This window comes from Lampris incognitus, chromosome 5 (genome assembly GCF_029633865.1).
Source record: "Lampris incognitus isolate fLamInc1 chromosome 5, fLamInc1.hap2, whole genome shotgun sequence".
NCBI classification, from domain to species: domain Eukaryota; kingdom Metazoa; phylum Chordata; class Actinopteri; order Lampriformes; family Lampridae; genus Lampris; species Lampris incognitus.
This window is the reverse complement of record NC_079215.1, coordinates 5031790-5168256: the sequence shown is the minus strand read 5'-3', so window position 1 is coordinate 5168256 and position 136467 is coordinate 5031790. Positions and strand designations below refer to the sequence as shown.

Below are 136467 nucleotides of genomic sequence, written 5' to 3'. Positions count from 1 at the left end.
TTCCGGCGAGGGTAGTGAGTCAGAAGACGGAGACAGGAAAGGTAACACGTATGAGCAGAGGTGCAGAAGAGATACCAAAACATGTGTTGCGTTTGTCTCCCGCGGGAGCAAATACATGCTGGAAAACAACCCCTTGCGTAGTCACTTTTCATGCCCTAACCACATCCGGTACGCCAGCTTAACGTAAAATCCCTTTGGCCATCTTGGAGTCATTCCAGAAGAGAGAAAAAAACAAGTTCCAAGCGGTGGACCATCGTTTGTTTTTGATGATGGACACCTTTCTTGGGTCATTCGGTGTGACGGGGTTAAGGACAACTGATAATAGCGGCGATCCACGGAGTCGTAGGCTCAGACCAAGTTCTAGTTGCAGTAGCGGATTTAGGTATGGGCGACATGAGAGCAGCCAGCCACCCAGGGCGACATCTTGCCAAGGGGGGGGGGCGGCGCCGCACGGAAATATTCGGAATGGTCTTATTTGCACGATCGGTTTCGCACCACTGCCAGCGCTTCCATAAAGGCGAACTGGGCAATTGGCAAAGGCGGTGAAATGTGCGCCAACTTTTCATGTGCAAAATAACGGGAGTTAATCAACAGCAGTAGCCAATGTAACCGGGTATTTTCTTAGCCGGTGCGGGATTCGATACGGAGTGTACTGCACCACAAGGGGACATCACTAACCGCTCGGCTAAAGGGTCAGACACGTTAGCTAGCTAGGGGCTAACGGGTCTTATTAGTAGTTTACACTAGTATTGCTAGGCTACGTATTCTATAAACACAATGAATTGCTGAGGTATGTGTCAATCACGCCGCACCTGCAGCCAACTCCCGCCCCCAGCGCTTAACGAGCCAATGGTGGCCTGGCCTACTGACACCATATTCGGTTGTCTTCGAGGGGAAAGAAAGGATGTGCCCAGCGTGTAGACTTCTGAAAGGTGAGCTTTATTTTGCCTAGTTGCTGTTTTAAGTTGCTGATGATGTGTGCTTGTGCACATTTTATGTTCGTGTTTGGCACATGAGAAAGAGATTTGCACTGGTATTGTGTAGTTTGAGGAGCTGAAATTTGATTATTTGGAAAATAGCTTTACGTGCTATCATGACTCGGATGTAAATAATTTGGAAAAGGGTTATTGGAGTTATTATACAGACCTGTTTGCTGCGTTATATGTATATGGATTGCGTCATGCGTGTTGTTGACACTAAGCACGCTAGCTTTGCACTGAACTATTTGCGTTATGTGTATGGCATACTGGCGTTTGTGTGTTGTTGGTTGTTGCTTTATGTGTATTGCATATTAGCCTTTGTGTGTTGTTGCTCGTATGGTACATTGCTAGTGGCAACTGGTCTGCAAACAGTGTTATTATTGATTCTCAAATTATGATCTGCTGTAATCTAAATTTAGCACAAAAAGTAAGGAAATGTGTGTTTGGTAGATTATTTCTTTGTTGTAACAATGCTTCTTGGCAATACATCTTATATCAGGCACCTGATTGTCAGTACCTGGGGTACCAGAAGCTCAAAACAAGAGTCAATAGCAGCAGCAAAATAAGCTGTTTGGCATTGGCAGAGAAGATTTGGCAAGTTTTTCATGGGTGCAACCCACATACTCAGCTCTGCTGCTCATCCCACAAATGCATGTTCCTTACAAATTTGGCCCCATTTAAAAGGTAGATAAACAGGCTTTCCAACAGTATAAGATTTATTGCCAAGAAGCATTGTTACAACAAAGAATTAATCTACCAAATACACATTTCCTTACTTTTTGTGCTAAGTATATTATCTATGAATATAGCATCATGATTATTGTTCCCTGCCTTATTCGTGTCCGCAGTAGGCCTACGGTGGTGTGACTGTGGGGCTAGCCCGTGGCTTGCCCCTCTCACACAATGCAATGTGTATTGTACGTGGGAAAGTATGAATACGCATGCTCAGATTGTTAGTGTATTCAATGTAGATTACACGGATTTGATGGCAAGAGGGGCTGACAGCCTGTAGCTCCACTACAGTGTCATTTCATATTTTAGAGTTGTCTGTCAGACAGCCATCCAGTCAACACGAGCTCGGAATTTAACGGTACATTCAGCAAGAAGATGGGAGACTTTCTTAGCTAGCGCCAGCTAAGAAAATGAACGGAGTGGATTTCATACTCGAGCACAGGTTTGAAACTAATGTAATTTGGAGGAGAAATTGAAACTAAAGAGCCTTGGTGCCCACCATCCAGGGGATATTGTCATCCCCCAAACTGCTGGCAAAATTAACTGCAGGTTTAATGTGGAGTGGTTTTTGAAGAAAGTGGCTAACGGTTGGCATACAAAAGAAGGCACTGTTCTGTTTTCCATGTCTGCTATTCGGTGGAGATGGTACTTGGTCGAGGACTGGTTACAATGATTTGAAACCTCTTTTTGAGAGGATTGCGAACCAGGAGAGCAGCGGGAGTCATCTGGACAATGCTGTGAAATTGGACTTACTTGAAAGGGTAAATGTAGCTTTCCAAATTGACAGTATATACAGGCACTTCGTTGAGCAGCACAACAAACAGGAGAAATTTGCCCAGAGGAAGAACCGTCGTGTTGTCTTTCTCTTCAAGTGAGCCCTCAGCTTTGATGAGTGAACGCATATTTTATCATCCTGCCTTTGGGATGCTTGTGCGTGCATTGGCCATATTGTTGTGCTGGGTCGATTGTTATAGATGGTGACTAGTGTTAGTGTGCCCATGCTTATCTATTAAGCTTGTTGTCATAAGGTCCCAGATAGCAAAATTGCTGTGGCCCGGACCCGTCCAACACCCGGCACTTCATCCGGCCCGCATACCGCGTGGAATGATGGCACTTGGGCGGTCCGCTCCTGTTTGCCAGATCTGGGCCAGAACCAAGCCATAGCAGTGCCGCATGTTCCACATATTTGCCAAAGGCGACTCATATTTGTTTTGTGATATTTGGGCCATATTCACCATTTACCACACTGGCCAATTCAGGGTCACATCCAGATCACATGTTGCCCAGAGCACCGCATCTTTGCCAAAAAAGGCCCACATTTGATTTGGCATATTTGGGCCATATTTGCTGTTATACTTGTGGGCCACTTCAGGCTCATATCCATTTTGTCAGGGCCAGAAGAAAGCTATCAGTGCTGCATCATTGCCTGAAGTGGCCCACATCTGGATGCTATCTGGGGTTGTTATCATAGAATGGATAAAAAATTGTTCTGTGTGGTTTGTTGTGGCTTTCAGTGGTGTTGAGCTCCTCGCTTATGGCCCTATAGGCTCCTTTGTTCTGCGCTTGGTTGGGTCGGCTTGTGACAGTTGTAATGTAACTTGTGTAGTTGCTCTCCTTCTCTCTCTCTTCCTCTGTGTTTGGATACAAGGCCTGCTAGAAGCAAACCACTCTGTCGTTAAGATTGTTTTGTGGAGTCATGCATTGACCCATGAAGTGTTAAAAAAGAATACAGTGGTTAGTGCGGTTGCCTCACAGCAAGAAGGTCCTGAGTTCGAGCCCTGGGGTAGTCCTACCTTGGGGGTCGTCCTCTGTGTGGAGTTTGCATGTTCTCCCCGTGTCTGCATGGGTTTCCTCCAACTGCGCCGGTTTTTTCCCACAGTCCAAAGACATGTAGGTCAGGTGAATCGGCATTACTCAATTGTCCCTAGGTATGAATGTGTGGATGTGTGGTATGAATGTATGTTTTGGTGATTTTGAGGGCCTTATGATTTTCGCAATTGTTAATTTTCATACCACAAATCCCAGAATACCATTAAAACCAAACTGAACATGCAGAAAGCGTTCACATGCAGGTCACAATTTTCAGCGGTCAAAGATTTAGGTGAAACACAGGCATTTGCTGTGCTTTATAGCAGTAGGAGCAAATTAAGAAGATAGTCCAGTGGTAGCCTGCATATTTTGGACGAAGAAGACTGATCAACAGTGTTGTCCGACACAGTAATATTGAGCAGCATATCAAGCCATATCGAACATTGAATTATCGTCTCATCTCATCTTCAGCTGCTTCTCCGGGGTCAGGTCCCAGTGGCAGCAAGCTAAGTAGGGCACTCAAGACGTCCCTCACCCCAGCAACACCCTCCAGCTCCTCCTGGGGGATCCCAAGGTGTTCCCAGGCCAGACTGGACATGTAGTCTCTCAAGCGAGTTTGGGGTCTAACCCGGGGTCTCCTCCCAGTTGGACATTCAATTCAGTTGGACATCCAAAATTAAATTAAATTTGTTTAATGGTGGATAATGTTAAGCTTTGTATTTTAGCACCGATCCTTAGTTCTCCGCATTTGACATGCAAGTTCCTTCTTCTTCTTCTCTTCTATTTGTGGCAGACTCGATACATTTCCTGTGCGGGGACCATTACATTTCAATACTTGGCGGGAATGGCGGATCCAGCACCAACGAAAAATAGCATACAGAGGAGCAATTACAAATCGCTAATAATTGTATGGCTGTAGATCCGAAAATGCCAACTGGAAAAGGTTGTCAAATATGACATTTTTGACGTAGAGAAATTGCAGATTGTATCTTAAACTTGTTGCCTCAAGTGAAGGAGTTCAAGTATCTCGGGGTCTTGTTCATGAGTGAGGGTAGGATGCAGCGGGAGATTGACAGGCGGATTGGTGCAGCATCAGCAGTAACGTGGACATTGTACTGGACCTGTGCGGTGAAGAGGAGCTGAGCTGGAAGGCAAAGCTCTCAATTTACCGGTCAATCTTCGTTCCAACCCTCACCTATAGTCATGAGCTTTGGGTAGTGACCGAAAGGGTGAGATCGCGGATACAAGCGGCTGAAATGAGTTTCCTCCATAGGGTGTCTGGGCTCAGCCTTAGAGATAGGGTGAGGAGCTCGGACATCTGGAGGGAGCTCGGAGTAGAGCCACTGCTCCTTCGCATTGAAAGGAGCCAGTTGAGGTGGTTCTGGCATCTGATTAGGATGCCTCCCGGGCGCCTTCCTTTGGAGGTTTACCAGGCACAGCCAGCTGGGAGGAGACCCCTGGGTAGACCCAAAACTTGCTGGAGGGACTTCATGTCCAATCTGGCCTGGGAACGCCTTGGGATCCCCCAGGAGGAGCTGGAGGGCGTTGCTGGGGGGAGGGGACATCTGGAGTGCCCTACTTAGCTTGCTGCCACCGAGACCCGACCCCGGAGAAGTGGCTGAAGATGAATGAACAGGTTATAAGACTGTCAGGTGAATGGTGATTGAGGTGTTTGACAGTAAATTTTCCAGTAATGTGATTTTTAAAAAATGTTTGATGGATGTTCATTGCCAGCCAGTCATGTGTTGCAGTGACTCGAGGGTTTCCATTCTTTTATATTTGATTCTTTATCTAATCATAGCCCTCCTATTATCGAGTATGTCACTGTCTATTGCACCATATCACAAGCACTCCCCTCTTTCGCTCTTCCCCGTGTCATCCTTTCTCTCTCTCCTCCCTTTTTGCCACGCTCCCTTCTCTCTTGCTCTCTCATCTGCTCTCTTCACCCTTCCTCCTCCTCCGCCCATTTCTCTCTCCCCTCTTTAGACTCTCCCCCCTCTCTCTCGCTCACTCTAACATCTTCCTTGCACTTTAAATCCGTTTTCTACTCCTCCATCCCACTGTCATCGCCTGTCCTCTTCTCTCTCCTTCCTGGTAAGACCCCCACCACCACCACCACCACCTCCGCCCACATCGCTGAGTTCTTCTTTTCATCTTCCTGTCATGCTGTCCTCTTGGTTTGCACTCATCTCTGCCTGCTTTTTTTGGTGCATTTGCTTAATTTCAGTCCCATAAGCGTGCGCTGCCCTCGTTCATCTCGCCTCCCCCTCCTTTCCTCCTCCCACTCCCTTTTCTCCAGTGACTCCTCTCTCCCTTCTTAACCCCCCTTCTCTTCTATTTCTTGTTCCGCCTTGTTCTCTTGCCCTCCCTTAATCTCATTTCTATCTCTTCTTCTTTCTACTCCTCCTCTCTCCTGGTCTTTCTCCGACTTTTACATTCATCCACCTTCCTGTTCCAAATTGTGAATCAAATTGGAGCCAGCTGTCGAGTTTTGAGTAAATATCAGTCAAGGGGGGAGGGGTGGACATGGGTGGGACAGACTAATCTGTGCACTGTAATTAGACTGCTCTCTTCTCTCTCGCTCTCTCTCCCTTTCTGTCTCTATGTAAATGTCTCTCTCCCTTTCTGTCTCTATGTAAATGTCTCTCTCTCTCTCTCTGTAAATGTAAATTTCTGTGTCTTACTGTTTGTTTTGGAGAGACTATCCAGCGTGTTCTATCTTTTTAGTGTTTACACACACACACACACACACAAAACAGTTTCCTTAATACTGTTATTCAACCACACACATTCCCATTTCAGAGCTGCCACCACACAGTCAGACAAAGACGCACACATTCACCCTCGGACACATACCTCACTGTTGTATCGGTGGGCTGTTTCTGAAATCGTGACTTGCTCTGTTACTAACCGAGCTACAAACCACAGAGTACTTTACATTGACCCTACAGTGTGTGTGTGTGTGTGTGTGTTCTGCAATGTGTTCTGCAGTGTGTGTGTGTATATACACACAGGGTGTTGTGATGCGTCTAGTGCAGCAGTGTGTAGTTGGAGGGAAGGTGCATGTGTTCTTCCAACCCGCTTGTGTCCTTCCTGCCCTTAGCTTGCTGCCGCTGGCTAGCCTCTGTGGCGAATAGGGCAGCATCCTAGCGTGTAAGCCTTCCCTTGCCAGTACATAGCCTCTCCTTCACCAAGACTCCTGCCAGGCCTCCCCGTGGCCACACGTGGTAACTGGGGTCTTGCGGCCCCAGGCTAACTTGGCAGGGGATCTCGGAGCAGCAGTGGGCCCCAGGGATATGGTGTGCAGGCCCACCCTGGTGGACACGCCCTGGCACCTATCAGCCACTGCCCCGCTGCCTTGTGGGTGAGTCTGGGAAGACATAAGGCTAAGGGAGCTTACCCCAACAGAAAAGCAAGCTGTGGCGGTAGCTTCGAGGCGGTTTCCGGAAAACTGGATTTCCGGCAGCCCCCTGCAGTTGTGTGGAGGTGCCGGTCGTCTAGGGATCCCCCTTGCCATCGGAACCATCTCCTCTACAATCAGGTCATGTGGCGTTGGGAGAAGCGCACCCCCCATGCCACTTTAAAAACCATCTCTGCGCAGGTATCTTCTGCTATCTGAGTCCTCAAAGGACCCACAAATAGAAGAAGATGGTCATCATCGGGCACGATGGACAACCAGCAAGCAAAGCAATATTGCATGTGTAATGACCATGGATGACTAGACTCACTAGCCCTTTGCTAACAGGTTGGACCCTTTAGTCGACTGGTTGACGTTGTCGCCCGTGGTGCGGGAGATCCAGGGTCGCGTCTTGGGCTGCGATGGTTTCCGGCGGCCTCCCGAATTCGCTACGTTGGTGTCAGAAGTGGGATGGTGAGGCTATCAGAAGTGCGGGCGCCCAGAGGCGTGAGGGGGGCTGGTCTGCTGAAGCGCGGGGATGCACTTCCTGAAGGGGGGGGGTAGTGTAATGTACACGGATAAATAGACTCGCTAGTCCTTGGCTAATGGGTCGGCCCCTTTAGTTGACTGGTTAGTGCATTTGTCCGTGGTGCAGGTGACCCGGGTTCGCATCCTGGGCTGCCCTCCGAATTCGCTACATTGGTGTCAGAAGTGGGATGGTGAGACCGTGAGGCCATCGGAAGCGCGGGCGCCCAAAAGTGTGAGGGAGCTGGTATGCTGAAGTGTGGGGATGTGCTTCCTGAAGGAGAAGGTAGTGTAGCGACCACGGATGACTAGACTCGCTAGCCCTTGGCTAACGGGTCGGACCCTTTAGTCGACTGGTTGACGTTGTCGCCCGTGGTGCGGGAGATCCAGGGTCGCGTCTTGGGCTGCGATGGTTTCCGGCGGCCTCCCGAATTCGCTACGTTGGTGTCAGAAGCGGGATGGTGAGGCCATCGGAAGTTCAGGCGCCCAGAGGCGTGAGGGGGGCTGGTCTGCTGAAGCGCAGGGACGCACTTCCTGAAGGAGGGGGGGTAGTGTAATGTACACGGATAAATAGACTCGCTAGTCCTTGGCTAATGGGTCGGCCCCTTTAGTCGACTGGTTAGTGCGGTCGTCCGTGGTGCAGGTGACCCGGGTTCGCATCTTGGGCTGCCCTCCGAATTCCCTACATTGGTGTCAGAAGTGGGATGGTGAGACCGTGAGGCCATCGGAAGCGCGGGCGCCCAAAAGTGTGAGGGAGCTGGTATGCTGAAGTGTGGGGATGCGCTTCCTGAAGGAGAGGGTAGTGTAGCGACCACGGATGACTAGACTCGCTAGCCCTTGGCTAACGGGTCGGACCCTTTAGTCGACCGGTTAGCGTTGTTGCCTGTGGTGCGGGAGATCTGGCTCCGCGTCCTGGCTGCGGCGGTCCCCGGCTGCCCCCCCGAATTCGTAACGTATACACGCCACTGCACGCTTATTCGTACATGTTGCTTTTTGCCCCAACGCCCACATACCTATTCTGGGATTCTCAAGATCACAGCTCCTCTATTGTTCCAGTTCAGTCTCTCTTCGGCTTCTCTCTCACGCCCTGTCTTTTCCTCACAGTTTCTTTCTCTGTCACTGTCTTCCATCCCATCCCTGTCTTCTGCCGCCTCTTTTCCTACTGTTTCAGTTTTCCCATCCGCTTTCCGCCAGCATGCTAGCTCACCAACAATGATGATTTGATGAGGGGAGGAGAGGGACTCTTCCTGTCTGTCTCCTGTTCTCTCTAACTCCCATCCGTCTGTCTACATTTCCCTAAGGACTTTTAAACCCGTCCCTTCTCCCCTCCCCACTCTCCTCCCCCGCGCACACTTCCTCCATCGCTTCCTCTCTCCCAGTCTAACCGCTATTCCCAGATGAATCACAACAATGAAAGCCCACACAGCTCTCAGCTGTTTAACCCATTATTCCAAAAGGAAAGAGAGAGAGAGCGGAGAGAGAGTGAGAGAGAGAAGAGCGAGAGAGAGAAGAGAGAGGGGAGAGAGAGAGAGGAGAGAGCACGAGCGAGAAGAGAGAGCGAGTGAAAGAGGAGAGAGAGAAGAGCATGAGAGAGAGAAGACAGCGAGAGAGAGGAGAGAGTGAGCGAGAGAGAAGAGAGCACGAGCGAGAAGAGAGAGCGAGTGAAAGAGGAGAGAGAGAAGAGCATGAGAGAGAGAAGAGAGAGAGAGAGGAGAGCAAGAGAGGGAAGAGGGCGAGAGAAGAGCGAAAGAGAGAGGAGAGAGCGACAGAGAAGAGAGTGAGGGAGATGAGAGAGATGAGAGAGAGGAGGAGGAGGAGAGAGAGAGAGGAAGTCAGTTGATGAATGAGAGAACAGGACTAGTATTTTTCGTTGTGTCGGGATTCGGTCATAATTTTTACACTTTCTCTGCTTGATTGTAATCCTCCAGTGATAATCTACATTCTCAGAACAGTGGCTCAAAACCCCACAACCTTAACTCGTTTGCCCATAACACTATATAAGATAAGCCTTTGTTTTTATTCCCCTTTTTCTCCCCAATTATCACAGTGGTGCAGTGGTTAGCACGGTCGCCTCACAGCAAGAAGGTCCTGGGTTCGAGTCCCGGGGTAGTCCAACCTCGGGGGTGGTCCTGGGTCGTCCTCTGTGTGGAGTTTGCATGTTCTCCCCGTGTCTGTGTGGGTTTCCTCCGGGCGCTCCGGTTTCCTCCCACAGTCCAAAGACCTGTAGGTCAGGTGGATCGGCCGTCCTACATCGTCCCTAGGTGTGTGTGTGTGTGTGTGTGTGTGTGTGTGTGTGTGTGTGTATGTCGTCCCTGTGTGCTGGCCTGGCGGCCTGTCCAGGGTGTCTCCCCACCTGCCGCCCAATGACTGCTGGGATAGGCTCCAGCATCCCTGCGACCCTGAAAGCAGGATAAGCGGTTCTGATAATGGATGTATGGATGGATCCAGCCAATTACCCCACTCTTCCGAGCCGTCCCGGTCTCTGCTCCACCCCCTCTGCTGGTCTGGGGAAGGCTGCAGACCACCACATTCCTCGTGGAGCCGCCAGCCGCTTCTTTTCACCTGACGGTGAGGAGTTTCGCCAGGGGGACGTAGCGCGTGGGAGGATCACGCCATTCCCCCCAGTCCCCACCCCCCCGAACAGGCACCCCTACCGACCAGAGGAGGCGCTAGTGCAGCGACCAGGACACATTCCCGCATCCAGCTTCCCACCCACAGACACTGCCAATTGTGTCCGTAGGGATGCCCGACCAAGCCGGAAGTAACATGGGGATTCAAACAGGCGATCAAGATAAGCCTTTAAATTACAGGCCAGTCATGTGTGCCTTTGCAACAGTCCTCCGCTGGAGCTACTAGGGGTCAGGTTACTGCACATGCTCAGAAAGTACCTGCCAGTAATAGACAGCAGCCATTACTGGACCTCACAATGGTGGCCAGTTTAACCCACTTATCTGAGCCGTGTATTTGAAAACGAAAGTACAAGTTAAAAGTTGATACCCAAAATGTCCAATATCCTCAATGGTCGACTGCATTATAGAGCTACTTCCTGGTTCGGCCTGCAGGGATGACCAGCCGGTGCTCGCCGTAGGTAGTAGAAACCATCGATAAGCGAACGAGCCAGTGTAATAGAGACGTCACAGAGAAGGACAGGTCTTGCTCACAGTCTGACAGCTGCACTACGGTCGGTGGTTTTTGTGGTTGTTGAAGTAGACAGGTTTAAGGGTTGTATTTAGTTGCCCCATAAGACGGCATTGTAAAGCTGTGTCCAGCGGTGGGCCCGTGTCCAAAACCTCCAAAGTGAAGCTGGTGAATAGAGTATCATAACACATGTGCATAATGGCAAAAACTACAAGACTGAAGTTGTAAAAAACTTAAAATACCCTTTAAACATCTTCACTGCACTAAACACAAACCATATTCCACAATGGCCTTGCTTACAACTGCCCTCCCATTGCCCCCCCCCTTTTTTTCTCCCCACTCTTCTGAGCCATCCCGGTCTCTGCTCCACCCCCTTCTGCCGATCCGGGGAGGGCTGCAGACTACCACATGTCTCCTCCGATACATGTGGAGTCGCCAGCCGCTTCTTCCACCTGACAGTGAGGAGTTTCACCAGGGGGACGTAGTGTAATGGGAGGATCACTCTATTCCACCCAACCCCCCCCCCCCGAACAGGCACCTCGACCGCCCAGAGGAGGCGCTAGTGCAGCGACCAGAACACACACCCACATCCAGCTTCCCACCCGCAGACACTGCCAATTGTGTCTGTAGGGACGCCCGACCAAGCGCAGGGATTTGAACCAGCGATCCTCGTGTTGGTAGGCAACAGAATAGACCGCTACGCTACCCGGACGCCCTGCCCTCCCATTGTTCTGACTGGATCTTTTATATTTGTGGACTTATTGAATGGACCAGTATGAATGTGAGTAATACGACTGTGAGATGAGGAGCTGAAACTGTGTTAGGGACCAAGTTTCTCCAGAGGAACTAGGTCACTAAACCACAAGACCACCGTCATGGACTATGAGGATGGCAGCCCTTACGTATCGATTACTAACGGGAGGGTTGCCCCTGTGCTGCCAAAGCCGGTGTGGGTTGTACTACAACAAATAATCCCAAGTAGTTCATCACCAGTGATGGCCGGTGGTGATATTGGGTGGGCGGGGCAACAAATGCATTATACCCATCAATAGTTAACGCTGCAGAAACGGCAGCGTCCCATCCGAGATGCCAAGTTGCAGCAACAACACTATATACCTTGTTATAGCAAGTGCTCTGCAACAACACTGCAGAGAAGTACCCACAAGAATGGCCTGCTGCCAAAAAACTCCTCATCTGGCTTTCTCTTTCTCACACACACACACACACACGTTTCCTAATTTTGTCGGATAAATGTTTCAAATCTACTATACCTTGTTGGGTCCAAACTGTGTCTCCTCCAAAAAGCTAGCATGGGAAACAGAAAAGTGAATTCTGGGCTACACTCACCCTTAGCCTGTCCTTCTGTTTACTAGAGGTGTAAGAAAATATGGATACACTCGAGTATCGCGATATTATCTTTTGTGATACGGTATCAATTCTCAAAACCACTATGCCGATTTTTAATTGTTTACATGTAAAGGTTCATGACAAACATGTTGTGTTGTGTGTAACCCCACGACCGCTAGACAACAGTGTTGTAATCTGTCTTCAGCCATTTGACTCTTCCACTCCAACACAACAACGCAAACTGAGACAGGAAGTAGCATAAGCACAAAGAACACAGGCCTATGAAACCTCAGTATATCACCTTTCTTACAGTATCACAATGTATCACCTTTCTTACAGTACCACAATATATCACCTTTCTTACAGTACCACAATATATCACCTTTCTTACAGTATCACAATATATCACCTTTCTTACAGTATCACAATATATCACCTTTCTTACAATACCACAATATATCACCTTTCTTACAGTATCACAATATATCACCTTTCTTACAGTATCACAATATATCACCTTTCTTACAGTATCACAATGTATCACCTTTCTTACAGTATCACAATGTATCACCTTTCTCACAGTATCACAATATATCACCTTTCCTACATTATCACAATATATCACCTTTCTTACAGTATCACAATATATCACCTTTCTTACAGTATCACAATATATCACCTTTCTTACGGTATCACAATATATCACCTTTCTTACGGTATCACAATATATCAACTTTCTTACGGCATCACAATGTATCACCTTTCTTACAGTATCACAATGTATCACCTTTCTTACAGTATCACAATGTATCACCTTTCTTACAGCATCACAATGTATCACCTTTCTTACAGTACCACAATGTATCACCTTTCTTACAGTACCACAATGTATCGCCTTTCTTACAGCAGCACAATGTATCACCTTTCTTACATTACCACAATGTATCACCTTTCTTACAGTATCACAATATATCACCTTTCTTACAGTATCACAATATATCACCTTTCTTACAGTATCACAATATATCACCATATATTGAATCGTAACCCCTGTATCGTGATATGTATCGTATCGCCAGATTCTCGCCAATACACAGCCCTACTGGCTACACCAAGTAACACAAACGTACGATTTTGTCGTTTGTCCCTTTGTATTATTTGAACACCGTTTGAACAATGTGTCCCTAGTCGCTTCACTTCTAATTTTTCCTTCTAATTTTTCTTTGATGTCCAAAGACATGAAAGAAAATGGATGACAAAGTAAATAATCCAGCTCGTTCATGCCAACGGCCCATTCTCACACAGGTAGCACCTCGCTGTACGTACCTCGACTCTGTACGTCTGCCATCATTGGTCAAAAGTTAGCGACCCGAGGGCTGAATGAATGTAGCCCAAATGATCAGCGAAATTAAATGTAAATTTGAATTTACAAAAAATAAAAAAAGCTAACACTTGGGGGCAGCACGGTGGCGCAGTGGTTAGCGCGGTCGCCTCGTAGCAAGAAAATCCTGGGTTTGAGCCCCGGGGTAGTCCAACCTTGGGGGGTCATCCCGGGTCGTCCTCTGTGTGGATTTTGCCTGTTCTCCCCGTGTCTGTGTGGGTTTCCTCCGGGGGCTCCAGTTTCCCCCCCACAGTCCAAAGACATGTAGGTCAGGTGAATCAGCCGTACTAAATTGTCCCTAGGTGTGAATGTGTGTGTGTGTCGGCCCTGTTTGATGGCCTGGCGGCCTGTCCAGGGTGTCTCCCGGCCTGCCGCCCAATGACTGCTGGGATAGGCTCCAGCATGCCCGCGACCCTGAGAGCAGGACAAATTGTTTGGATAATGGATGGATGGATGACTTGACTATATTGTAGAAGATAGGGGGGGGGCTTAGCCCCGTTAGCCCATTTATACTAGCCGTCCCTGTTCATCACAGCTAAATGTGGGTGTGCTTTGTACATGTTTGTGAGGGTCAAGGCGTGACCTGTTGGCAGATGTCGCGAGGTCAGGAATTGTTCCTGTGTTGGGTCACTGAATGCTTAAAATGGCGTCTTTGGCACTCGATGAAGTCTTTGTTTAATCTGGTTTCAGCCAATCTTTGACAGAAGTCAAGTCAAGATGCCAGAAGTCCCTCTCTTTATTTATCTCTTCACCTCTCTCTCTTCTAACTCTTTTCTTTTATTCTACGGCTCACAGAGTCCCTCTGTCTGTCCGTATACACCATTGTAAGCATCATTTGATCAAATAAATGTGACAGCGTCAACAATGCAGCCAAAATGGCTAATTGGATTTTGTATCAGGCAGGGTCACCCTTCCGTCTGACTATTTTTCCCACCATCCATCTCTGACTTCCTGATTCACTAGCCCCACATCATCCAACCTTCTCTCTCTCTCTCATTTTCTTCATTCATCAGCCCCTCAAAGTACTCCTTCCACCTTCTCAACACACTCCTTACTTGTCAGCACATTTCCATCTTTATCTCTAGGCGGCACGGTGGTGCAGTGGTTAGCCCTGCCGCCTCACAGCAAGAAGGTCCTGGGTTCGAACCCCGGGGTTGTCCAACCTTGGAGGTCATCCCAGGTCGTCCTCTGTGTGGAGTTTGCATGTTCTCCCCGTGTCTGCGGTGGGTTTTCCCCGGGTGCTCCGGTTTCCCCCACCGTCAGAAAGGCGTGGATGTTGGGGTTAATACTCCTGTCTGTGCCCCTGACCGAGGCACGGCAAGAGGAACTGGAGTTGGTCCCTGGGTGCTGCACGGCAGCTGCCCACTGCTCCTAGCTGCACAGCTAGGATGGGTTAGATGCAGAACGTAATTTCCCCCCGGGGATTAATAAAGTATCTCAACCCCCCCCCCCCCAAAAAAGACTTCTAAACAGTGCTGGCCGCGTGGCTTCTCATTGGTTACTACCAGCCACAGTGAGTGCTCATTCCTGCAAGTTGAACCAGGGAGTAGTTCAGCAGTGCGATCAACCATTGATAATATTGGACAGTTTGGGTAAAAACTTTTAATGTCCAGTTTCATCTCAGATAATTGTGTTAGACTGGACTTACTGAAACACATCTGATGCTTATGTTCAGTTGCTCCTGTAAGACGTCATAAAAGTGAGTCCAGCAGTGTTCCCATGTCCAAAATCTTCACCATGAACCCAGTGAGTAAAATGATATCACAACCAGGCGTCCGGGTAGCGTAGCGGTCTGTTCCGTTGCCTAGCAACACGGGGATCGCCGGATCGAATCCCCATGTTGCTTCTGGCTTGGCCGTGTCTGCAGATGGGAAGCCGGATGTGGGTATGTTTCCTGGTCGCTGCACTAGCGCCGCCTCTGGTCAGTCGGGGCGTCTTTTCAGGGGGGGGGGATGAAGAACTGGGGGGAATAGCGTGATCCTCCCACGCACTACGCCCCCCCCCCGGTGAAACTCCTCACTGTCAGGTGAAAAGAAGCGGCTGGTGACTCCACATGCATGGGAGGAGACATGTGGTAGTCTGCAGCCCTCCCCGGATCAGCGGAGGGGGTGGAGCAGAGACCGGGACGGCTCAGACGAGTAGGGTAATTGGTTGGATACAATTGGGGAGAAAGGGGGGGGGGTGAATCAAAAAAAGTTTATATCACGAACAATATTTAAAATGGCAAAAACTAGAAAAATAAGACCCAGGTTATAAAAAGAAAATGAAATCCCCCTTTAATCAATATCCCACGCCAACACCTTCTCATCTGCACCGACGGAGGCTGTTGATCGGTGACCTGAAAAATGTTCCTTGCTCCTCTGTTGAGTATGAAACAACTTATTATGCAGGATAATAATCCCTGAGACTGTAAAACTGCGATCTACCACACGGGGGGCGTATAGTTTATAGTGATACATAATGTTTCCATCCATCCATTATCCAAACCGCTTATCCTGCTCTCAGGGTCGCGGCGATGCTGGAGCCTATCCCAGCAGTCATTGGGCGGCAGGCGGGATGACACCCTGGACAGGCCGCCAGGCCATCACACAGGGCCCACACACACACACACACATTCACACCTAGGGGCAATTTAGTATGGCCGATTCACCTGACCTGCATTCACCTTCCACTTCCGGGGTAGGAAGACGGCGGCATGAGTTCACATTTGCGGCGGCCTCACCCGGTACCGTCCATGCAGTGTCTTTGTCCACGTCTGCATCTAAGTTTTATCTTCGATTGATGGCTGGGAGAGCGGGGCAGGCTAAGCTAATTGCTAGCCCGAGCAGACCGGCAGTTCCGATAATACTGAGGGCGGTCTGGCGGCGGCCTCACCTGGTGCTGACTGACTGTGGTGTTTTTGATGTCGTCGTGAGGAGTGCGGGGAGGTGTGTCGAGGGTGTCTGGCTGGGAGAGCTGGTGCTGGATCGGCTGGGAGGGCTTGGTCTGCTTTGTCTGGTAGGCCCAGGGACTACGGCTCCTGCCTGGAGCTGCGCCCGAGGAGGAAACGCTGAGGGTCTGACAGGACGCGGACGCGGGGAGGGCTAAGCTAACTGCTAGCCCATGCAGACCGGTGGTTCCGACGTTCATCCTGGCTGGCGTTTCTTCCCTTGGACAGTGATTTTTGTTGTTTAGTTTTGATATATGTGTTAGTTTGGGTATGTGTGTTCTTGTAGTTTTTGGATGTGTTTTTGTCTTTGTGTTGTACTGCTGCGGGCTGGGGGAAACGGCTTTTCCTTTCATTTCATGTACACAAATGCACGAAGTGAAATGACAAAGTGTTCCTGATTCATGTCTTTAGACTGTGGGAGGAAACCGGAGCACCTGGAGGGAACCCACGCGGACATGGGAAGAACATGCAAACTCCACACAGAGGACGACCCCCAAGGGTGGACTACCCCGTGGCTCAAACCCTGAACCTTCTTGCTGTGAGGCGACCGCGCTAACCACTGCGCCACGGTGCCGCCCCTACATAATGTAAGAAAAACATATTTTATAGAGGGCAAACAGACATGGGTACCTTGTTGTTGAGAGACGTATGGGGAAAACATCTTATTTGTCGGGGTAAATGGGCACCGGAAGCTGTTTAGAGACCTTAGGGGGGGGGTGCACATTTTCTGAAGTGACTGGGAAGTTCCTCATGACACACAGACCCTGTTTACACTTGGTTTTAAAATGTGTTTTGGGCGATCGTATCACAAGTGGACAGCGAGACACATCGCTGTTTACACCCGTCTCTATCATGCGTCTCCAAATGCGTCCTGCCGACCACTTGTGATCAGATTTGTTACTCCGAAGCAGATTTCTTGTTACGTCCTTGTCGGAGACGCATCAGGACACATTAGCGTTTACACTACAAAAGTTATGTGGTCCAATGTGTCCCAGACCCCCTTGGCAAGTGGTTTGAGTAACCGGTTCACAAAACGTTTTGTTGATTGTTTACACTTGTATTTAGCGATCGCAAAAAACACATTTTAAAACCAAGTGTAAACAGGGTCATACTGACAGCTCATTGGCCCACTTTATCTGTCTGCCTGTCTATGTTCTCTATGTTCTTACAGTCTCTAAGGTTTCTCTCTGTTGTAAATGTCAACTTCTGCTCCCATGACGAATTACACGTCTTTTTTGTTAAGACTCCCTTTTTAAACAGCTTGTATATAGCAAAGTATGAAGGTCATTTAAAAAGCTACGGGCAAACGCATACACAAGTGCCATGATGAATCTTGTCTGAGGACCCCGGAGGGTAGATTCAGCGCTACCATTACGGTTCATGGAGCAGAACTGTCATTATGGTTTACAGCCTAATAAAATACCAATTAGACTCAAAATGGAATCTTCCAATATTGAAACAGCCCGCTGGGGTTTGGGCTCATTTCCAGAGTGGTGAAGAGAGAGCTAGAGGAGGGGGGAGGAAAAGATATGGCTGACTGGGGGGGGGGGCATGCAGATACAGAGAGGGTTTAATGATTAATTCAGAAGTCAAAGGTGTGAGGAGAGAAAGAAAAACGGGAAGAAGATACAGAGCTAAGTACAGAGATAGATAAATGGATAGATAGATAGATAGATAGATACTTAAATTCACATAAAGAGAGTTCAAGCAACCAGGGTGGCTTTGTGGTTTGCTTTGTGCTTTGTTGGCACCGCTTCCGGTGTGGGAAGATGATGGCGCAAATTCACATTTGCAGCGGCCTCACCCAGTACCATCGATGCAGTGTCTTTGTCCATGTCTGCGTCTAAGTTTTTGTCTTCTTTGTTGGCTGGGAGAGCTGGTGCTGGATCGGCTGCGAGAGCTTGGTCTGCCGTGGCCTGTGGGCCCAGGGACCGCGGCCTTGGAGGTAACACCGAGGGCGGTCTGAGAGGACGTGGACGCGAGGCAGGCTAAGCTACCTGCTAGCCCACGCAGACCGGCAGTTCTGATAACACCGAGGGCGGTCTGGCGGCGGCCTCACCTGGCGTTGACTGTGGTGTTTTTGATGTCGTCGTGAGGAGTGCGGGGGGGTGTGTTGAGGGTGTCTGGCTGGGGGAGCTGGATCGGCTGGGAGGGCTCGGTCTGCTTTGTCCGGTTGCCACGGGGACCACGGCCCCTGCCTGGAGCTGCGCCCGAGGAGGAAACACGGAGGGCGGTCTGACAGGACACGTAATCAGGGCAGGCTGGGCTGCTGGCCCATGCAGACCGGCGGTTCCGACGGTCCTCCCGGGTGGCGTTTGTTCTCTTGGACAGTGATTTTTTTTTCTTCTTCTTTTTGTTTGGATATATGTGTTAGTTGGAATATGTGTGTTCTGGTAGTTCCTGAGTGTAATTTGTCTGTGTGTTGCACTGCTGTGGTCTGGGGGAAACGGCGTTTCGTTTCACTTCATGTGTCCAAGTACATGTGGTGAGCTGACGAAGCGTTCCTGATTCCTGGTTAACGGAGTCATCCTCCATCTAGACAGCCTGGATTTGATTATCCTATGCAGCCATATCCGTCAGTGACTTTAATCACGTTAATTAACCACTGCGCTGGCTGGCCCTGACCTGCGGACCCTGTGACCCGACCATCAGCTGAAAAGCATGAATCCTTCTCTTCCCCCTGTGTTTGAATCTACTGTAGCAGAGCTTCTCTGCCAGGGCGAATGCTCTCTGGGCCACTTCGCTTAATGAGAAATGACGACTCGTGTACATGCTTATACAGCGAGGTGACGAGCTCTGCATGGAAAGATCCTGCCTTAAATATTGTTGTTAATAGTTCCCGTCCCCGTTACTGCAGGGGTTCATAGACCCTGAGGAGATTACACCAGGAGGTGTGAGATATGAGGTATGAAATGAAAGTCAGAATTGAAACGGCGACTTGAATGAATGATGAGTCAGAGTGCACCTCACAGCATCGTCAGGTGCAGGAATCGGGAAGACTTCGTCAGTTCACCTCATGTACTTGCGCTCATGAACTGAAACGAAATGCCGTTTCCCCCCCAGCCCACAGCACTGCAACACATTCAAGGACTACAAGAACACACATATTCAAGCTAACACATATAGCCAAACCAAAAAACAAACAAAAAAACACTGTACAAGGGGACAAACGCCAGCCAGGAGGACTGTTGGAACCGCCGGTCTGCGTGGGCTAGCAGTTAGCCTAGCCTGTCCCGATTACGTGTCCCGTCAGACCGCCCTCCATGTTTCCTCCCCGGCACAGCTCCAGGCAGGGGCCGTGGTCCCTCTGGCAACCGGATGAAGCAGACCAAGCCCTCCCAGCTGATCCAGCACCAGCTCTCCCAGCAAGACACCCTCGACACACCTGCCCGCACTCCACACGATGACACCAAAAACACCAGTCAACGCCAGGTGAAGTCGCCGCCAGACCGAACTGCCGGTCTGCATGGGCGAGCAGTTTGCTTAACCTGCCCCGCTTCCGCGTCCTGTCGGACCGCCCTCGGTGCAGCTCTGGGCAAGGGCGCGGTCCCTGGGCCCACAGCGCAGCACACCAAGCTCTCGAAGTCGATCCAGCGCCAGCTCTCCCAGCCAAAATAAGGAAGACAAAAATTTAGACGTGGACAAAGGGCACTGCGCCGACAGTAGTGGGTGAGGCCACTGCAAACGTGAATTCGCACCGCCATCTTCCCACATCGCTTCCAGTGTGGAAAGATGGCGGCGTAAATACATTTAGGATTTCACCATCGGGGGTGGGTTGGGGGGGTTAGTGTGGCACAGTGGCTTTCAACCTGTGAGTGACCCACAGGTGGGACGCCACGTAGGGTTGCAGGCTGTTGTACTAAACTGATTTTGTTTGGAAGAGAAGGGAAATAAAACACGTGCAGCACACTGGAGTAAAGTTTAACGTGGACATGCCTGGTCTGTTTCATCAGCAGGCCGTGACTGAAGACAGAAATACTTCCCTGATGAATACAGAGGATTCTGGTTTCTCCCAACTTCCAGGAGGTAATGAGAACTTCTCGCTTCCTTTTATCCGCACACCAAGTTCGTTGGTTCACGGGCCAAAAAGCACCTCCACATCTGGGTCACGGCCCGAGTTGGCGGTAACACACTGCTTTGATAATATGACTTTAGCATGCTACTTTTTTATGTGTGTAATAAATGTTAGCAGTGTGTTTCTCAACCAAGTGTTCTGCATGGTTCGAAATCACCCTCGTAGATCGAAACCAACTGCGCGGTCCACTGGGAATCGGTGTTGCAGCGATGGGGAATACCTGCTCTCGAAGGGGTAGCTTACTGCACAGTATTAAAGCCATTCACCGTGGGACTTGATAGATTACAGGGGGGAACTGCTTCGGCTGACTGGGGAGTCGTGCAAGGAGCCCACGGCATTGAAGGACAATTTGTCCCCGATGAAAGCCAGGGCGGGCCCTGCCGCACCAGCCGTGACCGAATCGAGCCACAACTTTACAACCAACAGACAATACATGAAAGCACACACACACACACTAAGTAAATCTTGTAGCTCTACTGCAGACTAGCTGCACTTTCAGCACTCAGTCAGCATGCACACACACACACACCGGTCTGGGAAAGAGTTGAGTGGTCTGAGCAGAGGTAATGAATTTAAGGGATAGTTCAGTTTCTCACTGTGTGTGCTACTTAAACAGAGTCAGAAGAAACCTGGTGGCTATCTTTTTGTCATGTCTGTGCATGCAGTTGAAAGGTCTGTGTTGGGGCGTCAAGGTTGTGTCGCGGTCTATTCCGTTGTCTGTCTTCGCAGGGATCGCCAGTTCCCCTTCCCGTGTTCCCTCCGGCTTGGTCGGGCATCCCTACAGACACAACTGGTCGTGCCTGCGGGTGGGAAGCCGGATGTGTCCTGGTCGCTGCACTAGCGCCTCCTCTGGTCGGTTGGGACGCCTGTTCAGGGGGGAGGGGGAACTGGGGGTAATAGGCGTGGTCCTCCCACTCACTACGTCCCCCTGGTGAAACTCCTCACTGTCAGGTGAGAAGAAGCGGCTGGTGACTCCACATGTATCGGAGGAGGTATGTGGTAGTCTGCAGCCCTCCCCGGATCGGCAGAGGGGGTGGAAGCGCCTGGGATGGCTCGGAAGAGTGGGGTAAATGGCTGGATACAATTAGGGGGAAAGGGGGGGGGATTTAAAAAAAAGCATGTTGAATGGCGCTCTTATCCTAACTGCTGGATGTTTACTGGCATCATTAGCCGCTTCCATTAATACTTTTTACTTGTTAGCCTAGCATTCACAAGTTTTCTGAACCGACGTTTTCACAAGTACACTTAAAATCCTAAAAAAATTAAGTTTTATAGTTTTGAATTATTTTTCCGTACTAGGCATATCCACCTTCTTCCACTGTAGCGGAAGACGGATATGTGTATTATGGAAAAATAACCAAATTTAGCACAGAGGCCACGTACCGTTTCTGTTTCAACAGCTACAAAAGAGAAAAGGTTTTACCGAGCAGTGCTGTGTCTGTGTACAACATCCTGACCACGCAGTTTTCACGTTAATGCTAAAAAAACTTATTCCGACAGTTAGCGTGTTTATTTTTGAAAGATAAACGTCTCAACCGTATCTTTCAGCATTCACGGAAAATAGTTTTCACTTAACGATGTGCATCCCCCCTCAGACGGTTTCTTGTGTGTGTACCAACAAAATTCTGCCACCTATTAGGCAAAGTTTGACAACACCTGGGGCAAAAAAGAGACTCATTCATTCATTTTCAGCTGCTTCTCCGGGGTCGGGTCGCGGTGGCAGCAAGCTAAGTAGGGCACTCCTGACGTCCCTCTCCCCAGCAACACCCTCCGGCTCCTCGTGGGGATCCCAAGGTGTTCCCAGGCCAGATTGGACATGTAGTCCCACCAGCGAGTTCTGGGTCTACCCCGGGGTCTCCTCCCAGTTGGCTGTGCTCAGAAAACCTCCAAAGGAAGGCGCCCGGGAGGCACCCTAATCAGATGCCCGAACCACCTCAACTGGCTCTTTTCGACGCGAAGGAGCAGTGGCTCTACTCCGAGCTCCCTCCGGATGTCCGAGCTCCTCACCCTATCTCTAAGGCTGAGCCCAGACACCCTACGGAGGAAACTCATTTCAGCCGCTTGTATCCACGATCTCACCCTTTCGGTCACTACCCAAAGCTCATGACCATAGGGGAGGGTTGGAACGAAGACTGACTGGTAAATTTAGGGTTTTGCCTTCCGGCTCAGCTCCCTCTTCACCACAACAGTCCGGTAAAACGTCCGCATTACTGCTGATGCTGCACCAATCCGCCTGTCAATCTCCCGCTCCATCCTACCCTCACTCGTGAACAAGACCCGGGGATACTTGAACTCCTTCACTTGAGGCAACAACTCATCACCAACCCGGAGAGAGCAATCCGCCATTTTCCGGTTGAGAGCCATGGCCTCGGAGGTGCTGACTCCTAATGGGACCCTGGACTGCAAAATGTGACAGTCGGCCATGTCACTCTGAGAAGGTCCTCCTAAACTCAGAGGTCGTCTGCACAGCATTAATTAAGATAAAGCCAGTCCAGGGCGATCAAGATTACTGCTAAGAAGCTAATCTCAAATCATTATTCGTACAAAATGCGAGCTCACATTGTAGCATGTCAGTGATTTTTGCTGACCCCCCTCCCTCATTGTGTGCCTGTGGGTCAAATAGACACACGCATACACAATAGCAACTTTTTCTTCAATTTATTTTTGGATATATTATGCATATAAAATGTGCATATATTGATCAAATCAAGACCAATTTTGAAGTGTTATCAGCAACAACCTTATAATCTCAGGTTAATGGCTGCAATCACCACTGGTATGAGGTAGCATTTTCCCATTAGGTGTTGAATCTTCTTAATAAAAGTCCTCCACCTTTTCCCAAAGGTTATCAAGAAAAGGGAAATAGGGCCCTTAGTAGGAAAAAGACTTAAGTTTTTAATCAGCATGCTTTTGAAAATTTGAGTTTCACGGGACCTTCGCTGATGAAGATTTTGATTCAGACAATAAAGATGAGCTTAAAAAAAATCTCTGGGCCCTCAGCGGTCACTGATGATCTTCTTGATCCAGCTGGTGAACTTGGTGATGCGGGTGTACACGCCGTAGTAGTCCGGGCGACCGCATCCCTTCCCCCAGCTTACAACCCCAGCCAGAAACCAGCGACCCGAGGCCTCCTCACAAACCAATGGGCCCCCAGAATCCCCCTGAGAGAGAGAGAGAGAGAACAAAAAGAGCAAAGGGCATTATAAACCATTCACAACCCTAAAATTAAGAAACAAGGACACATATGCCCCCTTTCCACTACACGGTACCGGCTCGACTCGCTTCTGTGTCGTTTTCCATTACTGTAACGGTACCCCCTCAGTGTAGCTGGTCGTCATAGCGACGCTTGGTTAAACTGCTCTGACGTCATCATCAACGCGACCATTGTAAACAATGGGAAGGGATACTGTACCTAATCCTCGGTATATGTGGCTGTTTGCCACAACAAGAAGAAAACGTTTGTTCCAGAAGAGGCTACAGGCAGCAAAACGACGGACTGCAGAGAAATACAGGAGAGTCTGGGAAATGTACTTTTAAGATAACTCCTCTTCAGTATTTAAAAATGCTGGGTGGTATCCCGCACGCGCATTCTTCTTTGGCAGTCCACCCAAATGATGATGACTGTGATGCAGTTTAAGCTCGGCACGCGCCAACAGGCCCGCATCAGAGCAAAAATATCGTCCACATTTGTCACAGATGAATGTGGTTTGAGTTGGTCTGTTGTTCCTTGCATGGTGGGCCTTGTCATAGGCTTCTTGTCTCTTCTGTTCAACAGCTGTTCTCGATTGCCTTACTGTGGAACGCCACCTCTGTCTGTCCAGGGCCACTGTCTCCCAGCTGGAGTCATCTATGCCGCAGATTTTCTTGAGGCGCTCGAGCACATCTTTGAAGCGTAGCTTCTGGGCCCCCTGCTTCCTTTTCCCCTGGAGCAGCTCCCCGTAGAAAACCTCTTTTGGTAGGTGGTTGTCTGGTGTTCTCCTCATGGGGCCGGCCCGTCTGAGCTGGGAGGCTGTTATTAGGGCGCATTGATGACGCAATGACGTGTTTCTCTGACCAATCAGAGGTCTGCATTGATTTTGGTACCCGCCCCAGTTTTTTTGGACCCCCAACAAAGGTGGTACCAGAAAAGTGGTAACAGTTACCAAAATGCCGGTATTTTCCAGTAATGGAAAACAAAAAAAAAAGACGAGTCGAGTTGAACCGGTACCATGTAGTGGAAAAGGGGCAATAGTGTCCTAGATAGAAGTCTTCGGTAGCACAATAGTGTGTGTGTTCTGTTATTAAAAGTTTGTAGATTTTCCAAACCCTCATTAATAAAAGCTTGCATATGACTGTTACTCTTTCTACATGTTTGTTGTGTGCTTCTCTGTGCAGTTTCTTTCCCCTCGTCAAACCTGGCAAGCGTCTTTCTCTCCACTGCGGTAGCCGGCGCAAACCATTCTGGGAGTAACCAGGGGGCCGTAAGAGCGGACGCAGGCCTCCTCGCTGACCAGGCGCACGTCAACCTTCTGAAGCAAATTACTGGCTCTTCCTAAACAGGTCAGAGGGCGAAAGATTACTGACAGCAACAGGGAGTTTACGTCACACTTTCTTTTCTGCTCTACGGTCAGTGTATGAATGGGAAACTATTTTTAACTGCTAACTAATGGTAATAATGTTATTTTTGGGGCGTCTGGGTGGCGTAGTGGTCTACTCCATTGCCTACCAATACGGGGATTTCCGGTTCAAATCCCCGTGTTACCTCCGGCTTGGTCGGGCGTCCCCACAGACACAATTGGCCGTGGCTGCGGGTGAGAAGCCGGATGTGGGTATGTGTCCTGGTCGCTGCACTAGCGCCTCCTCTGGTTGGTCGGGGTGCCCTTTCAGGGGGGAGGGTGAACTGAGGGGAATAGCGTGATCCTCCCACGCCCTGCATCCCCCTGGTGAAACTCCTCACTGTCCGGTGAATAGAAGCGGCTGGTGACTCCACATGTATGGGAGGAGGCATGTGGTAGTCTGCAGCCCTCCCCGGATCAGCAGAGGGGGTGGAGCAGCAACCAGGATGACTCAGGAGAGTGGGGTAGTTTGCCGAGTACAATTGGGAGAAAAAGGCGGGAAAATCCTAAATAAATAAATGGGCATCCGGGTGGCATAGCGATCTGTTCCGTTGCCTACCAACACGGAGATCACCTGCTCGAATCCCCGTGTTACCTCCGGCTTGGTTGGGCGTCCCTACAGACATAACTGGCCGTGTCTGCGGGTGGGAAGCCAGGTGTGGGTAGCTCGATGGTGTTTTAAGCCCCCAACGTACTCTTCCAGGCAGCGCTGCATGGAAGGCACTGGCCCTAACCCTAACCAGTGATGTGATTGGATGAAACTGTTGGGGGCGGGGAGTGCCTTCCATGCAGTGCTGCCTGGAAGAGTACGTTGGGGGCTTAAAACACCCTCGAGTGTGTGGGTATGGGTCCTGGTCGCTGCACTAGTTTCTCTGGTCAGTCAGGGCACCTGTTCAGGGGGGGGGGGGATAGCACGATCCTCTCACGCGCTACATCCCCCTGGTGAAACTCCTCACTGTCAGGTGAAAAGAAGTGGCTGGTGACTCCACATGTATGGGAGGAGGCATGTGGTAGTCTGCAGCCCTCCCCGGATCGGCAGAGGGGGTGGAGCAGAGACCGGGACGGCTCAGAAGAGTGGGGTGATTCACTGAGTACAATTGGGAGAAAAGGGCGGAAAAATCCCCCCCCCCCCCCCAAATAAATGTCATTTATGTAGCACTTCATACATGAAGTGAAGCTCAGTTTTTGACACAGTGCTCATTTCAGAGCATCAAATATTATTTCAGGGCACACAGAATTACAAATATTTTAGCAAATATACTTAAGAATATGAAACAAATTATGTGAATCATATCAAAATGAACATTCCTTCACATATTCGCTCTAAAACTGTCACTTGTACTGAAAAACTGTCAAAATTGAAAACTATTTGTTGTTAACCAAATGTGATCCGGCCCGGTAGCGCTGAGGTCAGAAAACTCTTATGAATAATTATTGGCAATACTTAGTGCTGATTTTTCCTTTTGCCAAAAAAGGATTGTTTCTAAATGCTTTCATGGACTTCAGTGGAGTGGGGGCCGTGGACTGCGACCCAACAGAATTTAGAACGCTTTCCTAATAGAATTTTTAAAATGGGACTGCAGGGCACGGGTAGTCTAGTTAGATGCCTGTTCCCCTATGATCGACGTATTCTTGAATTGTGAAGATGTTGCTGTCTGTAAAGCTTAACAGCGGAAACGTCTGCCCTGAAACTACATTTTAAACACCTGCTTTCCCCACACCTTAAATATGACAACTGCACATGCCACAACAGGGATTAGGGAGCAGGTGGAGGAGAGCCTGGAGAGGTGGAGGTATGCACTGGAGAGACGAGGGATGAAAGTCAGTAGGAGCAAGACAGAATACATATGCATGAATGAGACCGTGGAAGGGTGAGGATGCAAGGAGTGGAGGTGACGAAGGTGGATGAGTTTAAATATTTGGGGTCAACTGTCCAAAGTAACGAGGAGAGCAGAAGAGAGTGCAGGTAGGGTGGAGTGGGTGGAGAAGAGTGTCAGGAGTGATGTGTGACAGAAGGGTACCAGCAAGAGTTAAAGGGAAGGTTTACAAGATGGTTGTGAGACCAGCTATGTTATATGGTTTGGAGACAGTGGCACTGATGAAAAGACAGGAGGTGGAGGTGGAAGTGGCAGAGTTGAAGATGATAAGAGTTTCATTGGGAGTGATGAAGAAGGACAGGATTAGGAACGAGTATATTAGAGGGACAGCTCAGGTTGGACGGTTTGGAGACAAAGCAAGAGAGACAAGATGGAGATGGTTTGGACATGTGTGGAGGAGAGATGTTGGGTATATTGGGAGAAGGATGCTGAATATGGAGCTGCCAGGGAAGAGGAGAAGAGGAAGGCCAAAGAGGAGGTTTATGGACGTGGTGAGGGAGGACATGCAGGTGGCTGGTGTGACAGAGGAAGATGCAGAGGTCAGGAAGAGATGGAAACGGATGATCCGCTGTGGTGCCCCCTAACGGGAGCAGCCGATAGTAGGAGTAGGAGTAGTTGCAGTGGCATGTGCTACTGCTACTATTACTACAACAGGTCATCCACTTTCATGAACTTTTAAGGTGGATATAAACAGGAGTCTCCATTTCCTCTTGGATGTTTGCAGTCTCACATCTCTACACCAAAAAAACAACAACAAAAAAAACAAACTACATAAGCAGTAAGTTAAAGATGTACATTTGGATGAAATTGCTTTTGTCCTATTGCCTTATCATGCTGCTGCACTTTGGTCATTATGGTCAGATGCTGTGTTACTCAGTAGTTTTAAAATCCCTAAAAATTCTAATCAAATATACATCAATTACCCAAAACTTCATGCCACCACTGCCTACATTTGCCCCCCCTCCACAATCTCCTGTGCAATGTGACACCGATCGTGTTGAAGTGTCCTTGAGCAAGACACTGAACCCCCTAACGGCTCCTGATGAGCAGGTTGGCACCTTGCATGACAGCCTTCTCCATCAGTGTATGAATGTGTGTGAATGGGTGACTGTGAGACGTACACTGTAAAGCACTTGGAGTGGTTGGTAGACTAGAAAAGCATGGCGGCGGGGGGGGGGGGGGCGTTCGGGTAGTGTAGCGGTCTATTCCGTTGCCTATCCACACGGGGAAGGTGGTTCGAATCCCCATGTTACCTCCGGCTTGGTCGGTCGTCCCTACTGACACTATTGGCCGTGTCTGCAGGTGGGGAGCCGGATGTGGGTATGTGTCCTGGTCGCTGCACTACCGCCTCCTCTGGTCGGTCTGGGCGCCTGTTCGGGGGAGAGGAGGAACTGGGGGGGACTAGCGTGAGAAGTGGCTGGTGACTCCACATGTATCGGAGGAGGCATGTGGTAGTCTGCAGCCCTCCCCGGCTCAGCAGAGGGGGTGGAGCAGCGACCGGGATGGCTCGGAAGAGTGGGGGTATTTGGCCGGATACAACTGGGGAGAAAAAGGGGGGGGAAATCCCCCCCCAAAAAATACTAAAAAGCACTGTATAAATGCAGTCTGTTAAATCAAAGTGCACCTTATGCTGAGCTAATAAATTGATTAGCTTTAACCCATGTGAACAAATATTTCATGATTTCTTTTTTTTAGCATGCAACGCTTCAACGTCTTTTTACACACGTCGTCGTCGTCTCGTTATCTTCAGTTTGCATCTATTTGCCTTTCCCTGACATGCATCGTAAATGGCCAGTTTCCCATGTGGGACCACTAAAAGTTCTTTTACTCTGGTCTGATCTGATGGAGCTTCTCCCCTTCATGTGAGTGAGTTGAGTTAATAGTAGCTTTAAATCACAGCTCAAAATCATTCCAACTGCCCCTTACCCCCTTCACGGAGCGCCCCCCAGCCCGTCACCCAGCACAGCAGGCCCGGCTCCAGCTGGTGGGTAGGTGGGGGAAGGCAGGCGGGCCGGACATGGGGGGCCAGCACTGCTGACGCGGGCCTGTCTAGCCTCAGGAGGGCCAGGTCGTAGTCGTGAGAGTCCTCGTCATAGTAGTGATGCAGGTGGATTCGCTGTACGCGCGCCACCTCCTCGGTGGAGCTGCTGCGGTAGAGCCGGAGTATGCCCAGGTGCACTGCCCACACCGACGGGGAGTAGAGACTGGGGAGGTAAAAGGTTTGGGGGAGGAGAGATAAGAATGAGATATGATAAAAGAAAGATACTGAGAGGGAGTGTAACATTGTTATTTCAAAATATTATTTAATCGAGGCGTCCGGGGTGGCGTGGCGGTCTATTCCGTTGCCTACCGCAGTGTTGTAGTCGAGTCACTAAACCTCGAGTCCGAGTCGAGTCTAGAGTCCCCAGTGTTCGAGTCCAAGTCCAAGTCCGAGTCACCAAAGAAAAGTCGAGTCGAGTCCGAGTCGAGTCCCCATTACCTGAGTCCGAGTCAAGTCCCTATTACCCTAGTCCGAGTCCGAGTCATCAAGGTTGAGTCTGAGTCGAGTTCAAAGATGGCTCCAGTGATCCACTCGGGCACAGTCAAAGATCTGACATACAAATAAAAAAGGTCTACATTAAACAAAAATGACACAGCTGTCACCATTTCAAAGGGAGTTTATTTACTTTGTGACACGATAGCCAAACAAATGCACACCCACACACTCGCACACATGCACGCGCAAGCATGCGCGCACACACACATTTTTAGAACAGTCTGAATTTCTTTGACATTCTGAACACTGGATGTTCTTCAAAACACATTTGATAGCTGTGAATAGCATGCTATTAGCAAATGGTGGAAACAGTATACAGAAGTAAGTTCCACAGCATACAATACATTCATAAAAACTAGTCAAAAGACATTGTCTCTCAGGAATAGTTAGGAACAAAAGGCTGGTGGCACTAGTTTTAAGCATACACGTTGCATTTCAAAAACATAAGATCTGACAGCATGGAACTACTCAACCTTGCACGGTGAGGCCTCATCAAAATGCCTCCATGACTAAATACCCTTTCAATGGGTGCACTGGAGGTAGGGATAGAGAATACCTGTGTGGCAATCTGATAGAGGGTAGGGAATTTGGATTTGTTTTGCTGCCAAAACCTGAGGCACGGGACTGAGTCAGAGTCCTGCTCAGCGATCAAGTTGAGGTATGCAGTCAACTGAGCCTGGCCAGACGGCTTCTTCTCGGTGGAGGAGGGAGTCCTCCTATAGTGGGAGAACATTCTCAACTGCTTCTCAGGAGGAGACTCTGAAAGTTCACCTTCCCCTGGTCCTGTTGCTTCCGCTGCATCTGCTGTTGATACCGCTTGCTTGTCACCCTCTGCCTTTATATACTCTGAAATGAGAGGGGGCATGGGGGACTCATTACAAATATGTTATTGACTAGGCCTACATGACAAATGACACGCCTATGTGCTTTATTGTAACACCTTCAATGATATAAACATCACAACAATCAAATAGTTAATCACTTAACTAACGTTAATCAAAACATTTCTCACCTTTGATCTCAGTCTTCAGCACATCTTTGACGTCACTGTCCAGCTGCACATCATGTTCTAGCCGCTGGAAGCCAAATGCTGGGTCCAACACAGATGCTATGAAGTAGGCATTGGTGAAAGGAAATTTGGTGGGGCCTCTTCCTTCAGCCGGCTCACATCCTGGTATCTTGACTGCACTGAAAACCTCTGCAAACCTTGTTTTCAAGGAGCTCTCCAGAGCTCTCACCAGAGGCCCACAGTATCTGGCTTTTCCTCTTATTTCCTGCAGGTGACAGCGCAGAGTGAGGACACAGGGCACAATCACACTGACGGTGACAGTAGTCTCACCCTGACTTAGGTTGGTTGCCTCTAAGAACGGATCAAGAACTTCGATCAGTTCTTTAAGCTGAGCATACTCTCGCGGGGATAAGATAAGGCTTTTGTGCCCCACTGATTCCAACACACTGGACAGCTTTTGCATGTCTAAATGCACATAAGCCTTCACCTGCTTCAGAGTGGAATTCCATCGTGTGGCATTCGCTGTTGGAATTGTTGCATCACCAGAACACGCTTCAAAGCAGTCTTTAAACGAGGTGCCACTGTGGAGGAGGTTGGCAGCACGGGATAGCTTTGCTAGGGTGCTTGACAGCCCACTGGTGTCTTTCAGACCATCTTTTATGACCAACTGCAGTGAATGTGTGAAGCATGATAGTCTCTGCATCTTACAGTTCTCAGCCAAAGTGTCATTGACTGTCTGTTGATCTTCTGGCATCAGGTCTTGCCATATTTCATCATCGTCCTCAAATGTGCTGGGATCATGAGCTTCAGCATCACAAGGATCCTCTAGGGGAAAGCTGGCCTGGAAAGCTTTTCTCATGTTGGATGCATTGTCAGTTATGACAAAGTTGATCTTGTCCTTAATCAGGTATTCTTCAGCACAGCATTCAAACATCATTGCAATCTTCTCTCCTGAGTGTTTCCCATGCACTCTTTTGCAGGAAAGAAGATATGACTGAAGGCTGAGTTCCTGTTTTTTTTATCCATTGCCACTGTGTGTGCTGTCACTCCAAGGAATGACTGCATCTTTCGATCACTCCAAATGTCTGTGGTAACAGCAACACTCGATGCTTCTGCCAGCTGGTTCTTTATCTGTTCTTTCTTGACTTCCACCATTCCTGGAATGGTCACAGAGGAAATTGTGGATCTTGCTATGGGCCGGTACTGAGGGTCCAGGACATGCAGGAAGTGCTTGAAGTCCTCGTTGTCAACGATGGAGAGTGGCAAGCAGCACTTAATGATTAGATCTTTTACAAGGGCATCACTTATTGCCTTCTGACGTGGATGTTTGAGGTCGTACATCCTTTGCTGTCCATCATTTAAAAATGATGTGATAGTCTTCTGACCTGGAGCAGCTGGCATCACATCTGAAGCAGTGGAGGCACGGTATTCTTGGAACCTAGGGGAAGATAGGATACACACTTTAGCTTGCTGATGCCAAACTGTTTCAAGTAATCTTTCTCACAGCAAAAAATGTGTAACGTTATAGCTATAACAATATGCAATAACAATACAAATGTTACACATTATACACATAGTGGTTTGAACCATAACCAGTTAAGTTACATATTTAGTTATCTATATAACTAACATTACCATATTAGTAGATTAACTAATGTAAACTAGCTGGATAAATGAAAAGTATGAGAAAAGATACATAATTTATGAGACTAACAGGACAGGGATTAATTAGCAAAACCCAGTCATTTAATTATTGATTTAAGTATGTTACATGCTACCTAGCTGAGCTTTAACGCTCTATCCTCCGTGAGTATGTATGTTTATTCTGTATGGGTCAGGGAGGGTGTGATTTTGTTAGAAGATAGAGCCAGTTCATAGTACTGTTCAAAAGCTACGTCGCGCGTGTCTATTTTTAGAATTTGGCACACCCAATGCTGCATATATGCAAAGAAAAATATCCCCATATTTACAGTAGCCTATGCGGTGTCACCAATCACCATACGGTTCGGTAGTTTTCGGTACATCGGGGGGGGGGGGGATGCCACATCCGTCAAATCTTGTACCGTCTCCAGCTCTCAAGAAAACCAGTGGCGGCATCCACATTAGCTTTCTTCAATTAGTCCATTTAGCGAGTAATAGCCTACAATTATTTTTATTTGCATTGTAAAGTTGTGCACATTTTATCAACATTATTTGTGGATGCATATAGGCTAGACTTCTTCCTTCTCCGCACTTGGAGAATATTCATGGCGGAGATCTGCAATGTGCGGATTTGTTGTTACTAGTTAAGATTAATGCTAACACGGTAGTTCAGAGTGGTGTGTTTTTTCCGTTAAGTGTATGCTACTTGGTAATTAGCCAAATGATAAATAAGAAAAATCAGTTTTAATCTCCCTATAACACGAAGACGCTGCGTGTTACTTACCAACTCATCATTAGTGAGATGGATGGCACGCTCGTACCGAAAGCGAACCGTACTGTGACTTTTCTGTGCAATGCTGCATTAGCATTCTAACAGTAACGTTACTTAACTTACCTATACAATCTCACTTGGTTCTAGTGATATGATATACCCGCCACACCACCGAACCCAACGGTTCTAGTGACATGATATACCCGCCACACGACCTGACCCAACATCTTGGACCAGTGGTTGAGTTACTTCAGAGGCTATTGTTACCGTAGCTAGATAGCTAGCTAGCTAACGTTAACTGATCACCAACCATATCATCAGCTGACTGCATATCACTTACTTTTCTGGGTGCATCCTTGACAGATGTCTGTTGAAGTTTGAGGTTGTCCCGGTCTTCTCCTCAATAGTTCGTTTACATATCGAACATCTAGCAGTGATCTTGCTGGAATTTGTTGTAAAATCTGTGTAAGCAAAGCGCACAATTCAGGTTGTCTCTTTAGGCATCTTCGCGCTACTGAACATGGCGGTATGCACGCCACGTGAATCCGCATGTAGGTGGAACACACGTGCCTGCCCTTACACGAAATTGAATAATGTTACAGTATTAATATAGCTATCAATATATTTTAATAGGGCCTATTATTTAAAAAAAATCTAACAAAAACAGTCTTTATCAATTAAAAAGTCACGAGTCCGGGTCTCCAACTTCCGAGTCCGAATGCAGTAAATTCGCGAGTCCGAGTCCAAGTCCGAGTCATCAGTGCTCAAGTCCAAGTCGAGTCACGAGTCATGAAAATCAGGACTCGAGTCGGACTCGAGTCCGAGTCCTGGACTCGAGTACTACAACACTGGCCTACCGACACGAGGATCGCCGGTTCAAATCCCCGTGTTTCCCCTGGCTTGGTCGAGCGTCCCTACAGACACAATTAGCCGTGTCTGCAGGTGGGAAGCCGGATGTGGGTATGTGTCCTGGTTGCTGCACTAGCGCCTGCTCTGGTCGGCCGGGGCGTCTGTTCAGGGTGGAGGAGAAACTAGGGGGAATAGCGTGATCCTCCCACACGCCACGTCCCCCTGGTGAAAGTCCTCACTGTCAGGTGAAAACAGGTGGCTGGCGACTCCACATGTATCGGAGGAGGCATGTGGTAAGTCTACAGCCCTCCCAGGATCGGTAGAGGCGGTGGAGTAGCAAACGGGACGGCTCGGAAGAGTGGGGTAATTGGCCACATACAATTGGGGAGAAAAAAAAGGGGGGGGGAATCCAAAAAAACCACAAAATTGTTGGCCATGTTGGCAAATCCGTGGCCTTACTAATTCGGTTTTCGCCAGTCTGTGTTGCCAGGATTTACAAACCGCTCTGGGCAACAATGATAACAGAAACGTAAAGAGAGAGACCTCAGAAGAACCTGGGAACAAGACGAAGCTACGAGCTCATGTCTTACATTTGCTCTGGTGTATATGTCCGGCCACCCTCCCATTCAGACACGTTTCCAGCCCACCTGGCCTGGGTCGGGCCAATCACAGCCATCTATCTAATATGAGGTGGCGCTGATACAATGACGTACAGTCTTATTTTTTCCCCACCCACATTCTGGGAACTCTGCCTCTGATTAGCTAGTACTCGTTGCCTCCATTGGTTAGGGATAGGGTTAGCCAATTAGAGACAGAGTAGGGGCGGGTCTTCCTGGGATGCAGTTGGGGGAAAAAAAACCAATGATGATGTACAGAGGGGCGCTGTTGGCTGCCGCTGATGTGGAACGATATGTTGAATCCGCTATCGGGACTATATTAAACGAACTGGAAGGTATATTTTCTCTAACGAAATAACAAACTGCACTTAAAACTTTTGTTCTCAACACCCAGGACTTGAGAGGGCTCCAAACCGACATTCGTTTGGCATTCTTTCTACCGGATCAGTAAGTAACACAACCTGCCTACTTATTAATACTACCAGATGTTTTACTCTGCCTTTACCATAAGCACTGAGATCGGGGTTTCTAGTTCAAATTGGGGTTCTTACGGTTGTTTCTTGGTTTGGACAGTAGCCAGGCTGCTAATAAATGGAAAGCCATGTGGTTGTCTTTGTGACAGTGGCACAAGCAGTCACAACACTTGGAAATGCTGGGGTGGGGGGTTGAAAAGTTGTCTACATCCGCTTTAATGGAAGACTAGCAGCTGCTAACATTTTGTGTCAGCCGTGTGATGGCCTGGCGGCCTGTCCAGGGTGTCTCCCTGCCTGCCGCCCAATGACTGCTCGAATAGGCTCCAGCATCCCCGCGACCCTGAGAGCAGGATAAGCGGCACAGATGATGGATAATGGAGAAAGACGTGTTTGCCGTACTCGCACCGGGATTTGGTGAAAGTTAAAGTACAACGTAACACATTTCCTTGCTCTGATTGGTTGTAGGTCTATCCAGTTGCCTCTAGAGGCATTTTGGTCTGCGCCCGTTAATAACGCCCCCTTGGAAATCGAAAATGAACAAAGAGCCAGACTACTTAGCGTTTGTGAATTCATCCAATTCCATCCATCCATTATCTGAACCTGCTCTCAAGGTCACGGGGTTGTTGGAGCCTATCCCAGCAGTCATTGGGCGGCAGGCAGGGAGACACCCTGGACAGGCCACCAGGCCATCACAATGTAGTACGGCCGATTCACCTGACCTACATGTCTTTGGACTGTGGGAGGAAACCCACGCAGACACGGGGAGAACATGCTAACTCCACCCAGAGGACAACCCCCAAGGTTGGACTACCATGGGGCTCGAACCCAGAACCTTCTTGCTGTGAGGTGACTACGCTAACCACTGCGCCACCCTCGTCTGATTCCCAGGCTACATAAAAGAAGGTTCAGAAAATAAACAAGAGTGAAATGACACAATTTCAGTATCAATTATACAGAGAGACATCGATTTGAAATTTTAAAAACAAATATATATATATACAGCATTTATTTCCGAAACCGTCAATGGTGTTGAGTGCTCGACTAATGAGGAGCGGAATATCAACACGGATACAGGGAAAAAGATTTTAATGCATAGCAGTGCATAGCATACTTATATATATATATACACAAATATATATATAAATTCCAACTTGTAAAGAACACAAAGCCGAATCAAAAAATACCAAGCCCATTCTCATCCTGTGCGTTATATACTGATCTTGTTGAAAAAGTGTCGTCGATGTATGACGAGAAAGGTAACCGTCTGCATCTGTATGACACGCGCCTGGTTAACCACAACTTAACCTCTAATCCAAAACTTAATCTAATTTAAACCCCAATCTTAACTCTAAACTTTACCCCTGCCCAACCTGTACAGTCTGTGGGATAAAATTGTGGAACAGTCTGAGAATTGAACTCAAAGTACAAACATTACGCAGTTCAAGACGAAGTACAAAGTACTGATTATCAAGCGATATAGAGATGATGAAGAGTTGTGTTAGCTGTCCAGGTTTTATTTATCATATGACACCATGGGATGAGAATGCGTTGCAGTACCATTTCTCTCGAACTCACCGGTCGTCATAGAAACAGTGGGCAGCAGAAACCACCCAATGGCTGGAGACGAGCGCACCCCCACAGAGGTGTCGCCCCTTGACCTGCAGGCTGGCCTGCCATGGCCACTCCCCCTCGGAAGCGTCAACTCCGCCCACTATACGGCTGGAGAACGGCCGCAGACCACAGTCTGAACACACAAGACAGAGACAAAAAGTACACATGCAAATGCAACACACACACACACACGTGTTTTATTACATGTTTGTGTGTACTAGTTGTGTGAAATGTCACATGCACATTTTTGTGCATATTGGGAATAAGCGCTATGTTTACACTAGCATTCAAACTATTGATATATCCGTATGTGTCAATATATTTCACACTTTTGCCCAGTTTGAAATGGAACCGATTCAGCGTAGTGGTCTATACCGTTGCCTACCAATACGGGGATCACCTGTTTGAATCCCCGTGTTACCTCCGGCTTGGTCGGGCGTCCCTACAGACACAACTGGTCGTGTCTGCGGGTGGGAAGCTGAATGTGGGTATGTGTCCTGGTCGCTGCACTAGCGCCTCCTGTGGTCGGTTGGGACGCCTGTTCACGGGGGAATAGCGTGATCCTCCCACGCGCTACGTCCCCCTGGTGAAACTCCTCACTGTCAGGTGAAAAGAAGCGGCTGGCGACTCCACATGTATGGGAGGAGGCATGTGGTAGTCTGCAGCCCTCCCCGGATCGGCAGAGGGGGTGGAGCAGAGACCGGGATGCAGGATGGCTTGGAAGAGTGGGTTAATTGGCCGGATACAATTGGGGAGAAAAAGGGGGAAACCCCCCCCCCCCTAAAAAAAATGGAGCCGTCCATCCATCCATTATCCGAACTCCTTATGCTGCTCTCAGGGTTGCAGGGATGCTGGAGCCTATCCCAGCAGTCATTGGGTGGCAGGTGGGGAGACACCCTGGACGGGCCGACACAAACACAAACACAAACACAAACACAAACACACCTAGGGACAATGTAGTACGGCCGAGTCCCCTGACCTACATGACTTTGGACTGTGGGAGGAAACCCGCACAGACACGGGGAGAACATGCACACTGAGGACGACCCCCAAGGTTGGACTACCCCGGGGCTTGAACCCAGGACCGTCTTGCTGTGAGGCGATCGTGCGTTGTTGGAAGGTTTGTGTGGCTGACATGCTGCTAACACAACACGACCACGGGCAGAGGTACAGTCAGGGAACACTGGGACAGACAACAAATCCGTTGACGTTTGACTCGTTAAATTTCGGTCGAAAGTTTGTTTTGACTTGTCGGTCGCTGCTTGGGCCAGAGGTTCTGCCGTCCTAACATTGACGTGACCTCCAAGAATGAGTGGGGATCGTCTCACCACAGTGTCTCTCATCCGAGGCATCAGGACAGTCTGTAATGAAGTCGCACTCTGGGTTAGGCTTCTTCAGACACGTCCCGTCGCTGCACACGTAGGTTATATCTGTACATTTTACACCTGAAAACACACACACACACACACAAACACACACACACAGATATGAGACAGTACTTCACATGGCTTCTGATTGGTCATTATTCCAGGAGTGGATTCTATAAAAGCTCCTGCATTGTTTTTATAAAGACGTAAGTGGTTTCGAATCGATTTCAGGTGTGTTACCGTCTGTGCAGTTCTCCTCGTCCATGGCGTCAGGGCAGTCTGGGTGCTGATCACACACCTTGAGGTACTCCACACACCGACTGTCCTCTGGACACTGGTACTGGGCCACACACACTGACGTACACAGGAATCATTTGGTGGGGTTTTTTTTTTTCAAATTTGGAAATAACCACGTACTAACCTCTTGGATAGGGGCGTCTGGGTGGCGTGGCGGGCTATTTCGTTGCCTTCCAACACAAGGTTCGGCAGTTCGAATCCCTGTGTTGCCTCCAACTTGGTCGGGAGTCTCTACAGACACAACTGTTCATGTCTGCGGGTGGGAAGTCGGATGTGTGTACGTGTCCTGGTCGCTACACTAGCGCCTCCTCTGGTCAGTCGCAGCGCCTGTTCAGGGGGGAGGGTGAACAGTGTGATACTCCCACGTGGTAGTCCCCCTGGTGAAACTCCTCACTGTCAGGTGAAAAGAAGCGGCTGGCGACTCCACATGTATCGGAGGAGGCATGTGGTAGTCTGCAGCCCTCCCCGGATCAGCAGAGGGGGGTGGAGCAGAGACCAGGACAGCTCAGAAGGGTGGGGTAATTGGCCGGGTACAATTGGGGATAAAAACGGGGGGGGGGGGGTCGTCTCGGATAGATTGCCTTGGCATTATTTCGGCTGTGGGTGAACTGAATGATAATTGCCCCCCTGCGATTCATACTGCACTCCAGCAGGAGCTGCATGTCCGCTGTGAAGTACCGGACGGATAAACACAAAAATGACGACGGAAGTGAACAGCATAACAAATCTACAAATGCAGCCTACAACCGGACAACAGAAGTGGTGCGTAGAAAACAGTGATATCCATTTTAACACCACCACGTTGGTCTACGCAGTAGCCTTCATCATGCCTGCTAACAAGAGTCATGATCCACAGGGATGAGCGCTCTGACCGTCTTTAATACCCACGACTATAATTGTGTTGGGTGTCGGCTGGCTAGCGCGCTCTATCCCATTTGCCATCTTGGCAAGCTGCCAAATTCTGCAAACGCGTTCTAGGATGCCAGGAGGTGGTTAGGTTTGATTCCCCGCTTGAGGAAACTAAATTTTGTGCAGTCTGTGACCTTGGTGAGGTAGAAAGTGAATTGCTCTTTGTTCCATTATAAATTAGGACGCCGTTATTGTTTGCTATGCAGAATAGAAGTCCAGAGTCATTATCGGTCCAGTGAACATGAAAAGTATGTGGCTCTTCCAGTTTGAACTGTTTAAAACGCTTAACTTGATTTCTACGGTCTGGAGGCAGAGGCCAGTCCAACATTTTGTTTAAGTTATATGACTCTATTAAACATGGCTGATCAAGCGGCACGGTGGCACAGTGGTTAGCATGGTCACCTCACTGCAGGAAGGTCCTGGGTTCGAGCCCCGGGGTAGTCCAACCTTGGGGGTTGTGCTCTGTGTGGAATTTGCATGTTCTGCCCGTGTATGAGGGGTTTCCTCCAGGGATCCGGTTTCCTCCCACAGTCCAAAGACATGCAGGTCAGGTGACTCGGCCGTACTAAATTGTCCCTAGGTGTGAATGTGTGTGTGTGGGCCCTGTGATGGCCTGGCGGCCTGTCCAGGGTGTCTCCCCGCCTGCCGCCCAGTGACTGCTGGGATAGGCTCCAGCATCCCCGCCACCCTGAGAGCAGGATAAGTGGCTTGGATAAAGGATGGCTGGATGGACTCCGTGTCTTCGTGTGCTAGCTGGACAGGGGAGATCCTACACGTTGTGTACCTGTGATTTCCTGTGTGTGATATACTAAGGTCCCTCCGATATAATCTTTGTAGTATCACGTAAGGCCATGTGGGCTGGGTATCTTTTTACTTTTTTTTTTTTCTCCCCATTGTGCCTGGCCAATTACCCCACTCTTCCGAGCCGTCCCAGTCGCTGCTCCACCCCCTCTGCAGACTACCACATGCCTCCTCCGATACATGTGGAGTCGCCAGCTGCTTCTTTCCACCTGACGGTGAGGAGTTTCGCCAGGGGGCGTAGCACATGGGAGGATCACGCTATTCCCCCCCCCCCCCGAACAGGCGCCCCGACCAACCAGGGGAGGCACTAGTGCAGCGACCAGGACACATCCCCACATCCGGCTTCCCACCCACAGACACCGCCAACTGTGTCTGTAGGGATGCCCGACCAAGCCGGAGGTAACACAGGGATTCAAACCAGCGACCCCCTTGTTGGTAGGCAACGGGAGAGACAGCCACGCAACCCGGACGCCCGCGGGTGACAACATTTTTAATACCAGGTAGTCTTCCGTTTGGGACTGTTCAGTAAAGTCTGACGCTTTTCTGAAGGCATTCAGTATAACAGCTCATAGTTTTGTGACTTAAAGGTTCAGAAGCAAAGTTACGAATCCAGTTAGAACTTCACCGTGGAGGGTTTTACTGGCGAGCGGGTCTGGAGCGAGAGCAGAGGCGAAGCCGAGCCGGAATGGAGCCAAACGCTTTAAGCGCTGTGCAGAAAATTGCTACCGCTCACATGCTCTGGTACAGATCCTTAAAATAGTGCGTGAAGGAAGGTATTTATAGACGGACGGACAGACTTTCCAAAAACTCTCTTACCACAGTTCCTCTCATCAGGTCTTACCAGAGTTCCTCTCATCAGGTCTTACCACAGTTCCTCTCATCAGGTCTTACCACAGTTCCTCTCATCAGGTCTTACCACAGTTCCTCTCATCAAGTCCGTTTGGGCAGTCCTTGATTCCATCACATGCAGGTACACACAAACCGTTCACTGTGCAGAGGAACTGGTCTGGGCATGCTGTGTCAGACACACACACACACACACACACACACAACATTCATAACTCATAGTTAGACATGATAAAACACATACACACACAGGGGCTCATGCACACACACACACACACATATATTCATAACTCATATAGTTAGACATGATAAAACACATACACACACAGGGGCTCATGCACAGACACACACACACACACACACACACACACACACACACAACATTCATAACTCATAGTTAGACATGATAAAACACATACACACACAGGGGCTCATGCACAGACACAGACACACACACACACACACACATATATTCATAACTCATATAGTTAGACATGATAAAACACATACACACACAGGGGCTCATGCACAGACACACACACACACACACACACACAACATTCATAACTCAGTTAGACATGATAAAACACATACACACACAGGGGCTCATGCACAGACACACACACACAACATTCATAACTCATATAGTTAGACATGATAAAACACATACACACACTGGGGCTCATGCACAGACACACACATATATTCATAACTCATATAGTTAAAGACATTATTGATTAAATCAGTAATTACATAGCAATCACTATTTCAATAAAAAATTTTTTTTAATTCTCCCCATTTGTACCCGTCCAATTACCCCACTCTTCTGAGCCGTCCCGGTCGCTGCTCCACCCCCTCTTCTGATCCGGGGAGGGCTGCAGACTACCACATGCCTCCTCCCATACATGTGGAGTCACCAGCCACTTCTTTTCACCTGACAGTGAGGAGTTTCACCAGGGGGACGTAGCACGTGGGAGGATCACGCCATTCCCCCCAGTCCCCGAACAGGCACCCCGACTGACCAGAGGAGGCGCTAGTGCAGCAACCAGGACACATACCCACACCCGGCTTCCCACCCGCAGACACGGCCAATTGTGTCTGTAGAGACGCCCGACCAAGCCGGAGGTAACACGGGGATTCGAACCAGCGATCCCCGTGCTGGTAGGCAACGGAATAGACCGCTATGCTACCCGGGCGCCCACACGCTTTGCACCAGTGAGTGTCTGCCACGTGTGAACTTACGATCCGATAGGTTGAAGAGACTGTAGTGCAGCTGTAGGCCCGGTCCCGTGAGTGACACCTCTGATGTCATGATGACTATGGTCGATGTGGAGACGAGGAAGAGGCGTTCGCTGTACGGCTGTAGGCCCCTGGTGCCACACAGTCTGACAAGGTGACAAAGACTGAATCAGAAGCAATATCTGTTAAAGTGCTGGTGAGCCTCTTTCGGTGGAAATACCACAAACGCACAACGTAGACTACTGACGGGGAGGTCGCCGGCTCGTAACCTTAACTCGTCCCTAAAAAGCCTGGGCGGCGGAGTGATTTCAGTTCCTCAACACCCACTGTTGAGGAGTCTTTGAGCAAAGCACTTCATCTCTGGTTTCTCAAGTATAGCTTCTCATTCTCCAACCACTGAAGACTTCAGCTGTACGGCTGCACCTTTAGTGTAGACTGTGTGGAAATGTGTGATGTGGGGTTTGAGTAGTGCCGTGCTTCACATTCAGTGTCAACGAACCCTCTCCAGAGGAAAGGTTTAAGAATCACGAAGAATTTGTCATTTTGATCGTGTACTAGAGTACACCAAAGAAACGAAATGTTGTTTCACCCAGCCCACAGCAGTGCAACACAGAAGATAAAAACATATCCAAATTTCCAAAAACACACAACAGCCACAGCACAGTCCATTCATTCAGTGCAACACAGTCCAAAAATTCCACTGTCCGGATAGAGAACGCCAGCCAGGATGACTGTCGGAACTGCCGGTCTGCATGGGCTAGCAGTTAGCTTAGCCTGCCCCGCTTCCGCATCCTGTCAGACCGCCCTCGGTGTTTCCCCTTCGGGTGCAGCTCCAGGCAGGGTCCTAGACCTGGAAGTCCCATATAAAAAATACAGGACTTCCAAGGTTCAGCAGCAAGACATTCAAAGTAAGGTTTTTTGTTTTTGGACCCCCCCCCCCCCCCAATTACCCCACTCCTCTGCTCCACCCCTTCTGCTGATCCGGGGAGGGCTGCAGACTACCACATGCCTCCTCCCATACATGTGGAGTCGCCAGCCACTTCTTTTCACCTGACAGTGAGGAGTTTCACCAGAGGGATGTAGCACATGGGAGGATCACGCTATTCCCCCCAATTCCCCCTCCCCCCCCAAGCAGGTGCCCCGACCGACCAGAGGAGGCACTAGTGCGGCGACCAGGACACATACCCACATCCGGCTTTCCACCCACAGACACGGCCAATTGTGTCTGTAGGGACGCCCGACCAAGCCAGAGGTAACACAGGGATTCGAACCGGCGATCCCCGTGTTGGTAGGCAATGGAATAGACCGCCACGCCACCCAGACGCCCAAAGTAAGGTTTCATGTAATTACTGATTCCGTCACATGTAATTACTGATGTATACTGTTTTTCAATATATAATGGAAATGTACATTTATCAATTGTGTGTGTGTGTGCGCAGTTGTGCATGAGCCTCTGTGGGTGTGTGTGTATTATTGCCATTATGTGTGTGTTTGTTTTCGCTATCTACACTCATGAGGGCCAAATGTCTTCACAAAGGTTAGTAACAATCCAGACCGCCTACCTCACGGGGACATTTTTTAGGCCCACAAGGTAAGGGGTTATTTCTGAGGTAGGGGTTAGGTTTAGGGTGGCATGGTGGCGCAGTGGTTCGCACGGTCACCTCACAGCAAGAAGGTCGTGTGTGGAGTTTGCATGTTCTCCCCGTGCCTGCGTGGGTTTCCTCCCACAGTCCAAAGACATGTAGGTCAGGTGACTCGGCCGTACTAAACTGTCCCTAAGTGTGTGTGTGGGCCCTGTGTGATGGCCTGGTGGCCTGTCCAAGGTGTCTCGCCGCCCAATGACTGCTGGGATAGGCTCCAGCATCCTCGCGACCCTGAGAGCAGGATAAGCAGTTCAGATAATGGATGGGTTAGGTTTAGGAGTAGGGTTACAGTTGGGGTCCTGGTTAGGCCTAGGGGTCTAGTATTAAGATTGGGCATTAGACTTAGATTTAGGGTTAGTTTTAGGGAAAGGGTTGAAGTTAGTGAGGTTAGTTAATGAGGGTGGGTTTCCCCCGGGTGCTCCAGTTTCCTCCCACAGTCCAAAGACATGTAGGTCAGGTGAATAAGCCATACTACATCGCTCCTAGGTATGAATGTGTGTGTCGGCCCTGAGATGGACTGGCGGCCTGTCCAGGGTGTCTCCCCGCCTGCCGCCCAGTGACTGCTGGGATAGGCTCCAGCATCCTGCGACCCTAATTGGATAAGCGGCTTGGCTAATGGATGGGTTGAGGTTAGGATTAATTTTACAGTTTTGGTTTAGGGAAGCAGGAAAAACTCCTCTCCCCACGGGGATACATAAACAAACACGTGTGTGTGGCACGGGAGCATCGTGGAAGATCCGTTAACCGGGAAGCTGAGTCTAAAATCTCTGTGCCATTCCTGGCTGCTTAAGTGTTCTTGAGCAAGCCACTGAATTCCTACTCTCTCCAGGGTTGCTGTTTTTATAGTCAGTCCCCCCAGATGTGATGAATTGAAAAGAGAACATTTTTCTTTGGGGAAAATCCCATTATTATCTAATGTCACAAATCTATAAAACAAAGCACAACAACCAGTGTCAAACTGAAACTTTTGTGGTGCACTATCGCCATCTATTGGTCAATATGGAATAGAATAAATACACTTTATTTGTCATTTGTATATAGCGTCTATCCATCCTTTATCCGAACCACTTATCCTGCTCTCAGGGTCACGGGGATGCTGGAGCCTATCCCAGCAGTCATTGGGCGGCAGGCAGGGAGACACCCTGGACAGACCACCAGGCCATCACACAGGGCCCACATACACACTCTCATAACTAGGGACAAATTAGTACAGCCGATTCACCTGACCTACATGTCTTTGGACTGTGGGAGGAAACCGGAGCACCCGGAGGAAACCCACGCAGACACGGGGAGAACATGGTAAACTCCACACACAGGACGACCCCCAAGGTTGGACGACCCCGGAGCTCGAACCCAGGACCTTCTTGCTGTGAGGCGACCGCTCTAACCACTGCGCCACCATGCCGCCATTTGTACATACATACAATGAAATGCACTCTCGGCGTGTAACCCATCCTAGCTGTGTAGCTAGGAGCAGTGGGCTGCTGCAGCGCCCGGGGACCAACCCCAGTTCTTTTTTCCATTGCCTTGCTCGGGGGCACAGACAGGAGTATTAACCCTAACATGCATGTCTTGTTGATGGTGGGAGGAAACCGAAGCACTCGGAGAGAACCCATCACAGACACGGGGAGAACATGCAAACTCCACACGGAAAGGACCTGGGACGGCCTGACGTTGGAAGCCAGGACCTTCTTGCTGTGAGGCAACAGTGCTAACCACTGGACCACCGTGCCGCCCAGTAATAAATGATAAACATTTTTCAATATTTGACAATCATATTTACATGTTGATTCTCCCATAGTTTGAATTGCTGTCTTTTTGCCAGATTAAGACCACAGATGCATCTAGGTAAGAGGTTCAATATCAGTATGTTAATAAATAAATGAATAAATAAAAGCTACAAATCTGAAGGGCTTCTTAAAAGACAAGCCATTTTTTAAAAAGCAACATCATAAGACTGAAGACTTAGCGGGGAATGTATAATTGTGAACAACCCATGGATTTCAAACTCGTCACACTGTTTTACAGCACAGACCATTAAAAAGCTGGCCTAGCAGATAACAGATAAATGTTTCTCGAGGTCTATATAAATACATAGGAGCTATCACTACTGCTACTACCACTACTACTTTTGGATGTTCCCGTTAGGGGGCGCCACAGCGGATCACCCGTTTCCATCTCTTCCTGTCCTCTGCATCTTCCTCTGTCACACCAGCCACCTGCATGTCCTCCCTCACCACATCCATAAACCTCCTCTTTGGCCTTCTTCTTCTCCTCTTCCCTGGCAGCTCCATATTCAGCATCCTTCTCCCAATATACCCAGCATCTCTCCTCCACACATGTCCAAACCATCTCCATCTTGTCTCTCTTGCTTTGTCTCCAAACCGTCCAACCTGAGCTGTCCCTCTAATATACTCGTTCCTAATCCTGTCCTTCTTCGTTACTCCCAATGAAAATCTTATCATCTTCATCTCTGCCACCTCCAGCTCCACCTCCTGTCTTTTCGTCAGTGCCACTGTCTCCAGACCACATAACATAGCTGGTCTCACAACCATCTTGTAAACCTTCCCTTTACCTCTTGCTGGTACCCTTCTGTCGCAAATCACTCCTGACACTCTTCTCCACCCACTCCACCCTGCCTGCACCCTCTTCTTCACCTCTCTTCTGCACTCCCCGTTACTTTGGACAGTTGACCCCAAGTATTTAAACTCATCACCTTCATCACCTCCACTCCTTGCATCCTGACCATTCCACTGTCCTCCCTCTCATTCACACATAGGTATTCCGTCTTGCTCCTACTGACTTTCATTCCTCTTCTCTCCAGTGCATACCTCCACCTCTCCAGGCTCTCCTCCACCTGCACCCTACTCTCGCTACAGATCACAATGTCATCCGCAAACATCATCGTCCACGAAGACTCCTGCCTGATCTCGTCCGTCAACCTGTCCATCACCATTGCAAACAAGAAAGGGCTCAGAGTCGATCCTTGATGTAATCCCACCTCCACCTTGAACCTATCTGTCATTCCTACTGCACACCTCACCACTGTCACACTGCCCTCATACATATCCTGCACCACTCCTACACACTTCTCTGCCACTCCCGACTTCCTCATACAATACCACACCTCCTCTCTCGGCACCCTGCCATATGCTTTCTCTAAATCCACAAAGACACAATGTAACTCCTTCTGGCCTCCTCTATACTTCTCAATCAACATTCTCAAAGCAAACATCACATCTGTGGTGCTCTTTCATGGCATGAAACCATACTGCTGCTCGCTGATCATCACCTCTCCTCTTAACCTAGCTTCTATTACTCTTTCCCACATCTTCATGCTGTGGCTGATCAACTTTATACCTCTGTAGCTACTACAGCTCTGCACATCACCCTTGTTCTTGAAAATCCGTACCAGTATGCTTAACTACACAAGAGCAAACTGAAAAACAGGCATACAGGAGGCTGTTTCAGTCATTCCACACATGCTTTGTCTTTACCTGTTGTCACTACTTGTTTTGAGTATTATAAGTACACAAAATGTCGGCTTTCTAATGTTTGTTACTTCAGTTGGGTCCTTAAATAAAATCAGAGGTTGGGCACTTAAGACTGCCAATTCTGTGCTGCAGAACATAGCGTGCTTTGTTTGTGCTAGCTAGTTTATGCAACAGATCTTGCTGAATCCTTCTGTTCCCGCTCATCGGTCGAATTACCACGTAAAGCTGGGCGAACACAAAGAGGACTTTCAAAATCTTCTCCAGTTTTAAAAAGGAGAGCAACACACAACACACACAACAGCTAAGTTTAGAGATGGTTTTTTGACTCCATTATGAACGTGTTCACATGGGACGACCGGGTTAAGTACAGGATTGCACAACTAGCGGTTTGATGTACCGATGTTATCATGCCGCTGATTCTATCATCCCTCATGCTGTCATACACACACAGATGTCATCCTATACTTGTGGGGACCCCTTGTTGACTACATTCATTCCCTACCCTTAACCCTGACCTTAACCATCAGAACTACGTCAGAACACTATTCATCCCCGAGGGGAAATTGGGTTCTATTACAGACACTCGCGCTCTAGTAAGAAAAACAGAAACAAAAAGAAATAAGAACAAAATATATCAACAAGCGTGGTGCACATAACACCCTATCTATACTGCACTACCGCAACACAAAACAACAGCACAAACAAACCCGACAGGGTAACACAAGTGGAAGGGCAGTCCGGTGACCATTAACTGCGAGTGTGTGACCCTCTGAGGGAGGAGTTGTAAAGTTTGATGACCACAGGCAGGAACGACCTCCTGTGGCGCTCTGTGGTGCATTTCGGCTGAATGAGTCTATCACTAAAAGTACTCCTGTGCCCGACCAGCACCTCGTGAAGCGGGTGGAAGACATCGTCCATGATGGCACATAACTTCAACAGCGTCCTCCTCTCAGAAACCACCGCCAGAGAACCCAGCTCCACACCCACAACGTCACCGGCCTTGCGGATCAGTTTATTGAGCCTGTTTGCATCCGCTACCCTCAACCTGCTGCCCCAACACACAACAGCAAACAGGAGAGCACTGGCCACCACAGACTCACCCCACATCCTGAGCATTGCCTAACCTTAACCCTTACCCTTACCCTAATTCTCACCTTAACTCTAAACCCAAGTCCTAACCCTAAAATAGACCCTTTTCCTCAAGGGGACCCATAAAATGTCCCCACAAGGTAGGTGGATTCAGGTTTTTCTATCCTAATGGGGACCAATGGGGTTTTTTTTGGAGATACTTTATTGATCCCTGTAGGGAAATTACGCTCTGCATTTAACCCATCCTAGCTGTGTAGCTCAGAGCAGCCGCCACGCAGCACCCGGGGACCAGCTCCAGTTCATCTTGCCATGCCTCGGTCAGGGGCACAGACGGGAGTATTAACCCTAACATACACGTCTTTCTGATGGTGGGTTTAATGGGGACGTAATTATTAATAAATTAATAATTACAATAAATAGATATTAAATTAATAAATTAATTGTTAATAAATATTAATGTCCCCATGAGAATAGAAAAACCTGGTATACACACATACACACACAATGTGTTGTACCTGCGGCCCTGTATTATCCACTGCCCCTGGGTGCAGGCCAGGTTATAGCCAGCTCTGACTAGCTCATAGCCTTCAAATTCCAGAGACAGGCCAAACTCTGCAGCACTGGGCACCTGGGGAGACACAACCACACAGAGACACACACTTAAATTCACACATGCTATGTGTATACACACACACACACACACACACACACACATACAAATGTGCAATGTGCATCAGTATCAAAGGATGTATGCATAAGTGTGTTGTAGAGGCATCCGGGTAGCATAGCGGTCTATTCTGTTGCCTACCAACACGGGGATCGCCGGTTCGAATCCCCGTGTTACTTCCAGCTTGGTCAGGCGTCCCTACAGACACAGTTGGCCGTGTCTGCAGGTGGGAAGCCGGATGTGGTTGTGTGTCCTGGTCGCTGCACTAGCGCCTCCTCTGGTCAGTTGGGGTGCCTGTTCGGGGGGGGGGGTAGTGTGATCCTCCCACACTCTACGTCCCCCTGGTGAAACTCCTCACTGTCAGGTGAAAAGAAGTGGCTGGTGACTCCACATGTATGGGAGGAGGCATGTGGTAGTCTGCAGCCCTCCCCGGATCGGCAGAGAGGGGTGGAGCAGCAACGGGGACGGCTCAGAAGAGTGGGGTAATTGGCCAAGCACAATTGGGGAGAAAAAAAAGGGGGGGGGGGAATCCAAAAAGAAATACATGTTTTGTAAGTGTATGTGTGTTTGTTTATGCATCTACATTTACACTTTCTCAGTAGGCTACACAAACATCACCTGTAAAGTGTAAAGTTTACGCTTTCGGGAGACATTTCAGTGTGTCTAAAAAGACATAAAAAATAACCCGAGGAAATAAATAGAGAAAATCACTGAATAATTAAGCAAAGACAAAGAAGAGGCATGCACGAGTGAAGGAACACGGGTCGTCTCACAGTGAAGCTCCAGGTGCAGTTGGTGTTCGGGGGGTAGTAGCTGGGGTAAAAGGGTGTTCTTAGACTCCCCTGGACTCCTGTAACTGCCTCCAACTTTATACTGAAACCACATTCTGACGGGGAGAGAGAGGGGGGGGGTATTATGTACTGAGCAGCATGGTCTGGCATACATCCAAAGACAGAAAACACTTTCACAAAAAATAATTCAAGATCTTCGGTAGACCCACAGACGAAATCCCTATCCAGACCCCCAGACGAACTCACTATCCAGACCCCCAGACGAACTCACTATCCAGACCCCCAGACGAAATCACTATCCAGACCCCCAGACGAACTCACTATCCAGACCCCCAGACGAACTCACTATCCAGACCCCCAGACGAACTCACTATCCAGACCCCCAGACGAACTCACTGCAACGGCTATCCAGTCTAATGTTATCACCTTTGCCTCTTTAACCGCCCGTAGAAAAATCCTCGTCCTTTGGAAGTCCTCTTGGCCACCCTCTCTTAAAGCGTGGCTATGGGACATTTCGTTTCTACTCAAACTGGAAAAAGTAAAGTTTATACTGAGGGGCTCCTCTGACAGGGTTTACTCTCACTGGAAGCCATTGATTGAATATGTTGACTGCTTCCCTCCTGGTGAGGTGGCGCCATAGATTTCGGGGCTTGGGCCAGCCCGGGGTGAACGAATACCCTGCGGCACAGCCAGCAGTTACCCGACCTCATTAAGCCCAAAAGACCATTAAAATGGCCCAGATGCTGGTACTACAGTTATTCTTTTATCTGTTTACTAGCTTTATTTGATTTATTTATTACTTAATTTTTTTCTGTTGTTTTCTTTTTCGCGTTTAACCTATTGAATGTGGTTTAATTCTGTTCTGAGAAGGGGCCTGCGGGACGGGGTAGGAGCAGATAGAGGGGAGCAGGATGTGGGTAAATGGGATTTGGGGATGTTAAAATATCACAAGTCTTTCAACTGTAATTGTTCAGTTCGATTTGTTTTCTTTGAAAATTAAATGTAATAAAGTAAAAAAGCTGAAAGCTACATAAGTCCGTAGGGGCCATGCAGTATTATTATTTTTTGGGTTCCGTTATCTCATGATCATGACTTAGTTATCCCGTGATCACAAGATAACAAAAGTTGTTTTCTTGCGATCACGACATAACATTAAGCCTATGGTACCATAACAAGGACTTGCGTAAATGGTCACCGCTTTGGTTGAATGATGCCACCCGTTGCCTTTTCATTTTCTATGGAGAGTTACTAAAAATGAATGCTGGAATAAATACATCAGGAATCACATACAAGCTGTAGCTCCGCCCCCAGGAAGAGTCTTGGAGGCCTTTCTTTATCATCATCATCATCATTTCCGTGACCTATGAAGGCCGTAGGAGCACAGCTGATGCCTCAACAGGGTTGAATCATCATTGTGTTTCAGTTAGGGGAGTACCTGGTGGTCCCCATCCCCTCTGCAGGTATGGATGGCTGTTGGTTCACAGAGGAACTCATCTGCCCTTTGGAATTGCATCTCTGCTCTTCGCAGATGATGTGGCTTTGTTGGCTTCATCAGAACGTGACCTCTGGCACGCAGTGGGGCGGTTTGCAGCTGAGTGTGAAATGGTCGGGATGAGTGTCAGCAACTCCCAAGTCTGAGGCCATGGTTCTCTACCGGAAAATGGTGGATTGCTCCCTCCGGGTTGGGGATGAGTTGTTGCCTCAAGTGGAGGAGTTCAAGTATCTCGGGGTCTTGTTCACGAGTGAGGGTAGGATGGAGTAGGAGATTGACAGGTGGATTGGTGCAGCATCAGCAGCAATGTGGACGCTGTACCGGACCGTTGTGGTGAAGAGGGAGCTGAGCCGGAAGACAAAGTTCCCAATCTACCAGTCAGTCTTCATTCCAACCCTCACCTATGGTCATGAGCTTTGGGTAGTGACCGAAAGGGTGAGATCGCAGATACAAGCTGCTGAAATGAGTTTCCTCTGTAGGGTGTCTGGGCTCAGCCTTAGAGATAGGGTGAGGAGCTCGGACATCCGGAGGGAGCTCAGAGTAGAGCCACTGCTCCTTCACATCGAAAGGAGCCAGTTGAGGTGGTTCAGGCATCTGATCAGGATGCCTCCTGGGTGCCTTCCTTTGTTGGTTTTCTGGGCACGGCCAACTGGGAGGAGACCCCGGGGTAGACCCAAAACTCGCTGGAGGGACTACATGTCCAATCTGGCCTGGGAACGCCTTGGGATCCCCCAGGAGGACCTGGAGGTCGTTGCTGGGGAGAGGGATGTGTGGAGTGCCCTACTTAGCTTGCTGCCACCGCGACCCGACCCCGGAGAAGCGGCTGAAGATGAGATGAGATGAGGATTAATAAAGGAAACTGCAAAACTTAATCAGCTTGCCGGTGTTCGCTTTAGTCCGAGGATCCATTTTACAAGGGTGGGAACTGTTTACTGCAGAACCGATGGCAGATGAGCGACAATGGCTGCAACACCTTGTTTGTAGTCGCAGCAGGTCTATTTCTCTCTGCCGCCTACATTGAACTATATCATAATACTGTGTGACTGTAATATCGATTGTCCAACAGAATCACCACGTCATCATCACCACATTTCAAATGGATGACATGCAGCTTTAACACCAACTCCATGCATCTTTTTTTTTTTCATTTGTTTTTATATTCTATATGATTATGTCTCGTGCTTCGACACTTTGGCAATAGTAAAGCATTTTGAATTCAATTGAGAGGGACAGACAGACAGACAGACATACGGTAGGAATCTTACCCTGGCTGTCCCGTGCTTGTGCAGACAGAGAGAAGGGGTCTTTGTAGTTGTACAAACCCTGTTTCCAAACCACTGTCATCCACTCTCCTGACGAAACAACCCACACCACACGCTCATGTCTACTGCAGCCATACACACTGAGAGGAGGGAGAGAGACACACATTTACTGTTGAACGAATACCTGCAGAGTGTACATTAGTCCAGTTCCAGCTTATTACGCCATGTAGGCTTTGGCAAATTTAGCATTGAGGGTTGGGGTCCTGTCGCCGTCCGCCATTTTTCTTTTTCAAAAAATTCCAGCTCCTCTGTTTGTAAAACACTTTGTATTATGGGCAATAGTATACACCAAATGCACACTCCCAAAAAAATAAAAAATAAAAATTTTTGGGCAATTTGCATTTGAAGTATACTTCATCTTGACAGTTTTCCGGTGCGAACACACTACATTCTCAAAACACAGCCGGCATTAGTACATAATACTCATTTGGGACGTAGTTAGGTTTGCGGATGACATTGTGATCTGTAGCAAGAGTCGGATGCAGGTGGAGGAGAGCCTGGAAAGGTGGAGGTATGCACTGGAGAGAAGAGGAATGTCAAGACAGAATACATATGTGTGAATGAGAGGGAGGACAGTGGAATGGTGAGGATGCAAGGAGTAGAGGTGACGAAGGTGAATGAGTTTAAATACTTGGGGTCAACTGTTCAAAGTAACGGGGAGTGCAGAAGAGAGGTGAAGAAGAGAGTGCAGGCAGGGTGGAGTGGGTGGAGAAGAGTGTCAGGAGTGATGTGTGACAGAAGGGTACCAGCAAGAGTTAAAAGGAAGGTTTACAAGATGGTTGTGAGACCAGCTATGTTATATGGTTTGGAGACAGTGGCACTGATGAAAAGACAGGAGGAGGAGCTGGAGGTGGCAGAGATGAAGATGATAAGATTTTCATTGGGAGTGATGAAGAAGGACAGGATTAGGAACGAGTATATTAGAGGGACAGCTCAGGTTGGACGGTTTGGAGATAAAGCAAGAGAGACAAGATGGAGATGGTTTGGACATGTGTGGAGGAGAGATGCTGGGTATACTGGGAGAAGGATGCTGAATATGGAGCTGCCAGGGAAGAGGGAAAGAGGAAGGCCAAAGAGGAGGTTTATGGATGTGGTGAGGGAGGACATGCAGGTGGGCTGGTGTGACAGAGGAAGATGCAGAGGACAGGAATAGATGGAAACGGATGATCCACTGTGGTGCCCCCTAATGGGAGCAGCCGAAAGTAGTAGTGGTAGTAGTAGTGGTAGTAGCAGTAGTAACAGACTCATTTGGGATGTAGGGTATGTCTACAGACAAAACTCACGAGGTGATGAGGTGGGTATCGGAGGGGATGAGCGAGTCGTAGACCACCAGCCTGTCCCTGCATTCCGGCAGTAGCCACTCCATTTGGAGCTCCAGCTGGGAGCCGGGGGAGGTGTGGAGGTGCCACAGGCAGGAGGAGCGCTGTGTGTCTGGGCCACGGAGGACCACGGGGCTGCTGGAGACCACCTTCTCGTAGCGGTAGCACTCTAGGTGGGGGAGAGGAGTTAGTGCCGAGTTGTTTTCAGGTAGTACAAGTCATGTGTTTATCGTTGATCCAGGACTGTTTAGGATTATGGCCAGTTCTTAATATTCTTAAAATCTGATTAGTTCTCGGAGTCACAATGTCAAAAAACGTTTATTTCGAGGTAGTGCTCTTCATCGTTGTACTGTGACTGAATATGTAATTATAACCAATTATACGCTGACTTAAAGAAAATGTGAAATGGACATTGATCTGTTTTTCTGATCGCTTTCTGTTTTCATGCACAGGGCTTTTAATTCATGCAAATTGATGGTGTGTGCTAATTTCAGTGTAATTGATATTTGAAAAAAATAAATCAAGCATATGGAAATAAAGTGTGATACCAAACGACCCTTTCAGAAGTTCTATGACTCTGGGGTTCGTTTCTGTAGAAAGCAAAATAAACAGAAAAAAAGGAAATTAAACAACAAAGTACATATTTAAAACAGTAGGCTCTCGTTTCTTCTCTGCCTCTCTTCTTACTTTGTTTAACAATGCTCTGCTCTCTCGCTCTTTTCCCCTCTCTCACCTTTCTGATGAACACCATCTGCCCATTCACCGTCTCTCGGCTCCTTTTAGACAGTTTCACTTGCTTTCTCACTAAACACACACACACACACTGCCACTATTCTCCTCCTATCTTGTTTCTTGTTTCACCTTGTTGTTCTGTCTCTGCCCCCCTTTCTTTCAGTTCAGTTCAGCGATGGCTTGTTGCCATGGTACAGTAATTCAGTATACACTGCCAACGCAGCAAATAACAAGGCCAAAAAATTCCATTCCATTATCCAAACCACTTATCCCAGTCGGGGTCGCGGGGATGCTGGAGCCTGTCCCAGCAGTCATTGGGCGGCAGGCGGGGAGACACCCTGGACAGGCTGCCAGACCATCACATAAGGCCGACACACACACACACACCCATTAACACCTAGGGACAATGGCTGGTTCATCTGACCTACATGTCTTTGGACTGTGGGAGGAAACTGGAGCACCTGGAGGAAACCCACACAGACATGGGGAGAACATGCAAACTCCACACAGAGGACGACCCGGAATGACCCCCAAGGTTGGACTACCTCGGGGTTCAAACCCAGGACCTTCTTTCTGTGAGGCGACCGCACTAACCACTGTGCCTCCCACCAAGGGTTATTCGTTCATTCATTCATCATCATCTGCTCCTCCGGAGTCGGGTCGCGGTGGCAGCAAGCTAAGTAGGGCTCTCCAGACGTCCCTCTCCCCAGCAACCCCCTCCAGCTCCTCCTTGGGGATCCCAAGGCGTTCCCAGGCCAGATTGGACATGTAGTCCCTCCAGCGAGTTCTGGGTCTACCCCGGGGTCTCCTCCCAGTTGGCTGTGCTCGGTAAACCTCCAAAGGAAGGCGCCCAGGAGGCATCCTAATCAGATGCCCGAACCACCTCAATTGGCTCCTTTCGATGCGAAGGAGCAGCGGCTCTACTCCGAGCTCTCTCCGGATGTCCGAGCTCCTCCCCCTATCTCTAAGGGTCATGTGTCTGGCAAATCAAAGGTAGTTGTTGAGGGAGAGAGGAAACATCACTCATTTACACAATTCCCCATCCGTATGCATTCCCTCAGCCTGACGAGGGAATTCAAACCGGCAACCTCAAGGTCACAAGCCTGCGTCTCTAACATGTGGAGTGGTGCAGACACCACCGAGGTTAGCGTCTACCGAAAGCTGCTACGGGGGGGGTTTCACGATTAAATTTTGATGTCTCCGTGTGATGACATCAGCAAATGAGACTATAAGAGAAAAGACAAGATACTGCTTTCTAATGACTCCAAATGTTTCGTCAAATAAATAAATAAATAAACAAATAAAGGCAAAACGTTTGAAATAAAAACAAATAATAGCAGATTATGTTATTTACATATCATTCATACTCTGCTCACTTCCCTCACAGTGACAACCGTTGCCGTATTCTTCAGCTAATCTTGCACAATGCATTTCCTGCCCACATAGATAGAGGAGTGGAAAAAGTAAGAAGTCCGAGGTGCGTCTCGCTCATTTTATGCAACGTGGTCTTTATCTTTTCTGGTAGTTGCCAAATAGACGCCAATGTGAAACTTCCGTCCTGATTAATATTAATGACGCACAAGAAGAATTTGGAGAATTTGTCTCAGGCCTTGTCACTCACTCTGATGAGATTCTAATTCTAGGTGATTTCAATATTCATCTGAATAAGGCTGCTGATCCTCTAAGTAAAGCCTTTCTGGTACCAGTTGATACTTTTGGGTTCACTCAGTTTGTTCAAGAGTCGACTCACTGCAGTGGTAACACCCTTGATTTGGTTTTATCTAAAGGGATAGCTGTTTCCGATCTGAATGTCTTACCAACCACATCTGCTGTGTCTGATCTTTTCTCATCAAATTTGAAGCATTATTGGCCTGTCCAGTTAATGTCAGCACAGATGTAATTGCCACTCACCATATCGGTCCCTCCACTGCAGCTGCATTTGGCCAGCAGCTGCCTGGAGTCTTGGCTCCTTTCACTGTGGTAAATGACTCTGTTGAAAATTTCACTAGAGACTTAAATGTGGCCCTCTCTAGTCTCCTCGATTCAGTTGCACCTCTCACTACCAGAGCTAGGCGACTAAAGAGGCCTACACCCTGGTTTAATGATGAGACACGTGCTCTTAAGCGGACCTGCAGGAGACTGGAACGTAAATGGCGAAAATCAAAATTGGAAGTTTTTTGCCTATCGTGGCACGAGTGTTTATTGAAATACAAGCGTGCTTTATCTACTGCAAAAACATCGTATCTCTCTCACTTAATATTAATAAACATAACCCCAGATTTCTCTTTGACGCTGTATCTAAACTTACTAAAAAGCAGTCGTCTATTAGCTGCTCACCATTCACAGCCCATGAATTTCTAGATTTTTTCTGCAATAAGGCTGAGGAGATCTCAAACAAAATTAGTTCTTCAACTCCATCTACTCCTGCAGATCCTGTCATACTAAAACCATATCTACGCAATGAGTCACTGACAGTTCCAGTTATTACAGCTTTTGAGACTATCTCACTTGATACTTTGACTAAGTTCGTGTCAGCTTCTAAACCAACTGCTTGCCTACTTGATCCCTTACCAGCAAAACTTCTTAAAGACCTCTGGCCTTTTCTTCGACCTACAATGCTAGTCATCGTTAATTTATCTCTTACTACTGGCATTGTTCCCAGCAGTTTTAAGACAGCTGTGGTTAAACCTCTACTTAAAAAACCGTACCTTGATCCAGGGTCTCTTAATAACTATCGGCCAGTCTCTAATCTTCCATTCTTCTCTAAAGTACTAGAGAGAGTTGTGTATCAACAACTTTTGATCCATATAAAAGAAAACCATCTATATGAACCTTTTCAGTCGGCTTTCAGGCCCTGTCACTCCACTGAGACTGCTCTGACCAGAGTGGTAAATGATCTTCTACTGGCGATCGACTCCGATTCCACTTCTGTGCTTCTACTACTGGACCTCAGTGCAGCCTTTGACACCATTGATCACTGTATACTTTTGGATAGATTAAATTGTAATTTTGGTGTATCTGGCTTAGCTCTCTCTTGGCTTAAGTCCTACTTATCTGGAAGAACACATTGTGTCCGCTATAATAATATTTTATCAAAATTTTCTGACATTAAACATGGTTTGCCACAGGGCTCTGTACTTGGCCCTCTACTTTTCTCTCTTTACATTACACCTCTTGGCCAAATTATACGCAGTTACGGAATAAATTTCCATTGCTATGCTGGTGATACTCAGCTGTATGTGCCTATAAGGGCTGATGATCATACTCAAATCACTAACTTAGAGGCCTGCTTGGCTACTGTGAAAAACTGGATGTCACTTAACTTTCTGCTTTTAAATTCAGATAAAACCGAGATGCTAGTCTTTGGCCCTGCCAGACACAGACACCAATTTGATCAAGTAACGATAACAATCGACAACTCTGTGGTTTCACAACGTGTGGCAGCCAAAAATCTTGGTGTTACGTTTGATCCCAGCCTTTCCTTTGATAAGCACATTAAAGAAATCACCAAGACTGCCTTTTTTCATTTACATAACATAGCTAAAATTCGGTCTTTTCTCTCCATGGCTGACGCAGAGACTCTAATACATGCATTTGTTTCATCCGGACTTGATTACTGTAATGTTCTGTTCTCAGGTCTTCCACATTCTAGTACTAAAAGTCTTCAGATGGTTCAGAATGCTGCTGCTAGAATCCTAACTAAATCTAGGAAATTTGACCATATTACACCAATTCTTGCCTCCCTTCATTGGCTTCCTATCCATGTTAGATCAGAATACAAGCTGCTTCTGCTGACATAAAATCCTAAATGGGCTTGCTCCATCCTACCTGTCTGATCTCCTTAAACCTTACATGCCATCTCGAGCACTTCGTTCTCAAAATACAGGGCTCCTGTGTGTACCCAAAGTTAAAAAGAAGTCACCTGGTGGCAGCAGGGCCTTTTCCTATCGGGCTCCATTTTTGTGGAATAACCTGCCTGCTGCCATCAGACAATCAAGAGTCTGTTGAGTCTTTAAATCCAAACTTAAAACTCATCTTTTTGCCTTAGTTTACAATTAGTTGCCTTTAAGTTGAGTGCTTCACAACCTGTACTGGATGGCGGGTTGGTTTTCTGTCTCAATGAATTTACCAACCACTCTTCTGCCGACGAGATTATCGAGTACAGATTATGACGAATTGATGACTTAATTGATTATGGCTAATGACTACTGCAAACTGTTCTCTTCTCTAACATGTCTTTTCTCTCTCTCTGAATGACGTCCTCTCCTTTCTCTTTTTCTGTGTTTGAATGGTGTCAGGTGCGTCTCTCTTGCATGCATGTGTAGTCGGTTCTCCTCCCAGGTCTCCGTGGTGACGGTGGTCGCCATTTGGATGCTGCCTGCCCTTCCTCTCCTCACCCAAGTTTTTCTTATTACATGATGATGCTGGTCGCGTGGCTTGGGTCCTGGACTGCTCCGTTGGCACGTGGACACTGCTTGGCATCCTGTGCATCATGTTCTTCATAAATTTTATGTCCATTATAATTCTGTTATCCTCTTCAATGTTATATTATGTAAATTACGTGAACACAACATCCATTGCACGCTGTCCGTCTTGGGAGAGAGATCCCTCCTCTGTTGCTCTCCCTGAGGTTTCTTCCTATTTTTTCTCCCTGTTAAAGGGTTTTTTAGGGAGTTGCTCCTTATCCGATGAGAGGATTTAAGGACAGGATGTTGTGTTGCTGTTAAGCCCACTGAGGCAAATTTGTAATTTGTGATATTGGGCTATACAAATAAAATTGAATTGAATTGAATTGAATTGAAGATAAGTAGCGGCACGGCGGTGCAGTGGTTAGCGTGGTCACCTCACAGCAAGAAGAACCTGGGTTCAAGCCCCGGGGTTGTCCTCTGTGTAGAGTTAGCATGTTCTTGCCGTGTCTGCGTGGGTTTCCTTCCAGGTGCTCCGGTTTGTTTCACGGATGTATTATAGTAGAACTGGATACCGGATCTAAAAATGGCGCCTGTTCATTCCTATGAGAATTGCTCGCCTGGCGCATATGCCGAAAACGTTTCTGGCTTCCAGGTTACTTCTGGGTACATGGGGCCCACTGAATATGCGCAGTAGTGTTACTCCCATCATGCCTCTGGGCTATGAGAACGGCTCGTACACCGCTGTGCTGTCATGCAGGGAAGAAAAAAAAGATTTTTCTGGGCGTTGGAAATTTTTTTAAGATGAAAACCCCATGGCTTAAGAATATACAATACAAAGAGTAATAACTGACCATGATTATAGCTGCAGGTGTCCTGGCAACAGTTTTACAGGCGTCTCTTTTACAATGGAGGTCTATGGGGAAAATGCTTTTTGGGACGCAGGGGATTTTTCGCTGTAATACCGCGAGTGACCACCGGAAAAAATGGCTGCAAGGCTGAGCGGCGGCGCTGTATCCAGCTCTACTATAATACATCCATGGTTCCCTCCCACAGTCCAAAGACATGTAGGTCAGGTGAATCGGCCGTACTAAATTGTCTCTAGGTGTGAATGTGTGTGTGTGTGTGTGGGCCCTCTGATGGCCTGGCAGCCTGTCCAGGGTGTCTCCCCGCCTGCTGTCCAATGGGATAGGCTCCAGATCCCGTGACCCCAGTTGGGATAAGCGGCTTGGATAATGGATGGATGGACAAGATAAGTAGTGGTGAAGGTAAAGGTTAGGTTGTAGTAATCCCGTCGCATCTCATACAGATGCCATAGGGCACCTTGCATGTCATTTATCAGCAGGGCCATGGGGTGGGAACGGGCTCCTCTTACCTGTGACAGAGAGGGAGGGGAGGTGAAGGAGGTATCCGCCGTAGCTGGCTGTGTCCTCCCCCTCCTCCCCCGTCCTGTATGCCCCCAGGCCCTCGCTCAGGCTCCTGGTGACCCTCTCCAGCGTGACTCCCCAAACATGGCTGCCAGGGATGGACAGTACGATCCAGAAGTGGGCCACCACACTTCCCTCCCTGTAGAGACGAGGAGGAGGAGGGGAATCCAGACAGAGAAAGAAAATGGAAGGATGAAGGGTGTGTGTAGATGACAAAGACTGCAAATGTTCATTTTTCAAATTGCCGTAAATCAAAAATTCGGTTTAACTGGCTCTGGTTAACTGATGTCGTGATGTTGTAATAATAATTATTATTTTTATTACATTAATATAGTGCTTTTCTAGACACCCAAAACACTTAATCGCAAAAAAAGAAAAGAAGAATCGCTTTTATCGCAAAATTTCTTAAAAAAATATAATGCTGTTGTGCCCCCCTCATTTGACAGTGTGCCATAATTCATATATTCTCATTATTTTCCAGGTTCATTGAATTTAATGTCCCATGTTTCAAGCCTGATTATGTTGTGATGGTGTTTTATGTCCCTTTGCCCTGATTCAGTCTCTCAGTCTCTCACCTGTGTCCTTTTATCTGCTGCTGCAAGAATACAATGTTCCCCCAGATCATTTAAACCTGACCCAGTCGAATCTCATCTCATCTCATCTAATCATCCGATCTCATCTCATCTCGTCATCTGATCTCATCTGATCTTATGAACATGAGATATATATCAAATAAACCACAAATTAAATATTTAAAAATAATCAAAAAAGGCAATATGATTATTGCTCGAAATGTCAAAAACAACGAAAAATAATTTAACCTTTACAAATTGAAAAAAAGAAGACGCATAATACCAAATATTTGAAGATGGGTTATGTATGAGAAAGACTTGTCATTTCCAGTTCCTTTTTTGTTTTTGTTCTATTCTGTCTAACTAAGAGCAAAGCTTAGTTTGAGTAATAGGTCTCTACGCACCCAAAGGCGAAGACAGTGGTGGAGTTGAGGTATCGAGAAAGGCCCGAGCTCCTCACTATCCTCTCCACCTGAGAGACAAGAAGAGTGAATACCACACTTACACACACAGAAACATACAAATACACACAGTGAAACATGCAGACAGACAGGAAGAAACACGCACAGCTTATAAATTGAGCTAAAATGGCAGGAATCTGTCCGTCTGTCCTTTGATTTTCTCGACAACCGTTCATCCCATCGACTTCACACTTGGCGGGTGAATTTCTGCGGACCCGCGGAGGTGCAGTGTCCGTGTCGAGTGTGTGATTCTCGAGAATGCTGCAAGCAGTAACGTTTTCAACGAGGTTAGTCATCGTGTAAAACTTTGAATCGCTGCTTCTGCTTCTTCGTCGTGCATGCTCGATAATCCAGGTAAGACAATCAAAGCAGCATTACAGCATCTCCGATGTATTCTCTTCACCACTGCACTTTATCACCTCTTATTTCGCCTCTATAAGTCAATCCTATCTGAAGATTGTCGTGTTGTTGTTCTAAGTACACTGAGAGAGCCATGAAACCGGAGTCAAATTCCACATGCTATGTGTAAACCTACATGGCCAGTAAACATGATTCTGATTCTGTCAAAATTGAATCAGTTCATCTGGACGTTTACTGACAGCAACATTTCATCTCTCATCTATTGCCCCTGTTCCACTGCATGGTACTGGCTCAACTCGACGCTACCCTATTCGAGTCGACTCGCTTTACTTTTTGGGGTTTGGTTTTCCACTGCAGATAGCGTCCCCTCAAGGCGACGCCCCGCTGGTCATTTGTGGGCGTGGTGACTAGTTTTTCCTCCCTTGTCTACCAGCGCCCCACACCAGTGTTATATTTTCAAAGAAATCAACAAGACCAACTGTAAATGTGTGTTACACATGAACAATATTAGTGTCACTAAGAGATTCACTGACAACAAATAATTTTTTACATGGACAGATTATCAACTATAATAAGTTTCATAAGACTCACTTTGGCATTTCCTGTTATAAACAGTTGTTCAATTGGTCAGATTTTATATTTAAATAAATTTAAGTACATTTTATTTATATTTTTGTTTAAACTTTATTTATTTATATTTAAATATTAAATTTATTTATTCCATTCACTTTATAAGATTTTATTTATATTTAGATAAATTTAAATAACAAGCCATCCAGTCCTTGTATAACCAAAGTGAGAGATGTGTCCGTATTTTTGGTGGGTGTCGGACTCCACCAAGGTTGCCCCTTGTCTCCGTTTGTGATATTCATGGACAGGATCTCAAGGCGCAGCCAAGGTGAGGAGTGTGTCCGTTTTAGGAACCTCAGAATTGCATCTCTGCTCTTTGCAAATGATGTGGTTTTGTTGGCTTCATCAGAACCTCCAGCGCGCACTGGGGCGGTTTGTAGCCGAGTGTGGAATGGCCGGAATGAAAGTCAGCACCTCCATGTGTTAGGCCATGGTTCTCCACCGGAAAATGGTGGCTTGCTCCTGCCCGGTTGGGGATGAGCCATTGCCTCATGTGACGGAATCTCGGGGTCTTGTTCACGAGTGAGGGTAGGCTGGAGCGGGAGATTGACAGGTGGATTGGTGCAGCATCAGCAGTAATGCGGACGTTGTACTGGACCATTGTGGTGAAGAGGGAGCTGAGCTGGAAGGCAAAGCTCTCGGTAGTACCAGTCAATCTTCGTTCCAACCCTCACCTATGGTCATGAGCTTTGGGTAGTGACCGAGTGAGATCGCGGATACAAGCAGCTGAAATAAGTTTCCTCCGTAGGGTGTCTGGGCTCAGCCTTAGAGATAGGGTGAGGAGCTCGGGCATCTGGAGGGCGCTCGGAGTAGAGCCGAAGGAGCCAGTTGAGTGGAAAAGGGGCATATGTGACCTCTTCAGTCTAGACTGACTGCAGGTATCCCCACCCTTATCATGAGAAAGCTATGAAGATACTTAGCGACATGAATACTTGTGAGCCCCTGAAACGAGATCCAGGCAGTGGTTACAAGAAAAGGGTGATGGATTGTCTGAAGCTGTTAGAACAGGACAATGCTATTGATGAAATTTGGTACCATAGATTATACACAAGGGAAGCTACACCTAGTTTGTATGGGTTACCTAAGATACATAAACAGGATGTGCCACTATGGCCTATTGTTTGTATGAGTAACTCAGTGACCTATAACATCTCTTAAGTTTTTTGCACCTATTCTTAACCCGTTGGTAGGCAGTCATGAGCATCACATTCAGAACACTATGGATTTTGTGGATAAGGTGAGGGACATCATTATGGAGGCAGATGAAACAATGGTCTCTTATGATCTTTAGTCTCTCTTCACATGCATTCCTGTTCATCAGCTCCTCAAACAAATTAAAGTAAGTGATTCTATTCTAGTCAAACCTTTTCAAAGCATGTCAAAACTAATCAAACTCAATCTAGTCTCCTCTTGTAGTAATCTTCTTCTTTCGGCTTGTTCTCTGCTTCTCAGGGGTCGCAATAGTGACCCTGAGAAATTTTATAGTTTCCATCAGTACCCTGTGAGAGCACGGCACCAATGGTGGTTGCTGTTATCCTGGGCCTTGACTGATTCGGTAGTGATTCTCGAATGACCTGGTATGATCTTGTCAATCCGCATACTGGTTTGGCCAAATTTTACATCGGATGCCCTTCCTGACATCACCACTAACCCTATGGACAGGGTCACAGGTAAAGAGCTGGATGCCATTCCAGTATTCATGAACTTGTGCCCATGCCAGTCGCCAAAGTCTCCTCTTATAAAGTTTTTTATTCCTTATTACTATATAAAGTCCTCTCTTATAGTAATAAGGAATAAAAAAAATAAAAAAACACCTTCATCCCTGTAGGGAAAATAGCAGTCTCCTCAAGTTTCATCTACTTTAACTCAATTAAGACTTGTCTTAATTATGGCAACAGGCATGGGCGCAAATATGAATACTGGGGTGGCACCTAGCCCTTTACCTGTTGCTCCATCCATAGGGTTAGTGGTTGAGTCAGGAAGAGCATCTGACATAAAATTTTGCCAAATTAATATGCGGATTGACAAGACCATATTGGATCGGTCAAGGCCCGGGTTAACAACGGCCGGCATTGGTGCTGTGCCCTCACAGGGTACCGATGGAAACTACAAAATCCACTGTGGTGACCCCTGAAAAACGGAACAAGCTGAAAGAAGAAGAAGACTTGTCTTAATATTGACTTGTCTAGTCTAGTCTTGTCTAGTGTTAAATGCCATCTTGAATAGGGAGCTAGATATAATTGGCAAATGGGTCTTTGAAAACAAACTGATACTTAACGCAACTAAAAGGAAAAGCATTATATTTGGTTCAAATCATTCTCTTAGGAAAGAGCCAGAGCTAAAACTCTTTATAAATAAAACACCAATCCAACAAGTAAAGGAAACTAGGCTCCTGGGCATCAATAAGCTGTCCTGGTCAAAACACACTGACATTGTTGTAAACAGAATGTGTAAGGCATTAGCAGTGGTAAGGCGATGCAGAAAATACCTTACACCAGAATTGACTAAAATGGTAATAAACACTACTGTTCTCTCACAGCTTGACTATTGCCACATAATATGGGCGAATGCCATGAAAAAAATTTAAGCAAACTCCAGTTGGTACAGAACAAGGCGGCACGCCTTGCTCTCCAATGTCCATACAATAGAAACATCAACAGCATGCACTTCTGTCTACAATGGTTAAAAGTTGACAGAATGAATGCTGCACTTCTATCTTCAATATGGAAGGTTTTACAATACAAAACTCCATTATATCAGTACAATCAGTTAAAACACAATTCAGAATCATATACATACACCACTAGACAGGCAACAGAAGGCCGGTTTTCACTTCCTAAGCCAAACACTAATTGTCTGAAGCGTCCAGTAGAATACAGATCAATGAAAGCATGGAATTCCTTACCACTGCCAATGACTAAACTGACACAGAAATCAATATTTAAAAAGCAGATAAAGAAACTCCTAGGAATGTTATATTTGTAGGATGCAAAATACATGGTCATACTTACACATATTATACACACACACACACACACACACACACACACACACACACACACACACACACACACACACACACACAAGACAGGGTAAGGTATGATTCGAACTGAATTCTATCGCCTGGATGGTTTCATCAGGTTGTACATTGGAATGATTTATGTGTGTCTTTGCTGTTGGATGATGACTCATGTGTACTGTAAAGTTTAATGTAGGTTTTTGCTATTTTTGTTTTTGTTTTTCTGTCTTGTCTTTAAATGTATGTATTAACTGTATGTATGTATTAAATGTATTGTTGTTATGTGGACCCCCAGTAAGACTAGCAATGCTTTAGGGCACAGCTAATTGGGATCCCGATAAATAAACATAAACATAATGTCTAGTTTTGTCCAGAGCAGTCTTGTCCATTCAGATCCAGTTGAGAGTGTATCAGCATTAGAGGCATGTGTGGTGAGGACTCACCATGTCCTGTACTTGCTCGGCCTCAGTCCTGAATGCAGAGCTGGTGTGAGAGGAGAGGCCAGCAGAGAAGTTTCTGTTGAGGATGGACAGGCAGGCTGTGTACTGCTGCTGCACCCGCTCCTCCAACACCCACACCCTGTATTCTGATGAGAGAGAGAGATATTTCAGACAACACGGGATCATAATTTTGCTGCTTCTTGTCATGTCATGAAGTATTTGACAGTGAAAATAGTTCACGGGATAAAACAAAGAAGAGGCAAAGCAATGCATTGTGGTATTTTAGCTTGAAATAGTGTACATGCATTGGAAACTGCCTTTTCAGTTGCAATGTGGGAATGTTTGAGGGCACTATATAGTGAATAGATTTTACAGCTGGCATTCAGATACTCAAAACAAAATGGGTAAGGTAAATATAGTGAGTGCACTATATAGCAGATCGGGAGTGATTTTGGACACAGCTAGAGGCAGAGGGAGAGACAGAGAGGTGCACTGAGAGTATGTTTGTGAGAAACAATTAGGGAGAAAAGATAAGAGAGAGATGGACAAAGGTGGACAGAAAGGGGGAACAATACTGAGTATTTCTGAGTGAAAAGTATCGCTAAAATGGAACCGAAAAGCAGAAGGGGTGAGCGAGTGAGGAAGTACAAAAGAAAGAAATGAAGAAAGAGAGAAATATGTGGGTTTGAGTGAGTGTGGGAAAGATCCGGAAAGAGAAAGATGAACACAAAGAGAAAGCTGCCTACCCAGAAAGTACCAGGCCAGCGTGGCTCCTCCGACAAGGATGAAGATGATGGTGGTGAGGGGGACAAGGAGGCACTTGTAACGTCGAGTCCTTTTGGCAGAAGGTACCTCGAGCTTTGTGCTTGATCCTGCCTATGGATTGCAACGGACATCATGTATATTCAGGTTTTCTTTCCAGCCCAACACTACACCTGCTGATTTCATGGATCAACCTTCAGTCAGACAGAGAGGGGCTTAGTAGTGAAATCAGCTGTAATGCTGGGTGGAAATAAAAACCACCATACGTGGTTCTCCATGCTGCAAATCATCATTGAATGGCACTGATCTAGTCCAGTGATTATCAATCGGATCCTCGACTACAACCAGAACTGCTGGTTTACTAGGCTGCCAGGAGGTTCAGTACATTCACCTGTTGTTCCAGTTATTTCAATATCCATTCAGTGAGGTTTTACACCTGGAATAACAGGTGAATGCCAGGAATCAGGAACACTGTGATTTCACCTCATGTACTTGTGCACATGAAGTGAAATGAAATGCTGTTTCGCCCAGCCCACAGCAGTACAACATACAGACAAAAACACATTCAAGACCTACAAGAACACATATATTCAAACTAACACATATATCCAAACCAAAAGAACAAAAATCACTGTCCAAGGGAACAAACGCCAGCCAGGATGACTGTCGGAACTGCCGGTCTGAATGGGCTAGCCGTTAGCCTGGCATGCCCCGATTACCTGTCCTGTCAGACCGCCCTCGGTGTTTCCTCCTCGGGCGCAGCTCCAGGCAGGGGCCGTGGTCCCTGTGGCACTGGACGAAGCACATCAAGCCCTCCCAGCCGATCCAGCGCCAGCTCTCCCAGCCAGACACCCTCGACATACCTCCGCGCACTCCACACAACATCAAAAACCCAGTCAACGCCAGGCGAGGCTGCCACCAGACCGCCCTCTGTGCTATCGGAACTGCCGGTCTACATGGGCTAGCAGTTAGCTTAGCCTGCCCCGCTTCTGCATCTTGTCAGACCGCCCTCGGTGTTACCTCCTCGGGTGCAGCTCCGAGCAAGGCCGCGGTCCCTGGGCCCACAGCGCAGCAGACCAAGCTTTTGCAGCCGATCCAGCGCCAGCTCTCCCAGCCAACAAACGAAGAAAAAAACTTAGACGTGGACAAAGACACTGCACCAATGGCACTGGAGGAGGCCGCCGCAAATGTGAATTCGCGCCACCATCTTCCCACATCGGAAGCAGAATGTAAGTAAATACCTGGCAGAGTAGGTGGTACGTGAGTACTGGATTGAAAACCACGTATCCTACCGTGTGCCATGCTGGAGGATAATGTGGTCATATAAAGGGTTTCTTACCAACCCAACACTACACATTTCACTGATTAACGCACAGTCAGTCAGACAGAAGACTAATTTTATGAGATCAGCTGGTCCGGTGTGAGATGAAATCCTGCATATATACATACATATACTGCCTGGCACGTGATTGAATGGTACTAATCTGGTTCTCGATCACCGTTATTCCTGTTACAACGAGTGAATGTTATTTACACTCACCTGTTGGTCCACTTATCCCTCTACACCTGGAACAACAGGCAAATGCAATTAACAATCCAACAGAATAGAGAACCAGCATGCCGCTTGTGCCTGAGGACCTGATTGAGAACCACATCATCTAGGCTATTTCTGCAAAGGCCTTACTGACCCCATCTTCTAGCGGAGCAGGTCTGACCTCCATTGCGCTTGTTTGGGACTTTTTAGAGCCATTGCCGAGCGCCATGTCGTCACGGTTCTCCTCGAGAGCTCCTCACATTTTATCCAGGTCTAATTAGATTTATTTCCAATATGAATTTTTTTCATCCAGAGTCACCGTCAAGAGTATGACCAGACATGTTGACAATGCAACAAAAAACCAGGACGGACCCCTCTCTGTTTGTAAGTCCAAAGGTTACAAACGTCAGTATTTTGGTCGATATTTCCCAAAGCTGGCTTGGATGTGCTGCAACTTCTCTGGTATTGCTGCAATGCTCAGAAAGCCAAAAGAAATGAATGCAGAATATATCAACGGTAAATTGAATTAAATGCTTGCCTTCTCCGTTTTGAAACGTGCACATCACCACCCAGAGTCATTGGTTTGGTTTGCATCCTAGTGGCTTTGCAGAGGTAATAAGGGGAAGGTGGCAACAGGTGTTATGGCATCACTTGACGCCCAGCAACACAGACTCCCTCTCAGTCGGTTGGCCTGCAATGTCAAATCCCCATAGAAAACGACTGAGTTATTTATATAAGCTCCCTCATTCCCCTAAGCAATGTTCTATGAAAACATGCAACAAGTTTGGATTAATATTGTATGTCACAGACCAGGTTTTCCCAGTCTTTTTCATGCCTGGACCCACCAGTTACTTTTTGGCCTGGGCCAACACAAGTTTTGTGCTGTGAAATAAAAATTTCCATTACCTCATAAAGCGAGGTAATTAAAAAAAATCTCATCAATGCAGTATTAATCTTTTTGGTCTAGACAAAGCATGTCAGCATTGCACATTTTTGAATAAAATGAACTCATTGCACTGTTTGCATGACTCAAAGTAGTGATTACTTACGACTCAAAGTAAATAGTAAAACAGATATATAATTCAATTTGTGGCTGCTACATCTTAACAAAATATTCAATGTTAATTTTTAGAGATGATTTAACATTTAAAGTACCCCTCCACTCAATAAAGTGTTTTTATGTTTATCCATCCATCCATTATCCAAACCGCTTATCCCAATCAGGGTCGCAGGATGCAGGAGCGTATTCCAGCGGCCATTGGGCGGCAGGCGGGGAGACACCTTGGACAGGCCGCCAGACCATCACAGGGCCACACCTATGTTGTGTATTGGTATTAAGAAAGAAGCACTGAACAGGGAATACATTCACGTAACTTTACCGTGTCAGCTCAAGTTCTTCCACACACTACTTCTTCTCCTTTGTCTCTATTATCCTCATAGGATCAAACAGTATCACAACAGTTAACTAGTGCAACCTATAGGCTTGGAATGGAATAGCATTCAGAACACAACATTTCCCTCTCTCTTAAAAATGTTACTTCTATATAAAACAAACAGGTATAGAAGCAAATGCAGCAAACAAGTAACTTTTGAAATGATAACCTAATAGGCCATATGTCTCTTGTACTCAAGTTACATAGTCTTTGATCCAAGCTGGCTGTGTTCTGATCCGCTAGCTCGGATTTCGTATAGTGTCACTTGTAGCAGGCTCCGTCGGCCTCTGATCTTCTGCTGGAAGAGTGAAGGTCTCCGGCAGTGTGTACAAGTGTGAAGCATACCGAGTCTTCCCATCAGCTAGTGTGTAACTGTGAGGTCCTTTCTGCTGTGTCACCTTAAGAGGCTCACTGAACTTGGACTTTCCTTTGTTGACATGTATAGGGTTTCTCACATGCACAGCTGTAGATTAGGAGTCTTAGCATGTCTCTTGGTATCAGCATATGTTTTCATGTGTAACTGTTTCTTTGCAACTCTGTCTCTCAGTTCATGATCTTGCACAGGTGTGAACTTTGATTGGATAGAGAGTTTGGGTCTCATTTTTCTTCCATACATGAGCTGAAAGGGTGATGTTCCTATGGTTGCATGTAGTGTAGCTCTGTAGGCTTGCAGGAACTCAGTGACATGCACTTTCCACGGAGCTCTCTCTGTGCGGTAAGGAGGCTTTCTTTTAACACCCTATTTAGCCTCTCTACAGCTCCATTTCCTTCTGGGTGGTAGATTGTAGTTTTGATGTGTTGGATATCTCGTTCTTCCAGGAAAGAAGACATTTCAGAGGAGATTAGCTGTGGGCCATTATCAGTCACCACAGCCATGGGGTTTCCTTTTTGGCTAAACACAGATTTCATGAAGGCAATCGCCATAGCTGTAGTGCATTGTGGAGCAAAACACACCTCTGGCCACTTTGAATAATAATCCACCATGGTAATAGCTAATTTACAGTCAGGAGGAGTGGTCTCAATTGGGCCAACTATGTCTAGTGCCTCTTTTTGCCTGGGTCCATCAGACAAAGGGACTGGTGTCATTGGTGGAATGGCCACTTTGAATAATAATCCACCATGGTAATAGCGACTTTACAGTCAGGAGGACCAGTCTCAATTGGGCCACTTTGAATAATAATCCACCATGGTAATAGCAAATTTACAGTCAGGAGGACCGGTCTCAATTGGGCCAACTATGTCTAGTACCTCTTTTTGCCTGGGTCCATCAGGCAAAGGGACTGGTGTCATTGGTGGAATGGCCACTTTGAATAATAATCCACCATGGTAATAGCGACTTTACAGTCAGGAGGACCAGTCTCAATTGGGCCACTTTGAATAATAATCCACCATGGTAATAGCAAATTTACAGTCAGGAGGACCGGTCTCAATTGGGCCAACTATGTCTAGTACCTCTTTTTGCCTGGGTCCATCAGGCAAAGGGACTGGTGTCATTGGTGCAGGGGCTGTTCTTGCAGTCTTATCATTCAGCTGACAAGGCACCAAGGAGGCAATGACACACTGTACCAGCACATCCATCTTAGGCCACCAATACAAATCTCTCAGTCTCTGTTTGGTGCGCACAATACCTTGGTGGCTCTCATGTGCTAGGTGCACCATGTGGGGACGTAGCCTTACTGGCACCACAAGTCTCTGGCTCCCTCTCAGGATAAGTGAGTCGTGCACCGATAGCTTATCCCTAACCCGGTAGTAAGGCATCATGTCAGCAGGCAGACCTTTTGGTGATGCAGGCCACCCTTTACTCATGTAAGTGTGCAGCTTACGTAGCTCTGGGCAGGAAGAACATAACTCTGTGAAGTCAAGATGTGGGCACAGCAGTCAGAAGGGTGGAGACAGCAGCAACAGTCTCTGGTTCCATGTTTGTGAAGCTGTCCTGTTCATATGGCAGTGGCAAACGGGAAAGACAATCTGCTGCATGGTTCTGAGCACCAGGCCTGTAGATAATATCATAGCTGAAACAGAGTAACCTGGCAGACCAGTGTGCTATTCACATACCGGCTCTACCCATGCCTTTGGTAGCCAGGAGTGTGGTTAAAGCTTGGTGATCAGTTCATAAGGGTAACTTTGTTCCCCATAAGTAGGTCCTCCAGCACTCTGTAGCCCAGACACAGGCCAACGCTTCTCTTTCCACCACTGAGTATTTCCTCTCAGCCGCACTCAAGGAACAAGAAGCAAAAGCCACTGTTCTTTCAGAGTTATCTAGATGTAGTTGTGTAAGGACACCACCTATGCCATAGTCTGAGGCGTCTGTAGAAATTATAGTGGGCAGTGAGGGGTCAAACAGGGCAAGTGTCTGACTGTCAGTAATAAGTTGTTTGACTTGCTGGAAGCTTTTCTGTGCATCATTAGTCCATGTGAATGTGGTGTTATGTAGCACATCCCTCATGGGCTCAACAACAGTTGCATAGTTCTGTATGAACTTGGAGTACCACGCTGTCAGGCCTAGGAAAGACCTGAGAGATGTGGCATCGCAGGGTGCTGGAGCATCACGGATAGCTACAGTGTGGTCGTCATTTGGCAGCAGACCCTCCTTACATATGGTGTGGCCCAGGTAAGTCAGCTTGTCTTGATAGAATTTGCATTTGTCTGTATTTAGGTGTAGTCCAGCTTCCTGTAACCTGTGTAGTACAGCTTTCAGTCGTGTTTCGTACTCAGCTCGGCTGGATGAGTATATGATTACATCATTGAGGTAAGCTTGAACTCCAGGTAGCTCTTGCAGCACAATGGACATCATCTTTTGAAAAGCAGAGGACGCTGATGCTAGCCCATAGCAAACTCACTTGCATCTGAAAAGACCCTCGTGCGTTATGAAGGCAGTCAAATCTCTGCTGTCCTCATGCAGAGGAACCTGGTGATATGCATTAGCAAGGTCAATAGTTGAGAACATGGTTGCTCCTCTGAGTTCAGAAAAGAGCTCCTATATGTGTGGAATGGGGTAGCAATCAGTCACTACGGCCTTATTGGGCTCCCTGTGGTCTATGCACATTCTAATTCGATCTGAAATCTTGCGTTGAGTCACCACCATTGGTGACACCCATGGAGACGTGTCGATTTTCTCAATTATGTCAGCATCTAGTAGGCGTTTTAACTCTGCAGAAACTGCGCCCCTGACAGACAAGGGCAATCTCCTCAATTTCTGTTGCACTGGTTTTACATCATCTCTCACTGTAACTTTATGTACAAAATTCTTCACACAGCCTATGGTTGGAGGCGGAACCGTAGTGGAGTATGAAGGAACGGCTGTAGTAGCAGGTGGAGGTGAAACTGTAGTAACATGGAGGTGGAGCTGCTATCACCCTTACTGAAGACCCCATATCTACTATCATCTGAAATGGCTGCCTATTGGATGTGCCTATTTCTACAGTGCACATTATTTTCTTCTCTACTAGGGCAGCATCTTTCGGCAGTAGCACTGTCAGTTCAGGGATAACAATCTCCTTCAATTCATGTTTTTGGCTTGAACGACACACTTGAAAAGTGCCCAGTCTTTCCACATGATTTGCATGTTTTGTTTATAGCAGGGCATTTTGTAGTTTGCAAGGTGCTTATCTGAGTCACATCTGTAGCATTTGCATGTCTCACCTCTTCTTTGGTTACCTGCACTGGTGGCGCGTTTTTTTCCCCCCTCTTTGGAAGTGTAGTCATTTCCCACACGGCTACATCACGGTTTGAAAGTGCACTAGTATTGCGCGCGGCCGATTCCACTTGATTTGCAATTTGAATGGCTTTATCCAATGTCAACTTATCTTCAAGTAGCAAGCGTTCACATACACGTCCATTGTAGGCTTTTTCCACTATTTGATCTCGTAGCATATCTTGTTCTGCAGTTTCAAATTCACACAGTGTAACCATTTCACATAGCGCGGAGATATATCGTGCAATAGTTTCATCATGTCTTTGCGCTCATTGGCGGAATTTATGTCTTTCAGCAGGCAAATTTACCTCTGGAACAAAGTGCACTTGCAGGGCAGTCACGGCCTCTTCGTAGGTGGTGCCTGTTGCAGTCAATGTGTAGAAAATCCTCTGTGCTTCGGTTCCGAGGCTGTGCAGCAGTACAGCTGGCTTGCGAGTATCGGGCCACTTAGCTCCTTCCCCATCAATCATGAGTAGGTAGTTTTCAAACATCTTTAGCCATGTGACAAATGGCATTGTAGGTTCTCCTGGACATTGCATGAACGTGGGAGGCAAAGGAGTAGTAGCCACGGACTTCCTCGTCGTCAGTTTGTTGTGTATCGGTATTAAGAAAGAAGCACGGAACAGAGAATTGAGATTTGTCCATAAACGCGTTGAGTGGCTGTTGCAGCTAGAAAAGCGCTACATAAAATTTAACTTGATTGATTGAATACTTTAACGTAACTTTACTGTGTTCGCTCAAGCTCTTCCACACACTACTTCTTCTCCTTCATCTCGATTATCCCCATAGGATCAAACAGTATCACAAGAGTTACATAGTGCCACCTATAGGCTTTAAATGGAATAGCATTCAGAACACAACAACCTACACACACATTCACACCCAGGGACAATTGACCTTTTGCAAAGTACCGCCCCAGAACGGTGCTTGTCCAATCCTACCTTAGCAATGGTCCGTCAAGCTTTCAAACACACAACAAAATGCTGAAACGGTGTGTCTATGGGATCTGCAAATCGGATACTAGATATGTGAAAAGTTTGGAGGGGGTGTAATTTTCTTTCCCTTCCCGAAACCCAGAACGCAAGAAGTGCAATGTTGGCAATAGATTTCGCAGTATAGCAGACCCTATGGCCAGCTTAATCCACCCAGAATCAACAAAAATACCTGTCTGCTCCAAGCTAAGCTTGCTACTAGCTATTATTGATAGCTAATACAGCTAACGTATTATTACTGTTACTTTTACCCACACAATGCGCTGATTTCTTCCTTCATGTTTTGGTGTTTTCCGGCTACTTCCTGGATAGTTCTGAAATGCTTGACGGGCATAGCAACAGTAACTAAGGGGGGCGGGACTTTGCGAAAGGTCAATTGAGTATGGCCGATTCACCTGACCTGCATGTCTTTGGACTGTGGGAGGAAACCGGAGCACCCAGAGGAAACCCACGCAGACACAGGGAGAACATGCAAACTCCCCACAGAAGTCGCCCCGGGACAACCCCGGGGTTCGAACCCAGGACCTTCTTGCTGGGAGGCGACCGCACTAACCACTGCGCCGCCTTTCTTATATTTATGTCCGCTAAAATGTCTGACCTGACTATACTGACTTATACCTGTGCAAAGGTTGAACAGAAAAAAGAGCGGTGGGAAAGTTTTCACATTCCTCTACAGGAGGAGCTGTCTGTACACTTCCCTACATCTGAGATTCAAACGTAACCCTGGTAAACTAGATTTGGTACGTGCATATTAGACAGCCTGGGTCCTGTGATTGCCTGGCGACCTGTCCAGGGTGTCTCCCCGCCTGCCGCCCATTGACTGCTGGGATAGGCTCCAGTATCCCCGTGACCCTGAGAGCAGGATAAGCGGTTTAGATAATAGATGGATGGATAGACAGGGCAGCATGGTGGCGTTGTAGTTAGCGCAGTCGCCTCACAAGCAAGAAGGTCCTGGGTTCAAGCACCGGGGTAGTCCAATCTTGGGGGTCGTCCCGGGTCGTCCTCTGTGTGGAGTTTGCATGTTCTCCCCGTGTCTGTGTGGGTTTTCTCCAGGTGCTCCGGTTTCCTCCCACAGTCCAAAGACATGTAGGTCAGGTGAATCGGCCGTACTACATTGTCCCTAGGTGTGTGTGTGATGGCCTGGCGGTGTGTCTAGGGTGTCTTCCCACCTGCCGCCCAATGACTCCTGGGATAGGCTCCAGCATCCACGTGACCCTGAGAGCAGGACAAGCGGTTTTGATAATGGATGGCTGGATAGATATTAGACAGCTTTCGGATTTGTGACGTACCAAATCTGAAAGCCAGTCGCTGCCTAATATGCAAATGCAGGGTGGGCAAAGAAACCTGAAACCTGTGCAGAGCAGACTTGTCAGTACAGAGAGCGAGTTTACATTTGCCTAGTGAAAGCTTTGACAGCAAACATGGTAGTGTGCTATTTTGGGATGTAAACCGGACCCTGGAGCTTCCTTCCACCATCTACAAAACAGTCCCATTATACCGCTCAAATGGTTGGAATTTATTTACAGACATCAGGCTCACATATCTACAAACCGGTCCACATGCCTATTTATCCTGGAACTGCGACAGTGAGCAGTAGTCAGTATGTAAGTTATGTATTTCTTTGACTCAACCAACAGTCAAATGAAAGCTTTCTGCATGTAACATGTTTCCTTTGTGTCTTATAAATAGCATTAACTACTAGTGAAGTTGTCCACAGCAGTGCGTATGAAGCGGTTCTCCCGTGCTGTGCATGGAAATGGCCCCACAATGTCAACACCCACCCACTGCATGGGCTCTCCCACTGGAAACTGCTGTAGCTCAGTCCTTGACTGGCCCTGTGGCCCTTTGTGAGCTGCGCAGAGGTTGTAGTGCCTGCAAAAGTCCTCAGCATCCTGCCTCAGACGTCCTCAGTAGCAGCCGGCAGAGCATCTTCATCACTCCAAACTGACCCAAGCCTGCAAGTCATGCATGGCTTTGAGAACCACCTCCTGTAACCCTCCGGGCACCACCACTTGCCACCTCTTCTCCCCGGTTGCTGGTTCCACCCAGGCTGATTGGAGAACCCCATCTAGCAGCCACAGAGTCTTGAACTTGGCCCACAGCCCTTGTCCACAGGGCGAGAGCTGCCACCTCTTCCCATGGTGGTCGCTGCTGTGCACCCACCCACAGCATCACAGGCTGCAGGTCCCGGTCCTGTCTCTGCTCTGTGGACCAATCTGTATTATCCACCACCTGTAGCTCTCCACTCACCAGTATGGCCACCCCATGCTCTTCTCTGTCCTGCCCACACACCCCCATGACAAGCTCATGTTCCCTGGCTTCTCTGCGATCACAATACTGGCAGCCCTCTGAGCTGCATGGCCGACGAGACAGTGCATCTGCGTTGCCATGCCGTTCTACTGTACGGTAGGTTATGGTGACTGGCACTTTTAAGTATTACCTGTGTGGCTGGTCTTTCACCATACGCACTGATCATGCCTATTTGCAGTGGCTGATGACATTCAAGGAGTCATGCATGCACCTTATTTCCTCACACAATTCACTGTAACCATCAAGAGCATTTTGTACCTCTGGATTTTTACCATTCTGCATTAAACCTTGTATCATTTTTTCTTAAATTGCTAGCCTTATTTAGCTTAGCTTTTCTACCACTTTGCAGTCTGTCCAACCTGTCAGCAAGCGCTTTAGCAGAAAGCTTGACCGCCCGCTTGCTCGTTTGTGTTTCACTACAGCTGGCCACATTGTCCTGTTCGCCAGCAGTAGGCACACTCGCACCTGACGGTATGTCCCGCGTCCGCAACGGGACTCTTCCATATTTAACAGTCTGACGTCAACTGACGGCAAAAAAAATCTATCGACACAATGTTTATTGTTCATCCGCTTCAGCAACCAATGCACTGGAATTACGCCCTTATGTGTTGACTCAAACTTATGTAACCGGTTATTTTCTTGCCCGGTGCGGGATTCGAAACGGTGTACTGCACCACAAGGTGACATCACTAACCGCTCGGCTAAAGGGTCAGATCCGCTAGCTAGCTAGGGGCTAACGTGTCTTATTAGTAGTTTACAGTCGTCACCCTCCCCGGAAGCGCGCCCTCGCGCTTTGTTCTTCCCGCGCTCCGAAGATCTGCACACTTCCGGATCCCACCGCTGCCACCAATGGTACCGGTTATTTTCTTGCCCGGTGCGGGATTCGATACGGGGTGTACTGCACCACAAGGCGACATCACTAACCGCTCGGCTAAAGGGTCAGACCCGTTAGCTAGCTAGGGGCTAACGTGTCTTATTAGTAGTTTACACTTACATGGCCACCTTAACGGTGGTAGCGCCACACATACCTCCTTAAGATGAACGTTGCTCCGTGATTCAAGCGGCGAGAAGCTCCACAGCGACCCGCTCACGGTGTGCCGGGCAGCAGATGAGCGGACGAGACGCCGCTGTGCGCCGCGTCGGTGGCTTAAAGCGTCGGCTTTAAGGCTCACTCGTGCGCCCTTTTTTAATAGATACGTCCGTTTCAAATGTTCTAAACGTCGCTGCCCGCCCGTGTTTTACATTGGCGTGGTTGTTAAGCAATACACCCACTCCAGGGCAGTTCGGAGTTAAGTTCAGACTTCCGAGTTCCGCGGTGAGGCGTCTAGGCTGCCGGAAATTCCCACGAAGAAGAGGAGGAGAACAAACATGGCCGACGTATCTGTTAAAAACGAGGCAGCGTGGTCTGTGCGGCCATTAAACACATCGCGGCATGTGGACGGAGAATTCCTCTCCCTGATTTCCCCTGTGAGAGAAACTGAAACATTTCCACTACTTCGGCACAGCCTCTCCTCAGAAAGTTCCGCCGTTTCTCCGTCTTCTTTGTTGCGCGTCGCTGGCTGGTCGCGCGTCAGCTATTAACTACACTGCGCAACACTGCCCCCCGACTTCCTGCGGCGTTTCCGGTGGTACTGCTCCGTTTGCACGGATCCGCAGGCTCCCTGAAAACGTGCAGAAATGAGCGCCGAGTACGGACAGAAGGCTCCGTTCGTATGCGTATTTAACGCTGAGCGTAAATGGGTTCTTAGTCCTCCACAGTTCAAGTCACAAACTGTGCTTCGTTGGAGTTTTGGAGACGAGTTTCTGCATGTTTGATGAGTACGGCGGCGACGAGGGAGCCAGCCGGGGGGGGGGGACTAGGTGTTGGGAGCGCTTCGACAGCTGCATCTCGTCTGCTCATCCGCCGCTCAGGACGCCGGAGAGGAGCACCGCTGCATCTCATCCGCCGCTCAGGACGCCGGAGAGGAGCACAGCTGCATCTCATCCGCTGCTCAGGACGCCGGAGCGGAGCACCGCTGCATCTCATCCGCCGCTCAGGACGCCGTGAGCGGAGCACCGTTGTGAAGGACGCCGTGGAGCTTCTCGCCGTTTGAATCACGCAACAACAGGCGGAGGATGATGGCGACTTTAGGGAAGCAACATAACGGCTGGGAAAACGTACTGTAACGTGCATGGATAATTCGACACGCTGGCCGCTGGCTGGCGGGTCTGACCCTTTAGTCGAGCGGTTAGCGACGTCTCCTGCGGTGCGGGCGATACGGGTTCGCGTCCCGGCCGCGGCAGTTCCTGTGGTTGTTGCGTTGTCCCCCGAATTCGCTACAGTATCAAGGCTGCAGCAGAAATGGGTCCCCAGTCGTCTTGGACTCCACGCCACTGGATCTTGACCCAGATCTGTCAACGACTGTGTAGTGGTTTTCTGTGCACCACGCACAGGTGTCCTCCATAAAGGGAATCCACCCCAACATCTCGGATTAAGTCCTATGGCGACCGACGAGTGGCAACGGAGTCCGGGCTAAGCCCTGAATGTCTTCAAATCCGGATCTTGACCCAGATCTGTCAAGGACTGTGTAGTGGTTTTCTGTGCACCACGCACAGGTGTCCTCCATAAAGGGAATCCACCCTAACATCTCGGATTAAGTCCTGTGGCGACCGACGAGGGGCAACGGAGTCCGGGCTAAGCCCTGAATGTCTTCAAATCCTGGAAACGCCCCTGTTCTCCACCCACTCCACCCTGCCTGCACTCTCTTCTTCACCTCTCTTCTGCACTCCCAGTTACTTTGGACATTTGACCCCAAATATATGAACTCATGTGCTTCGTCCGCTCTACTCCTTGCGTCCTTACTGTAGAGGCTAAGCCACCGAGGCGTTGCACCACAGATGACGTAATTGACGCACTTATTACCGTGTGATGAACCAACGTCCGAGACAAACTTGCCAGTTGAACACTCCGTCCATTTACTGTTAGTGTCCATTAAATTCGAACGTATTTCCATCTGACAAAGTAATATCCAGGACCAGAAGTAATGACTGCATCAGCATGTGTCTCTGGGTGTGTGGTCAAAAAACTGTGAACCTTCCTAATTGGCTCCTACACTTACCATTCAACTGTCCTCCCTCTCATTCATGCATAGGTATTCCGTCATGCTCCTACTGGCTTTCATTCCTCCTCTCTCCAGAGCATACCTCCACCTCCCCAGGCTCTCCTCTACCTGCACCCTACTCTCACTACAGATCACAATGTCATCCGCAAACCTCATAGTTTCTTTTAGTCATCATAGTTTTGACTTGGGTCCTGGGCTTCCGGTGGCGTCTGGACACTGCTTGGCATCCTGAGCATCATATTCTTCATCTACTACTACTACTTTCGGCTGCTCCCGTTAGGGGTCGCCACAGCGGATCATCCGTTTCCATTTGAGCATCATATTCTTCATAAATTTTATAATTCTGTTATCCTCTTTCAATGTTGTCTTGTGTAAATTGTGTAAACACAACATTCATTGCACGCTGTCCGTCTTGGGAGAGAGATCCCTCCTCTGTTGCTCTCCCTGAGGTTTCTTCCTGTTTTTTCTCCCTGTTAAAGGTTTTTTTTAGGTTGTGGTTCCTTATCTGATGCGAGGGTCTAAGGACAGGATGTTGTGTTGCTGTAAAGCCCACCGAGGCACATTTGTAATTTGGGATGTTGGGCTATACAAATAAAATTGACTTGACTTGACTCAGACCCGATCTTTGATGTAATCCTACCTCCATCTTGAACCCATCTGTCATTCCAACCACACACCTCACCATTGTCATACATATCCTGCACCACTCCTACATACTTCTCTGCCACTCCTGACTTCCTCATACAATACCACACCTCCTCTCTCGGCACCCTGTCATATTCCAGATAGCATCCGGATGTGGGCCACTTCAGGCAGTGATGCGGCACTGATGGCCTTCTGGCCCTGACAAAATGGATGTGAGCCTGAAGTGGCCCACATGTATAATAGCAAATATGGCCCAAATATGCCAAATCAAATGTGGGCCTTTTTTGGCAAAGATGCGGTGCTCTGGACAACATGTAATCCGGATGTGACCCTGAAGTTCCCCGTGTGGTAAATGGTGAATATGGCCCAAAATATCACAAAACAAATATGGGCCACCTTTGGCAAATATGTGGCATTGTTATGGCTTGGTTCTGACCCAGATGTGGCAAACAGGAGCGGACCGCCGAAGTGCCATCATTCCACACGGTGTGTGGGCCGGATGAAGTGTCGGGTGTGGGACGGGTCCGGGCCACAGCAGTTTTGCTATCTGGGATGCTTTCTCTAAATCCCCAAAGACACAATGTACCTCCTTCTGGCCTTCTCTATACTTCTCCATCAACATTCTCAAAGCAAACATCACATCTGTGGTGCTCTTTGGTGGCATGAAACCATACTGCTGCTCGCTGATCGCCACCTCTCCTCTTAACCTATCTGGCAACTCTTCACTACCACCCAGTGCCTGTCTTAACTCCTGCCTGAACTCCACACAACATTCTTCCTTCTTCAACTTCCACCATTTGATCTTCGGCTCTGTCTACACTTGCTTCCTCTTCTTCTTGGTCTGCAAAGTCATCCTACAGACCACCATCCGATGCTGCCTAGCTACGTTCTCCCCAGTCACCACATTGCAGTCTCCAATCCCTTTTAGATGGCGGTACCAGTATGCTTCTTCTCCACTCCTCAGGCCTCCTCTCACTTTCCAAGATTGTGCTAAACAATCTAGTTAAAAACTCCACTGCCATCTCTCCTAGACATCTCCATGCCTCCACAGGTATGTATATTACTCTTTCTAATAAAGGTTAGAATCCCCCCTCCCCAGTCCAATCAGCATGTCGTTGCTTTGCCACGGGGGCGGGGTTCGACCCAAAGTAGGCTCCACACATAGAAGATGGTGCCATGCCCTCGTAATGTTTTTATAGTCGACCACTTTACCGGTAGGTGAGCGGAGGAATATTTGTGCCTTTCGTTGCTCCTTCAAACAGAAACCAATTCAAACCCACATTTATTGTGTGCATTCTGGCAAAATTAGTTTGCATGAAATCTTAAATGTTACTGTGGAAGGGTTTTAAGTCTCTAAAGGATTTTACGTGTACAGCGATATGTCTCAGGAGCATCTGTGTTTCGGAATTGCTGAGGATGGGAATTGAGGTAATGTCCAGTTATTCAAAAATGGATGAATATTAACAAACTCAAATCAAGTCTCATCACTTTATTTGATATAAGGTTTCCACAACAAAGCCAAAATGGTTTAGTGGCATAAAAGATGATGTATTTGACCAACAACTGTGTTACAGTTTACATAAGAGCCAATAATAAAACAATAATAAAAAACATCCTGACTGTCAGTTAGGTTAGGTTAGGGTAGGGTAGGGTAGGTTAGGGTAGGTTAGGTAGGTCTTTATTTCAAACATAGCAAGCAAAATGTAATTATTCCAAACACAGCAAACAAACATTACATGTTCGAAAAGGAGCAGGAGGAAGTTTCGACTTATAATACCCTGCCCCTGCCAGCCTGCCAGCTCTCTCCCTCCACCAGCAGTCACAGTGCCAACATTCAGACTTCCGACTCTCACCTCCACCCCTTCCTCCTCCTCTGCTCAGCGGCACTGACAGGAGTAACCGTAGAGAGAGACTGGAGATGACAAGCAGCAAAGGGCCTGAGTCGGAGTCGAACCCAGGCTGTGGCAGGAAGGACTCGGCCTTAGATATACGGTACACACCCTACTGGGTTAGCCACCAGGGCGCCCAACATATTTCCAACTTAAAGCACTGATAATGGACATTGATCCAAAATACACACATTTACATGATTAACATATAAAGGATACCTCTCCCAGGATCATAAAAAAGGAGGGATTTTCTCTTTGGCTGAGATGTTTTTATCAGCTGTCTTTCAACTCTTTTGTGCACAAATCTCTCCATGTTTCACTTCATATGTTTTGTGCATCGTATTCTATCACCGGATTTCCCTCTTCTCACTTCAGTATTCTGTATTTTTTTTGTCATACCACAAAATGAAGTGAATAGCTGGAAAAACTGCATGAATAAATAACCCTACAATACATAATAATAATAATACTTAATAATACAAAATAAATAATTGGCATTTCAATAAATGCTAAATAGTACTAGTTTTCAGCCAATCTTTTTTACAGTGGCTTACATGCTATCAAGGACACAGACTGACCAACCAACCAACCGGCATCTGAAAACCATGGGGGGTATACTTCCACCGAGCTGACTGATCACTGCCAGCGGTTTCCAGCGTCCGCCTTCGTGAGATCGACACCTTTTATTTTCTTACTATTTCTTCTCTATATTCTGCCCTAACCTCTTCATTTTGTTCTGATTTGGCTATTTTCTGTGCTCAGTTCACTTATCGCTAGATTCTCTATTTTTCTTTCTTATACGAATCTTGTTTTTAGTAGGCAGCTTCTCGTTCCTAGTTTGCTACTAGTGGAACCGGTTATTTTCTTGCCCGGTGCGGGATTCGATACGGGGTGTACTGCACCACAAGGCGACATCACTAACCGCTCGGCTAAAGGGTCAGACCTAACGGGTCTTGTTAGTAGTTTACACTAGCTTTGAGCTTAGCCTAGCTTACCAGTTAGCTCTATTACATTCGCAGTCAATAGCAGGTTAGCACTAGCTCAGTAGCCCCGGGCCTGACAGCAGGCCTGCTATTGTTAGCACTAGCTCAGTAGCCCCGGGCCTGACAGCAGGCCTGCTATTGTTAGCACTAGCTCAGTAGCCCCGGGCCTGAGAGCAGGCCTGCTATTGTTAGCACTAGCTCAGCCTCGTCGGCAGATGTGGCGGAGTTTGTCTCTGTTTACCGGCGCGGGAAGGCTCGCAAGAGCAAGCCATTTGTCGTGTGGCCTGGTCTGCAGTCACCTCTCCCGACTGCAAACCGGTTTTCTCCACTCACCAGCCCTGTTGGTGGTCCTACCGGCCATCGTGCTTCTCCCCCTCCTAGTGATAGGAGCCTCCATTACCCGCAATGTTAGATTAGCTTCGCCAGCCTTGGTTCCCTGTTTACCCGGGGCCAGAGTCTCCGACATAGAGGATAATCTTAGGGTGCTGGCATCACGGAGGGAGAGTCAGGGAACCCAGGACACAGCGCCACTACTTTCAGCAACATTGTTATTCATGTCGGCACCAATAATGCGAGGATGAAGCAATCAGAGATCACAAAAGCCAGCCTAGTCAGAATGCTTGAGTTTGCCAGAAAGATGTGTCGGCATCGATTAATTGTCTCTGGTCCCTTACCTGTGAGGGGTAATGATGAGATGTACAGTAGGCTCACCTCAATGAACCGCTGGCTGGCTCGCTACTGTAATGAGCAGGGGTTCGGCTTTGTTGATAACTGGCCTTCTTTCTGGGGCCGCCCTTACCTACTGAAAGCGGACGGCATTCACCCTACTGGGGACGGCGCCGCTCTTTGTCTAGCAATATAGATAGCTGTTTACGTTTACTTTGACACTAGGGACTTCTCATTCAGCAGGTTGCAGGTGATTAGAGAGCCTGCTAGGTTTAAATCTAGTGCGGATGTGGAGTCAAGTAGTTTAATTAATATAATTAGTCAGGGAATTTCTCATAGCGTAGACTATCAGCCTGATAGCTTGGTCTATAACATTGAGACTGTCTCCCTACCCTGCTGTATTGCTCCCAAGCTCTCCTCTCCTAAATGTGTGAATCACAATAATCTAGTAATTATTCCTACCACTGGTAGTGGTGACATTTGCAATAAGGTACATAATAACCTACAGAACCAAACATCTAATGTTATCAAGAATGTGACCACATATCGTCCAAAGCGTTGGTTGCCAAAACTGTCAACAAGGTGTCTAATTCCAATTAATCTTTCACCTGTCGGTAGCTCTAAAGTTCTGCCTACTACTGATCGTTCCCACAAGATGCTTGAATTTGGTTTCATAGATATCAGATCACTGTCTACCAAAGCCTTAGTAATAAATGATCCGATTCTTGAACATAGTTTTGATATGATTGGGTTACGTGAAACATGGCTGAAACCAAATGTTTTCCTTCCCTTAAATGAAGCTTCCCCACCTGACTATACTTATGCCCATGTACCTCAGGCAAATAAACAAGGCGGGGGCGTTGCCTTAATATATAAAACTATTTTCAATCTGACTTCTAGACTTGAATCTAAATTCCAGTCTTTTGAGTCTCTTGTTCTTGGTCCATCTCCCTCAGCCATGAATAGACTCGGCTCAGTCCAAATTGTGATACTCTACCGGCCTCCTGGCTGTTACTCGTTATTTCTTGAAGAATTTGGAGAATTTGTCTCAGGCCTTTTTACTCACTCTGATGAGATTCTAATTCTAGGTGATTTCAATATTCATCTGAATAAGGCTGCTGATCCTCTAAGTAAAGCCTTTCTGGCACTAGTTGATACTTTTGGTTCACTCAGTTTGTTCAAGAGTCGACTCATTGCAGTGGTAATACCCTTGATTTGGTTTTATCTAAAGGGATAGCTGTTTCTGATCTGAATGTCTTGCCAACCACATCTGCTGTGTCAGATCATTTTCTCATCACATTTGAAGCATTATTGGCCTGTCCAGTGAATGTCAGCACAGATCTAATTGCCACTCACCACATTGACCATATTACACCAATTCTTGCCTCCCTTCATTAGCTTCCTGTCCATGTTAGATCAGAATACAAGGTGCTTCAGCTGACTTATAAAATCCTAAATGGACTTGCCCCATCTTACCTGTCTGATCTCCTTAAACCGTACATTCCATCTTGAGCTCTTTGCTCTCAAACTACAGGGCTCCTGTGTACCCAAAGTTAAAAAGAAGTCAGCTGGTGGCAGGGCCTTTTCCTATCGGGCTCTGTTCTTGTGGAATAACGTGCCTGCTGCCATCAGACAATCAGTCTGTTGAGTCCCTACTACTACTACTTTCGGCTGCTCCCGTTAGGGGTCGCCACAGTGGATCATCCGTTTCCATTTCTACCTGTCTTCTGCATCTTCCTCTGTCACACCAGCCACCTGTATGTCCTCCCTCACCACGTCCATAAACCTCCTCTTTGGCCTTCCTCTTTTCCTCTTTCCTGGCAGCTCCATAGTCAGCATCCTTCTCCCAATATACCCAGCATCTCTCCTCCTCACATGTCCAAGCCATCTCAATCTTGCCTCTCTTGCTTTGTCTCCAAACCGTCCAACTTGAGCTGTCCCTCTAATATAATCATTCCTAATCCTGTCCTCCTTCTTCACTCCCAGTGAAAATCTTAACATCTTCAACTCTGCCACCTCCAGCTCCTCCTGTCTTTTCATCAGTGCCACTGTCTCCAAACCACATAACATAGCTGGTCTCACAACCATCTTGTAAACCTTCCCTTTAACTCTTGCAGGTACCCTTCTGTCGCAAATCACTCCTGACACTCTTCTCCACCCACTCCACCCTGCCTGCACTCTCTTCTTCACCTCTCTACTGCACTCCCCATTACTTTGGACAGCTGACCCCAAGTATTTAAACTCATATGCCTTCATTACCTCTACTCCTTGCATCCTCACCATTCCACTGTCCTCTCTCTCATTCATGCATAGGTATTCCGTCTTGCTCCTACTGACTTTCATTCCTCTTCTCTCCAGTGCATACCTCCACCTCTCCAGGCTCTCCTTAACCTGCACCCTACTCTTGCTATAGATCACAATGTCATCCGCGAACATCATCGTCCATGGAGACTCCTTCCTGATCTTGTCCGTCAACCTGTCTATCACCATTGCAAACAAGAAAGGGCTCAGAGCCGATCCTTGATGTAATCCCACCTCCACCTTGAACTCATCTGTCATTCCAACCACACACCTCACCATTGTCACACTTCCCTCATACATATCCGGCACCACTCCTACATACTTCTCTGCAACTCTGGACTTCCTCATACAATACCACACCTCCTCTCTCGGCACCCTGTGGTATGCTTTCTCTAAATCTACAAAGACACAATGTAACACTTTCTGGCCTTCTCTATACTTCTCAGTCAACATTCTCAAAGCAAACATCGCATCTGTGGTGCTCTTTCGTGGCATGAAACCATACTGCTGCTCGCTAATCGTCACCTCTCCTCTCAACCTAGCTTCTATTACTCTTTCCCATATCTTCATGCTGTGGCTGATCAACTTTATACCTCTGTAGTTGCTACAGTTCTGCACATCGCCCTTATTCCTGAAAATTGGTACCAGTATGCTTCTTCTCCACTCCTCAGGCATCCTCTCGCTTTCCAAGATTGTGTTAAACAATCTAGTTAAAAACCCCACTGCCATCTCTCCTAAACATCTCCATGCCTCCACAGGTATGTCATCAGGACCAACTGTCTTTCAACTCTTCATCCTCTTCATAGCTTCCCTCACTTCCTCCTTGCTGATCCACTGAACTTCCTGATTCACTATCCCTACATCATCCAACCTTCTCTCTCTCTCATTTTCTTCATTCATCAGCCCCTCAAAGTACTCCTTCCACCTTCTCAGCACACTCTCCTCGCTTGTCAGCACATTTCCATCTCTATCCTTGATCATCCTAACTTGCTGCACATCCTTTGCAGCTTGGTCCCTCTGTCTAGCCAATCGGTACAAGTCCTTGTCTCCTTCCTTAGTGTCTAATCTGTCATACAACTCACCATACGCCTTTTCCTTTGCCTTTGCCACCTCTCTCTTCACTTTAAGCTGCATCTCCTTGTACTCCTGTCTACTTTCTTCATCTCTCTTACTATCTTACTTCTTCTTTGCCAACCTCTTCCTCTGTATACTTTGCCGTTCTTCTTCATTCCACCACCAAGTCTCCTTGTCTTCCTTCCTCTGTCCAGATGACACACTGAGTACCTTCCTAGCTGTCTCCCTCACTACTTCTGCAGTGGTTGCCGAGCTATCTGGCAACTCTTCACTACCACCCAGTGCCTGTCTTAACTCCTGCCTGAACTCCACACAACATTCTTCCTTCTTCAACTTCCACCATTTGATCTTCGGCTCCGTCTACACTTGCTTCCTCTTCTTCTTGGTCTGCAAAGTCATCCTACAGACCACCATCCGATGCTGCCTAGCTACGTTCTCCCCAGTCACCACATTGCAGTCTCCAATCCCTTTTAGATGGCGCCTTCTACATAAGATATAGTCCACCTGTGTGCACTTTCCTCCACTCTTGTACGTCACCCTGTGTTCCTACCTCTTCTTGAAATATGTATTCACCACAGCCATTTCCATCCTTTTCGCAAAATCGACCACCATCTGTCCTTCCACACTTCTCTCCTTGACTCCATACCTTCCCAGAGTCTGCTGAGTCCGTTAAATCCAAACTTAAAACTCATCGTTTTACCTTAGCTTACAATTAGTTGCCTTTAAGTTGAGTGCTTCACAACCTGTACTGCACGGTGGGTCGGTTTTCTGTCTCAATGAATTTACCAACCACTGTTCTGCCGACGAGATTATAGAGTATAGTTTATGACTAATTGATGACTTAATTGATTATGACTAATGACTATTGCAAACTGTTCTCTTCTCTAACATGTCTTTTCTCTCTCTGTGAATAATGTCTTCTCCTTTCTCTTTTTCTGTGTGTGAATGGTGTCATGTGAGTCTCTCTTGTGTGCATGTGCAGTCGGTTCTCCTCCCAGGTCTCCGTGGTGATGGTGGTTGCCACTTGGACGCTGCCTGCCATTCCCCTCATCACATTTTCTTTTTATTAATCCACATATATATATATATATGTAAATTTTTTTTTACATGATGGTGGTCGCATGGCTTGGGTCCTGGATTGTTTCGATGGCGTCTGGACACTGCTTGGAATCCTGCGCATCATATTCTTCATACATTTTATAAGTCCATTGTAATTTTGTTATCCTCTTTCAATGTTATATTGTGTAAATTGCATAGACACAACATCCATTGTACATTTTCCGTCTTGGGAGAGATCCCTCCTCTGTTGCTCTCTCTGAGATTTCTTCCTATTTTTTCTCCCTGTTAAAGGTTTTTTTTAGGGGGTTGTTCCTTATCTGATGAGAGGGTCTAAGGACAGGATATTGTGTTGCTGTTAAGCCCACTGAGGCAAATTTGTAATTTGTGATATCAGGCAATACAAATAAAAGTGATTTGATTTGATTTGATATAAATGGTGTGGTTTGGAGTTTGCTGTTTAAGTTGCCTGGCCCTGGGAGGTGAATAAAGTATGCCGTTTTAGAAGACACTATCAATTTAATGTCAGACACTCAGAATTTTGTCTCCTGTATTGTTTTGAAATCATCATGCACAGTAGCATGGTGATATTTTGCATTTACTGTATGTAAACGAACAACACCAGTTTGAGACATTGAATATGGTGTACCTCAGGGCTCAGTTCTTGGCCCTCTACTTTTCTCGCTTTATATTTCTTGGCAAAATTATACGCAGTTACGGAATAAATTCCCATTGCTAGGCTGATCTTATAAGGGCTGATGATCATACTCAAATGACTAATTTAGAGGCCTGCTCGGGTACTGTGAAAAATTGTATGTCACTTAACTTTCAGCTTTTAAATTCAGATAAAATCGAGATGACACTACAGTCATTCTGCCCTGTGATGGCCTTGTGGCCTGTCCAGAGTGTTTCCTTGCCTGCTGCTGCCCAATGACTGCTGAGATAAGCTCCAGCAACCCCGCGACCTTTGACAGCAGGATAAGTGGTTTGGATAATGGATGGATGGAACAGTATACAGCACTGATGATATGAATAGTATTCATTTACTGTAGCCCAAGTATATTTCATTTTGTCCTGTCAATGAGTTTCTTTTTTTTCAGTTCTGTGCCTCTCCCACTGGCATATAGCCAGCACCTGAGGGTTCTATTGACCTTGTACAAGGTATGAGAGAGATCCCCTCTGATAAATGACCTGTAAGAGGGCCAAGCTGTGAATCTATTTCAGGACAAGGGAAGTTTAAGCTTCTGGAAATAAGAGAATGATGGGAGTCTTGGGGAATACAGGAGGGATACACGGTTGCTTTAGATCCGACATGGCTGTCTTCTTCCTCCTGTCCCTCCTGACTGACCTGCTCCTTACACTGATTGGAAATGCCGGAATCTGCGCTCTGGAGCACCGGGTATGGGGCCCGCATTTTCTCAATTTGCTCATAATCCGAGCAAACCTGAATAGACCCTTGGCTGAAAATGCCACCAAATATTTGACTAATCTCTGTTTCTTTTCCCTTCTCCTTTTTTCCATCCTGTTCTTGCAGCTGCTTGCTGTGGCCATTGGGTGAATTTGTCTCATCCATTTCCTCCATGCTCGCTTCGCTGACCTGCTCCACCTCTGAGCAGCCCATGCCCGAGTCATGGCTCTGGAGCTCACACTGCTGGGGCTGGAGCTTCTCATCCCGATCACCATCCCATGATTCTTGCACCGACTCTTCTCTCATTCCAATGCAAGAAAGCAATTTCAAATTCTCCATATCAACATCATGCTCTTCCGCTCTGTCCTTTGCTCCTCCGCTTTGACTGCCAATGAACCTGTAGGGTGAGTCGGCCGCACAGGGCTGCAGATTTCCTTTAGTGCAAATGGAGAGGGGAGGAGGGCAGAAGGGAGGCCTGATGGGGTTAGAGACACTGGAGCTAGTTGACCGGGAGCAGCTATCCCAGTTTCTCTTTCCTGGCAGTGCAGCCTCTGAGCCCTGAGCGACTATAGACTCAACAGTATTGGTGACCTCCACTGAGCATATGTCCACTGGTGTCAGGACATAGGAGTCATTGGTAAACTGAGGGGTCAGCCAGACCTAGAGGGGGGAAGGAGGGAGGGTCAAGGTGAAATATATAAAAAATATGATAGCAACAGGGGTTGGTAATATGACAAGGCTATCCATGTCACCCATGACATGGATAATCATGATGGTGATATTATAACTGCCTACAATGTGATAGGTAGACACACAGACAGACAGATAGATAGATGGACAGACAGACAGACAGACAGACAGACACAGACAAACAGACAGACAGATAATGATGAGGTTGGACAATGTGGGTGTAGAAAAGCCAATCTGATATCAAAGAACATAGAAGATTTCAGTCAATGTGACAGGAGGAAAAATGTCTTATAAAAGTCCATCCATCCATCCATTATCCAAACCACTTATCCTGCTCACGGGGATGCTGGAGCCTATCCCAGCAGTCATTGGGTGGCAGGCAGGGAAACACCCTGGACATGCCGCCAGGCTACTACAGGGCCCACAGCCACACACACACACATTCACACCCAGGGACAATTTAGTATAGCCGATTCACCTGACCTACACGTCTTTGGACTGTGGGAGGAAACCAAAGCACCCAGAGGAAACCCACACAGACACGGGGAGAACATGAAAACTCCACACAGAGGATGACCCGGGACTACCCCCAAGGTAGGACTACCCCGGGGCTTGAACCCAGGACCTTCTTGCTGTGAGGCGACCGCACTAACCACTGCGCCACTGTGCCACCCCTTATAAAAGTCCCTATTCTATCATTTTAGAAAGAATTAGAATTCACAAATGAAGGCATGGTAGTTCAGAAAATTCGCAAAAATAATACTTCTGCCCCATTTCGACATCTTCAGAGGACAACACCACCCATAACAACATGCTGTATGTTGTGGGTTTTTATGACCTCACATCTGTCAAATGACCATGCAAACCAATGAAGTTGCAGCTAGCCAAGTCAGTTAACAGAAGTGCTTCATGTGAAAAGATTTGCAAATGTAGGAGAAAGGCAACAGATGAACACCACATGGTATAATGTTTTGCGTAATGACAATGGATGCAAAACTTGAAATGCGGTTGGCAGTTTTCATCAGTTGCAACTCAGCCTTACAAGCGGTGCAAAAAAAAAAGTCTTAAAAGGAAACTTCAAAATATATTGCGAGGCTATTTCAAAATGAGAAATGTTTAAGAAAAATTTGTTGTCAGATATTTTGATCCCGTTTCCGTCCCGAGTCAAAGATCTTCATTAAATTGTTCTCATCTCATAATTCACACAAAAGTAATTCATACTAATTCAACATGTCATCTTGTTCTGTTGCCTTGTTTTTTTTTCTTGGATTTTCCCCCCTTTTTTCTCCCCAATTGTACCCGGCCAATTACCCCACTCTTCTGAGCCGTCCCGGTCTCTGCTCCATCCCCTCTTGCCAATCGAGGTAGGGCTGCAGACTACCACATGCCTCCTCCGATACATGTGGAGTCGCCAGCCGCTTCTTTTCACCTGACAGTGAGGAGTTTCACCAGGGGGACGTAGCACATGGGAGGATCACACTATTCCCCCCAGTTCCCCCTCCCCCCTGAACAGGCGCCCAGACCAACCAGAGGAGGCGCTAGTGCAGCGACTAGGACACATACCCACATCCGGCTTCCCACCCGCAGACACGGTCAGTTGTGTCTGTAGGGACGCCCGACCAGCCGGAGGTAACACGGGGATTCGAACCGCTGACCCCCATGTTGGTAGGCAACGCAATAGACCGCTATGCTACCCGGACGCCCCTGTTACATTTATTTTCTTTTAATTTATTTCTGATTTTCTCCCTATTTAGTGGCCAATCGATCCCTATTTTAGTTCAAACACCCACCCTCGTACTGCATGCGTTCGCCAACTGCATCTCTCTGGCCGGCAGTCTGGAAGGAGACGCCTCGCCACTTTCGTGACAAGGCGACTCCAGGCCGAACCACTGCATTTTACGACACACCCAGGGACGCATTCATGTGACAAACACAAGCCGACTCCGCCACCTCCCCAAGACAGCGTTGCCAATGATTGCTGCTTCGTCGAGTCCGGCCATAGTCGGATCTGACGAGACCGGGACACGAACCCCTGACCCCAGTGGGCAACTGCATCGACACAAAGCCGATGCTTAGGCCGCTACACCACCGCGGACCTGGGCCTGTTACATTTCTTAAGGGTCCATCACGCAACAAGCCAATTTCCTCACAATGAAGAAGTCAGAAGGCGTGCAGTTGTTCCAAAGAAAATTGCGCAAAGTTGAAAGAATCAGACTTCGTTTCATCATGGGGGGGGGGGGGTGTTGTGGTGAATCCAATCAGCTGTGATGCAGGAACAAACAACATTTTTAAAGCTAACCTGCAAGTTTCCATCATGAAGTAGTAATTTTCCTGGGTTTGGTAGGGGGGGGCCCGTGAACCTCTTCAGTGTGCAAACCCTGCGAGAGAGCGTGTGAGAACGACACAGTTGAAAAAAACAGAGGCGGTTTGTACTCGAACAGTTTAAATGTGGCGAAGAGGAAAAGTTGGAACAGTGCTGGGTCACAAAATAAAGGCAGTTATGTGTCTTTTAATGTGCCTCTTGAAACGTTTCCTCTGCTGCCTACCAGATCTTTTTGTCTCTATTGCAGAGGACGACAGCGAGAAACAGGACAACGGCTGCACTTATGATAAACCCCAGCAAACGCTCCCATCCAAAAGTACCAGGGTTATCTGTAAAAAACACAGTATAAGGCTTGTCAAATTAGGCATGGGGTACTCCATTTTCAGGATGAAATTTGCATGCTAGTGTGCTTTTTCTCTTGCCCTTTCCCTCCATCTCCTGTCTATTTTTATCCCTTTAGCTGACAAGCTTGTCGGAGGTGACTTAGGAGGAAGGGGGGTATCTGTGCCCTCTAAAGAATGGAAAAGATCTGCCAGTGTGTCGCTCAAATGAAAGGGCACATTGGTTGCATGCATCACATCTTAAACATTATAAAATGAGGCATTAAACCCTTTCTAAGCAGTTAAATCCAAGCATACACAACACATTGGCATAATATCAACATGAACAATTCCCATCCATCCATTATCCAAGCCGGTTATCCAAATTAGGGTCGCAGGACATGAACAATTTGAGTTCTTCAAATTCGTTTGTGCTGGAGCACCCAGAGGAAACCCACGCAGACAGGGGGGGGGGGGGACATGCAAACTCCACACAGAGGACAACCCAGAACGACCCCCAAGGTTGGACTACCCCGGGGCTCAAACCCAGGACCTTTTTGCTGTGAGGTGACCACGCTAACGACTGTACCACCATGCCACCCGTTCCCTCTTTAGTCGGTTGTTAAGTGCCTTGTCAGCATTGTCTATCCTTCCATTATCCAAACCGCTTATCCTGCTCTCAGGGTCGTGGGGATCCGGGTGCTCCAGTTTCCTCCTACAGTCCAAAGACATGTAGGTCAGGTGAATCGGCTATACTAAATTGTCCCTAGGAATGTATGTGTGTGTGTGTGTGGGCCCTGTGATGGACTGGCAGCCTGTCCAGGGTGTCTCCCTACCTGCCGCCCAATGACTGCTGGGGGAGGCTCCAGCGTCCTCGCGACCCTGAGAGCAGGATAAGTGGTTTGGATAATGAATGGATGGATGGAAATTTGTTTGTTCACTGTTCCTTGCACACGACCATTGAAATTAGGATCTGGATGGAAAAAAAAAACCTTTTGCATTGTTTTATAATGCATATATTGTCTGCATTGCACTAAGCCGTTTGGGATTACCTTGTGATTATGGACTATACAAATAAATGTGACTTGACATTGTATTTTCTCATTTAGCAGATTTTTTTTTCTTAATAGTTATCACATCATAGCCAAGAAAGCATGTCATTCATTCATTCATTCATTCATTCATTCATTCATTCATTCATTCTTTCAGTCATCTTCAGCCGCTTCTCCGGGGTCGGGTCGTGGTAGCAGCAAGCTAAGTAGGGCGCTCCAGACGTCCCTCTCCCCAGCAACGCCTTCCAGCTCCTCCTGGGGATCCCAAGGCATTCCCAGGCCAGATTGGACATGTAGTCCCTCCAGCGAGTTCTGGGTCTACCCCAGGGTCTCCTCCCAGTTGGCCGTGCCCAGAAAACCTCCAAAGGAAGATGCCCAGGAGGCATCCTAATCAGATGCCCGAAGCACCTCAACTGGCTCCTTTCGACGCAAAGTAGCTCCCCCCGGATGGTCGAGCTCCTCACCCTATCTCTAAGGCTGAGCCCAGACACCCTACGGAGGAAACTCATTTCAGTCGCTTGTATCCACGATCTTACCCGCAAAGCATGTTATGTCGAGTGAAATTCAGTAGTAAATACAATAGGGCCTTTGCACCACTCGGTGCTCGGGCCCTGACAAAGGTTTCCAAATTCGCTGACAATAGCACAACTCGGTCTATTTGTAATGCCTGAGACCTGGCTATGTGAGAAATGCATTATTATTTATTAAGAAAGGCATTTCTTGAATGAAGTAAGCAACTTAGTAGCTCTGATGGGACTTGCTGCCTTCATTTTGAGGTCAGGTGGGAAAACATTTGCATTTTGGGCTCAACACCATTAACTTATTAACTTGAGTTGCTCATGTTCTGTGTCCATACACTTGCTTGCTTGCTTGTTGTCTATCGTATCTGATGATGACCATCTTCTCCTATGTCCTTTGGTGGCTGAATAGTCCGATCCTGGATGCACAGTTGCGGTGCAGTTGCAGACCGGTCATGTAAACGTGGTGCTGGGGGGGGGGGCAGGGGTAGCTTTGCAAGCATGCCTCTTCGCATGCTTTGCTACACAGTGTTGTGTGCGCTGGTTTTCCATATACTTCGCTCCTTGTGAGACGTGAGAGCGCCAGATGGTGCGGCAGGAGGCAAGTTCCTCCAAAGAAGAGGGGTTGATCTGGCATCTTCTCAGTGTGGTCTTCATTTGGTCTTTGAACTGCTTCTTCTGCCCACCAGTGGTGTGTTGACCATTGTGTAGTTGGCCGTATAGGATTTTACGGGGGAGTCGTTGGCTGGGCATGCGAATGACATGCCCAAGCCACCTGAGTTGACGGTGGTTTAGGATAGACTCCACGCTGCAACTGCCTGCCCGCTCCAACACCTCTGTGTGTGGTACTCTGTCCTCCCAAGTAATGCCAAGGATCCTCTGGAGACATCTCACATGGGCGGCCTCCAGGCTTCTGAGATGGTAGCTGTAGATGGTCCATGCCTCACATCCATAGAGTAGTGTGGAGATGCACACTGCTGTGTAAACAAGCACTTTGGTGTGGAGACTGAGGTTGCTGTTCTGGAAAACCTTTCTCCTTAGACGACCAAATGATGTTGAGGCTTGTTTGAGGCGGTGCTGGATCTCATCATCCATTGTGCAGGTGTCAGATAGGCGTTGTGTGTCCACACACACACACACACAACACACACACACACACACACACACTAAGAGGATTGAGAACACGTCACATGGAGGAAGGGGTAACAGGACCAGCTCCAGTAATTAAAACACTGTCAGAGCACTTGTTATCACATGCTGTTTGCTCTGAATGAAGAGCTCACGTTTCAAATATCGCGAGGGTGTGAACGTGATCTCCAAAATCAACAAACATGGAGGCAGCACTGCATGTATCGAATGCCCAGAGCGTTGTCAGTTCCTGACAGTGAAACAACCAATCACGGCAGCGTAGAGTTTAGCGCATCGCTCCAGCTTGTCCAATCTAACACCAGCCTTTTATTTATTTCTGACTGGCGGAAGCAGACATACGTTTATGCTTACGAGTCATCTCCGGCAACGAATGCGGCGAAAAAGAATCCACCTCAGAACTTAAAAGTCAAGTCAATTTTGCTTGTATAGCCCGAACTCATGAAACAGAGGGCAAAAAGAATTTTGTTTCAGTGTCTGTCCAAGTTGAACCATGATCTGCCAGGGCCACCATTGATTAGAAGGGGAATTAAACGCCCAGGGAGCGTTGTGCAGTTAATTACTGCACATCAACTAACAGCTCCTGTTCCCATCCATTCACACCCAGCCAGGCTCTTCTGCACAGGAACATCAGCTGTTACTAGGGTTGCAGGATTATGGCTAAAATGATAATCATGATTATTTTGCTTAATATTCATCCATCTTGGAGAACATAACTGTTTCATTAAGCGTTTTAAATCAACAGAAAACTGTCTTCACCTTCAAAAGGTATTTAATAAACCTATAAATCGATAAACATTCAAAATCCATCCATCCATTCATTATCCAAGCCGCTTATCTGAATTCGGGTCGCGGGGATGCCGGAGCCTATCCCAGCAGTCATTGGGCAGCAGGCGGAGAAACACCCTGGACAGGCCGCCAGGCCATCACAGGGCCGACACATTCACACCTAGGGACAGTTTAGTACAGCCGAGTCACCTGACCTACATGTCTTTGGACTGTGGGAGGAAACCGGAGCACCCGGAGGAAACCCACGCAGACACGGGGAGAACATGCAAACTCCACACAAAAGACGACTTGGGATGATCCCAAAGGTTGGACTACCCCGGGGCTCGAACCCAGGACCTTCTTGCTGTGATGTGATCATGCTAACCACTGTGCCACCCACATTCAAAAGCTTCAAATTAAAATAATACCTTCTTCACACCAGAGGAAGCTTAACCTAGCTTCCCCTCTGGCCACGATCAATTAATTGCAGAAGCCAATATCAAAATCGCGATTAATATGCAATTAATTGTGCAGCCATGATTGTCACGATCTGTTCTGAGCAGGGCTCGTTACGTTATTAACAGTTGTTGCTCATGAAGCGGTTGGATTGCAAAGGTTGGAATAATGGCATGACTTGCTTTACAGTCATCATCGGAGAGATGATTTGGGCCTGGACCAGGAGCTACCATATGGATTAGCAAGAACAGAAGTAAAATCAAGTCCATGACCTCAACCTACTATTGTGGGTTGAAACACTGATGGGAAGGTAGATGTTGCTGCGCTCGGCCTGCTTGGATTCATACCTTGTTTATTAGCCCTGTACTGTGGCAATTATTTAATTCCACAAAATCAGAAGAGAGACAAAAATCTCTTACAGTATTGTCACACTTTAATATGCTCATGAACAGACGCACAAGCCTAGACTGGTCAACACAATGTTTCTTGCATGGGGGTTTTCAACAGATTCTAGCGAACTTTTGGGTGCTGAATCCAAATCTGGCATTAGTTTTTGCCTATCACATCAGGTTTTTGAACTATGAAAAATCATTATTTTTGAGAAAACAGCAATTTTACACTCGAAGTTAAAAAACACTGTTGCATTAGAAGATCGATAGATGCAAAAATGATTACAATGAAAGGTACCTACTTCAATTACAATATTAAATCATACATTAACATTTAATCCATGCTGGCTTGCACATATTTTTACTGTATGAAAAGTTTACAAATTTCACTAAACTAATATATAGACGGAAAAAGTTCCCCTTAACATGGTGTACATCCCTTAAATACAAGGCATCACTCAAGCTCAAAGCAGTTTTGTGACTTGTCACGACATTCAAAATGCAGCAATTAATGCAAAAATTTGCGAATATAAGAAAATAAGTACCGGTACTTGAAAGCGTAAGTATCCAAAGGCACAGGTGTAATCAAGTTACAACATGGTAAACTTCCTCTTTGTGGACAATCTCTTATATACAGCATCTGGGACATCCCTCATCAAACTCCAGCAGTAATCTGCCATCATATTTGAGTCCCAACGACCTTGATAACGTTCTTCCATCACTTAAATGTCTTGATGGAAACGTTCACCCTGTTCCTCGCTTACATCTCCAAGGTTATCTGGAAACTTGCTCAGGCGACTGTGCAGGTAGTGCACCTTGATGCTCATTCTGCACCCCAGCCCTCGCAGACTAAGGAGCAGCTCCTCCACAATCTCTCGGTAGTTGTCATCTTTCTTGTTCCCAAGAAAATTCTGCGCCACATTAGTGACTCGAGCTTCGACAGCGGTCATCGTCATAACGAAGTGTGGGTCCTTGAGTAATGTTCTGATCTGAGGTCCGTCGAATATCCCTGCTTTTTTCTTCTCGTCGCTAAGACTCGGAAAGGTTGAACATATGTAGCCAAAGCAGTCTCCAGTGTGATCAAGAGCTTTAACAAACTGCTTCATCAGACCGAGTTTGATGTGCAATGGTGGTAGGATGATATTTTTCCGATCAACCAGTGGTTCATTAATGATGTTCTTGTCACCAGGTATCAAACTACTCCTTGATGGCCATTCATTTCTCACCCAGTGCTCCTCCTTAGCCCTACTGTCCCAGTAGCATAGGAAACAAGGGTATTTGGTATAACCTCCTTGTTGCCCCAAAAGGAAGTTCACCATTTTCAAATCAACCATTCATGATCGTGGTACTTCAATTGTTCAAGTACAACCTTGATGTTTGCATACTCCTCCTTCAAGGTCACCGAGTGTCCTATAGGGATGGATCCATAGATGTTCCCATTGTGAAGTAAAACACATTTCAAACTTCTTTTCGAACTGTCAGTAAAGAGGCTCCACTCACTTGAATGGTACGCAGGCAATCCCATAGTGAGAAGAAGCCCTTCAACATCATGGCAGTATACAAGTTGACCATCAGAGTGGAAATACTTCCTCAGTTGTGCCCCTCTGTTGCGATAAAACGAGACACTTGTGCCAGGTTTGAGAAGGTTTTTCTCTTGCAGCCTGGAAGCCAACAACTCAGCAGATTGTTTTGGCAAATTCAAATCCCGGATCAGATCATTCAATTCAGGCTGACTATACAGTGAAGGTCGATCAAAAAATGAATCCAATGGCTTGTACTCTGCGTCTGCTTCTTCATCATCATCAACGGATAAAGATGTGGATGAAGTAAGTGCTTCTTCATCAATCTCTGCGAGCTCGGTAAAAATAGGCACGGGTATTTCGTCACAATGAGGAACTGGCCGTATAGCAGAGGGTATGCTAGGGTATTTCATGTATTGCTTGTTTTTCTTATTGAATCCTTTGACATTTACAAGGCAGAAGTAGCAGTCATCTAGGTGGTTTTTTGATTCTCTCCAAACCATCGGCACACCAAACTTGAGCTTAGCATTTTTTCCTTGAGACCATGATCTCAGAGTTTCGACACAAGTCGTGCATACCTTATGAGGGGCCCAGTGTTTGTCCTGGTCTCCAGCGGTACTTTAAAGTAAGCACGGTACACTCTCTTGACGAATGTAGTGATGTTGCGTATTTGAGGGGCTAAAGTGAAGCATCCACAGATATAACAGAAGATATCTGGGTTGTTACGGCACTTTCTTCTCTTTGGAGGTGTAGACATAGCTAGCTGACAGTGTAAGGTACTGGTATAAACAGCAGAGTCTTAACCGCAGATAGGGTAGTCTTCACAGCTGCAAATCACAAAACATAAACAAAGACTTAGAACATTTGTAAAATAATTTTAACTCTTTAATGCATAACATATTCATACCCCCTGTCAAAATGACCCCAATTAATTTACTTTTCAATTCATTTTCCATTAAACTCCTTCTCCTTGCAAACAGTACCCCCCTCCTCCCCCTCAAAAATTATACATTTGTGTTTTTTCCCCGCACTCAGGACCACACCTGCTCTGATCATGCTCTAACAATGCTCTGACCATGTCAACCATACTGTATGCATCACACTCTATTTTACAGTGTTATGATGTATAATATAGTATAAACACTTGATTCAAGACTTATGAAACTGTTTAACATGGAATTATGTATTGTATTTCTGATTTTAAACATCAGCTTACCTTGGGAAGAGCAGGATTTATGTTTGTTGACAGCACTTGGGGAAATGTCTGCTGCATCTGTGGCTGACTCCTTCAAAATGACTGACATCCCTCCCACCCCCTTATGTGACACTTTAAATTAGGTCCCATGCAAACATGATCTAAATAAATAGTTCCATCTCTTAAAATTGCATAGGGTGCCTGCTTTTGACTGGGATCCCAGCAAGAACTACTAGTAAAAATAATAGTAAAACATTTCATTTGTGATGAAAAAGCAATATATTTATAGAATACATGTGATATTACATGATAAAATACATTTAGTTCAAAGATATGACAAATAAACACTCAGCCTAGCATGAAATTACTTAGGAAATGAATAGGGGTCATTTTTATCCCCACCAAGATTGCCAGACTAGATGGTCAACTTTTGTAAAATCCTGAGTAAGGAGCATACAGATAGCACAAAAACTTGATGTGATAGAGCAAATCTGAGCTCAGATTTAGATTCAGCAGCCCAAAATTAGCCAAAAACAGTTTCCAAAGTCCATGCAAGAAAAAACAAAACTATATTTTTGTAGACCAATGCATGCGCCGATCAGTACAGTACAGTCTGTCTTATAGGGCAGTTGTCTGTTCTTCCCCTCCTTATCTCATGTCTTATCTCATGTCTTCCAGCTCACATTCCACCCAGGCCATTTCTTCAGTTACTGTGTACAGACTTTGCTACATTCAGCGAGTTTCCCACACGGTCCTCAGCTATCAACCAATAGTCAATCACAGGCCTTCACTAGTTCACACAGGAGAAGGCACTCTATGGTACCACCTTTGACCTGCTACACTTGAGCCCCAAGCATCCATCCAAGCAATGTGAACATGGTATAGCTGATACATGGTCAAAGATTAAAGTAAACAAATATTCATATATGAATTGCCCTCACACCCTGTATGCATTTAGTGACTGAGGATATGAACTGTGCCATTACCAGGTCCCTTCCCCACAGCCGATACCCATGTTGCTGTGGGGCTCCAGTCACTCCAGATAGATGTGGTCCAGTTTTCGTCAGGCTGGACACGAATCCGTACCTTGTACCTCTTTCCCCGTTCCAGGAAGTTTGGATCCAGCACGATTTCGCAGACTGGATTACATTGTTTATCGGCTTTGTCCCTCTGAAATGCATCCTGACAAAGGGGGAAATAATGTGGATTTTTACAAAAATTTGAAAAATCTTTGTAAAAGAGAAAAAACAAAAAAACAAAAACCCCAGTTTCAACCAATTTCAACCAACTGCAAGTGACCCAGTTTCAATCAATTACAATTTCAGTGTTAGAGAGTACAGTCTCCAATATGAACTCCTCCTCCTCCTGTATCTTAGACATCATTCCCACTAAGCTGCTCAAGGAGGTATTTTTAACTGTTGGCCCCATTATTCTGCAAATTCTTAATAATTCTCTAGCCTCTGGTTCTTTTCCAGGCAGTTTTAAGCATGCCATTGTTCATCCATTGCTGAAGAAACCTAATTTAGATCCCCTGTCCCTAAGTAACTACAGACCAATCTCCGAATTGTCTTTTCTATCGAAAGTTCTGGAGAAAGTAATTTCTTCTCAGTTTATTTCTTTTATGAACACTAATAGTGTTTTTAACAGTTTCCAGTCTGGTTTAAGAGCACTTCATAGTACTGAGACAGCTCTAGTTAAGGTTACTAATGACCTACCACTGACTGCAGACAGAGGTGACTGCTCGAGTTTAGTTCTTTTAGACTTAAGTGCTGCCTTTGACATAGTCGAACACAACATACTCTTACATCGCTTAGACTTGGGTTGGCATCAAGAGCGCGGCTGTTGGCTTATTATGCTCTTACTTCACCAACAGAACTTTTTCGGTTGTTCTGGGTAACTCTACTTCCTCGATGGCTCAGTTGAGTTGTGGTGTCCCCCAAGGCTCAGTTCTTCGCCCCCTTCTCTTTACTATATACATGCTGCCCTTTGGCCAGGTCCTTCAAAATCACGATGTGGTCTACCATTTTTATGCTGACAAAAATCAGTTATACATACCACTACAACCCACAGATCCTAGCCCCATAGCAAATCTCACAACTTGCCTCTCTGACATTAAATCCTGGATGCCCGAACATTTTCTCAAATTTAATGATGATAAGTCTAAGGTTATTCTGTTTGGTCCTGAAAATTCCATTAGCCCTTTTGTTACTTATCCTGGTGGCCTGTCAGATAGTCTTAAGGAGGCTGCTAGAAATCTAACCTCGGCTTTGATAATCAAATCAAGCACGTTGTTCAGTCATGCTTTCTCCAGCTCAAGCTGGAGAAAGCATGGTCATCAGGTCATTTTTATCAGTTGCCAATCTGTAAAAAGTTGCACATGCTTTTATCTATTCTCGGCTTCACTATTGTAATGCACCATATTCTGGTATCAGCCAGGGCTCACTCCACCATCTGCAGTTGGTACAAAATGCTGCTGCTCGGCTCATTACCGGGACAGAGAGGCGTGACCATATAACTCCTGTGCTTGCCTTCCTCAACTGGCTCAATGTTGCATTTTGACTTGATTTTAAAATGTTACTGCTCACTTTTAAGACTTTAAATGGTCTTTCTCCTACATACATGTCTGATTTATTGACCTGGTATATGATCACAAAGGGTGATCGGGCTTTTGCTGTTAGAGCCCTTACACTATGGAACCCTCTTCCTGTCAAACTAAGACAAACCAAGTCTCTGGCTGCTTTTAAATCTTGTCTTAAAACTTTTCTTGTTATGAAAGTTTTTACAAATATTTGATATTTGTTATCTATTTATTTATTTATATTGGTTTTATTTTTACTCTTACTTAATTGGTCTTACTCTTATTTTTGCTTTGTCTGGTTTAATTTCTTTGTAAAGCCCGTTGTAACATTGTTTTAGAAAAGTGCTATTATTATCCACCCATTCATTATCCGAACCGCTTATCCTGCTCTCAGGGTCGCGGGGATGCTGGAGCCTATCCCAGCAGTCATTGGGCGGCAGGCGGGGAGACACCCTGGACAGGCCGCCAGGCCATCACATAGGGCCGACACACACACACACACACACACACACACACACACACACACACACACACACACACACACACACACACACACACACACACACACACACACACACACACACACCTAGGGGCAATTTGGTACGGCCGATCCACCTGACCTACATGTCTTTGGGTGGTGGGAGGAAACCGGAGCACTCGGAGGAAACCCACACAGACACGGGGAGAACATGCAAACTCCACACACAGGACGACCCCGGACGACCCCCAAGGTTGGACTACCCCAGGGCTCGCACCCAGGACCATTTTGCTGTGAGGCGACCACGCTACCCACTGCGCCACTGTGCCACCCTATTATTATTATTATAATTACAGGTAAAACATTTTATCTGTTTCACACAAAATCACACATCTCTCTTATTCTGTCTGTTTATCTCTCTCTCTCTTTCTTTCTAACACACACACACACACACACACACACACACACACACACCTACCTTCCAAGATTGAGCTTCTTGTTTCCACTGAACCTGAAAGCTGTACTGTGTGATTCTGCCCTTATCCTCCAGAAACCAGCTGATGGTGCTGGAATTGATATCAGGCCGTCCAGGAGGTTTAAGCTTTACTGCATAGTTAAATATGTGCACACACAGACACAGACACACGCACAAAGAAGTACACACAGTGAGACATACAGATTTTTTCTAATCTCTCGATGTAGAATTTTTCTGACCCCTCCATTTGGTTTGTGTGAGATATTTTTTTCGTACACAAAACAACACGGTTTGTACATTATACTTACTGTGGCCTACTGGTTCGTACGTCAAGCTCAAGCTGTAATTCAGAGACTTACAAGTCAGTTGAATTTCCTGTTTAGTAGTCGTCTGAAACACCTGGGGAAAACAATCACAATGCTGTCAGGTGGGGCGGAGATTTGTCGTAGAAAAGTGTTTTAACTTTTTAAAAACAGAAGTTTGTCCGTTGGCTCTAGGTTTCGAGCTCGGTCATTTTTCTGAGCTCAGGCAGGTGAAGGAATACAGATTCTTCCACTGAGTATACAAGTTAGACATCCTACGGTCATAAGTAACAGGCGTCCCTTCATTCAGTCATTCATCTTCAGCCGCTTCTCCGGGGTCGGGTCACGGTGGCAGCAAGCTAAGTAGGGCACTCCACATGTCCCTCTCCCCAGCAACGCCCTCCAGCTCCTCCTGGGGGACCCCAAGGTGTTCCCAGGCCAGATTGGACATGTAGTCCTTCCAGTAAGTTCTGGTTCTATCCCGGGATCGCCTCCCAGTTGGACATACCTGGTAAACCTCCAAAGGAAGGCGCCCAGGAGGCATCCTAATCAGATGCCCAAACCACCTCAACTGGCTCCTTTCGACATGAAGGAGCAGCGGCTCTACTCCGAGCTCCCTCCGGATGTCCGAGATCCTCCCCTTATCTCTAAGGCTGAGCCCAGACACCCTACAGAGGAAACTTGTTTCAGCTGCTTGTATCCACAATCTCACCCTTTCGGTCTCTACCCAAAGCTCATGACCATAGGGGAGGGTTGGAACGAAGACTGGCTGGTAAATTGAGAGCTTTGCCTTCCGGCTCAGCTCCCCCTTCACCACGGTCTGGTACAGTCTGGTACAATGTCCACATTATTGCTGATGCCGCACCAATCCGCCTGTCAATCTCCCGCTCCATCCTACCCTCACTCGTGAACAAGGCCCCGAGATACTTGAACTCCTTCACTTGAGGCAACGACTCATCCCCAACCCAGAGGGAGCAATCCACTACCAGGTGCACCTGTTAGTATACTGACACTTTCAATAGAGGCATGATAAAGTGTCGGGGTGAGGTGACTGTGGTGAAGCGGTTGATGATGAAGACCGAGGATGAAGATGAAGATGATTACACGAATACTGATGCTGCTGCTAATTTCACGATTTCTCAATTGACTTGCCTCATTCTGCTGCCCTGGCTGCATATCGAATATTGTTATTTGTTGTGTGGATTTTATTACCTGCTCCTGACATACAGGTAGCATGGTTGTGTCACCTGGGTCACTGCACAGCACTTTAGTGTTTTAGTATTCAGGGCTTTTCATCATATGTATTGTTGTTGTGTGGACTCTGGGTTGTCTTGCTGTGAAACCAGTTGACTAGTTTGTGACAAATTAAAGGAAACATTTTTTTTTTCCCCAACATGAGTCTTGTTTGTGTAGTATTTTTCATCATTATTGATTTTATAATAATTTACGTACCTGCCTTATTATGGAGGTTTTTGAGACGAGCTCAAACGAAATTAAACTACAACTACCAAGATGGTCATTTTGGCGGTTTTGGGTTTTCAAAGTTTAATAACTTCATGAAAGAAAAAGAAAAAGATACAGACCTGCCGCTCCCTGAATTCTCCTAAAATTGCACATATTTGCATTAAAATGAGTTTTAGATCAATTGCACACAAAAATAAAGTTATGATAAGATCTACCTAAAACGACCATGAGCTGTCAGAATGACGGCTCATAATGTGCGCGGGATCGTGCGCGTCATGTCAGTATTTATGACGTGTGTTGGTTGCATCATTTCCTTCGTGAAGTTCGTTGCTCTGTCCTAGAAACACACTAGCGCCCTCCAGTGCAGAGAAACAGTCTAAACTTGATTTCTGATGATGTCCAACATGTCTGGTTGCAGACGCTCCATGACTACCACCGAGGCGCTGCAGTATTTACAGGCTTTGGACAGCGGCCATTTTAAATTATTTGAAAAATAGTATTAAAAGTTGTTAAAATGTTAATTTTGGTGTCAGTTAGTTTCATAACAGACATACTAACTTATGTAATGTATTAATATTGCAATTGGGTATTCATCTTGACAGCAGGGGCACAACGAGGGGGGGTGCAGAGGGTGCAATGCACACAGGTGCCGCATCAGTGGGGGTGCCAAAAGTACAGTGTACAGTAAACAATTTCTGTTTATAGGCCTATTTGTTTGTTGTTAAAAGTTTAATATTTATAAATATTATTACTTAGATGAGAATTTTGGATTAGAATAGTTACATATTAAATTTTTAATTATAATAATTTTTTTTGCGTACGGTGCTTGACAAAATATAGAGTTTAAAAATCGTGGCGGTCGAAATGACCGCCCACGGTGGTTCTATGAGTTTTTAAGTTCCGGTCGTTGTTTGGGACTGTTTCAGTATTTATTTTCAGTTCTGTTTTTACCCGTCACGTTTTAAAGGCCTTGTTACGTTTGTTAGATTAGCAACATGTGTTTTCCGTTTTGCTTTTCAGGTCATATTTTCACTTGTTGTGTTTTGCTGTTCAAGTTCGAACATGTCTTTCTGAAGTTTAAATTGTTTAAAAATAGTATTAAAAATAGTTGTTAAAATGTCAATTTTGGTGTCAGTCGTTTCCTAACAGACATACTAACATCTTCAGTGCATTAATATCTCAGTTGGGCATTTATCTTGACAGAATATAGAGTTTAAAAACCGACCGTCATTTTGACGGCCCGTGGTCGTTTTAGGTAGGCGTGATGGTGTAATTAAATACCAGAGGTACAACTTGCAGAACGTGCAACTTGCACTTGTCCTTTACTGAAACTCACGTAGCTGTGACTGAAGACCAGGGAGCATCTTCTCAGGTCAGGTTTGAAGGAGTCAAAGGGCTCCAGGTCGCAGGAGGTGTTGTGAAATGCGCTGAAGCAATTAAGAAAAAATATTTGTTGTTTTTTTTTTTAAACCACACAGCGTACAGCATTTGATCTACTCTATGCATGTATACATGTATCTCTTTGTCAGGCTGTCTATTTATTGATCCAGTAATTTTTTCCCATTCTTTACCTTGTCCATAGTCTCCCTCTTCTGCTTTTCTTCGGTCTTCTGAAGGCGTGCAGACTGCATGGTGTGTAGTGACATGTGCTATTCCACACACATGTGATGTTGTTATTGTAGTCATTGACGCAGATGAGACCTGTAACAGAGACAAGAGCCCTTGTTTGTTATCTCAGACTTTTTCATCAGCAGTTTCTTATGAATCACGAATTTTTCATATTTGTAGTCACATTTTTTAACGGAGGGGAACTTGTGACAGCAGGGCTTGCCATGTTTTATCTAAACAAGTGTAACCGGGCTATTTTCGATCCGGGGTGTACTGCTCCACAAGGCAACATCGCTAACCGCATGACTAAAGGGGGCCGACCCCCTGGCGATTGGCCAGTGAGTCTTCTTGTAGGTTACACAAGCCTTGGTTTTGCATTCCAGACAACTCGGATGTCGAGATTTTCCGAGCTCCTACTAGAAAAAATGCCAATTATCGCTGCTTCATTGAGTTTGGCCATAGTCGGATCTGATGAGACCGAGGCGCAAACCCCGGTCCCCGGTGGGCAACTGCATCGACGCAAAGCCGATGCTTAGACCGCTACACCACCGCGGACTAACCCGCTTCATAGTTAAGGGGTTGCAGCCCTTCAGTACAGTTGATCTCCATCTTTTAGGTAAGTTACATTTGCAACGATCTACTAGGAAAAGTAACAGTAAATACATGAACTCTTTGAGGACGAAGACAGGGCCCTAACCATCAGTGGTAATGTGGAGGGTGTCAGCACAAACGTGCAGACTGAAGCAGAGAGGGCAAATAAGGAGTTGGCGCTATATAGAAGCCTGCCTAATGTGTTGACCTCAACAAATCCAGTAATCTGGTGGTTTGAGAGAAAGGAGACTTTACCAGTCTTGTTTGGTCTAAGTGCTAGGTATTTGTGTCCCCAAGCATCCTCCACTACGGTTGAGCGAACATTCTCAACAGCTGGGGAGACACGATTAGTGTAGAAAGAGCCCGTCTTCTGCCAGAAAGGGCAGATATGCTTATTTTCCTGCATAAGAACGCTAAATGAGAATGAGCAAACATACATTAAAGATGTCAGCCTGCACGTTGACCTCATTGTCATTGTATCCTTTCAATTTCAAAGTGCTAGAGTACAGAACCAAATTAACACAATGTGTCAATGAATTATGGTGCTCGCTGTATAGAAAAGTACTTTGCTGATAATCCTACAAGGTTTTCATAATATATAGTATCGAAAAAAGTACTGTTTAGGCATCGTATCGAATTGGAGGTATTGGTTTTGGTATCGGTATCGAACATTTTCAGACGATACCCAACCCTATCAGCAAGTAGCCAAATGGCGAGTAGATTGGTAAATTTGTACTCCCCACCAGCCACTTTTGCAGATAACCAAGCAAGAGCCTCCATTCCTTTTGATTAATGCAACCCCACGACGATATGCATTGCTACACAAACAAGCTGAGAAAGCTGCAAACCTCAAGGGGTGTTATGACTGTGTATGATTCATTACTCTGGAAGATTTTACGATAAATGCTCAACGGGGTTATGATCACTAACTTTCATTTGATGATGTGTCGGAACACTTATTGGCTTGGAGACTTGGAGACAGGTAGACTTGGAGGAGAATGGGAAGCAGAATCAGCTGAAGAACCGTTCCACCTGATGGCCCCATGCTGCTGTCCTGGACCTGAAGATCTCAAACCAACAGTATTTTTCTTGTGGGGAAAATGGGAAAACCTGAAGTTGGCCGAAGGGGATGGGTGCGTTGGACTGGCTCTTGCTGGTGAGTGTGGTGCCCTTCAGGGTCCCTCAGCGCTTCCTTGTTATCTACACAGGAGACAGGGATGAAACTGGTGAGACTTGGGAATGCAGAGATTACTGTGTAAATAAGGCTGCTCGCTTTTCCAGTTTGCTATTTCATGTTTGCATTGATCCCAACTGTAGAAGCACCAGTACTCAAAGACGGACTGGTAGACAACCACACCATCACACACCATTTACTGTGCACAGACCAACATGGGTATGCCACTCACACATATGCCACTCATAAATACATGGCACTGTACACACTAACACACAACAAATTATGTACTGTATGTATCCCATGTCACAAAAGCACTTCGGAAATCTGGACGATGATAGTGCAGGGTTCCAATTTGCTAAATACGGTTCTGTCTATAGCCATTCACATCCTATATATTATATATATATATGTGTGTGTATGTATGTATACATGTATGTATATATATATATATGTGTGTGTGTGTGTGTGTGTGTGTGTATACGTATATATATATATATATATAGAGAGAGAGAGAGAGAGAGAGAGAGAGAGAGAGAGAGAGAGAGAGAGAGAGAGAGAGTGTTTATTTCTGGAAACCATCAATTGTGTAGATAAAAGTGAAGTGCTCAACAAATGAGGAGTGGAATATTAAGATAGTGTGCGACGCACGAAACAAATTTGTACTGAAATGCATTAAAGTTTTTTCCTATATCTATCTTTATATATATATATATACATATATATATGTATGTATGTATGTATGTATGTATGTATATAAGATAGATGTAGGAAAAAAAACTTTAATACATAGCATATATCTACTACTACTACTACTACCATTTCCAACTGTTCCCGTTAGGGGGCGCCACAGCGGATCATCCGTTTCCATCTCTTCCTGTCCTCTGCATCTTCCTCTGTCACACCAGCCACCTGCATGTCTTCCCTCACCACATCCATAAACCTCCTCTTTGGCCTTCCTCTTCTCCTCTTCCCTGGCAGCTCCATATTCAGCATCCTTCTCCCAATATACCCAGCATCTCTCCTCCACACATGTCCAAACCATCTCAATCTTGCCTCTCTTGCTTTGTCTCCAAACCGTCCAACCTGAGCTGTCCCTCTAATATAATCATTCCTAATCCTGTCCTTCTTCATCACTCCCAATGAAAATCTTATCATCTTCAACTCTGCCACCTCCAGCTTCACCTCCTGTCTTTTCATCAGTGCCACTGTCTCCAAACCATATAACATAGCTGGTCTCACTACCATCTTGTAAACCTTCCCTTTAACTCTTGCTGGTACCCTTCTGTCACACATCACTCCTGACACTCTTCTCCACCCACTCCACCCTGCCTGCATCCTCTTCTTCACCTCTCTTCTGCACTCCCCGTTACTTTGAACAGCTGACCCCAAGTATTTAAACTCATACGCCTTCATCACCTCTACTCCTTGTATCCTGACCATTCCTCTGTCCTCCCTCTCATTCACTGATATGTATTGTGTCTTGCTCCTACTGACTTTCATTCCTCTTCTCTCCAGTGCATACCTCCACCTCTCCAGGCTCTCCTCCACCTGCACCCTACTCTCGCTACAGATCACAATGTCATCCGCGAACATCATCGTCCATGGAGAGTCCTACCTGATCTCGTCCGTCAACCTGTCCATCACCATTGCAAACAAGAAAGGGCTCAGAGCCGATCCTTGATGTAATCCCACCTCCACCTTGAACCCCTCTGTCATTCCAATCACACACCTCACCACTGTCACACTTCCCTCATACATATCCTGCACCACTCCTACATACTTCTGTAACTCCTGACTTGCTCATACAATACCACACCTCCTCTCTCGGCACCCTGTCATATGCTTTCTCTAAATCCACATAACTCCTTCTGGCCTTCTCTATACTCCTCAATCAACATTCTCAAAGCAAACATCACATCTGTGGTGCTCTTTCCTGACATGAAACCATACTGCTGCTCGCTGATCATCACCTCTCCTCCTCTTAACCTAGCTTCTATTAGTCTTTCCCAAATCTTCATGCTGTGGCTGATCAACTTTATACCTCTGTAGTTGCTGCAGTTCTGCACATCACCCTTGTTCTTGAAACTCGGTACCAGTATGCTTCCTCTCCACTCCTCAGGCATCCTCTCACTTTCCAGGATTGTGTTAAACAATCTAGTTAAAAACTCCACTGCCATCTCTCCTAAACATCTCCATGCCTCCACAGGTATGTCATCAGGACCAACTGCCTTTCCACTCTTCATTCTCTTCATAGCTGCCCTCACTTCCTCCTTGTTAATCCACTGCACTTCCTGATTCACTGTCCCCACATCATCCAAACTTCTCTCTCTCTCATTTTCTTCATTCATCAGCCCCTCAAACTATTCCTTCCACCTTCTTAGCACACTCTCCTCGCTTGTCAGCACATTTCCATCTCTATCCTTGATTGCCCTAACTTGCTGCACATCCTTCCCAGCTTGGTCCCTCTGTCTAGCCAGTCAGTACAAGTCCTTTTCTCCTTCCTTGGTGTCTAACCTCTCATACGACTCACCATAATGCCTTTTCCTTTGCCTTCGCCACCTCTCTTCGCTTTACGCCGCATCTCCTTGTACTCCTGTCTACTTTCTTCATCTCTCTGACTATACCACTTCTTGTTTGCCAACCTCTTTCTCTGTATACTTTGCTGTACTTTCTCATTCCACCACCAAGTCTCCTTGTCTTCCTTCCTTTGTCCTGATGACACACCAAGTGCCTTCCCAACAGTGTCCCTCACTATTTCTGCAGTGCTTGCCAGCCATCCGGCAACTCTTCACTACCACCCAGTGCCTGTCTTAACTCCTGCATGAACGCCACACAAGTCTTCCTTCTTCAACTTCCACCATTTGATCTTTGGCTCTGTCTACACTTGCTTCCTCTTCTTCTTGGTCTCCAAAGTCATATGGTTATACATAGCATATATATATATATATATATATATATGTGTGTGTGTGTGTGTGTGTGTGTGTGTGTGTGTGTGTGTGTGTGTGTGTGTGTGTGTGTATATGTGTGTATGTGTATATGTGTATATATATGTATGTATATATATATATATGTGTGTGTGTATGTATGTGTGTGTGTATATATATATATATATATATATATACTTGGTTTCCAAAGTCGTATGATTATACACACACATACACACACACACACATATAGCGGTTTGTTTTTTGTTTTTTTCAGAAACCGTCAATGGTGTTGATAAAAGTGCTCAACAAATGAGGAGCGGAATATCTATCTGTCCATCTATCTATCTATATAAAGCGTTGTTTAAAGAAACACTCAATGGTATGGAAAGTGCTCAACAAATAAGGAGCAAAATTATATATATATATATATATATATATATATATATATATATATATATTAGTACATAATTTCCCTGCACTTGGTGTGTGCAGGGAAATGGAAGTACTTCGGTCATAAAAAAAAAGTCACATGGTACGCTCACCCAAGATGGCGGCATAGGAGTAGTAGGGTCTGGCTAATTCGACAAAACTCTCAGAAAAATCTAGATTATGATTGTATAATTCCGTCTATTTTGTGCCTCGTGGTTACATGATTGAATATGTCCCAAAAGAGTCATTATTTTACTCGTAATCCGCCTCAAAATCAGGGAACTGAAACGTCTACCGAGCCGACGAGCAAGATGGTGACGCAGAGTGAAGCTCCAGATAGCCCGCACCTAGCTAACGTGGCTACTGAACTACAGGGCATTGGGACCATCCTTGAGACTCTAGCTAAAGACGTATCCGGAGTGAAAAGTGGAATGGATTCTCTGAATGACACTGTTAAAAAGCTTGGGGACAGAACTACCGAGGCCGAATCAGGAATATCAGTGCTGGAGGATGACAACGTTAAACAGGGCCCAGTCATGGAGGACATGGTGAAGCCAAACAGGCTGCTGCGAGGTAGGCTACCAGCCTTGGAGGGCTACTCCAGGCGCCAGAACATCAGGGTTTCGGGTATCAAGGAGGGGGCGGAGGGCCAAGATTACGATGCCTTTCTCAAAACCCTGCTACAGGAGAGTTTGGGAATAAATGTGGATCAGTGGTACGAAGCTGACAGGATTCATCGTGTGGGCCCACCCCCGAATGACAACTCCAGACCGAGGCATGTCATCGTTCGTTTCCTGCGAGATAAGGTGAAGTCTGCAGTGCTAGCAGCAGCTAGAAGAAAGAAAGAAGTGAGCTGGAGAAACGCGAGGATTTACTTCTGCTTCCAAGACTACGCCCAAGACATACAAGAGAAACGCAGGAGATACGATGAGGTGAGGCGGATGCTGCAGGCACGCAAGCTCGTGTACGCCCTGCGATACCCAGCCACGAGGACCTTCACGCTTAACAAGCGGCGACACGAGTTCTCCAGCCCGGCGGAGGCTGAGCTCTTTCTCAGCCGCCTGGGAGAGGCACTAAGCAGCTGCCTGGGAGAGGCCTCTGCGGAAAGAGGTGCGCTCGCTGATGGCGAGGATTCATTTGGGATTTCGAGACCTTGGCTAGCTGTCATTGACATTGAATTGACATTGATACAGCAACAACTCTTATTTGTTTGGTGTAGAGAGCACCCGCAGAAAACAGGACCACGATGTCACCATTTATGGACGGGACTGTATCGAGTGGAAACCCCAGCGAAAGGTAGCCTAACCGGTGGACTCTATGTTTCTTTGCCGCTGACCAGCATGACAAGATGTGGGTAACGTGAGGTTTGTCCTCCCTCTACAGCAGTGTTTCTCAACCCAGTCCTCAAAGAACCCCTATCCTGCAGATGTTCTTTGCAACCCTGAATAGGTACCTGCAGGATAGGGGTTCCTTGAGGACTGGGTTGAGAAACACTGCTCTACAGGCTAGCGGGGTAGCTTACACTACAAGTGCTGTATTTGCTTATACTTGTAATGTGACACTTGAGTTCATAATTATTACCGGTAGACCATGTCTTGGTTTTTTTTTTTTTTTAATTATTATTATTATCATGTCATTATTTCCACCGGCATGTATAAATAGCTCCGGTCTATGGTAGGCGGAGAGCGAAAGAGATAGGAAAGCCTATACCGCAGGGGATATTAACCGGGGCTCTCTGGTCATTGCTGTAGGTCTACTTGTTTATAGAAACAGGAATACGTTAGCCACGAGGTAGGGACAAAGGAAAATCAATCATTTTGCAGCCTGAGTAGGCCTACCAAACGTTATGCAATCACTAAGTTGTGTGTTAAGGAGTGAGGGTTGAGTCAGTTGGCTCGCCAGTAGTGGAGCCTTCGACAGGATCAACCAGTTCCATGGACTCACTAAAGTTAAACTATGGGAATGACTGGCATGGGGGCCAGCTAGTTTTCAGTTTTGTTTTTCTTTTTTTGTCTGTTGTGTCTTTTAGTCTTGTAGGTTATGCTCATGTTATGTGTCCGATGTCTAGCCATAATGAGTCTACGAATACAGGCAGTAGGCCTACTAATTGCAATGCAAGTAGGCTATATCATTTTCAGATCCGAGGGATAAATGCATGTAGGGCAACTTTTATTTTTTATGGAGATACTTCAATAATTCAATATGGGTTTACTTAAAATAGTATCTTGGAATATAGCGGGGTGCACACATGATATTAAAAGGAAAAAAATCCTAACATTTCTCAAACAGAGAAAAGGCTGATATAGCCCTTATTCAGGAAACACATTAGAATGAGAAGGAATCTGACAAATTGAAGAGACTGGGTGGGACAGGTTTATTATAGCACATTCCCTGCTAGGAAGAGAGGGGTGATTATTCTTGTTAAGAGGAACCTAGACTTCCAAGTGCTGAAGCACATCTCAGATAAAGAAGGTAGATGAGTCATCTTAGATGCTATAATGGAAGGCCAAAGAGTGACAGTGGCTAATATCTATGGTCCGAATTCAGTATCGTCATACTTTTTCAATGATGTCTGCAATATAATTAGAAATGTGGGGAGCGACAATATAATTATAGGGGGAGACTTCAACCAGGTTAGAGATCTGAAACTGGACAAATCCTCTCAATCAAGCCGACCCAGCTATAGGTCTGCGTCAATGTCCACAATAGAGTTGATGATGGAAGAACTGGGACTTATTGATATATGGCGGTTATTACACCCACAAGAAAGAGATTATACCTTTTTCTCTCACCCCCATGCCACATATTCTAGGATTGATTATTTTCTTATATCTAGGGCTTTCGTTAACCGAGTGCTTAGTGCTACAATTGGCAATATAGTTTTGACAGATCATGCACCTGTGGATGTAGTTATGTCCCCTCAAGAAAATGAGGGACGGGTGTTAAGGTGGCGCTTTGATAATTTCAGGTTAAATGGAGAAGAGTATCGTACATTTGTTAAGACGGTGATGTGTGAATTCTGGGAATTTAACAAGGGCTCAATTTCAGACTCTGGGATGATGTGGGATGCCTTTAAAGCATATGTAAGGGGGCGTCTTATATAACATAGTGCGCTTGCTAAAAGAGCAGAAAATGAAAAGATGCTTAAACTAGATAAAGACATAAAAAAGCTTGAGAAACAGCATATACAGCATCCAGACCCAGAAACCTGGCGTAAACTTAATAAATTAAAATTTGATTTGAATAACATTTCACAAAGAAGACAGAATTAGCGTTGTTTTATACGAAGCAGAAATACTACGAGCAGGGAGAGAGGGCAGGCAAATTATTGGCACATAGAGTAAAACAGAGGCAAACTCAAAACATAATTTCTTCAATATGTGGCAAGGCATTCAGTCTATCACAGACTACAAAAGCTCTAATCGCGGTCCCACTGTCCATGATGCCTCCCTGCCAGACAAGCTAAATCATTTCTATGCCCGCTTCGACAAGGACAATACTGACACAGCCACAAAAATCCCCAGCCACCCAGAAAACCAGGTGCTCACTCTATCAGTCGCAGAGGTCAGAGAATCACTGCGCAGAGTGAACACACGGAAGGCTGCTGGACCAGACGGCATACCGGGTTGGGTCTACCGGGAATGTGCCGACCAGCTGGCTGAGGTCTTCACACCTGTATTTAACCTCTCACTGTTCCAATCTAAAGTCCCGGCATGCTTTAAGACCACCTCTATCATTCCTGTCTCCAAGAAACCAACATCCACATGTCTGAATGACTACCGACCCATAGCACTCACCCCCATTGCCATGAAGTGCTTTGAAATACTGGTCCTGGCTCACATCAAAAACATTATCCCTCCCCACATTCGACCCACATCAGTTCGCCTACCGTCCCAAAAGGTCTACTGAGGATGCCATTGCCACTGCCCTGCACGTTGCTCTGACCCACCTTGAACTTAACAACACATACATCCGGATGCTGTTTATAGATTACACCTCTGCCTTCAACACTATCATCCCCGCCAAACTAACCACCAAACTCCTCTCCCTTGGCCTCAACCCCTCCCTCTGTAACTGGATCCTGGACTTCCTGACCAACAGACCGCAGTCTGTTAGGTTAGGTGACCACTCCTCCTCCACCCTGACCCTCAGCACAGGTGCCCCCTCAAGGCTGTGTTCTGAGCCCCCTCCTTTTCTCCCTCTTTACCCACGACTGCTTGCCAACTCACCCTTCAAATGTTATAGTTAAGTTTGACGATGACACCACAGTCATTGGCCGTATCACCAACAATGACGAGACGGCCTACAGAGACGAGATTGAGCACCTCACATCATGGTGTACTACCAACAATCTTGTCCTTAATGTGCAGAAGACAAAGGAGCTGACTGTGGACTTCAGGAGGTCTAGAAGCTGCAGCCACTCCCCCATACACATCAATGGGGTGGAAGTGGAGCGTGTTTCCAGCTTTAAATTCCTTGGAGTCCACATCAGCGAGGACCTTTCGTGGACATTAAACACCCAAGCCCTTGTGAAAAAGGCCCAACAACGCCTGCATTTCCTGAGGAGGCCGAGGAGCGCCCGTCTACCCCCCAAAATTCTCACCAACTTCTACCACTGCACCATAGAGAGCATCCTGACCATCTGCATCTCAGTGTGGTACGGCAGCTGTACCTCAGTAGACCAGAAAGCTCTGCAGCGGATCGTCAAGGCGGCCCAGCATATCACCGGTACCCAGCTCCCAACCATAAAAGACATTTATCACAAACGCTGCCTTCGAAGGGGTCTGAGCATCAGCAGAGATCCCACCCACCCCAACCATGGACTGTTCTCCCCCCTGCGCTCTGGGAGGCACTACAGGAGCCTCAGAGCCCGCACTACCAGGCTCAAAAACAGCTTCTTTCCACACGCTGTTGCCCACCTGAACCTGGCTACCCACTGAATGTCTGTAGATATTTTTAAATATTTTGTACTCCAGCTCACTTTTAACTTATTTTTAGCTTTGGTCTTCATGTGTGTATATCTTATATTGTGTTTGCTGTGTTTGTCTGTGTCTGTCTTGCACTGATTGGTGAAGCCACAGCCCTCATTTCATTTTTAACATGTGCCTGCACATTGTTTTTAATGACAATAAAATTGAATTGAATTGAATATATAATAAAAGTAATGAATTGATCACGAATAAAAAGGGGATTAATGGGGTGTTTAAGACATTTTACCAAGAACTTCACACATCACAAGGGACGATGGATGAGTCTAAGCTGAAGGGCTTCCTCTCAGCAATTAACATGCCAACCTTATCAGAGGCTCAGAGAGACACCTTAGAAGGAGACGTCACTATTGAAGAAATTCAGCAAGCAGTACTTAATCTTAGCTTGGGGAAAGCGCCGGGAAATGATGGGTTTACTTCTGACTTTTATAGGAAGTTTATCGACAAGTTAGCCCCGAGACTGCAAACTGTCTATCAAGATTCTTTACAGAAAGGTAAACTCCCGGAAAGCATGAGATCAGCAGTAATCACTTTACTTCATAAGAAAGGGAAGGACCCGCAGTACTGTGGTAATTTTCGCCCAATCTCGCTAATCAATGTGGATGAAAAAGTGTTGGCCAAGATTCTAGCAACCAGACTAGAAGATGTTATTCCACTTCTAATACATCCAGACCAAGTTGGATTTGTAAAAGGGAGGAGCTCAGCTGATAATTTACACAGACTCTTGCATCTGATGTGGAAAACGAGAAATGGAGAAGACCCAGTGGTTGCCGTCTCTCTAGATGCAGAGAAGGCCTTTGATAAGGTGGAGTTTTCCTTTTTGTTTTCTATTCTAGAGAGATATGGGTTTGGACCATCGTTCCTACAATGGGTTCAGCTAATGTATACAGCTCCGATGGCCACTGTTCTCACCAATGGCATCATGTCACCCTCTTTTAAGCTAAGCCGTGGCACTAGACAGGGCTCGCCTCTCTCGCCTCACATTTTTGCTCTTTTTCTCGAACCATTAGCACTGGCCTTACGCGCGAATTAGAATATATTGGGAATACAAGCGGGTCGGGAAGAACATACTTTTTTATATGCTGATGACATCCTAGTGGTATCCAGTAATCCTAAATGGCTGCATCAGAAATTAACTTAGTAATAGACTCTTTCTCTGAGATATCGGGATATACAATCAATTGGACAAAATCAGAAGCCATGCCACTATCTAAATTATGCCCACCGGTCATTAGAGAAAAATGGCAGTTCAGATGGATGCCGTCCGGCATAACATATCTGGGGATTAAACTAACGCCGGGTCTGAATACGATAATGGAATCAAATATAGCTCCTATCATTCAAAACATTCGATTTCTGTTGCAGAATTGGACTAAGATGAATATATCACTGTTGGATAGAATAAACCTGGTGAAAATGATTATAGCGCCTAAAATACAATATATTATATACATGCTACCCTTATCATTCCCGCGATTGTTGTTAAAACAGTACAACACAGTAATTGAGCACTTTATCTGGATGGGAAAAAAGCCCTTATTTAACCGTACTAAGTTATACGCAGCTAAAGAACAGGGAGGCCTGTCACTCTCAAAGATTGACTGGTATCATTATGCGTTCTCACTCTCCCAACTTTCTAAAAGGAATGTTCCTCCAGACCAGGCTCCTGCTTGGGTAAGGATAGAAGAAGAACTAGTATATCCTTCCTCCCTAGAGGCATCTCTGACACAAATGGGAAGTGCAATACCATTCAGGAACCCACTGTTATCGTTTGCTCAGGAATCTTGCAGAGTGGCACATCGTATTATGAAATCCAATACATATCTCACACCTAAAGCCTCCATATGGTACAACAAGAAGCTTCTCATAGGCAAGAAGACATTCATGTGGGAAAGGTGAGCTAGGTCAGGTATACACCTCCTTGGAGATCTGTTTGGGAAAGACGGAATGAAATCCTTTGAGGAAGTGAAGACAGAATATAATCTAGACAAATCAGACTTTTGGAAATTTTTGCAAATTAGGCATTGTATATTGGGCCTGGTAAAGTCTGAATTGAATCCACAAACTAGAATACAGGATCTATTCCATACAACATGGATGGGAAAAGGGGGGTCCTCAATATTTTATGTGCATATTAGGGAAGCACACACGCCACAACTAGAGGGCCTGAAAATGTGTTGGGAAAAGGATGTTGGGGGGGGGTGTCGACAGAGGTCTGGGAGAAGATTGTTGCATCGTGGCATAAATGCTCATGTGAAGCACAGTCACAACTCATTCATTATAAGGTGATCAATAGAAGCTACTGGACCCCATGTAAACTGGCCAAACTGAAACTAAGGGACAATGACGCTTGCTGGAGATGTGGGAAGGAGTCTGGGACTTTAGTACATCTGCTATATTATTGTGAGAAGACAGTATGTATGTGGGACAACATTGTTGTTTTTCTGAACGGGATGTTGAAGTTATCACTGATTAAAACCCCAGCACTGTCTCTTTTGGGGCTGTTACCAGAAAATGTCAGAATGTCTAATCGGATGAAACTATGGGTACAGCTGGCTCTGAGAACTGGCTGTAGAATCAATCTGAGACACTGGAAATCCTCTGCTCCTTCAACCTACAATGAATGGATGGAAACAATGTATCAGATGGCAACATATGAACGAATCGCCTATAGAGTGGCGGCTAGAGAGAACATGTTTAAGGAGGTCAGGGCTTACTCTTCACAGAAATGGAATGTGGACATTGAAATAGATGGTTACTCTGCATGAACATTCATATGGACTCTATGGCTATGTGTCTTGTCTGATTGTTTTGTTTTTAATTTGTTTATGTTTACTTTGTTTGTTTTTTGTGAATTTGTTTGGGTGTATGTTGTTTAAAAACAGGAAAAGAGGAGAGTTGAGTTTGTTTGATACTTGTGTTATGATGCATTGTGTTTGTGGCTGCAATTGTTAATCTGTCCAGAAAAAATATTTTTAAAAAAAAACAAAAAACTGCACAGTTCCACTATTGGACGTTTCATTAGTACACTTGCTGCCCTGCCGAGACACAAGGTGTTATTTGGGGTGGATATTTCATGTCATACTTTACAGCCAGTTTCCTTATCGAATCTAGATTAGAGACAAACCGCTGCTTCCTACTTAAGACACTCTGCACGATCTTTAAAGTGACAGGTCTAGCAGGGTTACAGAAGTGTTGGCGAGATGTGGAACAAGAGGGAGATGGGCCCCATCTCGCTCCACCTATTGCACAGGAGGAGTTGGAGTGTAGGGTCTGAAGCTGCTTGGTACTCAGTGTCACTTGAAGCCACACCATCTGGTTTAAAAGTGGGTTTTCCAAACAGTGTCACCCTTAATAGCTCAGCCTCGCAGAAGCAAATGAGTGAAACTACCTTTCACTGTTACTGACTACTTAGTAGGATTTCATATAAATTAAACACTACTGAATACTGGACTTTCCGCAGTGTTGGCCAGTGATGCATCATACAAACTGACTCACCTGAGGGTACACATGTCGAGCTGATGCTCTCTTTTCAATGGCAGCTCATACTACCCACAACAGTAGAACAAGCCCAAAGCATGTTTTAAAATACACATGAAAAGAAGCCCATCCTAGTATTTGTTGAGCTGTCTTACTTAATGAAGAAGTTACCCAGCAGATATTCATGAAGCAACCGTGTCAGTCTGTTTGGTAGGCACTAACAGAACATGAGCAAAGGTGATTTTCTGTGAATACGGGAGCTTTCCCCGCGATTAAAACAGAAGATAGGAGGTGTTGCAAGTTCCTGGAGAGCCACTGCTTAGAAAATGAGTCACCCTCTGCGTTCTTCTTCTCAACCCTCCTCCTCCTCTCTTCCTCTTGAGGGGTAGTTGCAATAATGCCATCATCCGTTTTCTGAATGATTTCATATCTAAATATCTCGCAAGTATCAGACAAGTTTTTTGTTATTTGAAAGGTTGCTTAGCTTTGGACATACTGTTGCTGTCTGTCCAAATGTGATCTCTACATTTTGGCTGGGACTGGAGGTTCACACATTTGGCTGGGACTGGAGGTTCACACATCCTGTGAGGGCTCAGCTAACGGTCATAACCCACAATGCAGTCAAACAGTGCAGACGTGTATGACCTTTAAAGTGCACAGCTGTCATTGTGTCAAAATGTGCTTGCTGATTTAGGACAGCACATTTTGGTGCCGGTTCTGGAGGAACTCAATTCTCATGTGAGACTTTTATTTGCTGACTTCTCTTCGGCTTTTAACAAGACGCAACCTCACATTTTGATCAAGTGTTTTGCTTCTTATTTCAATTTACCTGATCAACTTTTAATGTTACTTTTAAACTTTTTAACAGACAGAATCCAGCAGGTTTTAGTTAAATGGCGTTATGTCCAATGTCCTAGTGGGGCTCACTGCAGGGTTGCATTCTTTCCCCCCTGCTTTTCATTTTGCTGCAGGTCTTCTAAAGAGGCTAGCTACCTGGTGAAATTCTCGTGACGATACCACATTATTGTCTCTTCTTCTGGGCTCGGAATCAGGTCACGGTTGTGCCCCACCTGCCTTTGTTGAATGGTGTGATGATAACTTCCTTGACCTTAATGTGTCAAAAACTATGGAACTTATCGTTGATCTTAAGAGGAACGGTGATAAAACCAAAGGTAGCACTATACATGGTGACGTTGACACTTATAAGTACATGGGAAGTGTGTTCGACTCCCAACTCATGTTCAATGTGAACACAGATTTGATTGTCAAGCACGGACAACAAAGAATTCCCTTCCTGTGGAAGCTTAACTGCTTTAATGTCTGTGACACCATCTTATGTATTTTCGACCAGTCATTTATTGAAAGCAGTGGCGGCTGGTGCTAAAAAAAAATTTGGGGCGGGGGGTGCAATGTACCTTGGCACAGCACACCTGACAGCTGCTTTAATGTCCACACAGTCACAGAGTTATTAAGAAGGACCATGTAGCCTATAGATTTTATCAGCGTTCATAGGCGGTGGATGATTGACTCAAGATGAGGCGACTTGGTGGGTGTGAACATGATTGACAGCCACGAGAATTGTGCAACCACATTAGATCAAAAAACATTACAAAAATACCAATTCACTCCCAATAAAAGTGGGCGTGTCTGGGGCGCAGTTGGGAAATCTGAAGAAACCAATCAGACAGCAGCCTCAGGTCACCTGCTCGCCACAAGTTTGAGGGCTTAAATAAGGTGTGGTGTGGCCGGCGCCCCTCACCCAGGAAGTATATGTATTCAGACAGGAAGTATATCTATTCAGACAGAAATCAACCAAACACCATTTGAACCAATATTTAATGCTGCTGACAGGCGCTCACAGACTGAAAACACTTTCATTTCATAACTATTTGCATTATACAACTAAATTATATTTAACATGTGTAAGTTGATTTTCATCTATTGATGTTTGAAGCGGGTGGCAAATAGGGCCCTGTACTGACCAGCCGCCACTGAATTTGAAAGTCTTAACTTTTTCCTTTATTTGTTGGTTTAATGGGTTGTCTGTGAAGGACAGGAATAGCCTAAACGGTATGGTTAGTGTCTGCTCCAAGATAGTCGGAGTCCAGCAGAGAGACTCGTGCTCCCTCTGGAAGAAACGTGTGGCCCGGAAAGCAAAAGGAATTATTAGCCAATCTGACCACGTCCTGTCCAATGAATTCATTGTAAAGCCCTCAGGCCGGCGCTATAAAGCGCCCCCTTGGAAGACAAATCGCTATTCTAAGTCCTTCGTTCCCTCTGCTATCAGGCTGTTAAATGCCGAGAATTAATGCTTTATTTTGTCTTACACCACAATAGTTGGTTTATACCTTGTCTGTTTTTCACATGGCTTGTGGGCCTGTATGTTCACTGAATGTAGTGGCGGAACGTAACGTGCAATGCATCTTAGGATGCTTTATTTATTTATTTATTTATTTGTGTTTGCTATTCTATTCTTTTAACTTGTGTGAATTTTTATCCTTCGCCTGGTCCTTGTGCGAGTCTGCTTGCATGGCCACACGAGGGTGACAGTGTGCATCTCTTGCCCATGTACTGATCCGTCTGTTGTCTCTGACATACTGATGACTGCCACTTGTCTTGTGAGTTTGTGTGTGGTCTGGGTAGATTGTGGAACTGAGTTGCCCTTCTGGGATAAATGAAGTCGTCCGAATCTGATTCTGAATTTATAAAAGCCTACGGTACATCGACGCCAGTGCATGTGGTGACGTCAGTATGTGTGGTTATTATCGCAGGCTGCAATGAGCGGTGACTTGAAAATGTGTAAATGTCTTCAAGGAGGGCACACTTTGTAAAACTAGTGTTGCCGGGCCTCCGGGTAGTGTAGCAGTCTATTCTGTTGCCTACCAACACGGGGATCGCCGATTCGAATCCCCATATTACCTCCGGCTTGGTCGGGCGTCCCTACAGACACAACCGGCTCTCTGCATAACTGCAGTCCACTGACTTCCGGTTTCTACTGCAGCAGTCATACCAGTTTCCTGTTTGCTGGCGGGGAGCCGGATGTGGGTATGTGCTCTGGTCACTGCACTAACACCATCTCTGGTCAGTCAGGGCACCTGTTGGGGGGGGGGGGGGGACTAGGGGGAATAGCGTGATCCTCCCACGCGCTACATCGCCCTGGTGAAACTCCTCACTGTCAGGTATAAAGACGCGGCTGGCGACTCCACATGTATCGGAGGAGACATGTGGTAGTCTGCAGACCTCCCGGACCGGCAGAGAGGGTGGGGCAGCAACCGGGACAGCTCGGAAGAGTCGGGTAATTGGCCAGGTGCAATTGGAGAGAAAAAAAGGGGGGGGGCGGAACTTTAGTGAATCAAGTTTTGACATCAATAGGTCTGCATCAGGCAAACATCTTGTTTTCTCTTGATGACGACCTATTGACGTTGTTTATGCAAGTGAAGGGACATTTTTGTTGTTGTTGTTGTGTGTGTGTGTGTGTGTGTGTGTGTGTGTGTGTGTGTGTGTGTGTGTGTGTGTGTGTGAGACCACTCAGGTGTGCAAAAGCTCTGTTTTCGAAAATGTTTAAATCTGCCTTCGTGTCTTTTAGTTGCTCTTTGTGAAAAGGAAATTGATTTTACCTTTTGTTTATCGGTCTGCCTGTCCTCCTTAATAACTCTGAGACTGTGTGGACGTTAAAGCAGCTGTCAGGTGTGCTGCGCCAAGGTAAATTGCCCCCCCCCCCCAAAAAAATAAAAATTTAGCACCAGCTGCTGCTGGGTCAAAGTTATGTCAGGTTTACTTTCGAAACTACTAGAATTAACCCATGTTTAAGAAAAAACACAGTAATGGGGAAAAAGATGGAAAACATCAACAGGAACAGCAAGGGGTAGATGTAGAGTAATTCTGTGGACTGAGCAGATGGTGTGCTGGGGGGGGGGGGCAGTCAGGATTGGTACAAACTGAAACATCATTACTTATATGCTTGTGGTCTCAGTAAAAGCAATGCGGTAGCGGCAGTGGGAAACTACCTGGCAGCTATAAGAAAACTAGAGGAGCATGCAAACTCCCTGAACAAGGACAGTTTGAAAGGCAATTCTTTTAAGGGAAAACTGAGTTGCTGCTGGAAGTGGTGTTGGTTGGCCAGTAGGGGACAGTATTCCCTCCGTCCTAATATTTAAAAAAACAATTTATTGATAGATTATTATTATTATTATTATTAGTTTACTGGATTAGTTTATTGCCCTGTGATGGCCTGGCGGCCTGTCCAGGGTGTCTCCCTGCCTGCCGCCCAGTGACTGGTGGGATAGGCTCCAGCATCCCCGCGACCCTGAGAGCAGGATAAGCAGTTTCGATAATGGATGGATGGATGGCTATTTGCTGCTGCTGCTGCTGGTGTGTGTGTGTGTGTGTGAAAGAGAGAGAGTGTGAGAGAGAGAGAGAGAGAGAGAGAGAGAGAGAGAGAGAGAGAGAGAGAGAGAGAGAGAGAGAGAGAGAGAGAGAGAGAGAGAGAGAGCAAGGTGGGTTAAGAGAGGGGATGTGTTGAAGGGACTGCCCAGTTATACATAGTCACACAAGATTTGCAGTTTGCGAGTAGAACATGTCAGAAAAAAATACATCCTGGAAGATTAAAAAAAGAAAAAGTGCACAATTCAAATCTCTCACACCATCAGTCACCACTACTCTGAACTGCTTATCAACAAGCCCTTTCTATCCGATAGCTATCTCTTACCCACATCCACTACATGCACCATCCAGTGCAACAACTCGTGGAAAACTAAAGGGTGTGAATGTGAAGGAGGGTAGAGCGGGAAAACGATCATATGTGGTTATTTGTTGGCCAGTTACTTTGTATCTTGATGCATGCTCAATAATCCAGGAGGGAAAATCAAAGAAGTTGGGCGATGAAACGTATCCGTCAATAAACGTTCCACCCAGACCCCGATAGGAAAATTGCTGTGGCCCGGACCCGTCCCACACTTCATCCGGGCCACATACCACGTGGAATGGTGGCACTTGGGCGGTCCGCTCCTGTTTGCCAGATCTGGGCCAGAACCAAGCCATAGCAATGCTGCAAGTGCCACATGGTGGCCCGTATTTGTGTTGTGATATTTGGGCCATATTCGCCATTTACCACACAGGCCACTTCAGGGTCACATCCAGATTACATGTTGCCCAGAGCGCCGCATCTTTGCCAAAAAAAGGCCCACATTTGATTTAGCATATTTGGGCCATATTTGCTATTGTACACGTGGGCCACTTCAGGCTCACATCCATTGTGTCAAGGCCAGAAGAAGGCCATCAGTGCTGCATCACTGCCTGAAGTGGCCCACATCCGGATGCTGTCTGGGGGATGAACTGATTCAACCTTCGTTGAGCTGTTACCTTGTAGTTTTCTCAACGGTTTTGTGTCTCAGTGGAAAAGGACAACACAAAACCCTTGATTTATGTCATACATTAAGATGTTATTTCCAACCTGACTGAAACTGTCAGACATATTTCAGTTGTGTGTTGCAAAAAAAAAAAGTGAAAGCCGTTGTTCACCCTTTTCTCTTCTTACCTCCAGATATGTTTGTGAAGGTTCTCCTTCATCCAGGTCATGGTTCTCCAAAGGAGGTGAACCAAGTGCAACTGGACTTGGTATATATCCGTGAAGACGTTTGGCCTCTCATCCAAGAGGCTTCCTCAGTTCGTGCCTTTCTGACTAGACCAAGCTAGTCTGACTGGCTGCTGATGAGACTCCGAAGTTATCCTCTAGGGGTCGTTATCAGAGCTATAGATGTCCATGGCTCTTTGTGTACCGTCGTTATCGGAGCCATAGATATGAGTGGCTCTCCTGAGCCACTTATATCTATGGCTCTGTTAAAGTTTGTCTCCTCATCTGTCCAGAAACACGTGGTTCTCGCTCCAGCGCTCGCCATGTTGGTACTGTTGACGCTCCTCTTCGACTTCCGGGTGAAAGACCGCCGCGGGGACTATGGAGCATGCGCAGAACGCCTAGGCCAGTTCGGGGCCGACTGAAGCGATCACTTGCCAGAGTAAATCCATCCCCAACCGCGTCATCTAGGTGTGTTAGTCCCACTTCCAGAAACTAGATTTAGTACCACTTCAGTTCGACTAACACGTTTACATGTGTAAAGTATTAATAAGACCCGTTAGCCCCTAGCTAGCTAACGGGTCTGACCCTTTAGCCGAGCGGTTAGTGATGTCACCTTGTGGTGCAGCACACCTCATATCGAGTCCCGCACCGGGCAAGAAAATAACCGGTTACACATGTATTTTAAAAGTCCAGTTTTAGTCGGACCAACACAATAAATCCACTCTTTCTAACATCGTGTAAACGTAAGGCACTTGATTCCCACATGAAGGTACAATCCTGATGATTTACATGCAAACCTTTATCATGATTTGGTGGTTTAGCCTGTTTCAAGAAAGGGAAGTGGTGCATTCGTAGAAGAGGAAGCCAAAACTGATGTGGTTCTGAAGCAGATTTATCAAGAAGAGCTTGTGAATTGCATTTAACAGCAGATAAGTCGCTTCTGTAATACCCAGGTTTTTATTTAGCCGTGGGGAAAGAGCGGTCACAGCACTGCCAGCCCTGTTTCATTTTGTACGGATCTCATGGTTTTGCAGTGCTAAAATACAAGTTAAATAAAAGTGATCATCACCTCGAGCATTGTGATTAAGGCTTGGCTTACAGCTAATGTATAAACGCTGGCTCATCTATGCAAGATATTCCCTCAGTGGATGGCTAGATGTGGACCCCTCAAGGCTAATAAGCATAACCCCCTGTATTATACTCAACAAAACGCAGCACTTAAACACTTCAAAGATTTTATTGATTAGATTTTAATAGATGAAAATCAACTTAAATAGATGCATTAGACATCTACAGTGCATCCGAAAAGTATTCACACCCCTTCAATTTCCCCACATTTTGTTATGTTACAGTCTTATTACAAAATGGATTAAATTCCTTTTTTTCCTCATCAATCTACACACAATACCCCATAATGACAAAATGAAAAAGGTTTTGTAGAAATTTTTGCAAATTTATTAAAAATAAAAAACTGAAATATTGCATGTACATAAGTATTCACACACCCTTTGCTATGACACTCAAAATTGAGCTCAGGTTCATCCTGTTTCCACTGATCATCCTTGAGATGTTTCTACATCTTGATTGGGGTCCACCTGTAGTAAATTCAATTGATCGGACATGATTTGGAAAGGCACACACCTGTCTATATAAGGTCCCACTGTTGACAGTGCATGTCAGAGCAGAAACCAAGCCATGAAGTCAAAGGAATTGTCTGTGGACCTCCGAGACAGGATTGTATCGAGGCACAGATCTGGGGAAGGGTACAAAAACATGTCTACAGCTTTGGAGGTCCCGAAGAGCACAGTGGTCTCCATCATTCGTAAATGGAAGAAGTTTGGATCCACCAGGACTCTTCCCAGAGCTGGCCGCCCAGCCAAACTGAGCAATCGGGGGAGAAGGGCCTTGGTCAGGGAGGTGACCAAGAACCCGATGATCACTCTGACAGAGCTCCAGCATTCCTCTGTGGAGGTGGGAGAACTTTCCAGAAGGACAACCATCTCTGCAGCACTCCACCAATCAGGCCTTTATGGTAGAGTGGCCAGACGGAAGCCTCTGCTCAGTAAAAGGCACATGACAGCCCGCTTGGAGTTTGCCAGAAAGCACCTGAAGGACTCTCAGACCATGAGAAACAAGATTCTCTGGTCTGATGAAACCAAGATTGAACTCTTTGGCCTGAATGCCAAACGTCACGTCTGGAGGAGACCAGGCACCTCTCATTACCTTGCTAATACCATCCCTACAGTGAAGCATGGTGGTGGCAGCATCATGCTGTGGAGATGTTTTTCAGCGGCAGGAACTGGGAGACTAGTCAGGATCGAGGGAAAGATGAATGGAGCAAAGTACAGAGAGATCCTTGATGAAAACCTGCTCCAGAGCACTCAGGACCTCAGACTGGAGCGAAGGTGTACCTTTTAACACGACAACGACCCTAAGCACACAGCCAAGACAATGAAGGAGTGGCTTCGGGACAAGTCTGTGAATGTCCTTGAGTGGCCCAGCCAGAGCCCAGACTTGAACCCCATTGAACATCTCTGGAAAGACCTGAAAATAGCTGTGCAGCGATGCTCCCCATCTAACCTTACAGAGCTCGAGAGGATCTGCAGAGAAGAATGGGAGGAATATTCCAAATATGGGTGTGCCAAGCTTGTAGCTTCATACCAAAGAAGACTTGAGGCTGTAATTGCTGCCAAGGGTGCCTCAACCAAGTACTGAGTAAAGGGTGTGAATACTTATGTACATGCAATATTTCAGTTTTTTATTTTTAATGAATTTGCAAAAATTTCTACAAAACCTTTTTCGCTTTGTCATTATGGGGTATTGTATGTAGATTGATGAGAAAAAAAAAGGAATTTAATCCATTTGGAATAAGGCTGTAACATAACAACATGTGGGGAAATTGAAGGGGTGTGAATACTTTCCGGATGCACTGTATCTATTGGTTTTAATAGCTTTTGAGATACAGACATGGCTCTGCAGGCAACAAATTACCACAAAACAAGGTATGGTCATGGAACAGAATTCACACATTAGTAACTGGTGTGACCGCCATTAGCCTGGCACGGCACAGCACAGCACACCTCCTTCTCATAGAGCAGATCAGAGTCGATTTGAACCTGCAGAGTGGTGTCCCACTCCTCTACAACAGCTCTGCCAAGTTCTTGGATCGTGATGGGAACCGGAGTACGCTATCGCATGCATGCATTCCAGAGCATTACTAAAGATGCTCAATGGGTGACTCGTCTGATGAGGATGCAGGCTATGGAAGAACTGGGACATTTTGAGCTGCCAAAATTGTGTAGAGATCCTAGCAATACCCCAAAAGCAAAATTGCTGTGGCCCGAACCCGTCCCATGATATTTGGGCCATATTCACCATTTACCACACGGGCCACTTCAGGGTCACATCCAGACCACATGTTGCCCAGAGCACCACATCTTTGCCAAAAAAGGCCCACATTTGATTTGGCATATCTGGGCCATATTTGCTATTATACATGTGGGCCACTTTCGAATCCCCGTGTTGGTAGGCAATGGAATAGACCGCTGCACTACCCAGGCGCCCACCCTGAGGCAATTCCTGTCAGTTTATGCTGAAATTCTTTGGTTGTACAAACCAACTGTTTAATCACGTGCGATTACGCAAGTGTATCACCCTGGGCTGGGGAGATCACACATGGTCAGTGGTTGTGTGGGCGGTTTGACAAACTGCCAAAAGCTCTGACGTGCCACTGGAGGCAGCTTATAGCGGAGCAATGAACACGTATTATACTGGCTACAGCTCTATGGTCATCCCTATAGCGAGCAATGCCAAGGGCACTTTCTCGCATAACGTGTGGCGTCTATGGCATGTTGCCCTCATCCTAACGAACACCTGTGAAGTGTTAATTCTGTTTCATCAGCGACTTCTGTTGGCAGCCAATATTTTTGAGATACAATCTTATTTTGCACATACAACAAAATCCTGGATTTCTTTCTGCAACCTGTGAAAAATGGGAGCAACAACAAAAGTGCTGCTTAAATATTGCTGTTGTGTATAATGACCTTTACACAAGCCATTCAAAACTGGAAGGTCGTGAAATTGTCATACTTTTGAATGCTTACTATTTGCACGAGCTCACAAACAAGATCACATACAGTACATTCACAGAATTACATCAGCTGCTTACGTTATCTGGTGTATCAATACGGTTAGAGGCCAGATTTGAATAAACTATTGATTAGGTTTGTATATCCCATTCATCCCTTATCCAAGCCACTTATCCTGATCAGGGTCCCGGGATGCTGGAGCTCATCCCAGCAGCCATTGGGCAGCAGGTGGGGATGCACCCTGGAAAGGCCGCCAGTCCATCACAGGGCCAACACACTCACACATTCATACCTAGGGACAATTTAGTCCGGCCGAGTCACCTGACCTACATGTCTTTGGACTGTGGGAGGAAACCGGAGCCCCCGGAGGAAACCCACGCAGACACGGGGAGAACATGCAAACTCCACACAGAGGACGACCCGGGACGACCCCCAAGGTTGGACTACCCCAGGGCTCGAACCCAGGACCTTCTTGCTGTGAGGCGACCGTGCCGACCACTGTGCCACCGTAACGCCCAGGATTGAATATCATCAGCATAAATATAAGGCAGGACGTGCCTCACATCTCAGTCATATCAAGTAGTAGATGTTTCACTTTGGAATGAAACTCTGCAACTGTCATCAAAGTCATTATGGTCTGCCAACATTACTATTCTCTCTCTCTCTCTCTCTCTCTCTCTCTCTCTCTCACACACACACACATGCTGTGTGAAACCGGTCGTTGGTTTGGGTCGTTATGCCACTGTGTTGTTTATAAGGGTGGGGGACCTGCAGTCAGCTGAGACTGGAGAGGTCACTTAGATGATGATGAAACGTTTCTCTCAATAAACGTGTCCAGATGAACTGACACCCCCCCCCCCCCCGCGCACACACACACACACACACACACAAATGCGCGCGCGCAAACTCTGGACTTTTTACAACTTTACGATCAAATTGATTTAAATGGATCATCAGAGTTGATCAATGCAGTTGATCATTACTGCTAATCATTATAGTTGATCATCAGAGTTGATCATTGCAATGATCATTACAGCTGATCATTAGAGTTGATCATTGCAGTTGATCATTACAGCTGATCATTAGAGCTGATCATTAGAGCTGATCATTACAGTTGATCATTACAGCTGATTATTAGCATTGATCATTACAGCTGATCATTAGAGTTGATCATTACAGCTAATCAGAGTTTATCATTAGCATTGATCATTACAGCTAATCATTCGAGTTGATCATTAGCGTTGATCATTGCAGTTGATCATTACAGCTGATCATTACAGCTGATCATTAGAGTTGATCATTACAGCTGATCATTAGAGTTGATCATTACAGCTGATCATTAGACTTGATTATTGCAGTTGATCATTGCAGTTGATCATTACAGCTGATCATTACAGTTGATCTTTAGAGTTTATCATTACAGCTGATCATTACAGCTGATCATTACAGTTGATCATTAGCGTTGATCATTGCAGTTGATCATTACAGCTGATCATTAGACTTGATCATTACAGTTGATCATTACAGTTGATCATTACAGCTGATCATTAGCATTGATCATTGCAGTTGATCATTACAGCTGATCATTACAGTTGATCATTAGCGTTGATCATTACAGTTGATCATTACAGTTGATCGTTAGAGTTTATCATTACAGCTGATCATTACAGTTGATCATTAGCGTTGATCATTACAGTTGATCATTACAGCTGATCATTACAGTTGATCATTACAGCTGATCATTAGCGTTGATCACTACAGTTGATCATTAGCGTTGATCATTACAGCTGATCATTACAGTTGATCATTACAGCTGATCATTACAGTTGATCATTACAGCTGATCATTAGCGTTGATCACTACAGTTGATCATTAGCGTTGATCATTACAGCTGATCATTACAGTTGATCATTACAGCTGATCATTACAGCTGATCATTAGCGTTGATCATTACAGCTGATCATTACAGCTGATCATTAGCGTTGATCATTAGAGCCGGTCAGATCGTCACCATTGCTGCTGTAACGCAGCTGTTTCATCGGTTGCAATGAACCCACAACAGACAAAAGGATTGCTCAGTTATTCCAGAGAGGAAAGAATAAATAAAGAAGGAAGGTGAACATACCTGGGCCCCTCCGCTTTCCGGACAGCCGGGCTCCTTATCACGCCAGTTGTCGCTGAGGTGACGCTCAAGTCCTCTGCTCATTTTCAGGACTAGTCAGAAGTTACTAAGAAGGCTCGTTCTCTTTGCCAGGCGTCTGGTCTCGCTTGTAGCTTGCGTCACCAGTAGGAAGTGGAAAGGTTTCAGATTAGAAAAAAAAAGAAAAAAGAAAAAAAAAAGTGTGAACTACCCCAAACAGTGGAAAACCCTGTCATGCTTACGGGGGTTTTTTTTTCTTCTTCTTTTTCTTTTCATGTGGCTTGTGTTCTTCTTCTGAGGTTTTGTTTTTCTCGTCGATGAAATCTGTTTTTCTCCATCGTCTTTGCTTGACACGGGTCGTCCACCTCTTGAAAAGACGATTCTTACAATAAACGTACGTTGATCTCCAAGGCGGCCCAGATCAGACACAAAGATAGGGTAAAAAGGAACTGTTGAGATAAACCCTCGACACAAACTCAGTTTCCTGGGGTGCATCTCCAGCACGTGCGTCACCATCTCACACTGGACCAGACCTGGGCTCTTGAGGGGTGGTTGCACAACAACATAGCAGGCCAGAAACCGGGCCTACAAAATGAAAAAGCTGTCAATTTAATGACGAAATAGTGTAAATTCACTTGAAACAGGAGAACTATTCACAGCTATGTGTCACACATGTAGATATACTGACATCCCTGGTTTTAATTCCAATTAGGTTGTTTTAGATTCAGGTTTTTAATTAGTTTGCTCAATTATCTGTTTTTTCTTTTCCAGTTAAGATGAGACGGCCTATATTTTTCCCTAGGATAACAGTCCGCTCTATCAAGCTACACCTATTTTGTTTTGGTTATTTTAATCCTCATTCATGCATTTATTATTGCAACTCATTGTGTGTTGGAGGAGCTTCCAGCTTGTACAAAACGCAGCTGCTCGCCTTCTGACAGGAAAGAAATGACGTGATCACATAACTCCTGTACTGGCCTCCCTTCGTTGGCTTGCTGTCTGTTTTAGGATCCAGTTTAAGGTTGTATTACTTGGTTTTAAGTCTTTAAATGGGCCGGCACCACCCTGTTTATCTGAGCTGATACGTCATCATACACCAGTCAGAGCACTCAGGTGGACAAAACCAGATGCTCCTACGTGTTCCCAGATCCAGGCTTAAGACTAGGGGGGTGACAGACCCTGTGCAGTGGCTGCTGCCCCTGAACTCTGGCACACCTTACCAGTACTCATAAGATCTGCTCAGACCCTCGAGACTCCTAAATCTGCGTTAAAGACCTACCTCTTCTCGCTGGCATTCAATTCAAGTTGAGCTCGACACCGTGATTTTATTGTGCAAATATACTGTTACCCTTATGTTTTATTGTCTACATTTTATATTATATATTTTATTATGTCTCCTTTACATATATTCTTATATTCATATCGTGTCACTTATTTTATATTGTATTTCAAGCTTGTGCAGCACTTTGGTTCAACTGTGGTTGTTTTAAATGTGCTGTATAACCCTTTTTCGGGTAAGTTGACCCTTTGAGATCAAACCTTGCAGGAAAACCCATTCAAGGTTCCCCATTCAACTCAAAACATCAACATACAGTCGGTAACATGAACAATTTAACCTTAATAAATGCAGTGTTACACTTACCCGGGTGTCCCTTTCTTTTCAGTTCAGTTCAGTGTCAACAGTTCAGATCAAGTCTCACTCCGAGTAAGGGAACGTCCAATCCTAGCAACAATGGCAAAGCAGTGGGCTGCTCTGATAGGTCAAACCGTGTTCTTCCAGTGATGGGGGGGGGGGGTCAGAGGTCCTTAGGGGCGGCTCGCCATCTGGTGTCGCGTGCGCGCGTGCTGTCTCCCAATCACACACGACCAGGGGTTAAAGTGGGATTTGGTAAGTGGGGGATCTCTGTATTTGAGAGGTGGGCAAAAGTGCGGGAGTGATAGGTAGCTAGCTAACGTTAGGCTAGCTAACCACTGGTCCAGTAGTCCCGACGTTAGCATTGTTAGCTAATAATAGCTACCGGTAGCTAACGTTTGCTAGCTAGTTAGTTATTTGAATGAAAATATTGCATGGCCAGAGCTAAGGTTGGACCAACATAACTAGCTAGCTACCGGTAACGTTACCGGACGCTACCGATAGTTAGCTTGCCTAGCAGCATTCAAACAACTAGCCAGCAACGTCAGCAACTAGCTAGCAACGTTACCGGGTGGAAGATAGCTAGTTAGCTAGCTAGCTAACGTTACGTTCGCTAACGTTAGCTGCTTGAATGAAAACCACAGCAGAGCTAGACAAAACTATTGGAAATACTATTGGAAATACACTGAAGATAGTCACTCTTTGTGCCCCCCAGTCCAGGATAATAGTGCAGGTAGCAGGTTGACGCTCTCTCGAGTCTTGTCTGCCTGGTGCGGTGAACTGACCCTGACCCGTGAGTGTGAAGCCAGTCTCTTCTGACGTCATGTCTGGTGAAGCCACACAGCAGGCAGGTGCGGGTCACGTGAGGACGCGATAGCATTCAAACTTTGAGAAAAAGTAAAGTAGTATAAAAATAGAAGAACGACTTTATTTGCGATTTATTTTGTAATGTTTGTGAATTGGCTGCATCATGTTTTTTGTTTTAAATTTTACTGTGACAAAAAGGTTGAAATTACTCCTGTCTACAGAGTGCTGCCGGATCTCAGCTCCGGTTGACTCGGGGGGGGGGGGGGGAGGAGGAGGGGAAGTGCCGGTGTCGGGATCCGGGGAGCTCCGGCCCACCTTAATCACTGCACAAGACGAAGAATCCTCTTCGATACCTCCGTCCTGGCAAACTCTCCCGGGGCAGAAAACCTGGCCTGCACAACAGGCCATGCAAAAAATATAAGTTTCTTGCAACAGGACTTGCAAAACGCGTCAATCATCAACGTAAACATGTTGTAGCGAATTCAGGGGGGCAAGTCTGGTTAACGCTGTCGCTTGCGGAGCGGGAGACACGGGTTCGCGTCCCGGCTGTGGCGACGGTTCCTGTGGTCCCCCCCCCTCCCCCCCGAATTCGCTGCAATACTCTACTCCGAAAGTTAACTGAAATGGCTGTGGCGGAGGGATACTCCTACTCTCGCCGTCAGTTCCTTTGACCGTGATCGCCGTCAACTAGGCTACTTCAATTATATCAATTACACAACATAAATTTGCAAACTACCAGGAGCCACGCTCCGGATGGCTTAGCTCTTGGGATCATTGGTCCATGCAAGCTTCTTCACCACGGCAAGGTGGCGATCCAGAAGACATTTCCATGGTTAGGCTTTTACTGACCATATCATATACTACATCTGTGGGGTTTCCTTGTTAAACATGTATGTTTCTGATGAAACATTAGCTCATGACGCTAAGCCTGGAAGGTAAGAGAAGCTGGACCAACCTGAAAATCACTGTTTTGGACAGTCTGGGAACTGATAAAAACCAATGAGGACATTTCTGCCATCTTTCAGCAACTGCCAAGTGAGAAAAACTGAATCCTTGGGTGGTCAGAGGAACTGCCAGCGGGGCTGTAAACAAGAACGGGAGGAGTTTTGTTTTTTTGTGTGATTAATTCAATGATGAGTGCAAAACTATCACGCGTAAATGGGAAACCACAATGGAAACACATTAAACCACATGGAAATAGAAGCTGCAGGGCTATAGCCAGCATCCAGCATCATAAAGACAAGCATTCCTGTTTTCAAGTCCTCATACGGGTTACGAATCAGTTTTAGAGGGGACATTTATTTTGCTAATCCTTAAATCATTCCATGCACTTGCTTCTGGGTGTATCAGTGAAATGCCTCCATCGAACATTCCTGGTAAAGACGTTAGATCTGCAGACCTCCTTCCCTCATCCATTCCCAAGGCATAGGCTAAGATTCATGGTGACACTTCAGGGCCTAGAGTCTTGAACCGTCTCCCTAAATAATAATAATAATAATAATGGATTACATTTATATAGTACTTTGTCTAGACACCCAAAGTGCTTTACATTGAAGGGGGTGGGTAACTCACTTCAACCACCACCAGTGTGTAGCACCACCACCACGGCAGCCATTTTGCACCAGAACGCTCACCACACATCAGCTTGAGAGGGAGGAACCATTGAGCAAATTACACAGGGGGATGATTAAGTGGCCAGATGGAGAGGGCCAGGTTGGGATTCCCAGGACACCGGGGAACCCCCTACTGTTTGCAATAAGTGCCATGGGATCTTTAATAACCACAGTGAGCACGGACCTCAGTTGAATGTCTCATCCAAATGACGGTATCTCTTACAGCACAATGTCCCCCCCCCCCGTGATTTTATTTTTATATTAGGACCAGAG

The 136467-nt window shown here is 46.5% G+C and overlaps 2 protein-coding genes across 2 annotated transcripts; both read right to left on the bottom strand.

The window, feature by feature from the left end:
• Positions 1-22972: 22972 nt before the first annotated feature.
• Positions 22973-68164, bottom strand: LOC130112697 (transmembrane protease serine 6). Its single transcript, XM_056280160.1, has 18 exons — positions 68067-68164; positions 66363-66492; positions 65620-65762; positions 61111-61178; positions 60083-60273; positions 54118-54159; positions 53534-53738; positions 52194-52330; positions 49419-49531; positions 48494-48606; positions 41756-41898; positions 40584-40682; positions 37901-38014; positions 37622-37738; positions 36258-36426; positions 28712-28989; positions 24708-24844; positions 22973-23474 (listed from the first exon to the last, which is right to left on the bottom strand). The coding sequence occupies exons 1-18, from the start codon at positions 68139-68141 to the stop codon at positions 23310-23312; spliced, it is 2439 nt and encodes an 812-aa protein (XP_056136135.1). The 5' UTR covers positions 68142-68164; the 3' UTR covers positions 22973-23309.
• A 21112-nt stretch (positions 68165-89276) lies between these two features.
• Positions 89277-132553, bottom strand: LOC130112364 (uncharacterized). The gene is made up of 11 exons (XM_056279700.1): positions 132127-132553; positions 108268-108537; positions 106710-106839; positions 106475-106565; positions 103681-103771; positions 103376-103503; positions 100828-101023; positions 92701-92806; positions 92454-92532; positions 89405-90124; positions 89277-89300 (listed from the first exon to the last, which is right to left on the bottom strand). Exons 2-11 carry the CDS (start codon positions 108380-108382, stop codon positions 89277-89279), a joined length of 1680 nt encoding a protein of 559 aa, XP_056135675.1. The 5' UTR covers positions 108383-108537; positions 132127-132553.
• Positions 132554-136467: the final 3914 nt, after the last annotated feature.

Coding starts and splice junctions, on each gene's coding strand:
- LOC130112697 (XM_056280160.1), bottom strand. CDS start 68,141: ATGGCGCTCGGCAATGGCTCTAAAAAGTCCCAAACAAGCGCAATGGAG. Junction 54,160..60,082: donor CCCCTCCCTCTCTGTCACAG/GTAAGAGGAGCC, acceptor TGCTTTCTACAG/AAACGAACCCCAGAGTCATA. Junction 37,739..37,900: donor CGAGGAGAACTGCACAGACG/GTAACACACCTG, acceptor GTGTGTTTTCAG/GTGTAAAATGTACAGATATA.
- LOC130112364 (XM_056279700.1), bottom strand. CDS start 108,382: ATGGGGCCATCAGGTGGAACGGTTCTTCAGCTGATTCTGCTTCCCATT. Junction 106,566..106,709: donor AGAGGGAGACTATGGACAAG/GTAAAGAATGGG, acceptor TAATTGCTTCAG/CGCATTTCACAACACCTCCT. Junction 92,533..92,700: donor AATAGAGACAAAAAGATCTG/GTAGGCAGCAGA, acceptor GCTCTCTCGCAG/GGTTTGCACACTGAAGAGGT.